Genomic DNA, 144,179 nt, shown 5'->3' on the forward strand with positions numbered 1-144,179 from the left:
AGGACTTTGAAGAAAGGAAGGCACTTATCTGTCGATCTTGAAACAAACCGGTTCAGGGCCACAATCCTGCCATTGAGGCACTGAAGCTGCTTCAGCGTCTTAGGTGCCTCCATCTCGAGCACGGCTTTAATCTTTTTGGGGTTGGCCTCGATCCCCCGGTGGTTCACCATGAAGCCAAGGAATTTTCCCGAAGAGACTCCAAAGGCACATTTAGCTGGGTTGAGCTTAATTTGATATGTCCTTAGAACCTCGAAGGCTTCGGTCAGATCGGAGACATGCGACTTAGACTGCTTGCTCTTGACAAGCATGTCGTCCACATACACTTCCATATTCCGGCCGATCTGCTTGGCGAACATTTTGTTCACCATTCTCTGGTAGGTCGCTCCTGCGATCTGGGACATGCATCTTGATTTGGTTGTACCCAGAGTAGGCGTCCATGAAGGTGAGCAGTTCATGCCCGGCTGTGGCGTCCACGAGCTGATCAATCCTCGGCAGTGGGAAGCAATCTTTCGGGCATGCCTTATTTAAGTTCGTAAAATCTACGCACAATCTCCACTTTCCATTAAATTTTTTAACTAATACAACATTGGAGAGCCACTCGGGATACGAAATTTCTCTTATGTATTCAGCTTTCAAAAGTTTGCTAACTTCTTCAACAATTACATCACTCCGTTCCTTGTTTATAGGTCTTCTTTTTTGCTTTACAGGTCGGAATGACGGATCTATGCTGAGGCGATGCGTCATAATTTTCGGGTCAATGCCAGACATGTCCTCATGGGACCACGCAAAGACATCTGAGTTGGATCTGAGGAACTGGATTAGCTCCTCTCTGTCGGTGGCCCCCAGCTTGGTTCCTATGCTTACTTGCTTCTCGGGACTAAGCAGAGGAACGAGCTCGAGCTCCTCAGTGGGTGCGGCAAACTCCCTCCTCGGTAGGTCAGCCTCGAACTCGAGCGTCCCATCCCAACCGGCGAGAGTTTCGAGGGCGCAGACCGATGAGCCTTTGAGTGCGGAGGCATAACACTCCCTCGAAGCGGTCTGTTCTCCTCGGACCGTGCCCACGCCATTGGGGGTGGAATACTTCAAAACTTGATGGAGTGTCGAGGGAAGGGCCCGAAATGAGTGCATGATGGGTCTCCCAAAGATGGCATTATAGGCCGATCTACCGTCAATTACCACGAACTCGGCCATTTGGGTGACCTGAGTTTGGTCCTGCCCAAGCGTGACCGGCAAGTCGATGCAACCCTCTGGGATGACCGATTCTCCAGAAAACCCAACCAGCGGTGTCGGGCTTTTCTTTAATTGCAACCTCGTCCATCCCAGGGCGAGGTAGGTCGGTAAGGACAGGATGTTAGCAGATGCGCCTCCGTCTACCAGCACCCTCCTGACCACCACATGATCAATCAAGGGAGCGATCACGAGTGCATCATTGTGGGGCAGGTGGACCTCCTCTAAGTCTGTACTGTCGAAGGTGATTGGGCAGGTCGGCCTCTGCTCCCTGATGATGCACACCTCGCGCCTGGCTGCACGAGCTAACTCTTTTCTTTTATGTCCGGACTGACCCCCGCTTGGCCCTCCGAAAATGGTATTGATGACCGCAGGTCGGTCAGTGCGCCGGGGCGACGTCCTCGAACGCTTCCGCTCTTCCTTTTTCTCTGCCGAGCTGGTCCTGGGCTTTCCCACAAATTTCTTGAAGTAGCCATCTTGAATTAGATCCTCAATTTGGCGCTTCAACTCCTAGCAGTCCGACGTGTTATGGCCGTGCTCCCGATGGAAGCGGCAATACTTGTCCTTGCTGCGCCTCTCCGGGGCTCCCCGAAGCTTCTCAGGACGCTTGAGTAGTTTTTCCATTCCAGACTCCTCGATGTTCGTTAAGATCTCGGAAATTGGAATCGTGCTCGGGGTGAAGCGTTCGTAAGGTCGGCTCCTGGTAGGTCCATTCTCCGCCCTTCGATACTCAGCTCGGCCGCTGGAAAAGGATCCCTTGTCCTTGGACTTGGGATCTGCCTTTTCTATATCTTTTCCACTTCTGCCCCGACCGATCTTTCGCTCTGGTCGGCGGTTTTGGTTCGGAGGAGCTCCTGTCCATCGATGACTTTCTTTGCCTTCTGAAGCACCTAGGCGAAGATGGCCAGGGCCTCCTCTCCAAGTTTCACTGTGAGGGCTTCGTCGGCTAGACCGGTGAGAAAATAGCAAATGGCCGAGTCATCGGAGCAGTGTGCGACCTTCAATTGCTCCTCCTGGAATCTGGTGACATATTCTCGCAGCGTCTCACCCTCCTTCTGTCTGATGGTGGCGAGATGGGCCGCTGTCTTTTTGTCATAATGCCGAGAAGAGAACTGGGCGAGGAACTCCCTTCTCAGTTGAGAATAGGTCGAGATCGACCTGGCTGGCAGTCTCCGATACCACAATCGCACGCTGCCAGTAAGCGCGATCAGAAAGGCGCGGCATTTGATTGCGTCTGATGCCGCTTGGAAATCCATGAGGCCTTCAAAGACCTCAACATAATCCTTGGGGTCCTTCGACCCATCATAAGGCTTCACGGTAGGAGCCTTGAACTTCGGAGGGATCGGTTCTTCCAAAACGTCCGAGGTGAAGGGCGATTCTCCCAAGTCGCCATCGTTCAGTGAACCTTCTTTCTGCTCACATTTGGCCTTTAAGGCCTCCACCTGAGCGTCGAGTTGGCCCCTCAGCTGGTCGAACTCCTCCCTTGTAATCACTCCTGCAGGAGTTGCTGGGTTGCGAAAGGATTCAGCCTGCTGGTTGGAGCTCCTGTGTGAGCGGGATGGTGACTGTCCTTTTCGGAGAGATGAGCCTCTCTTTCTGTTGAGGTGTTCACGGAGGTCTCCGCTCTGGCGAGTGTGTCCCTCGCTCTCGTTGTCTTCGGGATGTTCCTCCTCGACTGGGCCGACGTGGGAACCCCTTTGCTCTCGTATGCCAACGCGCGTCACTCGGTTCTCAGATCGAGACCCTGCGCCTGCAGCTAATATCATTTCGTTATACATTTCCTCCATGGACAGCATTTTTGTGCGCATTGCCTCCATTTCTCTCTGGAGTGCATCCAAGTTCTCACTTGTCGGGGCCGAGGCTGGACCCCGGGCGCCCTTCTTAGAGGTTCCACCTCCGCCACGGGTGGCCTTGGATGTCTTTGGGGGGTGCGCAGGTGGTAGAACAGGCGTGGTGATTCGTGCCGACCTGCGGAGGGGTTCTGCTGCTAGGCCGTCGTGACCTTGCCCCTCTACCACTGCTGCTTCGACCTCCTTCTGGTGGGCATCGCTGGCGGCTAGGGTCCTTCGATCTGCCGTATTGGTCGAGTTTGAGGGTTGAACCATTTTCGCTCGCGTGTTGGTTTAAAAGAATTGGGATGACTTAGATTGTCTCCCCACAGACGGCGCCAAATGTTTATGCAAGGATATGCACAACAGTGTATTTCAGATTGCAGCTCGAAATCGGCCTCCGGACCGATCTGAATACTTGGGCGGACCTGCACAAAAAGGTGAGCACTCCGACGATCAAGTCAGTATAGGTCGGATTCCCAGTTTAGTTCGAGGTCAGAAATCATCGTACCTGATCGCGGAGTGAGGTCCTCCACTTATGGGTGGTAGTCCCGCTAATCTCGCGATGGTTACACCCGGTAATCTCGGGACCGTCGGTTACACCCGGTAATCTCGGGACCGACGGTTACACCCGATAATCACGCCGCTGACAGTAGCTCACATCGGCCCCCACTGAGCTTCCCGGTAGGTCGAACCTCGGCCAGGTTAACCTCGGCCCTCATACTTAGTATCTGTCAACGCTAGTGGTGGTGATCTCGGCGGTCCGAGCTGGGGCATGACTCATGGTCACCTTGGGGCACCAATGGCTGTCGTCCACGTGTCCAGGGTATTCTTTCCCCCAAACACTATTATTAGGAAAGTTGGAGAGCCCAGCTGAATTACATAAAATTCTATCTATCCGTTCATACACAGTCTGACCATTTGGCCTTCTATTACACCACGTATAGGGGTCACCCGAGAAGCCCATATCGATAAGGTTACAGTCATCTACAACACTACTAAAATCATTAATCAACTTATCCGCCTTTGTACGACCACCCTTATTTTCCCCATGTTGTAAGATACCATTGAAATCGCCCCCAATCAACCACGGGATCGAAGTACTGCCCCTTAGTCGCCTCATTAAATCCTAGGACAACTGTCGTTCTCCTCTTCTAGGTACCCATAGAATCCCGTCAACCGCCATTGCTTCCCATCACTTGCCACCTAACCATCGATGTGGTGATCTGAATCAGAATTTAGATTATAATCCACCTGCTCATTCCAAAGCAACGCCAAGCCGCCACTTCTCCCTTGATAATCCACTGAGACGAAGCAATTCTGGAAGCCCAATTGTAGCTTCATATCATCCCACTTGTCACATAGTACTTTTGTTTCGGAACAAAATAACACTTGGGGTCTCAATTTTTACACTAACTTGTGTAGGTTCGAGAATGATCGAGGGGCCCCAACCCTCGAACATTCCAAAAAAGGACAATCATTGGGACCGGCTGGGCTGTTGAACAGCCTCCGCTGATATAATAGGTACGCTGTCAAATGCATATTCCACTTCTTCACCACCTACTTCACCTTCACACTTCAATCCTTTTTCGCAGCTTAATGTAGCCTCTATGTCACTGGAAATTCCTTTCCGTTTGCCTAATTTGTTGGCTCAAGCCTGAGATTATTCCTTTTACTTTCCTTGTCCATGTCTGTTTTATCACTTTCTCTGATTTTTTGCTATGCTCCATTAGGCCCATCGGCCTATCACCATTGGTTGAAAAATCCATCTGTGGTTTAAAATTAGATAAGGTCAAAGATTCTGTGGAATTTCTCATTTCAAATTGGAGAATAATTCCTTTCCTTTTACACCTCCTTTCAAATGTAAAATTAATTCGATATCCATTTGGTCAATATAATCCCCACTGATATCCGCATTTTCCTTATTAGCCTGATTATTCTCTCTCACCGTATCACCAGATGCCACTAATTGCTAGGTTAATGAATGCACCTTATTTTTCGCCTTAAATGATGATCTTTCCTCAGCCATCTGATTCGGTATCTCAGCCTCTGACCGCTCCGGACTTTCTGCCGCCGTCGTCCGCCGTTGATCGGAGATTGGTTCCTCCAGATTTCTCCAATTTTCATCACTTCGCTACCATTCTCCACGGCCTCCTCGACATCCACCAAACTACGAACCCCTATCACCATGGACACCCCACCTACTATTTCCATCCTCTCGATACTGTGATTTCTTTAGGATCGGCGCCCGAAGCCATTCGCCATATTGTTCATGTTTGCCAGTACCCATCGCAGCATATCGCTTATTAATCCTTTTACTTGTGTGAAGTTTACCATTCATACCTTAGTGGGCACCAACTCTCCTTCTCGTCACCAGTTCTAACTTTTAGACCTCTCTTGAAAGGCTTTGAGATATCGATTTGAACTCTTACACGTATGAAAGGTCCTGTCCATTCATAAGACCCGTTGCAATCAATTTCCTCAACTTCGCCAATTCTAGTCCCAAGAAATTTTGCCATATCCTTGATCATACATTGAAAAGGAATGCAATGTATCTGAATCCATAAAGCAAAGAAATTGAAGTTCATATCTCTTGGTTGGTCAGTAGCTGTTGGCGAAGTCAACACCAGTAACGACGTTTCGAAAGACCAGGGTCCTGATGTAAGAACCCTATTTTTCTCAGCCATAGATTTGAAGACAATGACGTATAAGTTCATTCCTGCAGTCTCTATATGTGTGGATTCATGAACTTTCCACAATGATTTCATAACCGATCTAAACGCTTCCACACTAATCCTTTTGCTTGTGTGAAGTTTACCCACCGCATAACGTTGGACATTCTCTGGGGTCATTAATGGTTTCTCACTATCAATGATTATAGTTTCTTCCTTTTCCTTGGTTAAAGTGAAATTCTCCCAAAGCTCTGTGATTTCATCCATTGCAGGTGAATAAGAAATCCTCTAGGCCGACATGTCAAATGTTAATTTTTTGCGGTGCTTGCAAATATGGCAAAAGATTACATAAAATTAATAAAATAGCACTCACATTCCAAAATTTCAAATATAGCAATTTTTTACCAGGAGCCCACATTGTTAAAAGTCCTAATTATCGTGCAAGCTCAATATTAACATGCAAAAGCCTAAAGATGGTAGCCCAAACCAAAAGACAACCTAATTTTTCCATCCTTTCGCTTTCCGTTCGACTTCCATCCTTCACCACCACTATTTCGTTCAAACCATCAAAACAAAACCTAATTTTTCAACTTTCACTCAGATTTCCGTTCGATTTCCGTCAAGAATGTCATCCCTAACTCATTTCCGTTCGTTTGATTCTCATCCAACCTTCAAGTCTCTGATTTGCAGCCCAAATATTGTCTGATTTCCGTTCGATTTCTGTCAAGAATGTCATCCCCAACTACCATTTTCGTTCATTCAATTCTCATCCAAGTAGCAAGGAGCTACAATGTTTACCAAATTTTGATTTCCATCTGATTCCGTTCGTTCGTTCGTTCTGATATCATTCGATTTCCATTCGATGACCAAATTACCATCGACTTTGGTAACTCTAATTATATGTAAGTATATGTCCACGTTTTGAAATCATTATTTTTGCTTCATTTTGTTGGGCTTTCAGTTTTCAGTATCGATTTACATTCTTCCATTCAATTTTTACTCCAGTTTCTTTCAATAGAGGTATATATGTTTCCATTTCGATTTTTGCTTCCATTTTTTCTAAACTCCTAACAAACAATGCTTCCATTTTGATTTTTGGGATAAGTAGAGATATATATGTTTACTTCCATTTCGATTTCCAATGATACAAGATTAATCGGTCAAACTCATTGATTGAGTTAATCAACATTCGTTAACTACAGGTCACTCCACTAAAGATCCGCAGTTGCACTCTTCTCACTGCAGAATGTTTTCGTGTCCATAGATATACGACCATTAACGACAAGTCAATCCTTCACGAGTGTTCGTAACCACAGATGGGTCAAATTACCGTTTTACCCCTGTGTTACATCTTGCTCCTTAAATACCACTGCTCCTCTAATGAAAAACTCGGTTATGGTCCGACCAATAACCGAAAGTCCCCCTCGGGCCAGTAAGAGGGTGGGGCCCTTTGTTCAAGTCCCAGAGTCAGCATTTAAGAGAACGCTCATCTACTCCCTAAAGTTGGGGACGACTGAATTCCATTTTGTGAAGTTATGTTCCCAACTCCCCACTCGGTCTCGTTCCTAAAATTGTAGGAATATTGAGTCGGCGTTTCGGGCCACTCTCACCCATACGGATCAAAAGATGAGCCCAAATGGGCAAGAGTCCAGAACTCACTCAGGATTGAGAATGAGTTGTCTCGTCATCCTAAGAAATAGCAATCTGTTAGTTAACAGTATTACATCTAAAGATTGGCTATTTTGCAGTCCGATCTTATACAAACTCATTGTATAAGACACCCCCACTCGCATGTCTCCACACGAGCGACCTGCATCGAGTCGTCTGTAACATTTATAGAGTAGGTCGTATCCATAGTGTTGCCAGGATAAGGTATCGAGGCTTATACATATACTATAGACCGTTTAGGTTATTCACGGAATGTTATCCGCTTGTATATCAATGATATATCAAATATATACTTAGTATATCAAGGGTATATCAAATATATACCGAATAGATATACTGTCCCGGTTACATGATAATCACCTTGGATGTTTATTTTATTGGATTTTGGATAATGCAATGCTATGAATTCAACAACAAATTGATTGAATAAAACTTTATTGAATATACATTTGTTTTTACAGAAATACAAACTACGAGTTCAGGGCAACACACCCAACACTGCTGATTTATACTTTGTTGATATACTTATGACATATTTTGATATATTATATTTTGCCTTAACAGGATATTGAAATGTGGTATTCTGGGGTCAAAGTACAACAATACTGTAAACTAGAAACAATTGACAACATCTTAAAAATGCTTTCACCAACTTAGAAAGAAATATTTGAAAAAGGACCCTTTGGACACTTCTTGTCATTTAGGGTTAGCAGATGTTCACTACAATTACTACTACATCCAATTAAGAGAATATCTGAAAAAGTCCAAAAGATGCATTAGTATTCAACTTTGGTGGAAAGTTTACAAGATTTGAATTGAAAGAGTTCAGTTTGATGACAAGTTTGAATTGTTGTGATGAATACCCCACTATTGACGAGATCATTATAGATAGAGAAACAAATACCACATAAGCTTAGGAACACCTTTTTTAAGCTTAGAGAGACAATAGATAGAATAGATGTACAAGCAGCTTTTCACATTGGGTCTCAAAATGGTAATTTAATGGTGAAAATTGCTAACTTATACATCTGAATGCTTATTGTTTGCCAAACAACTTCTCACTAAGGTAGAATGGAAGCATGTTGACATTGTCGATAATGAAAAGTTGTTTCCGAAATATCCATGGGGTAGGTTGGTATAGGATCTCACAATTAAATACATGAAAAGAGCTTCACAAGATAGATCATCAAATTATACCTTGCAACGCTTCCCTAAAACCGAGTTTCAGAAGGGATAGAAATAGGATTCCATTTTCATTTCCTAAACTTAAAAAGCATACACATAAGCACCCGAGGATGCCGAATCATCCACTGAGGAGTAAGATTTTTCTGTTTCATCCAAACCCACCGAAGCATCCAAACCAAAAGCTTGCACTGATTTGTTGGACGTGTGAAGTAATTTCCAAACTTTCTGATCCAATGGTTGGAATTGCAACAAAAAAGGATGGAAATCAAATTCCAATGTTGAAATGGGATATCCTATCACAATCGGATTGGCACCATCTGCAAGAAAATATTTTCTCTGCAAGTGATGTAAGTTTCTTATTTCACTGATATCTCTTTTTTTTTTTTTTGGTTCTTGTTTCTATTGATTTACTACATTTGTTGACTTATTATGCAGTTCTCAATAATTACAATTCTTCCTACGAAGATGAATTATCTATTGGCATCTTCACAAATTTGATGATCCAAGAAGACATTGTGCAAGATGACGATCCCAACAATATGGATGATATGGCAGAACAAAGAAATATTGAGGTGGAAGAAGGAATAGAAACACATGGTTCAAGTATAAGTTTGACTTTGAAGGAGGAAATATGTTGGGACTTTCTCTACCTTCAAAAAGATTAGAGACTCGTGCAAGCACATACGGTCATAAGTAATACTTGGTAGTAATCCAATGTCGAGTCCTTAGGGACTTTTTGCTTTCAAAACAATTTTAAATAAGTGAATAGTTCAAATATGCAATCGTGATTTATGAAGAAAAATGTGATGAAATGTTGCGGTTGGGGTTTTAACTATCAAGCAATTTAATAGAACTCAACCTCTTTGCTTCCTACCTTGGTTTTGATGCAAAATATGGAAAACACATTATGATGGGAAAATGCACCAGGTGCAATTCTGGCTCTTCTTGAGAAACTGAGTTTTACTCTTTCACTACCGCTTTTGGTTGCTGCAGAGACTAGGATAACCTACAATCATATGCCTATATGTGATTACAATCCTAGAGAATATCTACCAATTCACTTGCATTATGGGTTAGAGGGCCTATGTCTAGGACCATGTTTTATGCGCTTATGCCTAAGTCACATCCCATATTGGATTCCTATTATTTTACCTAACTCACCTGTCCGAAGGTTGAAATTTGGTGTATAAATCAAGTTCCCACCGACCGAATGGAAAAAAGATGTCAAGAGAAGTTTTTAGAAACCAACCTAAAAAAGTGTCAGGCGCAATTTTGGGCAAATCCTGAACGTGTTGAAAATCAAATCATTTTGACTAAGGCATTCCACAAAGAGGTTGATAACTAATTCAGAACATATTAAACTGAAAGTAAATGCACGAAAACATAAAGGAAGTATTTTTCATTGAATTTAAATAAATAAATAAGTCGTACAATGAGTTATAGCTTGACCCTCTTTTCTCTCGAGCGTGAAAGGAGTTGAAACTCGCTAAAGAAATTTAAAAGAACATAATGAACAAAGAACGGGAGTAAGAACTTGAATTAAAAGCAATACAAAAGGTAAAAGCGTGAAAAACAAACAAATGAACAACTAGAACATAAACATAAACTCTAAAAAGGTGTTCTATAACTAGAGAGCAACTAAAAGAAGATGAAATGAAGCTTGGAAGGGATGATTTGCTAATGAAGGGATGACTTCCTTTTATAGCACCATAGGTTTGGTTGAAACTACCCTTAATTTCAGGTGGAAATGGGTTAAGATTGACCTAACCACCTCACTTGGACTTGGACTCACGATTTTTAGCATGTGGAAAATGTCCTCCTTGCCCTTCATTAATCAAAACGTACGTTTTCACATTTTGTCCTCCAAAAATGCTTTAGGCACAATTCTGCAAAAGCAAATTTTTGTTATTTTCTTCCAACTTTGACCGCATTTTTCTCATATTTTTCCTAAAATATCTTAGTTTGACTTTTATGCATAAATAATCTATGCATGTTGTACTTTAAGAATATGTGGTCCTTTTTGGCAAATAATGATGGGAAAGGGGTAAAAAAACGTGGTCAAACTGGATTACTGACACATTGTTTCTGCAGTAAAAAGTCAATCTTTATACACCTCCAAACTTAGCCATTTACTTGTCCTCAAGTAAAAACAACAACAACAAATCTAAAACAATCAACATGCTAGAAATATGAATGATCAACAATCCAAAGTTTCTAAGTAAATGAATCATATAAGCCTCAGGAAAGGCTACACAAGCTAAACGTCCTAACTTTACTTTCAAGCCAACGAACCATAAACCATCCTTTGTTTTGAAAATAAAAATGATTATAAATCCTCTTCTTTTCTAAAACACAAAACTCTTTTACAAAACCAAGGAATATGCACACTTCCGTTCTGATTCAAAAGTTTTAACATCAAGTGGACCGACTAATAGCCCCTGAGGTTCTCAACATACTAGCATCGGTTTCAAACCACAACCACTCATAGAAACTTGTTAGGTAGCAACCCGATGTCGACAATGGTTTTCAGGAAGTCACCTTAATGTGTAGGCTATTACCCTCCAAGATGCTAACACCACCCATTTAAAGAAAATGAATGTCTATAATGGGACTCTGAAAAAGTAAGTGTGTTTTCTTTCCTCTCATGTTTCTTACGACTCTTATCTTTCTCTCACTCTTATTTTTCTTTTCTTTCTCCCACTCTTATTTTCTCTTAAGACTTGTTTTTACTTACTTTTCTTTTCATACTTTTTCTTTCAAAAATTTTTTTCTAGCATATGACTCTTTTTGCATAAGACTCTTTTATTGCTTGCATTTTCTTGTCAACTCTTTATCGAAATATAAAAAACATTTTCTTTAAAATAAAAAGATGCACACTGTCCCCCCCATAGTTAAGGGAAGCAACGTCCTCACTCGGGAAAGAGATTTTGAAAGATGCAAAATTTTGGCACAAAAAAGGACAAGGACTTCCAAAGCAATGAAAAAGTTAAGGTTTCAAAACAAAAAGAAGTAGAACACAGTTTTATAACCAAAACAAAAGGAATAGAAAATGACTTATGCTTGATCATAGAACTAGGAAATATAACATATTCATGCCCTTAAGAATCCTCATGGACATGATACAAAAACAAAGAACAAAGGAAATCATTTCATTAAAAAGATGAACATGTTGAGAGGTTAGAAAAGATGCATTGAAGAAGCTAAAGACAAGCTAATAGCTAGAACAAGGAAGCATGCAAGTTTGAACTTTAAACATATGCAAAAACACACTTTACAAACATTACTAACAGCATAACATCCCAACAACTAACCTAAAACAGAAACTAAGCTTAAATAACCTATCTTGTAATCTAAAAGAACAAAAACAACCTACACAACTTAACATGCCAACTAATCTAAACAACCTAAACTACATAACCTAACATACAAAATCAATATCCAAATATCAAAGCAAAGAGAGGGAGATACTCCCCTATTTATCATCGGAATACTCATCGTCGGTGGAATCGGTAGGAAGACGGGAAAAAGATGGTAAATCGACCGCAAGCTCATCGAGGAAAGAAGGTGCTTCATCATCGTATACCTTTTTTAGGAAAGCACAAGTGGCATGTTGAGTAACCAAAAGAAGCTCGTACTTGTGCCTAAGCTCGTCATATTGCTCCCTAGTCACCACTCCTCGGGTCTCGGGATTCGCGACGGTAATGGGAGAATCTCCCTCTTGAACAAGTGAATATCCCCAAACTCTTAGGGATGTGACCGGCTTCTTAGGCGTCACTACTTTCGCATCATCAGCCTTTACTCCTGCCTGCAAGCATAATTCAGTTATTAGTCCAGGAAAAAAACAAGTGGACCTACCATTTTCTCCGAGCAACTCAGTATCTCATTTCGTATGAGCTCCAAAAAGTTGAACTCAATGCCATTCATGTGGATGTACACCATCATCACCCTATTGCGCTTAATAGAGGAATCGTGAGAAGTGGGATCAACCGGTTCTTCACCACATACGTCCAAACCGTTGCTTACTCATTGATGTCAAGGGGCTTTAAGAAAAGCTTCCCCGTAGTTGAGATGCTCCATTTCTTGTGTGGTCTACAAATAAGCCTACACGCCTCATCCACTTGCTCGTCCGATGGATGCACCAAAATCTCATTACCTATGGCATTAAAGGCATCCAACAAACCATAGTGAGTGTTAATAATGGAAGGCGAGAATTTTACTACTTTACCCCATACTCTCATTACATCCCCTCGGTTGGGATTGATGGCAGCATAAAACTCCTTGACTAAGGCCTCGGATACCCGTGTAGTTGGGGCAAACAACAACTCCCAACCATTATCCAAAAGCCTCCTCCTAACATACTTCAACACGGGCTCTTGTGCTTCATCAAAACCCCTCTCAAGTAGGATATCACGTGCTGTGAAGTTGGGCCTCCTCACCTCCAATCTCAACCTTTTTACTCTTGATGGTGTTTGTTCAGTAGAATCGGGCTCCTCTTCATTGGCCTCTTCTAGTGGCTCTTCTGCCCCTCTAGGCACCCTAGCCCTCTTGGCTTTTTAGATGGACCAGTCTCGGCTACTTTTTGGGCAACCAAACGTGCTACAACGGCTTGGGTCCTAGGCCTAGAAATTTGCACTAGCCACAATTTCTGCCACTTTCTTCTTCTTTTGTGTTTTCTTCACCACTTCGGTCAAGCTAATCTCATATGAAGTCGCTGCAGTAGCAACAAAATTTAGGTCAGAAACATTCAAGCTCGACTAAGAAGGGGTCTTACCTTGTGAAGAAGAGGGAAGATGATTCCTCCATGGCCTCACTAAGGACATCCACAAGACCGGATCTTCCTTGCTCTTGTGCAGGGGGCTCCTCATTATCTTGCCGAGATTCGTGCATTGGAATTCGTACTCTCACTTCATATTGAGAGATATCGTCATTGTCTTCCTCCTCTACAAATTCATCTCCATGCACTTATTGAGGTGGTAATTGTCCAAGATCTTCATCCTCTCTATCAACATTCAATTGTCCTTGTGCTGCCCCACTATTTCCATCATCCTCCAATGGAAAAGATGGAGACAAAATACCTTGTAGAGTGGCCGGTGGAGTCTCATCCAAAATTGTGCCAGGCGCAATTTGGCACTGAATTTCGACCGTGGCTGAATCTGAATGCTCCAAGGGCTCCGTGTCGTGTTCTGAGTCTCCACTAACCTGATCTTGACCTTCAACATGCACAGCAACAGTAGTGGAAAGAGGGGGAGGGATAGACAGTTCTAATGACTCAGAAACGGGGTTATTTTGAGAAAGATTTCACCCTACGATGCATACTCATGCTATTTAACTCGAGCTAAATCTCATCACTCATTTTCTTCGAGTTTCCATGTATTCTTGCTATTTTATGCTTAGTTCCCTAATTTTAGCATAAACTCTCTCATTCTCTTTATCCCTAATTTCTTTATTTTTACTGAACATCTCCGCTCTCTCATGAAGTTTAGTAATTTGCTCATCTAAAACAGAATCTTTTTCCTCTAAAGATTGATTTTTTCAAAGATAGACTTTACTAACTCCTCCTAATTTCTTCTCACTATGACCCTCTTTATTAACTCTAGCATCATTATACTCCATATTAATTTTTTCAGAAGTTGTACCACCTACAGATAGATTTCTCCTAGGGTTCATTCTTATAGCTTCCCAATATATTGTTCTTTGTTCCCTAGAATCAAAAACTAGATTTTCATGAGAAATTCTAGGAGGTTCAAGAGGAATCATACCCAATTTGGTTGGTGGAGGCAACAACACTTTCTTATTCTCCTTCTCTTTGTCGTGTGGCTTGGAGGAAGAAGAACCTTCCATAGTTCTTGAGCTCGCTTCACGATCAACAACGAAAATCCCTCCAATAAACCCTACGTGTGTCGAAAAAGAGAGAGATGATAAAAACTTTGAGATTCTTTGAGATTTCTTGAGAGAAGATTTGAAAACAAGTGATAAAATCTTGGTGAAAATCGTGAATGGAGAAAATTTGAAATCCTAGGGCTTTTTGTTTTATGTTTTAAACATATTAAAAAATAATAAGGTTTAAAATTGGGCTTTTTTTTTATTTAAAAACAACCGAAAGCCTATTTAAACATAACCCACATAAAGCCCACGAAGCCCTAATCCATAACTCAAAAATCGATTTTTTCCCTTAAATTGCACCAGCGCAATTTTGACGAGGGTCGGATCTTGATCCTGCACAATTCAAATGCAAAAACAAAAATTAGATTCGGAATCTACACAAAAAAGACCTAAAGAAAATGTAAAAATTTTGCAGAAACAAGACAAAAATATTTTACATAAGAACGCCCCCCAAATTGCCCGAGGGACTGTTTCCACTGTTTTTTCACGGGTCTTTCAGTAATACAGACGTTTTATCTCTGTCAATAAACTCACCATAATATTTCTTGACTCGATGCCCATTTACCTTAACAATATTACCTCTGGAGCCTCTTAAAATCCACCGCTCCTTGTGGATAAACATGTTCAACTATGAATGGACCTGACCATATAGATTTCAACTTACCTAGAAACAGCCTTGACCAAGAATCAAATAACAATACCGAGTCTTCAGGTGCCGAATTCTTATTCTTATCATACAAACTTTGCTTATTCTCTTAGGTACTTCAGCCCTGTACTAAGAAAATAAAATTATTAAAACGTTCAGAACATAAAAAGGTTGAAAAGTAAACAAGCATGACAGTAATTTACAAACTTCCCTCCTACTGATTTTACTTTATAGAACGTTAGAGGCTTTCAACTTTCAATTATTCTCCTCAAGCTCATTCAACCTCTATTCTACTACTGTCATGTCATAGTTTCACTTCTTCAAAGCACAATATGCTTGAAAGTCCAGCTCGAGGAGTAGGTGACTTACTTGTATGCATTTGGTTTTTTAAAATTGGAATGTGGGGTGAAACTTTAACGTAGAACCCTTCATCTGAACCTATCTCATCCTCTCCTAGTTCTTCATTTACTTCGTCCTTTACAGGTTTGGTCAACTCTTCCTTCTTTATGTCTTGGGTTATCTTTAAAGGCATCGAGGGAAAGGGAAAAGTGGTCCAATATTTAGAGGTGATGGGTTTAGGTCCATTGTAACCTCATGATCCATTACCTCTATCGGTTTCTCGGGTTCAACTTCCTTATTCTTCCATACCTCGTTTATCACTTCAGGGATTGGTAGATCATCATTGTCTATTGGCAGCTCAAGTTCGTCATCTTCAACCTTGATCAATATATTGATTGCTTCATCTTGCTCATTGTTAGGAAATGCTTCTGGTGGACTATTCCGCAGCTCATCAACCATCAGCTCCACTTGGATTTGCAGCCTGCGTATTGATTCATCAATTCTCACCAAAAAGTCTATCATAGTCTGTTCAAGCCTAAAAATCTCCGATGATTGCTTTGTTCTGGCATCCATGGTTGATTATACTCCTGTTGTGGTTGTGACGGGAATTCTGTTGGGAATGCATGCTCATACAGATGGAATATACTTTCAGGTTGAAGCTCTGCCCTCGGGAAATTCAAATGATTCCTCCAATCTTGGTTGTATGGATTTGAATAACGGTTGAATTCTTATTGGTTCCCTTGTTGACCTGGATAATAAAAAGATGAAGGATTAGATGGACAATATTCCAATGAATAACGAATATCTCAATAATATAAACAACATAATTGATTCACAGGAGCTATGGGCATGCTAGTTCCCATCGGAAGATTTTACATAAATTGGGACTCCATTTCAACTCAGCCTCTTTTCTTCCTACCTTAGTTTTGATGCAAAATATGGAAAACATACTATGATGGGAAAATGCACCAGATGCAATTCTGGCTTTTCTTGAGAAACTGACTTCTACTCTTTCACTACCGATTTTGGTTGATGCAGAGACTAGGGTAACCTACAATCATATGTCTATGTGTGATTACAATCCTAGATAATATCTACCAACTCACTTGCATTATGGGTCAAATGGCCTATGTCTAGGATCATGTTTTATGCGTTCATGCCTAAGTGACATCCCATATTGGTTTCCTATTATTTTACCTAACTCACCTTTTCCAAGGTTAGGCTTTGGTGTATAAATCAAGTTCCTACCGGCCGAATGGAAAAAAGATTTAAAGAGAAGTTTTTAGAAACCAACCCAAAAAAGTGCGAGGCGCAATTCTGGACAAACCCCGAGCGTATTGAAAATCAAATCATTTGACTAAGGCATTTCACAAGGAGGTTTATAAGTAATTTAGAACATAATTAAATGAAAGTAAATGCACGAAAACATAAAGAAAGTATTTTTCATTGAATTTAAATGAATAAATAAGCCATACAAGGAGTTGTAGCTTGACCCTCTTCTCTCTCGAGCGTGAGGAGAGTTGAAACTCGCTTAAGAACTTTAAAAGAACATAATGAACAAAGAACGGGAGTAAGAACTTGAATTCAAAGCAAAACAAAAGGTAAAAGCGTGAAAAATAAACAAAGAACAACTAGAACATAAACGTAAACCCTAAAAACGTGTTCTACAACTAGAGAGCAACTAAAAGAAGATGAAATGAAGCTTGGAAGGTTTGCTGATGGAGGGATGGCTTCCTTTTATAACACCATAGAGGTTGGTTGAAACTCCCCTCCATTTTAGGTGGAAATGGGTTGAGATTCACCTAACCACCTCACTTGAACTTGGACTCACGGTTTTTAGCATGTGGGAGATGTCCTCCTTGCCCTTCATTAATCAAAACGTGCGTTTTGACCTTTTGTCCTCCAAAAATGCATCAGGCCCAATTCTACAAAAACATATTTCCGTTATTTTCTTCCAACTTTGACTACATTTTTCTCATATTTTTCCTAAAGTACCATAGTTTGACTTTTATGCAGAAACAATCTATGCATGTTTTACTTTAAGAATATGTGGTCCTTTTTGGCAAATAATGATGGAAAAGGGGTCAAATACATGGTCAAACAGGGCTACTGACACATGTTTCTATAGTAAAAAGTCAACCCTAACAAAATACAAGAAATTAGAAGTGTCCAGAAACAAATGCTGGGGATGTTGACTTCTATATTGAAGTAATCAATGATAGATTTCCACCAAAATCAAATATTGAAAAACAATCCCAAGAATCACTTTAGAAGAACGTACCTCCATCGATAAGTCTTGAGCTTCTTGATGAAGAAGTAGATATTGATAAAATTGTGGAATATCCAACCAATCATGAGAAAGAGGATGCAGATCAGGATGGGAAAGGAAAAGAAAAGGAAAAAGAGGTAAATCTAAATTGCTTTACTTTTCTTACATTGATTTACGTTTCTTATCTTTGAAATGCTTCTTATTAGTAGAATGAACAAGACGATGAGAATTAAGAAGAAGAATCAAGTGAGGAAGAAGAACAAGAAGGAGCAGAAGACAAAGAAGAGGAAAAAGCTAATGAAGATGAAATTGTAAGTATAGTGAGACAATAGTTAGTTTTATTAATCATTTACTCGTGTTATTCACTCATTGAGAGTCATCGATGATTTTTATTTACAGAAAAATATAGAGAAACGATAAAAAAAAATCCACGACAAAGGGTCCAAGCACGTAAAATAGTGATTTACTGTTATACAGCTGATATATACTGATATATAACTTATAAAGACTTCTGATATACTATTAATTACGGTTATATAACTAATATATAGCAGATATAGAACTGATTGACTTCTGATATACTATTGATTTATTGACTTCTACAGATTTACTTTTAATATACTACTAATTTGCACATATACTCTTGATATACTCTTGATATATATATGATATATAACTGATTGATTTCTACTATACTATTTATTTACTTCTGATATACTAGTGATTGACAGATATATTCCTAATATGTATGTGATATATGTTTGATATACATATGATATAGAACTGATTTACTTCTGTTATAAATATGATATCTACAAATTATTTCAAATATATTACCTCTAATATGTTTTTTAATATACTGCTAATATATCAAATAACTTTTTTTTCAGATGAAAACAATGGTCCAAACAAGGAAAATGAAAACTAAAGTCATTGCAGAAAAGATTGATGTTGTGCGTCCCAAAAGACAGCATAAACCAACTCCAAAGGTGTTGTCTATGGAAAAAAGAAAACCTGCAAAAATATCATCTTCTAAGACGCGACAATCATTGAGAACGAAGATTGTTCATGATTGCTTAAGTTTTGACTGGAAGATTACTCAATGATCAAGAAAGAAAAACTTTTGGAACTTGTGCTTTTGGAAATTGCTTCTACTTTTCTAGACTTTTGGAACTCATACTTCTACTTTTATAGACTTTTGAAAAGGACATTGTTAGTCTACTTTATACTTCTACTTTTAATTGATATGCCAATTTTCTTGGGGCAATGTTCTTTTGATATGAATACCTTTGAGTTCATTTTGATGTTTAAACCTTTAACTTTTTGAGTTCATATTGATATTACTTCTCCTTGATACATCTTAGTTGGCTATTGCAATACTTATTTATCGCTCCAAGTGGCTAAAACTTTAAATCAAACTTAATTGTACTACTGATATATGTACGATGTATACTTGATATATTACTGATATTTTATTGATATATAGATTTACTACTGATATCTTACTGATATATAGCTTTACAACTGATATAATTCTGATATACAGGCTAATCTAATGATCTAAGTTATGTCATCAACTTTAACTTACAGAAGCAAAATCATATAAGTAAACTCCATTGGGTATACACATTGTGTTGTAACAAAGAAACTACTTCATTATAAATTCAAATCATAAAAGCAATGTTTTTGTATACATCCTTGATATACATCCTTGTTCAATAGGTGCAAATTTACAAGCTCTACGATTGTGTCCAACACGTTGACAACGTCCGCAGTGTGCTTTCTCACCTAACCAATCCATGGAATCCTTTGTTTTCGAGGCCTTCCTGCTGGACATTTAATGATAGGAGGTAATACATTAACATCAATTGCTACAGATCCCCAATCCAAATGGTTACCAACAGGACGAATTGAACCATTATAAGTAAATAACAATCTACTAGACAGATAATACTCAGACACATATGAATAAGGATTCAAATCAGTCCAACAAATAACTGCAAGTGCATGAGCACAAGGAATTTCTTCCAAATCCCAAACACGACAAGTGCAACTTTTAGAACCCAAATTTACCAAAAAATTCTCCGCTTTATGAATTACTTGAAATTCAACGTTGTTGATATGATCAACCTGAAAAAAGAAATAATAATAATAATAATAAATAGGTTGTGAAAGAAAAATAAACATTATTAAATAATCAAAAGTAAAAACACTTACCATCAAGCTTTTGGATTCATTAAATTGTTTCCGTATCTCAGTCTCAGCCCAAGGACTCAAAAAACTATTCAGAGAAGATGCTGATTTGCTTCTATCATAAAACTACCTTTGAAGTAATTGTCTAATTGAATCAAGTAGTGATGCCACAGGTAAATCTCTTGACTCTTTCAAAGTTGCATTGAGGCTCTCAGAAATATTAGTTGTCAACATTTGATATATTCTTTCTTTAGTGTGTGCACGAGCCCATTTCTCAAATCCAACATTACTAAGATATTCTCTTGTAGTAGGATATATTGACTCCATCAACTTCATATTTAACTCAAAATCATTAGTTGTGTAGGATTTGGCACAGTTTTCAAAAGGTCTATCAATCAAGGAGTCATTGTATGACAACTTCAAATTCTTCAACAGATATCGCTTACAAACACAATATTGAGCATGTGGAAAAATCTTTAGAACACTTTTTCCAATGTTTAATTGGCGATCAGAAATGATAACTAACCCTTCTCGATCTCCAAAAACTGTTTCTTTAAATTTTGAAAAAACCATCTCCATGATACATCATTTTCTGAATCTACTATACCAAAAGGAAGAGGGAACATCTGATTGTTATCATCGCACGTTGAGGCAGTCAATAGTGTACCACCATATTTGCTCGTCAAAAATGTCCCATCAATAGATATATTATGTCTACAATACCTCCAACTTTCAATAGATGCACCTAGAGCCATGAAACAATACTTAAAATGTCTAGTCTTATCAATTTCATATGCAGTGTATATACCTACAAAAATAATATAAATGCTATGTCAAAAGTATATCATTGCATGTCAAATATATCAATAATATATCACATCAACACGTCAAATATATTAGTAATATATCACAACAACATGTCAAGATATCAAAATCAGATATTATAATCGTAATATAATCAAATATATATCATTAGTATATCAATAGTATATCAGAACACGTACATCGTAATTAAATCAAGAAGATAGATCATCTCATACATATTACACGTATATCAGAAGCATATATTATTGGTATATCATTAAAGAAAACAAACATGGATTCAGTTCTTTCAACTTCACAAAAATTTTTGGAATCAATGCATAAGAATCATCAGCATCTCCTGTCAACAATTTATTAACAGTTGTTTTTGCCCTCCAAGCTTTATAATAACTGATAGCAACTCCATAGTTTGTGCGCATATGATGAATGATAACTTTCGGAGTCGAACGGTCAGAAGAACTAAATCCAAATTTCTCAACCATACATTAACCAATAAAAGATGATGAAGCTTGTCTATGAGAAGATTGAACTATGTTCATACGACAATTATGATCACTAACATACTTTCTAATCATCCATAGTTCACTACCTCTATAACGAGATGCTCTAACATACCATTGACAGCCATTCTGAATACATTTAAACTCAACTTATTTGAAATTTGATCTCAAAGTCTTGAACTGAAAGCTATTCTTTATAGCCATAAAGTGAAAAGCTTTTGACAAAAACTTCCTTATTTGTAAATAGATTCTTCTCCTTTAGATGAAGTGTAGAAGACATACTAGTAATATCAACATCGTTATAGACTTACCAGACCTCAATTCTCACTTCCAAAATTAATAACACTAGACTCCTCCAAAAGCATAGCAATTACATGAGCAACTAAAGGATTTCTTGTGCTGTCATCCTTAACCAAAGTAAAAAACCAAGCAACATCTTTATCTTCATTAATCTCAACAACAATTTGAACTCTTGTAACGCCCCAAGATTTCATATAACATCCTAGGCAACGCTAAATAATTCTCCTGGCTAACCTTAACTCTAAACACGAGATAAGCAACTCCCTGTAAAATAATTTAGATGATATAAAGCTTCGACTCCCATACGTTCTTTCAGAAATATAAATGTCATAAACTGTCAGGACTTCACCCTCCGTGGGCAATTTAAAAACAACAACATCTCATATTCGCCTCAGTGGCAAAAATTCTTAATTAAATAAAAACAACCGTGCACCTAAACTCCAATGACAACAACGACGCGTTTACCAGCAACATCCATAACAAGTAAAGTAGTTCTAAAGAATACAAAATTTCCTCCGCGGTTCACACCTAGCAATAACATAAATCTCAAGGCTACTCGTACCCAACGACCCTTCCCTCTATCCTCACTAACTAAGCTAGTGATCCTTCCTCGGTCAAGCCCTCTCCACGTCATCACCGCGGTCGACCCCGTTCACACCTGAAAACATATAAAGGTACAAAGGGGGGTGAGTACATAAGGTACTCCGTAAGTAGCACTTCCTAACTAGCACAAAAATCATGCTCACAGTCACAACATAAAGAACAAAACAATAGCGAGGCAATCAAATAAGCAGTGAGAGATAGCGAACAAATAACTTGACATTTACATACAACAACCAAGCGTCGAAACTACCAATACCACAACCCATGATTCGCTAGCCCTTTTCTCATAGAACTAAACCTTCCTCTGCACCCCCCCCTGTGCTACTCCCCGCTTAACTTCTCGAGGCATGACGGCTCTTGACATTTATTCCCAAGTCACCGTGCCCTCTCCTTTTACAGTACTTGATGTTCGACCTTGCCATTTATTCCCAAGGCCTAGCACCACTACTTCGCAAGCACCACTCTACCTTAGTCCTTCAAGCCTAACTCCTCGAGTCGCATTGGCCCTTGACATTTATCCCCAAGGCCTCAATACTCCTCTACATAAACTTGATGTTCGACCTTGCCATTTATTCCCAAGGCCTGAACTGTGCACCGGTCCTTGCCGTTTATCCCCAAAGTACCGATGACTTCCCAGCGTATTGGTCCTTGACATTTATTTCCAAGACCCCAATACTCATTTATAGAAATTTGACGTTCGGCCTTGTCATTTATTCCCAAGGCAACTACTCAAGGCTTTGAACCTCCAAGCGATTTATATGCATTTTCCAATCAGACCACCCATAGTTTCACGGACTGCCAACCCGTCCCTTCACCCTTCACCCTTCACCACTTCACTAACCCTCCCAAGACCACCTACAAGTAATATTCCCACATTCCAATTTACTGCACAGTTCACAAGCATGCTTTTCTTTTGTAATATAAACAAGTCACCACCCACAGCTCACAACTAAAACAATATAAACTAATTATCAGTTTAACAACGCGAGCATTTCATTTACACATGTTTGCAAAACGTCATGAGCAATTATTTTTAACCCACAACAATTCAGAACCTACCAGTCACCTCCAACAATAAGAATAGAAAGCATGTTTCCTCATAAGTGTTCAATAATAGAAAGACGGCAACAAAATCACTGGAAGTTCACAAATCAAAACTAACAATCCCTACATGCACAATTAAATTATTTTAACAAAAAAATCAGCATCAAAACCATTCTCTTAACGCTAAATAACGCACGCACTCGCCCCCTAGTGCTACTTACGCAACCACGTCTTCAAGTTTGCGTCGATCTCACACCTAAGCACCAAAAACAGAAAAATACAGCAATTTAAATGTACTGTTCAGCCTTCGAAAAACGACTCTACGAAAGTTCAAAGGGCTCATTACCGCAAAACGACTTCGTGTAGGTGTGGGTAAATTAGATCTAGCTTGCAAAGGTGTGGGTAGCGTAAATCGGGCTTCGAACGGATGAAGATAATCGCCGAACACCACCAAAACACTGTTATCCACGTTTTTGCAGCAGCAAAAAGTGCCCAAAACGACCTCCAACGACTTCGTTTTGATGTCCGTTACTACAAAACAACTTCGCTTAGGTGTGGGTATTCCAAATCGGTTTCGTTTAGATGTGGGTAATCCAAATCTAACTTCGAATAAATGTGGTCAAAGAAAAATTACCGGGTTCCACGGATCTAAGCTATTCGAGGTTGTTAGGCTCGTTGGATCGGAGAAGGGACGCCGCGAAAATAGCCTCACGTAACGATGCCGCCTGGAGCAGTCCGAACGTCACGCACCGCCACTGCCCGTCGCACGCTGCTGCTGCCCGTCGCACGTCGCCGCCGTCTGCCGCTGCCCAATGCCATGCGCCGCCGCTGCCCGTCGCACGCCGCTGCTGCCCGTCGCGCGCTGCAGCCATCTGCCATCTGCCGCTCCAACCCGCGCTGTGCTGCTGCCCGACGCCGCACCTGCTGCTGCCGACGCCCGCGCCTGCTGCTGTCCCGTCGTCGGAGAAAGAATTTTGGATGGGGGGGGCTGGCGGCTCCAAACGAAAGGGGAGGGTGGAAGAAGATGAGGAAGATGAACAAGATGGGCTAGGGTTGTTTTGTTTTAAATTCCCCTTTTCCTTTTGTTTTGCAACATGGACCCACTTGGGCTAGTTTCTTTTGTTTAAGGCCCATTTACCCAATCACACCTTGTGAACAAAACCAATAATATAATTTCGTAGTTGATCCAATGGCCCAGAGCAAGTGTCACATAACGGAATCCGTAAAAACATAACTTAATAAATACTACACGCTACTAACTCACCACTAAATTTGTAACAACACACACTAGCCGAGATGCCACACTAAAATTAAATAAAGATCACTGATGAATCAAATAAAATAAAAATGAAATAAATAAATAAATCAGTAACTAAAATCCATTTTGTTATAAAATTCCCCGGAACTCGGGGCAAGCTAACCTGAGTAACGCGGGGCGTTACAACTCCATTACTATCAAACTTTAATAAAACCGAAAATTGGACAAAACAATTTGATGCGTCCAACTTCACTTCATTCAATATCAAATTCCTAAAATTCTGAAAATTCATATCTTCGTCAACCAAAATCCCAATAGTTTTGTAATTCATATAGCAGTGACTATCATTCCGCAAGCTCGCCTATAACTACAGATATTGCAAAAAATATAAAATATTGATGATATTAGTATATCAGTCAACAAATAACATAACATAAGTAGCTGATATACCCTATATTTAATATATCAATTGCAGATATACTCTATATTTAATGTCTATATTGAGTATATCAGTTATAGATAAACCTAAAATATCAGTGTGATATACCTCACTGATATGCTTCATTCAGTGTGATATACCTCACTGATTTAGGTGATATATCTCACCTAAAATTCACGCAGGTTCTCCACAATCTTAATGGTGATCTTTCACCCAAAATCAAACACCAATAACTAAAATCAAGCTTAAATTCGAAAGAAGAAGAAAAACTAAAATCAAGACCTCAGAAACGAACAAAATCGAAGAGAAAGAAGAAGGAGAATGAGAAAAACTAAATATAATTATGGATAGAGAATGGAATAGTAGGCTGAGCTTGGTGAACAAACTTTATAATTTTCGGCCAGGTATGGGAGAGGAGGTGCAAAATAGTCCCTCAAGATGTAACGCCCCGCGTTCTCTGACTCATTTATTTTCAGAGATAAATAGTGCCTTGGATCTTTCCCTAAGTTGATAACTTTAATTCTTGGATCTTTTAACTTCGAAATTCTAATTTTCGGCTAAATTAGAATTAAGTTTATTTTCATTGGATTAAGATAATTTAAGTTCTCGACCTGTGTAGGAGATTTTTAGTTAAATCTTAAATTCATGGTTTTTTTTTTTTGGACTCTTAATTTCTACTTTTCTTTGAATTATTATTCTTGGGTTTTATATTTCTAAAGCATAATTATTGGGCTTTTGTTTTGGACCATTGTAGTTTTAGTTGGGCCTCATTTAAGATTTGGGAATTGAGCTTTTAGTTTCAAAACAAAAGGAAAGAATAAAAAAAAAACCCCTAAACCACTTCATCTTCTTCTTCCTCACTTGTCCAGCCGCCCCCCCCTCTTCGAATTTCTTCTCCGGCGAAGCAACACCGGCAACAGCTCCCTCCGGCGACCCAGCCCTCCAGCGACGGCGTCACCCATGGCAATTCAGGTTCTTCTCCGGCGGCGACTGACATCGAGCAGACCCACGAACAGCGGGCGTTTGCAGCGACGCATCCTCGGCGACGGCACGATTTCCCGACAGTAGGGGCAGCGCTACGAGTTCTGCAGCAGCCACAACTGCATAACGGAGTACCCACGACCCGAACCAGTGGCAGCGACGATTTGGGCATTCTCCGATGGCTCAGCATTGCGCGTGGCCAGTTCTCTGATGTGATCTGTAGCGAAAACAGTGCGGCGGCGCGTCTTGCAGCAGCTGAGGCTTGGGGTCAGCAGCAATAGGTGGTGGTGGCTCACGAACCGCGATAGTACTCGACGAACAGAAGTTACCCACGAGCGACCGGTGACGTTCCAACGGGAATTTACAATACAGTAGTGTTTTAGGACGTTCGGCAGTGACCCACTCCTTTTTGGACCCGAATCAACGTTACCCATCGCTTTTGACATCGGAACAGCAAGCATAAGGACATTGAGCTCAGTTTTGGATGCCCGAACCTCTCGGCGTCGACCCACTCCTTACCCAAGAGGTTTTATGGTGATTAGTAGTAACGGATCATCTAAACTCACTTTCGATGCAAACTAAGTGTTTCTAACATGAATTCTAATCAAGTTGGGTTGGCTTTTTGGATTTAGGAACCCTTCGGTGAACTTGGTAGCGCATTTGAACTTTGTTGTAAGTAGTTTCTTACTGGAGGGATTGGTTGTTGTGTGCTGAGATGATATGGTTGTTTGCTCGTGTGCCCATGTTGTGATACTTGCATGTTGCTTATCGTTGATATCATTTAATAAACGTCATTGTTGATAAAACTATTGATATATCTGGGAAAATTACGTGGTTGTGTTTGATGTATGCTGGGTATTTATCAATTATATTTTGGCTTAGTGGTTTGTGCTTTTCTGTGAACGATGCCTGTTGGAGCTGTTGGATCATGTTGGACTATTTTAGATTGATTGGCTTTTACATACGATCATTTTGGTGTATTGCATATTGGACTGTTATGAGATTGTGGATGCATGAGGCATGTGCGTAGTAGCAAGTAGGACTCTTGTGAGAATTTTGGGACATAATAAAGTAAGTAGCACGGGGGCGGGTGCGTGCGTTGATGTTTGTTATTTAGTTGTCGATGTGTTGTTTATGACGTTTAATATTGGTTCTGATACGTTGTTGTGCAGTGTAACTCTTGTTTATGTTGGTTTGTATGCCTGGGTAGTGTTGAATGTCCGTCGGTGATAATAGTGGGAATTTTGTATTGTTGAGCTGCTGAGATCTGTTGTAGAATGATGTATATTTATAGGGAATGTTCGTTAAAGTGGATTTATTTTGGGAATGTCGTTGTCTCAATTTGTATGAAGTGGTTGGCGTGTCTCATGAGTGGTTTGTTATATCTGGCAATGCTTATTGGATATGGACGTTGGATATTAAGTGTTTGGATGAATGTGTGTAGGCTCCATCGTTTGCAATTGGTTGACTATGCTTTGTTATGACTAAACTCACTGTGGCGCGGTTGTTAAGAATTGATATGTTGTGAAAGCATGTTTGGTTTATTGTTTTGCTAATAGAATGATGTTTATGTTGTGGAAGCATGCTGAATTGTGTTGGTGAGCTGAGAGGTGCATTGAAATCATACTAGTGGTGGTGTTGTTGATGGGCGTTGTGGTGGTTGGAGTTATTAGGGAAGTAGTACTGAAATCTTGGTTGGAGGCTAAAAATGTTATGTGGAGTTATGAAAGTTATGAAGTGAATGGATTAGTGTCAGGGCCTCGGGTATAAATGGTCGAGGGCTGATACGTCACTAATTGGGTATCGAGGCCTCGAGTATAAATGGTCGGGGGTCGATACGCCAATATTGGATAAAGATGAGCGTCGAGGCCCTCGGGTATAAATGGTCGGGGGTCGATGCGAGGAGTCTTTCGAAAGGAGAACTATTGGGGCCTTGGGTATAAATGGTCAAGGGCCAATAGATTGTAAGACATCGAGGTCTCGGGTATAAATGGTCGAGGGTCGATGCAGAGTTCAAGGCCTCGGGTATAAATGGTCGAGGGCCGATGCTGTAGGGTCGGGGCTCTGGGTATAAATGGTCAGGGGCTGACTCTGCTCGAAGGAGTTAACTGTGGAAGGCTAGAGTAGCTGTGATAAGCGTAGAGGTACTTGAGATGTTAGGGAGACTAGAGGTTGGTACTGGTAGTTAATGTGTTCCTGGTTGTGGCTGTCACTGAATTTTATAGAATGTGTCTATGTTTGAATGCATAATGTGATGAAAAGCATGACTGTGAATGTTTCATGATATGGTTGAGCAGGATGTGTGTGTATTGATCCTTTTATAAGCATGACACGTTGTTCCTTGATAAGCATGCTGTTTGTGTGTGACCCTTCAAATAAGGGCTGCTTACTGAGTACTGTGGTTGTACTCATCCCTCTTTTTCCCCCTCCAGTTCGCAGGTATCGAGCTAGCTCTTGGGATGGTGATAGCGAGAAGGAGGCTTGATCGGAAAGACCGTTAGCTATGCTGTGTGCAATTAATTTGTTTTGGTTAGGATAGTTGTGGCCATTTAATGTTGTAGTTGAGTTGGTAGTGGTTGGTTTTGTTTAGTTTTATTGTCTAAAGGATGTCGTAAGGTTGCCGATTCATTGTTCTTTTAGAGCATTACTTTTGTTAGCCTCTTGAACTATGAGATTGTAATCCACTTAGGATATTTATGAATACATTTGTTTAAGTTGATCGTACTTGAATTAGCTTTTGCTTCATTGCCATTCGAGATGTTAATATTTATTTAATGGATGGTTTATAGTTAGTAAGGTTTCCTTGAAGGGTTTGGTTATTGTGAAGTCGGTATTAAATGGTTTATCTGTATAGGATGTGAGTTTCTCTTAAAACATTAGTGTCGTTGTTCTAATTGTTCAAGCTCTCGTGAGTGTTGGAAATCAGAGTAGCGCAGCAGAAGCGTGGTAGTTTTATTGCTTAGTGTTGTTGTGAAGAAAATTCTCTTGTTTATGTGAAAATTTTAGGTAGGCTTAGTAACGGTCCCTGTTTGGAAATAGTGAAATTCCTGGGGCGTTACAGTTGGTATCAGAGCGGAACCTCTCCCAGTAGGATGTGGTTCGGGGACGAACCAAGGCGGAAGCTAGTGGGCATGTGACGCCCGAGAGGAGGGGTACATGAATAAACCGATACCACATATGAATGAGAGAGACCTGAGATTATTGAAGAATGGTCAAGAAAGGGTTAAAAAGAATTGATAGTCACTACCTATACCAACAAGGTGCACCTTCCTTTTCGGTGGCTCAATCGTAAGAACTCCAAAGTTAAGTGTGCTTGGTTTGGAGCAATCTGACTTAGAACTTGACGGTGGCGCAGCCAGATCGCAGGGAAATGCCGGGGCAGAGAGGTGCCGGAACCGGATTCCGAATCCTGGGCCTGGGGCGTCACACAAGAAGTCCAAATTCTTCTGTTCGAAATTAGCCTTATTAAAACGGACAGAAGTTCCTCAAAGGCTGAAAGTTCTTCACGAACAAACTCGAAGAAAAAGAAGAAATAAAATCGAAAGAGCTAAATCGAAACCTAATGAACGAATGAAGACGAACGAAGAAATTAAAATCAATACCTGATGAATGAACGAAGACGCGCGAAGAAGAGACGAACAAAGAAGACGATGATCCGAGAGAGAACGAAGATGCGTGAGAAATCTGAGGAGGGCAATTTGGGAATACTCAAAAATTCAAAATCAGAATCCTACAAAAAAATTGCTATATTTGAAATTTTGATAAGTGGGTGCTATACTGTTAAATACTTAAAACTTATTTGTCACCCAATGCAATTACCCTAATTTTTTTTATGGGATAATCACGTTGGAGCCTTTGGTGATAGAACCTATCTTACATATTTCTTACGATTTTATGGTATACCATACTTTACTGGTCATATCCCATTTTTCTTTAAAAAAAATACTATTTCAAGAAATAGTAAATTTAACCATCTACTCTAATATAAATATTATGAAATAAAATAAAATAATTGCTCAAGTTTTTTAATTTCATGTATTTGTCTGTTTCTAAAAGACATAATTTTTTTGTGAAGTAAATAATATTGTCTTCTGTCAATGCTCCTTAATTTAAGAGTTTTTTCTAATAGTTGAACACACGTGAGCGGGTAAAATGGAGGAAATATTTTTAAAAATTTTATTTGATTAGATAGTCACATATAATTTTGCAAATTTAAAGAGTAGTCATAAGAGAAGCATTTGAATCATCTTGTTATACATTTGAATAATGTTTCTTCCTGTTATACACTTCTTTTCTTAAAAAAAAATTCATCTCAAACTCACGTTGAGTTGAGCTTAGATCATAATGGTTGTTCTTATTATATATTAGACCATCCCGATAAGATCCATTTGCAATCCATTAATTGAAAAATAGGGGACAATAGCATCAATTTTGCTTTTTAATAGGACTACTTGTGAAATGGAAAATATGGGTTGCAAAGCAACAAAATACTTTGATTTTGATTGGAATTTATTAAGTTGTCTTTCTTTCATCTACATTAGGCGAATATTTGTCCTTCTTTATTGAGAGCCATCAAATATCCATTATTAACCAAGTAAATTCTACTAGTCTCATCCTGCCATATCTATTTATCGTCTATCATCTATTTGTGAAGTAGAATAATCATTGTCGTAATTTGTTGCGTAGATATTTTCACATGTTATAAATTCTCATTTTTCATCTATCTTTTCCCAAATACATTAGTTTCTTAAATTTGAAAGATCGTCGATACTTCAAATAGAAATAAACTAAATAATTAAATAGATAAACAATAAACTTGTTAATCCTCTACCTCGTACTTAAACAGATAAACCACATTTTCCTCTTTATTTCTAAACCTTAGAGACCGAAATAATATGCTATATAGAGAAAATTAAGTAGAAAAGTGGTTCCTATTAAATTGGAAACTTTCGAGAACCTTAGTTAAAGACACCTAACTCAAATGTGAGTAACTAGAAAAGTAAAATTTTCCTAAGATTTAATTATTCAAGATGTCACAAGACTTCGTTATTCAAGATGTCACGAGACTTCTACTAGAAAAATAAAAAATAAAAATAAAATATTGCACAAAAATTATATGTAAGATCGTTTGAGAGCAAACCTCATTCCAGCGACTTTTTCTCTCTTTTCTAAGTTTCATCTATCTCTTTTAATTTTTTTCCTCCACTCTTCTTTTAGGACTAAAAAAAGATAAACGAAATACGAGATTCAATTTGCCACTTGTTTTAAGGAGCAAAAAAGGTCAAAAATGTTAACAAATAATCCAACTCTCCGTCGAATTTTCAACGTGCTTAGAAAACCGATTGATAATTTGGGTCATTGAAAACATTTTAATTATGTTATATTTAAAAAAAATTAAAATATTTGATATTTAAAAATATTAAATTTATACTGTAGAATTGATTTTTTTAGAAAGAATTATCAGGAAATAATATGAGAACTCTTCAGCAAAATATCCCTGAAATATATATACACACCTACATACATGGGAAATTGGGCTGGCTAGCCCTTTTTTGATATATGTCCTCACACCCTGAAACTCATTTCTAGCCATTTACTGACATTATCAAATAAATTAAACATAGTGCCCTCCCACTAACTTACTTAAATTTTTACTTTCCCGCTCTTTTTTCATTTCAATGATATTTTTTCTCTCCCTCTCTCCTTTCTCTCTCTTCTGCTCCGTTTGACATCTGGAATTTGTAACAAATGATTTCAAATTTCAATATTTTAAATAATGGAAATGATTTCAAATTTCTAATTGTGTTTGGAACCAAAATGATAGTAAATCATTAAAATTAAAATTTATTGCGAGAAATGAAAAGAATGTATAATATTTTACTATTATGCCCTTAATATTTTGTAGAATATTATATTATTAATAATATAATATATTAATATAAACTAATAATTTCAACCATGAAAAACATAAATAATTTAATCAAATCAACCTAACAAAAATTAAAACTTGTCAATATTATTAATAATATTATATTTTAATATAAACTAGTAATTTCAACAATGAAAAATATAAATAATTTAATCAAATGAACCTAACAAAAATTAAAACCTATCTATGTCACATTTATTTTAAAAACTAAAAAAAACTTGTAAATTTTTTAATTCAAATATTAAAAAAAGTTTTAAAATCAAATTATTTCAATTTATTCGCAACAATTTATTTCTTTTTTATTTTTATAATAGTTATTTTATGATATGCAGTAAAAAAATAAAAGCAAAATGAAAAAAGAAGAAAAATATACCAAAAACATAAATATAAAGATTTAAACCATATTTAAGGAATCTTAAATACACAAAAACAAAATAGAAAATCAATAAAAAAAATCTTTGTTACGTGATGAAAAAAAAAAGTCAGTTTATAGTTATTAGAATAAAAAAAAGAAAAGAAAAAAGTAACCACTCATGAATGAACTTTTGAAACTAATTTGGTTGATGAAGTAAGGTTGGAGTGATAAGCTTTTTTTTCACCAAAGTAGAACAAAATCCGAATTTGTTACAATTAAATTTAATGGGAATTTGTTACAATTAAATTTAAAATCATTACGGATCGGACCTATTTCGAACGGAGGTTCCAAACAGGGTTCGTGTTTCCTTTTCTCTCTCTTTTCAAATTTTCCAAATTTTTTTGATTTGAAACTTCCCATTTTTTCTTTTCAAATTTTCAAAACTGTATGAATTTCAAACCTTCTCTCTCTTCCAGTTTTCTCAAAATTAAAATGTATATATTTTCTAAATTTTCCCCCTTTCTCCTCTGTTTCATTTTTTATTTTCTTATTCCACATGAATCTTTTGCAATGGTATGTAGTTTCAAAAGGAGCAATGCGTTTACTTCAGTAGGGTTAATGTTGTAGGTTGTAAATCTTTATTGTTTGTGTTCTGAATTCAAACGTAGTTTTTGGAAAAGAGTGAAGGGGTTTTTTAGGACTTGTTGAAGTTGCTTTTTTCAGTTTTTGGATGGAATATCTGGAGATTGATCCCTTCAAATTTGGTGAGATCCAGAGATTTTTCTCTCCCACAAATTCTTTATATTAGAACGAAAAAAAAAAGAGAGAGGAGAGAGAGAAGAGAGAGAAAGAAAAGGAGAAAAGAGAGTGAAAACGAGAAGAGAGAGTGCGAATCGAGGAATAGAGAGAGAGCGTGAAAGAGAATGAGAAAGAGAGTGAGAGCGTGAACGGGAAAGAGAAAGAGAGAGAAAGCGTGAGAGAGAGAGAAAGCGTGAGAGAGAGTGAAAAAAATAACTGAATCCCGATTTTTTTTGTTTCTGTTACTCATTTCAATTGAGGCGGAGATTAAAGAATCGTAATTCGAAAATGTTAGTATTTTGTTTTTATAAATTCAGTCATTAAACAAAATTATAAAGTAAATAGTTTCCAAATTTTTGAAATATAATATCATTTAATAAAAAATAATAAATTTGCTTACTTTAGATGAAATAATAAACAATATTAAATCATTAGGATTAAATTAAATAAATAAATTTTAAAACAATTTGATCAAATTTAATTTCAAAATATTAGCAAATAATCAAGAACCGGAAGATTTTTCGCTCCTTGAAGCACGTTAATTTTAATCATAAATGGTATTCAAATTTAAAATTTAATCCAAATTTTTTTTTCTTTTTTACAAATTCTCAAAAATTATTTTGAAACCATAAAAAAGCTTATCAACGTCATAAATTCTCCAAAATTAGAAACATGTTATCATTTGGATCAAATGCCAAACAAAAATAATCTTAACTATCACAAAACTATGATTTTATTCTATAAGTTGTGGTGATCTAAAATTGAAACAAAAAGAAAAAGTCAAATATATCATAGAAAAAGTCATCCTTCCTCTCTTTAAAAATAGGGTTTTGTTTTTTTAATATTTCCCTCTCTCTTCCTCACAAAAATCCAGCCGCCCCCCTAACCCCCTTCATCTCTCTCTAAAATATCGCCTAAAATTCTAGCCTTCTCTCTTCTCTCACTCCCTCCGTCGCGCCCAACCATTCCAAGTTCTTGTGCGTTCAGAGCGAGATTCTAGCGAGAGTGTGAACGATAGCGAGATTCTAGCGAGAGTGTGAACGAGAGCGAGATTCTAGCGAGATTGTGAACGAGAGCGAGATCGAGATCTGAACGAGAACGTGTTAGGGAGCGGAGCGGATTTGAACGAGAGCGTGTTAGGGAGCGAGATCTAAAGCGAAAGCGTGTTCGAAGTGACATTTGAGCGAGATCGAAGCAACTGTTGTCGCTGCTCCTTCGTTTTGCTTTTTCAAGGTGGCGCCGGTGCCGCCACCGCCCTGTCTCGCCGAAGTATGTGACTTTTCTGCACGTTTAGAGTTATGGAAAATATAGACTTTTGAATGTTGATTTTGAGACATTTTTGCACGTTTGTAGTTGTTTGAGATGTGTTATTTTTTGTCCATGGAATTTTGAAAATAACTTAATTCAGAAATTTAATTAATATAAATTTAGAAGATAAAGAATTTCAATTTCCAGGAATTTATATAATGTATATTATGATAAATTTTTATTTTTTAATAAATATTCAATAATTAAATGATATGTTATGAGATAAATATTTGAGTAGGATTACATAATCAAGATTCATATTAAAAGAGAGATGCTATTGATTCAATAATTAAATATGTGATATTTATTTAAAAGTTAAATAATTCATTGTTAATTATTTATTTATTTAATTAATATTTAGATTTAAATTAATTAATTATTAATTAGATTAATAATTATTTATTAAATTAATTAATTTATTTATTATTAATTAAATAAAAAGAATAAGATATCATGATGGTCTTGGAATTTCCCGTGAGGAAATGATATCCTATATCTAAAATGGTAAGATATCCATAATTTTCTTCCCTGTTTTATATTTTTTTGAGTTTCAAATTTCAAAAGATATTTAAGAACGCCTTCTACTGCTTTTGCTTTTGCTATGGGATTCACATCCCCTCAGAGAATATTTTTTCGTTCTAAATTTTCTATTGAAATTTTGCACTAAATATGGTGGGTTTTCTTCTACATTTTGATGTTTGAGGTTTATGGGTTTTGCAATTGGATGTTTGTTGGTTTTGAAATTTAGATTGACAAATTCGTTTGATTTGATCATTGTAACAGGCTTGATGGTTTTCGGCATTTAATGTTATAAATCATTGTGTAAGTCTGTATTGTTCCTACGGGATGAATTTGAAGGTTTTTGGCCACGATTTAGCATAATTTTTGAAGTTGAAGGAGAAGACCTAAGGTTGAGTTCGGAAATTTGAAAAAAAAAAATCACTTGAAACACTAGCAAACACGCAAATTGCTTAAAAAATTACAATGTTGCGACATTGTCTAGAGTGTCTAGTGATACACTATAAAAGTAGTGGTCCTGGGTTTAGGTAGTAATAGTTGTGTTTTTCGTTTTTATTCTTTTTCCCGTTTTTTCTTATATTAAATTAATATTATTAATATATGAAAAGATTATATTAATTTAATATGTTTTTAGGATATCAAAACCAAAGTCCAATTTGCTACTTGTTAATTATTACAAGTTATGAATGTATGTTTAATTAAATGTAGATACATAAAGTATGTCATTTAGATTAAAATCTCACCATAACTTAAAGCACGATCATGCATTGTATAAATATAAGTGTTATAGTATATGAAGCATGATGTATTTTTCTTGTAATTTATATAATTGTTATTTTAATTAATGGAAAAATGAGTTGCATTCAGCATGAAATTTCTTTAGTAAATATAATTGTTATATTTTTATGAATGTAATTTGATGCATGCTAAGTTTAATTATAAAGTAAATATAATTGTTATATTTTTATGAATGTAATTTGATGCATGCTAAGTTTAATTATATGTATAATTGCTACGTATATTTAAAGCTTAGTATTGCATGTTTAGGGCTAATTAATTTGTTCTAAAAAGGGTTTTAAAATTAATTAATTAAACCTTATGTTAATTTTTTTTCCTAATAAGGTTAGAGTTTTTTCTTAAAAAAAAAAACTTAATTATAAATATTGCCTATAAGAGAACTCGCCTTAACAACGTTCAGTCTAGGTTGAGGTATTTAAGCTGACCGTTTAGGGAACATCAGGAATTGGGAACCGACCTAGGGGTTGAGTTAGTCAATATTTTAAGAAGAATGCAATAATGTTTTAGTTTATTAGATCGTTTCATAAACTAAAAACATTAGTATAAAACTATCCAATATAAACAAGTTGTATTGAGCAAATGATTTTATTTAAGGAAAAATGTTTTAGTTAGTTTTTCTTAAATAATAAACCCGAAGTTATAAAATACTTAGTAGGAGGATTACTGTAAGTATATAACATACAAATATGTTTCATATACGAGGTATGTATAGTATATACTCTTTTCCCTCACGCTCTCCGTGAAGTTCACACTATGAGATTCATGCTCGGCCTCGTGGTGGCTTAGGAGCATCCTCCCTTCAAAAGTTGTTTGCATGAGTCAATATCAAGGTGAATGGAGAAAGTATGTAAAGTAAGTGAGAGAAAGTCGTGTGACAACACTTCCTACGGTCTCCTTCATTAGTTTGCAAAGCAAGGGATTTCATGCTCGGCCTCATGGTGCCCTAGGAGAATCCTCCCTTCAAAAAAAGGTGTTTGCATAAGATTAGTGCTATGACAAACTCCAAAAATGGATAGGGTTCTAAAATTTTTGCAATGATGTTGTTCTACCCTTCGGTGGGTGTGTCAGGGCAGATTTTTAAGGTCTAAAATGAAAGGGCTACACTTATAAGAAATTATTAAGTTAATGATTTCTGCACCAAATAAAATGGTAGCTAATCATTATAGGGGTAAGAGTGATCCTTGGTTGAGATAGTCTCAATTCAATGAATGAATAATTGACTACTATTCGATGGCGGTTGTTATAAATCATTGAAGTATCATTGTAAATTATTTAATTGTTAGGGTTTATTATTTCTTAATTTGTTAAATTTGATTGGTGTGAAGAGTTTTTGCAAAGTTATAATGTAAATAATTTGTTTGTTTCCGCAATTATGTATGCGCCTTTAATGTCACTTCTCGCCACCGATAAACTGACTGGGGATAACTATCCCACGTGGAAAACGAACTTGAACACCATACTCGTAGTAGATGATATCTACTTTGTCTTAACGGAGGCCTGTCCAGAGGCCCCTAAACCTGATGCCACGAAAGCTGTTCGTGGCGTATATGACAGATGGACAAAGTCTAACTCAAAGGTCCAAGTCTACATCATGGCCAGCATATCTAATGTTTTGGCCAAGAAGTATGAGAGCGTGACATGTTTGGAAAACTGATTTTCCTTGTTTACAAGGGTAAAAATAAACTAGTTAGGTGTTGTTTTCTACTGTTTTACACTCAGAAGCCGTGTTTTGAGCTTACTTTAGTGTCCAAAGCCGTTCAGTTCGAGTTATCTTAGGTTATACATGCATATAGGACATTTTTACATATTCTAGAGTTGATTTGTAACGGAAATTACAAATTTGTGCAGAAAAATTCCAAGCTAGGCGTCTTCCCCAATTCCAAGAATTTCCTTAATGTAACACACAAGATTTTTTTTTTGTGTTGAAGCTTCCCAAGCCCTTCCACATGTCTTCAGTGCATTGATGATGGCCAATTCAACAACAAACCAACCTAAAGATATTTTAAAAGAATGACTCTCCACGAAAGTCTCAACTTCCTAACCGCCTTGAAGTTCCTATAAATACAACATCTCCCTCACTTCATTCATCATTCTCAAGTGATCATTTTCTAGTTGTTGTTTAAGTTCATCCTTTATTTTCCAGCTTATTATTCTTGAATTGTAAGTTTGATCTTATTCAATTAAAATTCCAACAAGTTCTTTGATATTCATCTATATCTCTCTCTCTCTCATTTCGAAGTTGTAATCACACAATCTTGTGGAATCGATGAGTATTGCTCCCCAATCTTGAAAAGAGAACGAGTTAGGGTCATTCGGGTTACAACTCACCCATTTTCATCTTGTTTTAATTCTATTAATCTTTTAATCATGTCGTCGCAAAAGGTGTTTTGCTTTTCTTTTATCATTTAAGGTTGTTTTCTAAAGTTAAAACTTGATATGGCCAATTAATGTTTTAACCAAACATCAATATTGAAAGGGTTGATATATTTTCACAACTTTAATGATTTAAATTTAGAGAGAAATACTTTAGACATAATGATTTCGCTCGGGTAGCCTAGACATAAGACCTCGACCTAAGGTTACAGTTGATTTTTATTAAATTAAGTTATATTTTCTAATAGACATATTAGAGACGAACTTATATCTTCAAAATCACTTAGACATAAGATGATGACAAAGCAAAATCGATGAAAAATATTGAGAGGCGCCTGGTGCCTATTTGGAAAAATAAAATGTCGTATTTTTAGCTAATCCGAAGTAACTGGGCTAGGTTTATTGCATTGAGTTTTAGAATACCAAAACCAACATTATCCTTGATATTTGTTACCCTAAATTCAATTTCAAAGTCACCGATCAACTTCATTTCCATTAAAAAGACTTCATTTGTCCCTGATGATCGATACTCTGAATATTCATTTCGTTTTAGTACTTGTGACGGATGTGCACTTGCACTCTATCATTTATTTTCATTCCAAAATCTCAAATAACAACCTTCCACACAAGTCATGCATTAAGCTCTCAAATTTATCTTCAAATTATGGATGAAGGAGGGAACATCTGTTCGGGGACTATGTTCTCGGTATGATGGTCCACTTCAACATGGCGGAGATGAATGGCATTGTCATCAATGAGTCCAGCCAAGTCAGTTTTACTCTAGTGTCTCTTCCGAAGAGCTTCCTTTAGTTTCGTGAATAAACTGGAATAAAATCTAACCATGCTCCTCAATGAGCTCCGAGTCTCTCATGAAAAACAAGGGACCTAAAGGAGAGACAAATGTTGTCACCTCCAACAAAAACTTCCTCAGAGATTCGACTCGAGGACTAAGTCTGGACCTTCTTCTTCGGGTTCGAAGAACTTCAAGTAGAAGAAAGGTCGACAGGGGATTAAAACTATTCCTGCTGCTACCCAGAAAGGGAAGAAGGCTAAGGTTGTAGCCAAACGGAAATGTTTCAACTGTGGTGTTGGTAGACACTGGAAGAGGAACTGCCCGAAGTACTTGGCCAATAAGAAGAAAGCAAAAGAAGGTAAATTCTATTTACTCGTTCTAGAAATATGTTTAGTGGAGAATGATGATTCTACCTAGATAATTAATTCAGGAGCCACTAATCACGTTTTATCTTCCTTACAGGAACTTAGTTCATGGAGACAATGGAAGGTCGGAGAGATGTCACTCAGAGTTGGAACCGGGGAGATTGTCTCTGCTGTTGCGGTGGGCAGCGCCAACTTATTTTTAAGCAAGCATAGATACGTGTTATTAGATAATGTGTACATTGTCCCTCAAATAAAGAGGAATTTAATTTCTGTTGCTTGCTTACTTGAACAATCTATGTCAATCTCTTTTCTTTCTAATGAAGCGTTTATTATAAGAAAAAGTGTTGAAATTTGTTCAACAAATTAAAAAAATAACTTTTACGTACTAAGACGAACTTTAACTAAAACAATTCTAAACACTGAATTGTTTAAAACTGCAACAACACAGTCCAAAAGACAAAGAATTTCTCCTAAAGAAAATGCTGATCTTTGGCACCTTAGGCTTGGCCTCAACAGGATTGAGAAACTGGTTAAGAGTGGTCTTTTAAGTGAGTTAGACGACAACTCTTTACTAGTATGTGAATCATGCCTTGAAGGTAAAATGACTAAAGGACCCTTTACAGCAAAGGGTTATAGAGCAAAGAAACCTTTAGAACTTGTAGATTCAGACCTTTGTGGTCCGATGAATGTTCAAGCTCGATGTGGGTATGAATATTTCATCTATTTCATAGATGATTATTCAAGATTTTGGTATCTTTACCTAATGCAACGTAAATCTGAATCTCTTGAAAAGTTCAAAGAGTATAAGACTGAAGTAGAAAATTCATTAGGTAAGTCTATTAAAACACTTCAATCAGATCGTGGTGGTGAGTACATAGACTTAATGTAATGCCCCGCGTTACTCAGGTTAGATTAACCTCAAGTCTCAGGGTTTTATTTAGAAATTATTTTAATTTATTTGAATTTGTTCTACTTTATTTTATTTTGGGCTGTCGTGGTGTCGTGAGTTTTATTTTAATTAATGAAGTGTATTTTCGGCTTTTGTCCTGGACTACTGGACTTATTTGTTTTATTTATGCTATTGGAGACAATTAAGTTTAGTATTGTTTGAAAACTAGAATTTTAGTTCTTTTAACTCATGGGTTTTTTCCTAAAAATTGGTAATGAGATTAGTACATTGATAGACTATTTAGAAACTATAATTACATAAAAGGATTGAATATATAAAATTTATACTTTTGTCATGAAACAACCCTATTTAAGATGGTACCCATCGCCCAAATTACTAGTATATCCTTTTGTATTTACATCTCAATATTAATTAATTTTAAAATCCAAAATTGACTACTTGGAACGTTACAATTTAAATCCCTTAAATTTGCCTAATTATACTTTCCAAAAGTAAAAAATACCAAATCCCCAAAATCGTCCATTATTGAAAAAATTCAAAATCTCCTTCATCCACTTTTCTTCTTCCTCTGTTGTTCCATTTCCGTCTGTTCCTTCATCTCCGGCTGTCGTCTGCGTTCCTTCATCTCCGGCTGCTGTCTACGTTCCTTCTTCTCTGGCCGCCATCTCTATTTTTCTTCATCGCTGGAGCAGTTCGTCAAATATTATTCTTCCTTTGTCGTTCCGTTTCCATTCGTTACTTTGTCTTTGACCGCCGTCTGCGTTCCTTCGTCTCCGGTCTCTGTCTCCATTCTTCTGAGTCGCCGTAGTAGTCCGTCTAGCTTCTCCTTCGTCTTTGTTTATCCCGACCATTGTCTAGTCGCCGATCAAAAGGTTTGTTTTGTCTCACCATATAAACATCGACATATTTTGCATTCCAATATATCCTCCTAGTTTTCGATTTCATATTTGAACAATGTTGAAAACCCTGAATTTTTTTTTTGTACTGTTAAACCCCTTCCATACCCATATATCTTCAATGGTTGTTTTTGTACTGTTATGATTTCTGTGATGCAAAATTTAGGTGTGAACTATTGTATATATGTGGATATATCTTATAGTGAGTTTGATTCCTTATACTGAGTCGAGTTGGGTATATTGGATAAAATATAGAACTAGTTAGAATCATTTAGTTGTAATTATTAACTAGTTTGAATTAGAGTATTAACTAAAGGAGATAGTTGTAAGTAATTTGAAGATAATGATAAGATATCCGAGTATATATGGGATTTAGATTATATCCGGATATATTTTGTAACTCAAAAAGTTTAGTCGGATATATTTTATAATGTTTAAGTAGTTGTTGAATCGAATCCATCCGAACGGCGGTGGCTTCCGACACCTAGTGGGAAATTACACAAGGAGAGAGACAAATTGAGATATTTTTGTAGTTAATAATATTGGTAAATCATGGGAATAAATCATTTTGGAGGGGTGAATTATGGATTAGTATTGAGAAATTTTATGGGGCACACAATAATTAAAAGGATATAATTACAATTTAGGGATTTAAATCTTTTAAATTTAAAAATATATATATAATTATAAATGTAAATGCAATGAATAAGAGTAAAATCGGTATTATAAAAAAATTCTACATGCATAAATCTAGAAGTGTAAAATTGAAAAAAAACTTTCAGACATTTGTGAAAATAAGTTTATAAAACAGTCTTCCAAAAACATTAACTAATTGATAATTGGGCTTTTAATTTAAACCATAGAGAAAAAGAAAATAAAACCCTGGAACCAACTTTTTCCTCCCCATTTTGCATGACCCACCAGCCCCCTCCCTTCGTGTTCTCCTTCTTCTTAGTTACCCAACCGCACTGCCCTTCCCCGATAAAAATCCAGTGGCCGGTGAAACCCACTCTCCGGTGACCTTGACTCTCGGTGGCACGACAGTAACGAGATCAAGCGATGGCGGTTCTGTTCCATTCTCATGGCGGCGCGGTTGTTCAGCTGCAACCCACGACCGTAGCAGCCCATTTTTAGGAGCCCGTGTTCTGTCCACAACATCCACCAGCGTCAGTAGTAGTCTTAGTGTGTCTTCCTTGTTGCAAATCATGGACAACAGCATTTTTGGGACGTTCGACACCTACCCACGCTCGTTCGAAGCTCGATCTAAGTTACCCGCACTCAAACTAAGTGGGCTTCCGATAACGGACCTTTCAAAACCCTCTTAGAATCGATTTCGATGGCTGGAATTTTGTTGTAATTTGCTGTCTTTTATCTCTTCATGCCTAGGTGTTGAATCGATGCAAGGTTTAAAAGCGTAGCAATGAGTAAGTAGTACCAGGGGCGTGTGCATGAGTGATTGAGTGCTGATCATATCGAATAAGCCTTCGTGCTGTTGTTTTTCATTACTCTAAATTTATATGTCTGCTTTTATTACTCGTTGCAGGCTTTCTGTCTTTTTGTGCTTGGCTCTGAAAATCATTCTATTATATTTGTCAATGTTAGACTTGGTTTTCTTACTTGTTGACTGCTATTGCTGGGCCAGATTAGTTATGGTTGGATAGAATGTTGAGGAGCATCCGATGAATCTTATGTTTTTTTTTGTATGATTGGTGTGTCAAATTTTTTTGGGTATGTGTTAGGGTTGACTTTTTACTGCAGAAACATGTGTCGGTAGCCCTGTTTGACCATGATTTTGACCCCTTTTCCATCATTATTTGCCAAAAATGATTATATATCATAAAATAGAACATGCATAGAACATTTTTGCATAAAAGTCAAAATATGATACTTCAGGAAAAATATGAGAAAAATGCGGTCAAAGTTGGAAGAAAATAACAGTTTTCTGTTTTGCAGGAATTGTGTCTGGTGCAATTTTGGAGTCCATTTTGCCAAAACGTGCGTTTTGATTAATGAAGGCCAAGGAGGACATTTCCTATGTGTTTGAATCAAAGCTATAGTCGCGAGTCTAAGTCAAATAGGACTGGTTAGGTGTATCTCAACTCATTTCCACCTAAAAAGGTAGGAAATTCAACGACTCCAAGGGCCTAATAAGAAAGCCATTCCTCCATAAGCAAATCTTCCCTTCCAAGCTCGTTTTCAGCTTCATTTACTTTCTCATTCGTTGTAGAACTCGTTCTTAGGCTTTAGATTCAAGGTTTAGTTGTTATTTTCTTGTATTTTCGTACGTTTACTTACTGTGTTGCTTTTAATTCAAGTTCTATCTTTTGTTCTGCATTTATTTTGTTCTTCTTAAGTTCTTTAGCGAGTTTACACTACCCTCACGCTCGAGAGAGAAGAGGGTCAAGCTAGAACTTTTTGTACAACTCATTTTTCGTTTTAATTCAATGAAAAATACTTCTTTTATGTTTTAGCGCATTTTCTTTCCTTTAATAATGTTCTAAATTAGTTATCAACCTCTTTGTGGAATGTCTTAGTCAAAATGATTTGATTGTTAACACACTCGAGATTTGCTTAGAATTGTACCTGACACTTTTTCGGGTTGGTTTCTAAAAACTTCTCTTTAAGTCTTTTCTCCATTTGCCCAGCGGGAACTTGATGTATACACTAAAGCCCAACCCTGAGAAGGGTGAGTTAGGTAAAATAATAGGATTTCAATATGGGATGTGACTTAGACATAAGTGCATAAATATAGTCATAGACATAGGCCCTCTGACCCATAATGCAAATGAGTTGATAAATATTCTCTAGGATTGTAATCACACATAGACATATAGGTTACCCTAACCTCTGCAGCAACCAAAAGCAGTAGTAGTGAAAGAGTAGAACTCAAAATCCCAAAAAAAGCCAGAATTGCGCCAGGAGCATTTTCCCAACAAAGTGTGTTTTCCATGTTTTGCATCAAAACTAAGGTAGGAAGAAAAGAGGTTGAGTTTTATTAAATTGCTTAATATTTAAAACCCTAAACAACAACATTTCATCATTATTTTCTTCATAAAATACAATTGCATATTTGGATCATTCACTTCATTAAACAGTTTTTAAAAGCAACAAGTCCTTCAGCATTCGATCTTGGATTACTCCCAAGTATTATTTGTGACTGTGTGCGCTTGCACGAGTCTCTAATCTTTTTAAAGGTAGAGAAAATCCCAACAGTATGTATGATGATTCTTTATGGCTGTTCCTGGTTTGATAATATGTATTGGCTTGTTATGGATTTGTGTTCTGGGATGAACTCTGGACATATGCATGAATTATACTTGGCGGTTAAAATATGTTGGTCTTGCTTCATCTTTTAGCATCTTTTAGCATGATAGGAAGTGGTATTTTGTTGCTCAACATGTGAGTAGAATGCCTAATATCATGGAAAGACTGATTGTTGTTACGATTGATTTGATATAAGCACGTTGGATTTTTCTTGTTGTGGAGATTGTTGTGACTAGCATAATGTAATAGCTTGTGCGAGGATCCTTGTTGAAAACTAGGAGTGGAATGTCAGTGTTGGTTTGTTATGAAAAGGAAATTTAGGGCATGTGTGTAAAAGGTCAGGGGCTGATACGTCACTATTAGGTGTCGAGGCTTCGAGTATAAAAGGTCCTGGGGGTCGATACACCAGTCTTGGTAGAGATAAGTGTGGAGACTCCAGATACAAAAGGTTGGGGGTCGACATGATGAGTATAAGATCTTGACGTGGTGGCGGAAAGGACCAATACGCCGAGTAGTCGTCGAGGCCTTAGGCATAAAGGGTCAAGGGTCGATGCACAGTTCGAGGCCTATGGCAAAGTCTAACGCTAAGCTTCTGTAGAGGAGTGTCAGAGCCTTGGGGATAAATGTCAAGAATCGATACGATTCGAAGAGTTAGACTTGGAGGGCTAACATAGTGTGATGGGTTAGAAGTAGCTTGAATAAGCTAGAGACCAACAGGCCTTGTGGTCAAAGTTACGTGAGTCTTGATATTTTGGATGCTTGTGTGTGTGTTGATTAACCGTTATGACCTATCGATGCATGATTACTAGTTATCATATTTTGATATTGTTGTGATTACAAGCATGATGTTTTTATGAATGGTTAGTGAGGGCTAACGAAGTATTTTATATACTCACCCCTCTGTAATTATTGTTTCAGGTGTAGACCGAGTCCTTGACCATGGTGATGACGTGGAGGAGGATTGACCGAAGAAGGACCATTAGGCTGCATTAATTTTGTTTAGGATAGGTTAATTGTATTTTGACCATTGGATGCATTAGGGACTTCTTGTTAGTGGTTGAATAATTATTGTTGTTTTGATGTGTTGAGAGATTTTCCAGATGAACTGTTGTTTTTACTTATTTGAATTACTCGTTTATGTTGGATTTGTTGGACAAATGGAAGTTCCTTTGCTTTATTGATTTACTAGCCCACTGAGGGCAGGTGAATTTCTTTTAGGAGTTGGTTGCATTATGAATCTACACATTTGTCTTTACGATAGTTGTTTTTATGTTTTCCTTATTGGGGAGGGGTTGAACAGGGAGTTTGCTAAAGTTACCTGGAAAGTGATGTTGAAATTCGAGGGCGTTACAATTAAGATTCCAAGATTATATGTGTAACGCCCCGTGTTCTCTGGCTCGTTTATTTTTGGATAAATGGTGCCTTTGGATTTTTTCCCTAAGCTGGTAATTAAATTTTTGGACTTCTACATTAGAATTCTAGTTCTAGGTAAACTATAATTTAAGTTTAATTTTGTTGGATTAAGATAAATTAAGTTATCGAGTTTTGAAGGAGATTTTTAATTAAATCTTAAATCAAAGGTTTTTGGGAAATTCGATTTTCACTTTTTTTTTTTATTTAAATTCTTGGGTTTTAGAGTTTAAGTTAACTATTTTATTTCGGGTTGTGGTGGGTTTTATTTGTTGAACGTAAGTGTCATTTTGGAGCTTCTTGTTTTGGCCATTGTGGTTTTGTTGGGCTTCCTTTTAAAAATTAGGGATTTGAGATTTTAGTGAAAACAAACAAACAAAAGAAAAGGAAAAAAAAAACAAAACAAAAACAAGAAGCCCTAGGATCTCTTTCTTCCTCTCCCTCTTGGTAGCCGCCAGACCACCCTGCTCAGCCTTCTTCTCCGGCAAGCAGCAACAACGAACAACAACCGACGATTCTGCACGCAACGGCACAGTGGCGGTGATTCTTTGGACCCAGCGGCCGGTGACCCATGCCCATCACTCCTCCGGTGGTTCTGCAACAAGACCCGCGACAACCATTTGGTGTTCGTGCGCGATAACTCTTACGGATTCCAGCACGATCTGATAGCCGCCTGCCTCCGACCATCAGATCCGAGGCTCTCCCACGAACCCAGTGCCCGACAACTCGATTGTGGTCAAAATCGAGTGGATCACGAGCAAGTCTGACGTGTTCCAAGCGACGATGTGCAACCCCTCAAAACAGCAGCGGTTCTCGTCAGATCCGACTATCTCGACCGCGGCTTTCCCTTCGACGTTACGTTGTTCGACGCCCTCGTACCTGTAATCCCCCTCCCCAACACGGACAGAAGCGACTAGCTTGTGTTTAGCCCAGATTTGCGACGTTTTCTTCCTCTCGACGACTTTTGGTGTTGACTCACACCTAAATGAAGCTCAGTTCGTGATACCCACCCTTCTACGAAGTCGATTTGCGATACCCACCCCTTCGGCATCTATTAAGTGGTTACCCACATCCAAACGAAGGTCGATTTGCAGTACCCATCGCATTTCGACATCGGACCAGCAAGCTCAAGCATTTTCGAACTCCGTTTTGAAGTACCGAGCTTATTCCACTTTGACCCAGTTTTAACCCAATTGATTTTAGGGAACCATTCGGTGGAAGTTAGTAAGTAATGACTCACTTAGACCCGTTGTTGGATTTGATTTATGTGTTTATGTTAGGATTCTAACTCAAGCTTGTATCTTTGTTTTAGGAAGTTTTTGGCGGAGCTTAGGAGTGTTAGGTTCTTTGTTGTAAGTAGTTTCTTACTGGAGGGATTGGTTCTTGTGTGCTGATATGATATGGTTGTTTGCTCGTGGGCCCATGTGTGATACTTGCATGTCGCTTGTTGTTGTTATCATTTAGTAAACTCCATTGTTGATAAAACTGTTGATATATCTTGGGAAAAGTATGTGGTTGTGTGAATAAATTGTAGCCAGGTAATCCTGGATGACTATGATTGAATTGCTATTATGTTGTAATTGGTTTTCATGATGAAATTTGTATACCGGTACTATAATCTGTTGTTTCGAAATCGTATTGAATATTTATGAGAAATCGGTTGTGTTTGATGAATGCTGGATATTTATCAATTATATTTTGGTTAAGTGGTTGATTGTGCTTTTTCTGTGAACGATGCCTGCTGGAGCTGTTGGATCATGTTAGACTATTTTAGATTGATTGGATTTTACATATGATCATTTTGGTGTATCGCATATTGGACTGTTATGAGATTGTTGATGCATGAGGCATGGCGTAGTAGCAAGTAGGACTCTTATGAGAATGTTGGGACATAACAAAATAAGTAGCACGGGGGTGGGTTTGTGCGTTGATGTGTGTTAATAGAAATTGTTTTTGCTGATTTTACATTATAAACATGTTTCTCTTATTATTTTAATTGTTGGACAGGTTTGTGAGGTCGATGCTATTATTGTAACTTGCGGTTATTTTATATATTGGACATGTATATTACTGGTATTCATGTTTGTTGTCTGCAACTTTAGGAACTTACTGATATTGTATGGTTGGTTGGAAGTGATTAGGATTTGTTATGTTGTGAAAAGCATGTTATGTGAAGAATGTCATAGGGTTGTTTGTTGAAGCTTTGTGTGCGCTATGCTGTGAGCAGGTTGGTTGTTGTCAAACTTTGTGTCACTGCGACCCGTGATGCATTGAAATCTTACTAGTGGTTGTGTTGTTGTTGGGCTTTGTGGTGGTTGGTGTTATTAGGGAAGTAGTACTGAAATCCTGGTTGGAGGGTAGAAATGATATGTGGAGTTATGAAAGTTACAAAGTGAATGGGTTTGTGCATGACCCTTCAGATAAGGGCTGCTTACTGAGTACTGTGGTTGTACTCATCCCTCTTTTCCCCTCCAGTTTGCAGGTATCGAGCTAGCTCTTGGGCTGGTGATGGCGAGGAGGAGGCTTGATCGGAAGGACCATTAGCTTTGCTGCATGCAATTAATTTCTTTTAGTTAGGATAGTGGTGGCCATTTAATCCTGTAGTTGAGTTGGTAGTGGTTGGTTTTGTTTAGTTCTATTGTCTAAAGGATGTTGTAAGGTTGCCGATTCATTATTCTTTTAGAGCATTAATTTTGTTAGCCTCTTGAACTACGAGATTGTAATCTACTTAGGATATTTATGAATACATTTGTTTAAGTTGACCGTACTTGATTTAGTTTTTGCTTCATTGCCATTCGAGATGTTAATATTCATTTAGTGGATGGTTTATAGTTAGTAAAGGTTTCCTTGAAGGGTTTGGTTAATGTGAAGTCGGTATTAAATGGTTTATCTGTATAGGATGTGAGTTTCTCTTAAAACTTTAGTGTTGCTGTTCTAATTGTTCAAGCTCTCGTGAGTGTTGAAGATTAAAGTAGCGCAGGAGAAGCGTGGTAGCTTTATTGCTTAGTATTGTGGTGAAGATAATTCTCTTGTTTATGTGAAAATTTTAGGTAGTCTTAGTAACGGTCCCTGTTTGGAAAGGGTGAAATTCCTGGGGCGTTACAATATGATAGAACACAAAATCGCTTTCCAACTCTTAGCACTCAGTACACCACAAGAAAATGGTGTGTCAGAAAGGAGAAAACAGAATCTATTAGACATAGTTCAGTCAATGATGAGCTATGCTCAGTTGCCTGACTCATTTTGGGGTTATGTAGTGGAGACTACAGTTTATATATGAAGGAATCGGATCCCGTAGCGGAAGCGCGCGAACACTTGTGCTTCGATCTTGTCTTAGAATTACAACAAAGAAAAGACATATAAGTATGAATAAAAGGAAGTTAGTGATATGTACCTTTGAAGACACCTCTTGAATGTAGATATCAACGCCACCACAAAGTCTTCTTCGCTATTTACTGGACGTTAAAAACTCGATTTGTGAGAACCGTCTTATAATTGGAAGGAAAAACAAGAGAGCGAGAGAGATCTTCTGAGGAACTGGGGGGACAAAATGGAAGGGGAGAGGCTCCCTTTTTTAAGGGAGGAAGAGTGGTAGGGAAGTCACTTTCTACCATTAATGGTGGGAAGTGGGAATGAGAGGTTTTTCCGCCCATTTCCATTTATTTATTTTTCTTTTTATTTTAATTTAATTAAAACTATTTTAATTAAATCAATAATTAATTAAATCATATTTAATTAATTACCAAAAAAAGAATTATTAATTAAATTAAATTAAATCAAATTTAAATTAACCAAATTAACATAAGTCATTAATTTAATTAAATATTAATTCAATTAAATTAATCAACATATCCCATTAATTTAATTAAATCATATTTAATCAAATTAAACTTAAATTAATTAACCATATTAGAATCAAATTCCAATATACATCTCTTTCTTAATTTTGAATCCAATTTAAAATTAACTTTATATTATAATGTATGATCATACATTATATTAATTACATCTCATACAATTAAATTTCATTCCCTTGAACTAATTTGAACAATTCAATTTTTTTTTCAAAACTAACTGTTCTTAACTATCCTTTACGAGCTAGCAAGGGGATCTAATGGATCTACAGATCGGAAGCTCCAACGATACTAGATTAATTGATTAAACTCATTAATCATATTAATCAACATTCATTAACTGTCGGTCACTCCACTAAAGACCTACACTTGCAGTCTTCTCACTGTAGAATATTTTACATCCATGGATTTTTTACCATTATCGGTAAGTAAATCCTTCACGAGTTTCGTAACCACAGTTGGGTCAAATTACCGTTTTACCCCTATGTTACATCTTATGCCTTAAGTACCGCTGATCCTCTAATGAACAACCCGGTTATGGTCCCTACCAATAACCGGAAGTCCCTCTCAGACTAGTGAGAGGGTGAGGCCCCTTGTTCAAGTCCCGGAGTCAGCACTTAAGAGAATACTCATCTACTTACCCTAGAGTCAGGAATGAGTGAATTCCATCTTGTGTAGTTATGTTCTCAGCTCCCCGCTCGGGCTCGTCCCCATATTGAGTCGGCGACTGGAGCCATTCTCACCCATACAAATTAAAGAACGAGCCCTAACAGGTAGGAGTCCATAACTCACTCAGGGTTGAGATTGAGTTACTTGGTCATCCTATTGAAATATTAATCTATTAGTTAACGGTGTTACATCTAAAGATTGGCTATTTCGTGGTCCGGTCTTATACAAACTCATTGTATAGGATACCCCCACTCGCATGTCTCCACACGAACAACATGGATCAAGTCATTTGTAACTATTACAAAGTGGGCCGTATCCATAGTGTTGTCAGGATAAGGTACCCAACCTTATCCATATACTATAAACCCTTTAGGTTGTTACCACTGGAACATTATCCACCTATCTATCGAATATATAATGTATATCAAATATATACGCTGTATATTAAATATATACTGTATATCTGTTATATACTGTTCTAGTTACATGACATAACCTCAGATGTTAGTTTATTGGATTTGGGTTAATGCAATTCTATCAATAACAACTTTATTGAATCAATATTTTTTTTATGTTTACAATCTACGAGTTTAGGGCATAAAACCCAACAATATATTGAATAATGTTCCATCAAAGAGTGTTTGTGGAACACTATTTGAACTTTGGAGAGGTCGTAAACCTAGTTTAAGACATTTAAGAGTTTGGGAACGTCCAACACTAGTGCTTGTGGCAAACCCACAAAAATTGGGACCATGTTCAAAGGTATGCCTATTTGTAGGTTATCCCAAAGAAACGAGAGGTGGTTACTTCTACGATTCGAAGGAAAATAAAGTATTTGTATCGACAAATGCTAATTTCCTAGAAGAAAACCACGTAAGCGATCATAAATCATGTAGTAAAATGGTATTAAATGAAATTTCCAATGAAGTTATCAGTACGACAAAAATAGTTGCTGATACTACTGGATCATTAACAAGGGTTGTTGATAGAGTCAGTGCATTGAGCCAGCATCAAACTTCATAAGATTTGAGAGGTCCTCAACGTAGTGGGAGGGTTATAACTTAGCCTGACCGTTACGTGGGATTAATAGAATTCCAGGTCGTCACACTTGATGATGGCTTTGAGGACTTGTTGTCTTATAAACCTGCATTGAAAGATGTTGAGAAAGATGAATGGGTCAAAACATTGGATCAATGAATGGAATCTATGTACTCCAATTGCATTTGAGAGCTTGTGGATCAACCTGATGGGGTAAAACCTGTAGGTTGCAAATGAACCTACAAGCGGAAAAGAGATGTCAATAAAAAGGTTCAGACCTTTAACGTTAAACTCATTAGCTACCTTATCCTAGTAACACTATGGATACAACCCATTTTATAATCGTTACAATTGACTTGATTCAGGTCGTTCGTGTGGAGACATACGAGTGGGGGTATCCTATAGAATGAGTTTGTATAAGACCGGACCATGGAATAATTAAATCTTTAGCAGTAACACCGTTGGCTAATAGATTAATATTTCAATAGGATGACTAGGTACTTGATCTCAATCTCGAGTGAGTTATGGATTCCTGCATGTTATGGCTCGTTCTTTGATTTGTATGGGTAAGAGTGGCCCAAGTCGCCGACTCAATATTACTACAATTTTGGGGACGAGACAGAGTGGGGAGCTAGAAACATAACTACACAAGATGGAACTCATTGGCCCGAGAGGGACTTCCAGTTATTGGTCGGACCATAACTGGGTTGTTCATTAGAGGATAAGTAGTACTTAAGGTCCAAGATGTAACATATGGGTGAAATGGTAATTGTCCCAGCTGTGGTTACGAATATTTGTGAAGGATTGACTTACTGATAATAGTCAAAATCCGTGGACGCAAAATACTCTACAGTATGAAGAGTGTAGTTGTGAGTCTTTAGTGGAGTGACCGATAGTTAAAGAATGTTGATTAATGTGGTTAATGAGTTTAATCAATTATTCTCCTATCGTTGGAGCTTCTGATTTGTAGGTCCATTAAGTCCTCTTACTAGCCCGTAAAGGATAGTTAAGAACATTTAGTATTGAAAAGAATTAGAATTGTTCAAATTTGTAAAGTTAATTGTATGAGATGCAATTAATATATGTATGTTTATACATAATGGTAAAAAGTTAATTTTGAATTGGATTCAAAGTTACGAAAGATATGGATATTAGAACTTGATTCTAATATGGTTGATTAATTTAAGTTTAATTTAATTAAATTAAGTAAATTAATGGGTTATGTTAATTGGGTTGAATTAAATTAGATTTAATTAAATTAAATTAAATTAGATTTAATTAAATTAAATTAAATTTGATTTAATTAATTATTAATTTAATTAAAATTGTTTTAATTAAAATAAATAAAAGAAAAAAAGAAGGGGAAAACCTCCCACTTCCCACGATTAATGGTGGGAAGTGGGGAGGTGGTGGGTGGGGAAGTGGTGACTTCCCCATCCCTCCCCCTTCCTTATAAGAGGGAGGTTCTCCCCTTTTTTTTTTAGTTTGGTTGAACGAGTTTCCAAAACTCTAACGAGAAACCTCCCTCTCAATCTCTCGATCTCCATCTCAATTTAAGACGGTTCCCACAAGCCGAGTTCTTAACATCCAGAGAATAGTGAAAAAAACTTCTTGGTAGTATTGGTATCTACATTCAAGAAGTGTCTTCAAAGGTATCTTTCACTACTTCCGTTTAATAATGCTTGTACCTTTTCTTTGTTGTATTTCTAAAACAAAATCAAAGCACAAGCGTTCCGGCGCTTCCATTACGGGATTCAATCCCTACACTAACAACCTCGGGCGCACAGTGGTAAGGGAGGTGGAAATCGACTGGTCACTGGCCAAGAGTGGAGTTCAATGACCAGGTGTAGTAACCCATGCTAAAGGCATTGGACCATGTTCTCTGAGTGGTAGAAACAGAAGAGGCCACGTGGACTGTTACATCCCAGGGCGCTCGCTTATTGATGTCAGCATTTATAACCCTGAGGCCAATGTGCGGCTATATGTTCTTAAATGCAAGATTATGCCTACAACCCAAGACTCTTCCATCACGAACGAGAGGGTGTTGCTACTGGCTTATCTGTTGGAGGACAAATCAATAGATGTAGGGCAAATTATCTACTGCTAGATCATCTAGCGTGCTTCAAAGAAGACTGGCCGATTGTTCTTTCCAAGCCTGATCACAAAGCTCTATTTGCACCAAGATGCCCCTGTTTTGAATAACGAAGAGCTTCACAAGGACAAGTTGGTGATCAACAAGGCTTTTTTGAGGCGGTTGATGCTCCAGAAGTCTGTCGACGAGATGTTGCTCCCCTATGAGCAATCAATGAAATGATGGCTCAGTAATCTAAAATTATGAAGTAGCGCACCCGGCTGGAGCAACCCCTCAATGCTTTCACAGGGTATTTCAAGAAGAGAGAGGAGGAGAGCTAGGCAGCACTGAACCACTTAGCTGAATCTTCCTCAGCATCTTACACCCTGCTCACAACCATAAAGAATCTATTGAAAGAGAGTATTGAGTCCGAAAGGAAACATCAGCCAGTTGGCAGCTCATTAGAAGGAGAACAGAGCGAGCATGAAACCACTATTTGACCGCAAAAGAAAGTCTCTTTCCTTTTGCTCTTATGAATTTGGCCCCACCCCATGATGTTTTAAATTTCTGTTTTTTTACTTATTCTACAATTTAAATCCATTGAATTTAGTTTTTTTTATTTAGTTCAGTTCCCCCATAGTGAAATGAAAAAAACAAAATGGAATGAACGGTGCATATTTCTGCTAGTCATGTGTATTTTGCATCTTGTCTCTTCTCCTATTCTATTAAGTAGTAGTAATGCCAGCTCAGGTGTAGTTATGAAAATCTTTCTATGCTAGGGCATTTAATTGCAGGTAGCAATGATTTTGTTCCCTCTCTAGTTAAAGTGTTAGTACTAATGCCCAACATCGTCCTGTTAGTACTAGTTATAAACATCAAGCACTTTGGATGAAAATTTTCTTTGGATCACCTATCCAGGTCTAGGCCCTACTTTTGTATTACTCTTTTGAACCTTTGACCCTTTAAACATCAGCATTCTGTCCATACACGTACAATACTGTTCAGCTTAGCGAAAGTACAGTTGTCACTTCAGATTTTCTTCGCTTTAAGTTTGGAGGTATGTTGGAGCATTTTATGATCTTGTCCTTAGTTGCGTTGGGGAAAATGCAAGCTTTTAAGTTTGCAGGTGTGCGAGTTCTGTTTACTTTTCGCTTCTTCTAGCTTATATGTCGTACAACTATGAATTTTTCTAATCTTGTGATTCAAAAATCTTTTAAAAAAAAAATCATATGTTATGAGAGGCTACAAGATTAAAAAGGACTAGTAGCCTATAGTTGAGATCCCAAACAAGTAATAAAAGAGTTAATGGTTTCTGGCACGCAAAAGGGAATTTGAGAAATGAATCGGTAGGTAAGGTGCGTTTTTTAAAAGGAGTCTAGAGCGAGGTTGGAGCAAAAGGAAGTAGCCTCCTCTAGAGTGAGAGCAAAATCATAGCTACTTTCTTTAGTATCCTTGGTAGAGCAGGCTGTAGAGATTGCATTTTGTGTTGGCTTTGCTGGCAAAATTAAGAAGGAAGGTAGGAAACGAGATACTTGTCTATGGCTTTGTAAAGTATTCCGTTTTCATGGTTTGTAGATGTGGTCTTGTTGGAAAACAAGCAATGCGTCAAATTTGAAGGTGTGATAACTCTCCAAAAGAGAGTTATTTTAGTAAATAATTGGATTAATCTATGCGTTAATGTGTGGATCTCTGTCTAAATAGCATGCTAAAGTAAGGAATTGAGTGGAAAAGGTAATTACTATGTTATAAATCCATGTGCTAATGAATTTACCTAAGAATTATGAGAAGTTTCGAAGTGTAGCTGAGCTGAAATATTAGAGAAATGTTGGAGCTTTGTTGTGCTAGAGATGTCTACTAGAGTGGTCTTATGCAGCCACAAGTCTGGTAGTACAGTAATTTTCTTGCACTTGATTTTTTACCACATTCGTACAAGAACTGGTGTGTTGACCTAAAATTGAGGTATGACATAAAAGTTTATCCTGACCCAGCCGACAAAACAGATCCCAAAAGAGGAAGTTATTCTTAATCGGTGCTGAAGACAAGGAAAAGCTTCCCCCATTTTTTAGGAGAAGTTGATGGAAGGAAGCTGGAGCTGTTGGTTCTTCATTGAGTTGGAGGATGCAGAGGATTTTATAGTGCTTTTTAATAAAATAGATTGCTTCTTCTCTTTACCCATTGTATTTTTCCCATTCCCCATGAACTGAACTCCATTTTCGGGGGAGATCCCTTACTGTAACTCGTAAACAGAGGGTTTCTAGCTCATTCTTACTGCTGTTAAATAGAGTTGTATGAATTTTTTCATCTTACTGATTTTGTTGGCCACCTTCATCAGTTTGTTTACTCTTGTATGACTCAGAAGGGTTTATAAATAGCGTGTCTGACTCTATTTGTGGTTAGACTACTTTTCTCTTATAGATTTGTGGATGCTTATGGATAAGGTCCACCTAACCATACTTATATTTAGCAACAAAAGTTGTAAATAGTCATTTATGAGTATCTCGGAAGGGAACCAAGTCGGTTTAAGCAGTTGTGTTTACATGCTAGAGTGTCTCTTGTGAGCGAGTTAAAGCATATAATAATCTCGCCCATTTTAATCTCATTATCTATTCACCCTTTCTATTTGTTATGCTAAAGCATTTTTTCCTCGAGCATCTATGTTTACAATATTTTTTCTCTTGGAGTTTGTCTCTGTATTTTTATATTAGTTCATCTAGTTTTAAGTACAACAATTTATTATCTTTTATTTGTATTTTTGGTATCCTTTTGATGCACACTTAGAGTCTAATACATAGTCACTATAAATTTTGACCTTGTTTATCCTACAACTGGCGAGAATAGTGTACACTTGCACTTGCATTGTAACGACCCAGAAATTTCGCGCACCTCTAGGTCACATGAACTACCCAACTAAACAGTTTTAGCCCCGATTACAACCTGCCAACTTCCTATGAACATAAACTTATAAAATCAAGCTCCAAACCTCATCAAATTAACGATAAACCAATCTAAAAAAAACATGCAACAACGTTCGTGAACTACTTCACGAGGCAAGTTTATTATTCAATCTAAATGATTCTAAGCAAATGGGATAAAGCTCAAATAGGCACCTAACCCGAGGCATAACATAACAGCAAGGAAAAATCTCCCAATTATTCAAAGGTACATAATCCGTTTATTGGCCACAACATAAGGCCCTAACAAAAGAATTAGACTAAATAAGAAAAACTAAGCAGCCTATAGTCCTCCTTTGTCAGGTCTCCCCCGTCCCATTAGCATGGTCACCCTCGAGTCCTTCACCTGAAACAATCATTGTAGAAAGGGGGGTGAGTATATCCAATATACTCCGTAAGTAGCCCTCACCAAGCACTCACAAACATCATGCTCACAACCATAAAGGAAAAACATGCATCGTCATGCTCTATCATTACAGTATGCGAACAACCATAGACATGCTCTACTGGTACATATATTCATCCATAAACATGCTCTATAATACCAATACTAACCACAACCTATAAAAACAATTCCGTCCACCTGGCTTCCTAACACCTCAAATTCACTATGATCACCTCAGTTGTCGAGCTCTTCGAAACCATTCTTTTGGCAGTGTCAGCCCCTGGCCATTATACCCAGAGCCCCGACACTAGTGCATCGACCCTCGACCATTTATACCCGAGGCCTCGATGTCTTACAATCTATTGGCCCTTGACCATTTATACCCAAGGCCCCAATAGTTCTCCTTCCGAAAAACTCCTCGCATCAACCCCCGACCATTTATACCCGAGGCCTCGATACCAATTAGTGACGTATCAGCCCCCGACCATTTATACCCGAGGCCCTGACACTCACCCATTCACTTCATAATTTGCAAAACTCCACGTATCGTTTCTAGCCTCCAACCAAGATTCCAGTACTAACCCCTTAATAACACCAACCACCACAACGCCCATCAACAACACCACCACTAGTATGATTTCAATGCATCTCACAACTCACCAACACATTTCAGCATGCTTCCACAACATAAACATCATTCTAATAGCAAAACAATAAATCAAGCATGCTTTCACAACATACCAAATCCTAACAACAACGCCACAGTGAGTTTAGTCATAAAAGAGCATAGTCAACAAATTTCAAACGATTGGAGCCCGACCCAATTCATCCAAACTCTTAATACCCAACGTCCAAATTCAATAAGCACTTCTAGATATAATAAATATTCATGAGACACGCCAAACACTCCATACGAATTCAGACAACGAACATTTCCAAAACAGATTCACTTTAACGAACATTCCCTACAATCATACATCATTCTACAACAGATCTCAGTAGCCCAACAACACAAAATTCACACTATTATCACCGACGGACATTCAACACTAACCAGACATACAAAACTACATAAACAAGAGTTACACTACACAACCACGCATCAGAACCAATATTACACATCATAAACAGTACATCGGCAACCAAATAACAAACATCAACGCACGCACCCGCGTTCGTGCTACTTACCAACACTTGTCCTAAAGCTCCTAAGCTCGTTGAGCACTTCCTACTTCAAAAGAGCATGATCTCGAGGTTAGTACCAATTAGAAACATTTAGTTATAAACGAAACCGAGTTTAGGTAGAGTCGTTACCTTCTAACCCACACTAAAACAACTTGGGTTAGGAGTGGGTTGACGTCGAAGGTGTTCGGGCTCCCAATCTGAGTTCAAAAGGCCTTAAGCTTGCTGTCCCGACGTCTAAAAGTGATGAGTAATGCTGATTTGGGTCCGACTAGAGGTGGGTCAACGTCGAACCCATGCCGAAAAGAGTGGGTAATTAGATTGAGCTTCGGTTGCGTGTGAGGCAGCGTCGAACTTCACCAGAAGGCTACTGTTCACGTCGAAGGAAGTGCTGCTGGCGTCGGATTCCGGTGGCTGTTATGCTGCCGCTGTTCGTGGTTCATGGAGTGCCGGCCGATCGTGGAGTCGTCGCCGCGCCGTGGTTCGTGCGAAGACGCCGCGTCGCCGTGGAGAGCCGGTTCGTGCGCTGCTATTGGCGAAGTCGGGCCGCCGGCGTGGAGCTGTTGTGCCGCTTGGCCAGAGAAGAAAGGGGCCGCCGGCGTGGGCTGCTCCAAGAAGAATAAGAAGTTTGGGGGGGGGGGGGCTGTCGGCTAGGGCTAGGAATGGGGAAGAAGAAAAAAAAGAGGAAAAAAAGAAGAAGAAATGAAGGAATGGGCTAGGGTTTTGTCTTTGTTTCCTTCCTTTTTCCCTTTGTTTTAAAAACAAAATAACCCAAAGGGGCCCAATAAGTCCAAGCCCAAAGATAAGAAATCTACCCCCCTCCTAAACGAGACCCATCACACGGAATCCAGTAATTATTAATTTAATTGAATTTTAGAGGCCGATAAAAATAAATAAATTCAATTAACGTTCACTTTGAAAATTAAAAGAAAAATCTCCCAATTCGAGACTAACTAACCTGAGGGACTCGGGGCGTTACAGGCTTCCCTCCTTCAAAAACTTTCGTCCCCGAAAGTTGACTGTTCTAACAGTTCCGGGTATCTCGCCTTGATATCGTCCTCTCGCTCCCAAGTAGCTTCTTCCACTTGGTGGTTTCTCCACAAAACCTTAACCAAGCGAATCGTCCGGTTTCTGAACAACTTGGTTTCTCTTGCCAAAATTCTGACGGGTATCTCCTCGTAGCATAAGGACTCATCCAGTTGTAATGGTTCAGGGTCCAAGACGTGCGAAGGGTCATGAATGTACTTCCTCAACATAGACACATGAAACACATTGTGCACTGCTGCCAACGATGGTGGCAAGGCAAACCTATATGCGACCGGCCCGATACGTTCCAAAATTTCAAAAGGCCCAATGAACCTTGCACTGTGCTTGCCCTTCTTCCGAAAACGCAAAATCCCCTTTACGGGTGCCACACGAAGAAACACCCGTTCACCTACCACAAAATCGAGCTCTTTACGCCTGACGTCTGCATAACTCTTTTGACGGCTCTGTGCGACTTGCATCCTTCCCCTGATCTTTTGAATGGCACTGTTAGTCGCCTGCACCAAATCTGGTCCCAAGAGAACTCTTTCTCCGACTTCGTCCCAATTAACCGGAGATCGACACTCCTTCCCATATAGTGCCTTGTATGGGGCCATCCCAATCGTGGCCTGAAAACTGTTATTATAAGCGAACTCTATTAGGTAGAGGTACTTGTCCCAACTACCACCAAAGTCTAACATGCAAGCTCTGAGCATGTCCTCTAAAACCTGGTTCACGCGCTCCGTCTGACCATCGGTTTGGGGGTGAAACGCCGTGCTAAAGTCCAACTTAGTGCCCAGGGACTTGTGTAGACTCCGCCAAAAAGTCGAGGTGAAACGCGGGTCTCGATCGGACACTATGGATACCGGTATACCATGTAGCCTGACAATTTCCTGTAAATACAGTTCCGCCCATTTTTCTACTGTATACGTTGCCTTGCCGGGAATAAAGTGAGCGGACATGGTTAAACGATCTACAACTACCTAAATCACAGTGAATCCCTTAACCGTTATTGGTAGTCCTGTAATGAAGTCCATAGCCACATCGTCCCACTTCCAGACTGGTATGCTCAAAGGTTGCAGCAATCCAGCAGGTCTCTGTCTCGAAGCCTTTACCTGTTGGCAAGTCAAACACTTGCTAACAAACTGAGCTATTTCCCTCTTCATGTTATGCCACCAGTAATGTTTCTTGAGGTCTTGGTACATTTTGGTACTTCCTGGATGGACCGAGTAGGAGTATTGTGTGCCTCTCCCCAATAAATCCTTCCTCAAAGAATAATCCTTTGGCACATACAACCTTCCGCAAAAAAGCAAGGCTGCCTCACCTGAGAGAGTGAAATCCCCATGGCCCACCATATCAAAGCCTTTGGCCAAGCTAGGGTCTTCCTTTTGGGCAACAGTGATCCGCTGTCTCAGACTGGGTTCCACTAAGAGTCGAGCCAACAGTGCGGAGACATCATCCACCGTCAGCTCTACTTCCAAGCGTTCCAACTCGCTGTGCATTGGACTACAGCTCGCAACCAGAGATGCCACACTTGTCGCCCTTCTACTTAGAGCATCAGCCACCACGTTTGCCTTACCCGGATGGTAACTAATCTCACAATCATAATCCTTCACCAACTCTAATCACCGTCTCTGTCTCAAGTTAAGCTCCTTCTGAGTGAAAGGTACTTCAAACTTTGATGATCCGTGAAGACCTGAATTCTCTCTCCGTAGAGGTAGTGTCTCCACAACTTTAAGGCGAAGACCACTGCTGCTAATTCTAAATCATGAGTGGGATAGTTAAGCTCATGCGCCTTCAGTTGTCGAGAAGCATAAGCTATAACTTTCCCATGTTGCATCAGTACACATCCCAAGCCCCTTCGCGAGGCGTCACTGTAACCCACCAAACCTTCCGTCCCATCGGGGACAGTTAACACCGGTGCACACCAAACGCTTTCTTTTCAGTTCTTGGAAAGCCTCCTCACACTCGCTGCTCCAAGTGAAGGTAGCATTCTTACGAGTCAACTCTCACTGCGTCAACGGTGCCGCTGTCCGAGAGAAATCCTGGATGAACTTTTGTAATAACCAGCCAAGCCGAGGAAGCTACGAATCTCTGTAACTGAACTAGGTCTTGGCCAATTGCTAACAGCTTCTACCTTGGTGGGGTCTACTGCAATACCTTCGTTGGTGACTATGTGCCCTAGGAAAGCCACTTGGTCCAGCCAGAACTCACACTTTGAAAACTTGGCATACAACTTATTTTCCCGTAGTATAGTCAAAACCTGTCTGAGATGTTCTTCGTGGCACTGCTCAGTCTTGGAGTATATCAGGATGTCGTCGATGAACACGATGACAAAAGAATCTAAATACTCCTTAAAGACCCGATTCATTAGATCCATAAAGGTTGCCGGAGCATTTGTGTAACGCCCCGAGTCCCTCAGGTCAGTTAGTCTCGAATCGGGAGATTTTTTTTCATTTAAATTTCAAAGTGAATGTTAATTTAATTTATCGATAATTATCGGGCTCTAACAATCCAATTAAATGTTTATTAACCGAGCTTCGTATGTTGGGTCTTGGGTTGATAGGAATGGACTCCTCCTTCTTTGGGTTTGGGCTTGGATGATTGGGCTTAATGGGAAAATTGTTTTAAATCAAAACAAAATGGGGAAACCCTAACACTTTTCTTTTTCCTCTTTCCCTCCCTTTGTTTCTTAGCCGACAGCCCCCCCCCCCCCCAAGTTTCTCCTCCTCTCTTCTGTTCAGCCGGCAGCTCCTCTTTTTTTGTTCTCCGGCGAAGCACACGGCAAAGCGTCGTTTCGAGTTTCCTCCCCGACAGCAGCGGCGAACGGTGGACCCACGAACTTGGCAACTCTCTGGCGATTCGCTTGCATCACCCTTTTGCTCCAGATCCGGCGACCCCAATCTATTATTCTCCTCACGGCGGCGCAAATCCCAGCCTTACCTCGACGGCGGCGTGTTTGGTTTGGCGGTAACCCTCTCGTCCCTCAACGACTCCGACGGCGGCGGCCTGTAGCAGTGTGCGGCGGCGCTAAGAGCAACGAACCCGACGGTGACTCGAGGAGTTGCGGCGAATTCCAGCGGCACCGACGTCGTACACTGGCGGCGCGTGACCTTTCCTGCGTGCAGCAAACTTCGACAGCCCCCAACAGTCCGAACTCGTGAAGCCCAACGAGTTTGGTGACGTTTTCCGGCCTTCCGGTGACGTTCGACGTTGACCCCCTCTCATTCGAACCCAAATCGGCATTACCCACTCTTTTCGGCATGGGTTCGGCGTTGACCCACCTCTAATCGGACCCAAATCAGCATTACTGATCACTTTTAGACGTCGGGACAGCAAGCTTAAGGCCTTTTGAACTCAGATCGGGAGCCCGAACCCCTTCGACGCCAACCCACTCCTAACCCAAGTTGTTTTAGTGTGGGTTAGTAGGTAACGACTCTACCTAAACTCGGTTTCGTTTATAACTAAATGTTTCTAATTGGTTACTAACCTCGAGATCGTGCTCTTTTGTAGTAGGAAGTGCTCAACAAGCTTAGGAGCTTTAGGACAAGTGTTTGTAAGTAGCACGGGGGCGGGTGCATGAGTTGGTGTATGTTATTTGGTTGCCGATGTACTGTCTATGATGCTTAATATTGGTTCGGATACGTGGTTGTGCAGTGCTACTCTTGTTTATGTAGTTTTGTATGCCTGGTTACTGTTGAATGTCTGTCGGTGTTAATAGTGTGAAATTCTGCATTGTTGAACTGCTGAGATCTATGGTAGAATGACGTATGATTGTAGGGAATGTTCGTTAAAGTGAAATTTATTTTGGAAATGTATGTTGTCTGAATTCGTATGAAGTGTTTGGCGTGTCTAATGAGTTTTATTATATCTAGTAGTGTTTTTATGGACGTTGGATATTAAGTGTTCGGATGAATTGTGTTGGGCCCCAATCGTTTGAAATTTGTTGACTATGCTCCGTTATGACTAAACTCACTGTGGCGCTGTTGTCATGATTTGGTATGTTGTGAAAGCATGTTTGGTTTATTGTTTTGCTATTAGAATAATGTTTATGTTGTGGAAGCATGCTGAAATGTATTGGGGAGTGGGAGATGCATTGAAATCATACTAGTGGTGGTGTTGTTGGGGGGCGTTGTGGTGGTTGGTGGTATTAAGGGGTTAGTACTGGAATCTTGGTTGGAGGCTAGAAATGATATGTGGAGTTTTGCAAATTATGAAGTGAATGGGTGAGTGTCAGGGCCTCGGGTATAAATGGTTGGGGGCTGATACGTCACTAATTGGGTATCGAGGCCTCGAGTATAAATGGTCGGGGGTCGATACGCCAATATTGGATAAAGATGAGTGTCGAGGCCTCGGGTATAAATGGTCGGGGGTCGATGCGAGGAGTCTTTCGGAAGGAGAACTATTGGGGCCTTGGGTATAAATGGTCAAGGGCCAATAGATTGTAAGACATCGAGGCCTCAGGTATAAATGGTCGAGGGTCGATGCACTAGTGTCGGGGCTCTGGGTATAAATGGCCAAGGGCTGACACTACCAAAAGAATGGTTTCGAAGAGCTCGAACAACTGAGGTGATCATGGTTGAATTTGAGGTGTTAGGAAGCCAGGTGGACGGTAATTGTTTTTATAAAGTTGTGGTTAGTATTGGGTATTATAGAGCATGTTTATGGATGAATATATATGTACCAGTAGAGCATGTCCATGGTTGTTCGCATACTGTAATGATAGAGCATGACGATGCATGTTTTTCCTTTATGGTTGTGAGCATGATGTTTGTGAGTGCTTGGTGAGGGCTACATACGGAGTATATTGTATATACTCACCCCACCTTCTACAATGATTGTTTCAGGTGAAGGACTCGAGGGTGACCTTGCTGATGGGACGGGGGGGACCTGACAAGCGAGGACTATAAGCTGCTTAGTTTTTCTTATTTAGTCTAATTGTTTTGTTAGGGCCTTATGTTGTGGCCAATAAACGGATTATGTACCTTTGAATAATTGGGAGATTTTTCCTTGTTGTTAGTTATGCCTCAGGTTAGGTGCCTATTTGAGCTTTATCCCATTTGCTTAGAATCATTGAGATTGAATAATAAACTTGCCTCGTGAAGTAGTTCACGAACGTTGTTGCATTTTTTAGATTGGTTTATCGTTAATTTGATGAGGTTTGTAGCTTGATTTTATAAGTTTATGTTCATAGGAAGTTGGCAGGTTGTAATCGAGGCTAAAACTGATTAGTTGGGTAGTTCATGTGACCTAGAGGTGCGCGAAATTTCAGGGTCGTTACAATTTGTGAGTCCAAAAGACATCACGACAAACTCATAGTGGCCATACCTTGTCCTTAACGCCGTCTTCGAGATGTCGGCATCCTTTAACCTCAACTGGTGGTACCCCGAACGCAAGTCTATTTTTGAGAACACCTTCGCCCCCTGAAGTTGGTCAAAAAGGTCGTCAATGCGTGGTAGGGGATACTTGTTCTTGACTGTAACTTTGTTTAGTTCCCTGTAATCTTTACAAAGTTGCATTGAGCCGTCCTTTTTCTTAACAAAGAGCACGGGCGCACCCCAAGGGGATACGCTCGGGCGGATGAAACCCTTGTCGAGTAATTCTTCCAACTGTAGCTTCAGCTCCTTCAACTCTGCCGGAGCCATTCGATAGGGTGCTTTCGAGATGGGAGCCGTCCCTGGCAGCAACTCTATACAAAAGTCCACTTCGCGAGACGGAGGCAAGCCGGGGAGGTCCTCAGGGAACACGTCAGAGAACTCATTGACCACACGAACTGCCTCAATGGTCGGTACAACCTTCCTTGTATCCACAATGCTAGCCAAATAGGCCCAAGCACCACGCTGGAGAAGATGGCTGGCCTTCAATGCCGACACCACTCTCGGGACCCCGGCCTTGGCTCCTTTAAAGGTAAAGTTTTGTCCGGAAGGCAAGCGAAAGCTAACTTCCTTCTTCGAGCAATCAATGTTAGCCCGGTTGGCAGCTAACCAATCCATGCCTAGGATCACATCGAAATCCTGCATATCCAGTTGGATTAACTTCACCTCCACGGTCTGACCATCGAAAGAGAGCTGGCCTCCTTTCACCACTTGACTAGTGACCAACACAGATCCTGACGGAGTGGATACCGACAACAAAAAGCCCAACGATTCTAACTCGTGGTCCGCATGCCGAACAAAAGTAGAAGCAATGAAAGAATGACTAGACCCCGAGTCAAATAAAGCGTAAGCAGGCATTCTGAGTACTAAAACAGTCCCTGTAAAAGTAACACGCATGCAATAAAACACAAGCATATACACACAGCTCAAGACTCGCAAAGAGAAGGTACCTGTGACCACAGCCTCGGCATGCTCAGCATCCCCCCTGGTAAGAGCAAAGACGCGCACCCTATGGGTTCCACCTTGAGTTGTCGCTGTCGCAGGGATCCTCTGGCCTAAAGCTTGGGTATTCGAGCCGGTCATCGGACACTCCCTTGCAAAATGTCCTTCCTTCTGACACCTGTAACATATTCTCTTTCCCGCCCAACACGCCCCAGTATGGCTCCTCTTACAAGTGGGGCACACCGGAGAAGCAGTCTGCCTTTGCACAAGCTGCTGGTGTCCCCTCGAGGGTTGATTGGAGGAGAACGATGCAAATTTCCTCTTGACCCCCGAGTTGGAGCCCATCATCTGTTGAGACTGAGGTTCCTCGAGACATTTGTCCATAACCAACGCGCACCTGACTGCTGCGGCATAAGTAGTTGGTTCCTTGAGAACAAGTAGCCCCTTGATCTCTCTACGCAAACCGTCAATGAACTTGTCAATCTTTAATTGTTCAGTAGGAATATATTGCATTCCAAACCGGGACAGCTCAGTGAACTTCCTCTCGTATTGGGCCACAGTTAGGCTCCCTTGACTGAGACGGAGAAACTCTGCCCGTTTTTCGTTCCTGACAGTCACGGGAAAATAGTACTCATAGAGTAGGTCCTTAAACCTCGCCCATGTGACGGGTGCGTTGGTTGTTGTCCTCCGCGCCGCCACCGCCCACCAATCCTCCCACTAGTTTACTGCTCTCCCCCGAAGCATAAACACTGCTCCCCGGACCTTGAATTCGTCGGAGCACCCCAAACACATAAAGGGCTTCCAACTCCCTGACCCATTCCTCCGCCGCCGCAGAGGCCTCTCACTCCCCCCCGTTGAAAACGGGTGGTCCGAAGCGTTTGAAATCTCTGATGAACTGGACCTCCTCTTGTTGAATCTGTGCCCGCGGCTGGCTGCTGCGCCTGAGCCCCACCGGCTCCATTCGCATTATTCAGCAATACTTGCAATGCCTCAGCTAGTAACGCCACCTGGGGATTCACCTAGGGAACTCCCTGAGGTGCTACCTGCGGAACCGGGGGGTGCTACCCCTCCAGGAACTGCCGGGGGAACATTTGGATCCGCTGCCTCCTAGCCCCTAGGGTTCGGATCCTCAAGCTCCAAACCTCATCAAATTAACGATAAACCAATCTAAAAAAAAACATGCAACAACGTTCGTGAACTACTTCACGAGGCAAGTTTATTATTCAATCTAAATGATTCTAAGCAAATGGGATAAAGCTCAAATAGGCACCTAACCCGAGGCATAACTAACAGCAAGAAAAAATCTCCCAATTATTCAAAGGTACATAATCCGTTTATTGGCCACAACATAAGGCCCTAACAAAAGAATTAGACTAAATAAGAAAAACTAAGCAGCCTATAATCCTCGTTTGTCAGGTCTCCCCCGTCCCATCAGCATGGTCACCCTCGAGACCTTCACCTGAAACAATCATTGTAGAAGGGGGGGTGAGTATATCCAATATACTCCGTAAGTAGCCCTCACCAAGCACTCACAAACATCATGCTCATAACCATAAAGGAAAAACATGCATCGTCATGCTCTATCATTACAGTATGCGAACAACCATGGACATGCTCTACTGGTACATATATATTCATCCATAAACATGCTCTATAATACCCAATACTAACCACAACTTTATAAAAACAATTACCGTCCACCTGGCTTCCTAACACCTCAAATTCAACTATGATCACCTCAGTTGTTCGAGCTCTTCGAAGCCATTCTTTTGGTAGTGTCAGCCCCTGGCCATTTATACCCAGAGCCCCGACACTAGTGCATCGACCCTCGACCATTTATACCCGAGGCCTCGATGTCTTACAATCTATTGGCCCTTGACCATTTATACCCAAGGCCCCAATAGTTCTCCTTCCGAAAGACTTCTCGCATCGACCCCCGACCATTTATACCCGAGGCCTCGACACTTATCTTTATCCAATATTGCCGTATCGACCCCCGACCATTTATACCTGAGGCCCTGACACTCACCCATTCACTTCATAATTTGCAAAACTCCACGTATCGTTTCTAGCCTCCAACCAAGATTCCAGTACTAACCCCTCAATAACACCAACCACCACAACGCCCATCAACAACACCACCACTAGTATGATTTCAATGCATCTCACAACTCACCAACACATTTCAGCATGCTTCCACAACATAAACATCATTCTAATAGCAAAACAATAAATCAAGCATGCTTTCACAACATACCAAATCCTAACAACAACGCCACAGTGAGTTTAGTCATTACAGGCATAGTCAACAAATTTCAAACGATTGGAGCCCGACCCAATTCATCCAAACTCTTTAATACCCAACGTCCAAATTCAATAAGCACTGCTAGATATAATAAATATTCATGAGACACGCCAAACACTCCATACGAATTCAGACAACGAACATTTCCAAAACAGATTCACTTTAACGAACATTCCCTACAATCATACATCATTCTACAACAGATCTCAGTAGCTCAACAACACAAAATTCACACTATTATCACCGACGGACATTCAACACTAACCAGACATACAAAACTACATAAACAAGAGTTACACTACACAACCACGCATCAGAACCAATATTACGCATCATAAACAGTACATCGGCAACCAAATAACAAACATCAACGCACGCACCCGCCCCCGTGCTACTTACCAACACTTGTCCTAAAGCTCCTAAGCTCGTTGAGCACTTCCTACTTCAAAAGAGCATGATCTCGAGGTTAGTAACCAATTAGAAACATTTAGTTATAAACGAAACTGAGTTTAGGTAGAGTCGTTACCTACTAACCCACACTAAAACAACTTGGGTTAGGAGTGGGTTGACGTCGAAGGGGTTTGGGCTCCCAATCTGAGTTCAAAAGGCCTTAAGCTTGCTGTCCCGACGTCTAAAAGTGATGAGTAATGCTGATTTGGGTCCGATTAGAGGTGGGTCAACGTCGAACCCATGCCGAAAAGAGTGGGTATTTAGATTGAGCTTCGGTTGCGTGTGGGGCAGCGTCGAACTTCACCAGAAGGCTACTGTTCACGTCGAAGGGAGTGCTGCTGGCGTCGGATTCTGGTGGTTGTTCTGCTGCCCGCCGTTCGTGGTTCGTGGAGTGCCGGTCGATCGTGGAGTCGTCGCTGCGCCGTGGTTCGTGCGAAGACGCCGCGCCGCCGTGGAGAGCCGGTTCGTGCGCTGCTATTCGTGGAGTCGGGCCACCGGCGTGGAGCTGTTGTGTCGCTTCGCCGGAGAAGAAAGGGGCCTCCGGCGTGGGCTGCTCCAAGAAGAAGAAGAAGTTTGGGGGGGGGGGGCTAGGGCTAGGAATGGGGAAGAAGAAAAAAAAGAGGAAAAAAAAAGAAGAAATGAAGGAATGGGCTAGGGTTTTGTCTTTGTTTCCTTCCTTTTTCCCTTTGTTTTAAAAACAAAATAACCCAAAGGGGCCCAATAAGTCCAAGCCCAAAGATAAGAAATCTACCCCCCTCCTAAATGAGACCCATCACACGGAATCCAGTAATTATTAATTTAATTGGATTTTAGAGCCCGATAAAATATAAATAAATTCAATTAACGTTCACTTTGAAAATTAAAAGAAAAATCTCCCAATTCGAGACTAACTAACCTGAGGGACTCGGGGCGTTACATGCATTCACATTGGTCGTGGACACACAATAGAAGTACAACACGAAATGTGTTCCTCATGCACTCAGGCGAAATCCTGTCTATCTCATTTTCAGATAGCAACCATGTCCTTGTAAGAAGAGTGCTCGTAGATGGCAGGTCATTGATGAACATCTTGGCCTTAACAACCTTCGTGCTGTTAGGATGGACAGTAACCCATTTGTAGAAGAAACCGACTTGACTTTGACAACCTTCTCGATGGGACAGTTATCCTAGAAGGCTGCATGGATTTGTCGATGACCTTGGGGCAAGGAGACGCGCGAATCACATAGGTTCAGGAATTCATAGTCATAGATGGCAAGTCTGCATACAACGCCATCCTTGGCTGTCCCTCTATACATGTCGTGCAAGCTATTCTTTCATCCTTAATGAAGCACTGACGTATCCAACTCCCAATGAGGTCAGAGTCGTCACGGTAAGCAGAAAGCGCTTAGGAAGTGTTATGCTAGCGCAATCAAGGTTTTGCATATTTGTGCAATCGAAAACAAGCACAAGCTGGAAATGACAGCCGCAAATGAGGAAGACTTGCTAGGCATCAACTCACGAAGGCATGCTAGGCATCAACCCTAAAGTCATGGTGCATCACCTCATAATTAATCTCTCCTCTCAATTTGTCAAACAAAAGAAAAAACCTGTAACATAAAGAAGAGTTATGTAATATTTGAGGAAGTGAACAAGTTGTTAAAAGTAGAATGTACAAAAGAAGTTATCTAAGGTAGTTTTAGTTAAAACAAAAAACAAAAAAAAATATAACAGAAAGTGGAGAATGTGTGTCGATTACATAAACTTAAATAATCTATGTCCAAAAGACTGCCTCCCACTCCCAATGATCAATCAGCTAGTAGATATCACTACCCGGCACGAGCTCCTAACTTTTATGGATGGATACTCTAGGTATAATCAAATCAAAATGCATGTTTCAGACTAGGAGCACACATCATTCATCACTAAGCAAAGACTATATTGTTACAAAGTCATGTCGTTCAGCCTCAAGAATGTGAGCGTGACCTACCAAATGATGATGTTTGCCCATCAAACTGGCAACAACATGAAGGTAAATGTTGATGATATGCTTTTAAAGAGCAAGTGGTCCAGTTTGCCTTAGCAGACTTGGAGGAAATGTTTGAAGTCCTGCAAAAATACTACATGAAGTCAATCCTTAGAAATATGTTTTCGAGCCCATGGCCGTTCGCACAATAGGGAGTCGACCTTATTGGCCCTATCCCTCCTCGCAAGGGACAAACCACGTCTGCTGTGGTCGCCATAAACTATTTTACAAAATGGGTTAAGACCAAGCTGCTAGCTACAATCACAAAAGCTTGAGTGACAGACTTCATCTGGACAAACATTGTCTGATTCTTAATAATACATTGGGTAATAGTCACGGAAAACGGCAAATAATTTGATAACAAGAAGTTGAAGGACTTCTACTCGCGATTTGGGATAAAGCATTGAGCTCGTCCCTATTCACCCCTAGGCGAATGGCTAAGTCGAGGCCACTAACAAAATAATCAAGCGAAGTTTGAAAATGCGATTCGAAGCTCGGAAGCACAAATGGTTGGAAGAGATGCCAAAGTATTATAGTCGTAGCATACAACCACTCGTGGCTCCATTAGAGAAACAACCTTCATTATCGCCTTCGGATCAAAAGCGGTTGTGCCAGTCAAAATTGGGATGGAAACCAAAAGAACCGAGCTATACGACTAAAAGATGAATGACGAGGAGTTGCGTCTAAACCTCAACCTTCTATGTGAGAAAGGAGAAGCTTCGTAGCTCAGACTAGTGAAATACACAAATCAGGTCGCGAGGTATTACAATTACAACGCTTGTATAAAGCTGCATGCCTTCAAGCTCAGAGACATGGTCTTGCATAAAGTCCTGCAACATGTTTGAGTGCGAGAGTCGATTTGGGAAGGCACATTTGAAATCTAAGACGTGGTACCACCAGACATTTATTTGTTGGCCAACCTAGAAGGAAAACTCCTCTCAAATCCTTGGAACGCCAAGCATCCCAATCGCTCTTTCATTGTAAAAGAACCATCGACTAGGGGTGTTCAAAAAACCTGACAACCCGTAAGGTGTTTGGATTAAACCTTGGGTTGGGTTGGGTTGGAAAATTCCCAACTTTACCGGGTCGGGTCGGGTTTCGGGTTGGTCCTCAAAAAAGTCGGGTCAACCCGACCCAACCCGAAATACTGCTTATATTTTTTTTAATTATATATGTATATATAATAAATGTATAATAATTATTAATTAATAGAATACCTTTACTTTTTACCTTCAATCTCAACGATCTGTTGAAATTTAATCTCAACTATTTTTCTCATCTTTCTCTCCTCCCTCATCTTGAATCTCTTCACCTCTTCTCTCTTCCATGGTTACCCAACCAAGTTCTCTCCTCCATTGTTGTCCCTCTCTTCCATTGTTGTCGACCCAACACGTTGCACCATCGCCACCCGCCACCCCGTTTTTGAAGTGTGATCTCGTTTTTTTATTCTTAGTATTGTTTCCGTTGATGGGTTTTTATTCATAAATTTTGATTCATGGTTTAGTTTTTGTTTACTTTCATGGGTTACATTATTTTATTAAGTTTCAGATCTGATAGTGATTCTGTTTTAGTTGGATTTCTGTTTTTTTAAAGTATTTTGTAAAGTTAGATTTTGTCATTTTGATTCTTAGTTGGGTTTTTAGTTTCTGTTTTTTTTTCTTCTTCTACTTCTTTTAAAAGACAACCCGACAACCCAACCCGAAAATGTTTGGTTGTGTTGGGTTGGGTTGGCCACTAATTTTCAACCCTGCAATTCCCACATATGGCCAACCCGAAAATTTGGATTGGTCCCAAAAACACCCCTAACCCGACCCAACCTAACCCGAGAACACCCATACCCTCGACTGGAGGGAATGTAAAGGAATTCAAGTTAAAATTAATAAAATGGCCAAGCTCATTGAGCTGTGCCCACTCAATAAAGATCGAGCTCGCTCAAACAGGGGGCCATATACGGTATCTCTACACCTTAGTTAAAAATGAAGCTCGAAACTTGGTGATATAAAACTTAATTAAAAGTTGCTAAGAGAGCTCGGTGGGAAAAAGAACAAAACTTGCTTAAGTTAAAAGCAAAGACAGAATAGCAGAAAAGTCAACTTCATTCATGTCGAAGGTCAAAGTATGCAGCTTTGACCAGGTACAAGTTAAAAAAAATAAAAAAAGAAATACAAGAAAAGAGAAGCAAAGAAATAGGCTCAGGGTCAACCTCCCGCTTGTCACTAAGGTTGGAACCCATGCCAAGTTCGGAGCCAACCTCGGCATCTTGAGACCTGAGGGGTTTTCCTCTAAGAGCTTAGTTGATTCATTCACGTTTATAAGCTACATATAGTTGAACACATAATGTTAATATTTGAGTAGGACACATCACTAACGCATAAGTAAAGAAATTCATCACTTTTTGAAGTAGATAAAACTTATGTTTTTCAGCTTTGCAGGGGAAAAAGCGCGTTATGCTGTCTCGATAGTGTGTATGAAACACACCTTTTTTATTAGAAGACAACAAAGACATATTGGAGGAAGTTGTCAAGTCGTAGCTGTTGAGGTTGGTTGGAGGTCTAGTATTAAAAAGTCCTTACCCCCAAAAAGAGAGAGTTCCAAGAGAGATTCGAGTGAGGGAGTGAAATGAGGAACATATATTTCTTTTCTTTTTTTTTGTTTTACTAATCTTTGTTTGTGTAGCCATGATTCTCAAGGAAAAGGAGAAAAGTCCAAGTTAGGGATGAAAGACTTAGAGAAGTCGAAATTCAAACGTTTGCAAAATTCACACAGTCTTGAGATTATCACCTAATAATTTTAAATGTTTAACATATTCAATGGCTTAAGCACATAAAGTGCCACAAAGAAGGAGACCAACAAAAGATTCAAAGAGGAAAGAGTAAGTACTTTATGAGAATATCAAGCTAATTCAATATTTATGATGTAGGTCACCCAAAGAGAGCACATTATAGCCGATGAAGAGGAAGAATCCAACCAATCTAAGAGAGGCCAAGAAGCAATAAATATCTAGGGATCATCAAACTAAAGATCTCAACCTTCCATGGAAAGTGCACACTCGAGGAATATGAAGCATGGGAGAAAAAAATAGAACTAGTTGTTTTATGTCACGACTACAAGGATGTAAAGAAGGTACTTCTTACAATCACTCGTTTTAAGGATTGTGCACTAACTTGGTGGGATAAAGTGGTGTCTAATAGGAAAAGATACAATGGAGGACCCGTAAAGTCTTGGCTCAAGTTTAAGGAACCCGTAAAGAAGATGTTCGTGCCACTACACTATCATAGAGCAATCTCAGGCAAGTTTAATAAGCTCTACCAAGATACTAAATAAATCGAGGATACTACAAAGAGATAGACATGCTCATAAGTAGACTGCAACTAGAGGAGGATAAGGAAACCACAATAACTAGGTTCTTTGAAGGACTTAACCCCGACAGAGCCGACAAAGTTGATTTGCAAGCCTATGAAGACTAGAGGAACTTCTACTCTTTGATATCAAAATAAAGTAGCAAAACCAAAGGAAGACTAAGAAGTACGAAAAATCCAACTCTAAATCCAATTGTAGCAAAATTGAGACCAAACTCTTAGAGCCTAAACCAAAAGTTATGTTTGAGAAGGGTGAGTCATTCAAGTCAAACCCTAACTCGAGATCTCTAAAACTAGGACTAGTGATATAAAATGTTAAGTGTCATGAAGTAGGCCACTTAAGCCGAAATTGCCCTAACCAAAGAGCCATGATTCTTAAAGAGGGAGAACATAGTCATAGATGATAAGGGAGAGAATAAATAGGAGGTTGAGGAAAGAGAAAAAGAGAGTAGCATAGGGGAGGACGAATTAGAGGAGAATTCCCCGGATACAACATTATTTGCTAGGAGGAACCTATGTAAAATTCAAGGAGGAACCTTTAGAGGCTCAAAGAGAGAACCTATTCTATACTAGTTGCTTAGTAAATTTCACCCCTTGTAGTGTCATAATTGATACTGGAAGTTGTACTAATGGTACTGTAAAGATATAGCATAGAGATTGAAGTTAGCCACCACACCACACTCACGACCCTATAGCTATGATGGTCAAATAATGGAGTTGTTAGAGTCCAAAAGCAAGTTCAAGTTTCTTTTGCAATAGGTAGGTACAAAGATAAAGTTGCTTGTGATGTTGTGCCTATGCATGCTAATGATTTCTTGCTAGGAATATCGTGGAAATATGATTGAAAAAGTGTCTTTCGATTTTTTTCTAAACAAACATTCTTTTGAGCATAATGGAAAGAAAACCACATTGGTACCACTTTCTCCAAAGGAAGTATATGTTGACCAACTGAAATTTGAGGAAATATGATTGGAAGTTGATCTAAGAGAAACTATTCGACTCCAAAATGAAGAAAAGAGAAAGACCACCAATAAGGGTAAGAAAGTTGTGACCCTCATGGCTAGAAATGATGAGATAGAAAGAGCTTTACGTGCAACTCAATTACTTCTTTTATATTTGCATAAAGGTAATAATCTCCTAACACAAGAGTGCCAACAACCTTGCCTAGTATTTGTGTTGAATTTTTACCAAAATTTGAAGAGGTGTTACTCGAGGAGATGCCAAGAGGGTTACCACCATTGGAAAGAAGAATGGAAGGTGAAGAAAATGAGCAAGAAGCTAGCTCATCTAAGAAGGAAAATCAAGGACTCCAACATCTTCAAGAAGATGAAAAAATTGAGGAGGCAAAAGAAGAAGAAAAATTTGAGATTTGAATAGAATGACAAGAAGGAAATTTTGACACTTCAACAAGGTAAAGGTTCAACCATTGAAGCTTATGAGCTAACATGATGCATTATAATGTAGTTAACCAACTTTATTCGAGGACAAATCATTTTCAAGATGGAAGAGATGATGTGATCATATTTAGCCAAGAGATCCAAGAGTCAACCTACTTCAACAATGATGAAGATCAAGATGAGAGAAACCCAAAAAGAGGAAGATCCATAGGAACCATGAGCACATCTTGATAATTTTGAAGATACAAGAAGTTCTAACAAGATTCCAAGAGGAGGAAGGAGTTTCAAGGAGGACCAAGAAAGAGGCCATGTTTAGATACAAGAAGTTACTGCATGCACTCAGTCTGCCCAGCGCGCTAAAGTCACAAGGAGACCCGCCTCCCCCCACGATTGATAAAGCCCAACCCTACGTGCACCTCATGACGCACGCATGCCTACGCACACGCCAGCTGTCGCATGCCCACACAGCCCATACGCCTTTGTCTACATACCTCTACATGTCGTTTGCCTCGCCCTTGTGCCTTGCCTGCGCCTGCGTCGCCCGCTTACTACCTTCCTTGCTTGCATGCCCATGCCCTTAGCCCATGTGCACCCTACTTTGTCTACACGCACACCACCAGCACCACAACCCCTATAGCACCATGCACGCCTTGTCAGCGCCGCATCCCATCTGCCCTCATGCATGTCCCCTTACTACTCTGCCTATATTGTTGCTGCCCTTCACTTGCCGCCCAATCTTGATCATTTTAGGGATGTTTCTTTATTTTATTAAATTCATTTTATTTGTCTTAAAATTATTTATTTAGATTTAATGTTGTCGTTTTGCTAGGAGAATTACTTTCTTTAGCATTTTATGGAAGCATCATTTTTGAACTATAAAATAATAACTTTTTATTGTTCGGATTATCTTCAAATCGACGTCAAAACGAGTTGAGACAAGGCTAGAATGGAGAAAGAATGCAAACAGAGGTGTTTGGGCACTGCAGGCCATTTTGGCCGAGGGAGCGACGTCGCAATGCTAAAAACAAAGAAAACAAAAATGATATGAACCAAGGAGCTACCATTGTTATGCCTCATGGACCGATTACAATATCGAGAACTAGGAAACTTCAACAAGCTTTGCTACTTCGTGTCCAAGCGTTCTTGAACTCGACAAGAGAAATAAAGGAAGATGTGCAAGAAGTTAGAACTATGCACTTCAATTTGGTGCAAGTTATGCATTTTTAAGTGTTTTTATGGCAAGTTAAAGTCCACTTGGTCAAGGTCAAAGTCAACTCCATCAAGACAAGTCAAAGTCAACTCATTCAATTCAAAAACCAAGTCAAACACTCATATCCCTCATTGTGGACGGGATTGCAATTATTTTGGTTGGCTTTCCATGTTCTTAACCTTTTCATTTGCTTGTCTTTTCATTTCTCGTAAGTTATGTCTTTTCATTTACAAGTCTTTTAATTTCTTGTAAGTTACAAGTCTTTTCATTTGCTTAAGACTTTTCATATGGCTTGCTAGGATGGCTATATATAGCCTTGAGATATCTTGTTGTAACACAATTTGAAGTTGAATGAAAAGTGAGTTTTCTCATTAGCTTGGTTGAGAGCTTTATCTCCCATTTCTTGTGCAATTTCTTGTGTCTTTTAGAATTTGCATGTTAGGATCATTCAAGCGGTGTTGATCATACCTCTTGTGGAGTGATTCGAATCACGAGTTTAGAAACAAGTTTTCTCTACTCTTGATATTGATCATCAAGGTAATCCGTTCTAAAACTTTTCCTTGGGTTGATTCCATACTTGTTTTCGGGGTTTTTGGGATTGAGTTCTATGGGTCTTGTTCGTTAGCAAGGTTCTTAGATCCAACTCTCAAGGGTTTCTTAACATTTTGGTATCAGCAAATCCTAAAATCTTAGCATTCAAAGTATTAAAGAGAGCATACCTTCGTGATAAAGCATCTGCAACAATGTTCTCCTTACCTTGTTTATACTTAATCATATATGGAAATGTCTCTATAAACTCCAACCACTTAGCATGTCTGCGATTCAGTTTGCTTTGCCCTCTCAAGTGCTTTAGGCTCCCATGATCCGTATGAATGACGAACTCCTTTGGCCAAAGATAATGCTGCCAAGTTTGCAAAGCTCGTACCAAAGCATAAAGTTCTTTGTCATAAGTTGGGTACCGCAAAGAAGCACCACTCAACTTTTCACTAAAGAACATTAGTGGCTTATGGTTTTGCATTAGTACAGCCCCAATTCCAATCCCACTTGCATCACATTCAATTTCAAAAGTCAAATCAAAGTTCGGTAAAGCAAGTAGAGGAGCATTGCACAACTTATCTTTTAAAACATTAAAAGCATGCTCTTGGGATGTACCCCAAACAAAAGGAACATTTTTCTTTACCAATTCATTTAGAGGTGAAGCTAGGGTGCTAAAGTCCTTAATAAAACGCCGATAAAAGCTAGCTAGCCCATGAAAACTTCGAACCTCCCCAACATTCGTGGGAGTTGGCCATTCGCTAATAGCCTTAACTTTCTCACTATCCACCTCAACTCCTCGACTAGACACAATGAAACCAAGAAAATTAACCCTTTCCATGCAAAAATTACATTTCTTTAGGTTAGCATACAATTTCTCGTTTCTAAGTGTAGTCAAAACAGCACGCACATGCATTAGTAAAGAGACTTTGATGATACCCAGATTTCAAATCAATCTTAGTAAAGAGACTACAGCCATGCAATTCATCTAACATATCATCTAACCTAGGAATAGGATGACGATATTTAACAGTGATCTTATTAATGGCCCTACAGTCTACACACATTCTCCAAGTTCCATCTTTTTTAGGCACTAAAATAACAGGCACACTACAAGGACTAAGGCTTTCGCGTACATACCCATGAGCTAACAATTCATCCACTTGCCTTTGAATTTCTTTGGCTTCAGTAGGATTAGTCCTATAAGTTGGTCGGTTAGGTATGATAGCACCTGGAATGAAGTCAATCTTATGCTCGATGCCACGAAATGGTGGCAATTCCTTGGGCATCTCTTCGGGAAACAAGTCCTCAAATTCCTGTAAAAGAGAAACAAAAATACTAGGCAATGAGGTGTTAAGCTCGTTAGTAAGAAAAGAAGACCCTTTGTACAAAAGTACAAGAACAGTCCGTTTCGCCATTAAAACATTCCTAACCTCACTTGAACTAGCATACAAGCTCACCGTTTTGGCTTTTCTCTCATTTTTCCCACTAGGCTGATTGCTACTCCCTTGCTTTTCACTCAAACTCTTTTTTTCTCTCAACTCATTTTCTTTTGTTTCTTTTTCACTTTTTGCTTTTGCATCAGCCTCTTGCCTCTTCTTTTCAAGTTTGCATTGATCAACATGCACATCTTTTGGTGACAAAGGTACAAGAGTAGTTTTTCTACCATGATGAGTAAAAGAATAGCGATTGGCATACCCATCATACATTACCCGACGGTCAAATTGCCAAGGTCTACCCAACAATATATCCCCGGCATGCATAGGTACAACATCACACAAAACATCATCAACATATTTTCCAATAGCAAAGAAACAAGAGCTTGTCTACTCACCTTTACCTCCCCACAATCACTCAACCATTGAAGTTTATATGGTCTAGGATGTGGTTTTGTCTCTAAGTTAAGCCTCTTGACCAGAATAGAACTTACAACGTTGGTACAACTACCACTATCAATAATCACACTACAAGGCACAGTTTGGACAAGATACCTAGTGTGAAATAAGTTCTCTCGTTGGTCTAGGCCATCCTCCTTAATTTGAGTACTGAGAGCTCTCCTAGTGACTAAGGACATATGTGTAGGTCCTCTTCACTATACTCCTCACTCTCACATTCACCATTGTCGTCCTCTTCTACCTCATCTTCCTTCTCATCTTCTGTACAAACTCTCCTCTCTAATTATCATAGTTCTTCTATTAGGGCGACTGTAATGTCCTACTCCTTGACATTTCCAGCATTTAATATCCCGATTTCTCACATTAGGTTCATCAACTTTCTGTTTCCCCTTCTTGGAACTCTCTCCTTTCTCAAACTTTTCTTTTGGTTTCTCATATGCCTCTCGATTTCTAAGTTTAGAATCAGCACTCTTACTATCCGTTTCCATGTAGAAATGAATGGGAAAAGGGCTTAGTAGAATACCTTTGAGATCGCCTTTGGAGCTGCTTCTCAATTTTGATGGCAAGTGCAACATCTCTTCGATGTTAAAGTAAGGTTGTAGATCAACCTTATCCCATCTCCTTGTTTAAGCCATTAAGAAACCGTGCCATGAGATTCTCCATGTCCTCTTCAAGATCCAGCCGATTCATCAACGTATCCATCTCCTGGTAATAGTCTTCCACAGACTTACTACCTTGTCTCAACACTTGGAGCTTTTGCGCTGTGTCCCTGTGGAAATGTCTAGGAACAAATCGCTCCTCAACAACTCCTTGAACTCATACCATGAATCGATTGGCGCCTCAAGGTTTCGTCTCTAATTGACATTAATTTGTCCTACCATGTTACTGCATAATCTTGAATTGAGCAAGACATAGTCGTACCTTCTTTTCTTTACTGAAATTATGGCAATCAAACACGAACTCCACTTCTTTCTCCCATTGAATGTACGCTTCCGGATCAGTCTTACCATAGAACTTCGGAAGTTTTAATTTGATGTTTCCCAAGTTTCGATCAACTTGAGCATTCGCTCGTGGGGCTCTTTGGAAATTATGATAGCCTCTTCCCCGGCCTCTCCCTCGATCTAAGCCACGACCAACGTGTCTATCACCCCCTCTTGGAGCCGCTAAAACTGTAGCCTGATCGTCCTCCCAATGATCGGATCCATCACCTCAGACTCATCCTCATCCATAACACGTGTGGTGGAGGTGGTGGAACTCTCTCCTGAGCTTGGTTTGAGTCTCCAACCTTCCTATCCGTTCTGTCAATGTCTCCATGCTACGAATCATTCGTTCAACAGTTCCTTCTAGCGCCTCTCTCCTCCGGGCATCAGAAATATTGCCTTCATCTCCAAGATTAGCCATGCTATAAAAACAAAATAAAGTGACAAGAAATGGACCCCTCACAAGCCTCCCTCACTAATTCACTCGTTAGTGAAGTTCACTCGTGTTTAACCCTCAACACTCAAATAATGTATCGCTCCCTTACAATCTCTCCCTCACAACTTAGTACACTCTTATGCACTTCAAACAAATCGGTAAGTGAGTCTAGCAAGTTAAAAGCTATGTGCATTTCAAGTGGTTTAGACAGCACATAAGAACTCAAACAGAGTGTGATTTTGGGAGTAACCCGAATAACAACAAAGAAACAAGTTAAGAAAAAAAAATAATGGACAAATTATAATGGAAGCTAGAAAGAAACGAAAGTAGAGTTAAAGATAAAGATGGTTGGGAATTAAGCAACAAGGAAGTAGCATGAGATTCAATGCAAGGCTACACAAAGAAGTAATGACAAATGGGGTCTTCTATGCTTTTTCTTCTTTCTTTTTTTTCAGTTATGGATCAGCAAAAGCACAATAATGCTAACAATAAATGCTTTCACGTTCAGTTTTTTTTTTTTTTAAATGAATCAGCAAAGTGCACAAATTTCACTGATTACGCTTGTTTACATGCGTAAAAGAAGGTTTTAGATGCTGTTTTTACTACTATGTTTTAACTTTGTTTCAGACTTTTTCTCGGTCGTTTGAGTTCCAATTCATGCAAATTCATATATGATGGTTGTGGTTGGCTTATATTGTATTTATGACATTTTTAGGACCATTTGGGAGTGGAATTAATCAAAAGAAGCAAAAAGTCGGAAATACCAGCATGGGAGGCGCCAGGCGCCTGGGAAGGCTGCAGAAAACAGTTTTTCTTTTCTTCCACTTGCCCTTAATGAAACGCGTCTTCAATGCGTTTTGTGGTTCCAACAACGATGCATACGTGTAGAAAAGTTGTTCCACTATCAGTTTGAGCACGATTTAGTTCAGTCAAAGGAGTTAGAATTGGTGATTCACCATCGTTTTAGGACCTACCTAACCAATTCTGCACAGCTATAAATTCCAGCAGCTTCTCCACCAAATGTATCAAGCCTTGCTTCCTTCTCTTGATCATTTTTATGTTTCTTCTTTTGTTGCTTTCTAAGTACTTTTGAGTTGCTTTCATTATTTGCTTTTGTTTTTAAATCCCGAGCACATTTACATTCTTTTATTGAGCTTGGTTTGTTTTCATTTGTACTTAGTTATTTTCTACTTATTCAAATATATAAAATCCAGTACTTGCTTATCTTCCCTTTGCCTTTACTTTATTTTTAGTTAGAGAAGTTGTGTTTTTGGAGGAAAGAGCACGTGATACCTCCCCCTTGCTTGAAAGAAAGGGCGAAGCTCTCAATCCCGATAAAAACTCTCCGTTAGTTAACTTTTTGTTTTTCACACATGCATCCAATTTCAACCATTCTACTTGCTGTATTTTCTTCAATATGTTTTTTCTAAATTCCCGTCTCTAGCCCGGTTATGATAGTTAGCCTTTATTTCTAAAAAGGGTTGCTAAGAAGTAGTGTTTTTGCTTTCCATTCATTACCAACATGTTTTCCCAAAAAGTTAGGATTTAGAGAAGGCCACTGTAAGTCTTAACAAGTCAATACTGAAAAGGTTGCTTATTTGCATTGTTGAGTGGTTAACCAAGGAGAGGAGCGCCTTAGACATAAGGTTTCCGTTTAAGTAGCCTAGACATAGGACCTTACCCCGAGGTTGCGACTATTTCCATCCTAAAACTAAGATATCTCTCATAATAGACATATTAGGGAAGTGTCTTACGACTTTGAAACTTGCTTAGACATAAGTCAGTGAAAAGCGTATCGTTGGTTTCCTAAAGTAAAATGCACATCGTCCTTAGCGTATGCTTGATTCTTTGTTGTCTAACTTGAAGTAATTCGGGCTAGGTTTTACCATTATAAGACCGAATCCCAAATCCAAAACCATTATTTGTGACCACTTCCCATTTTACAAAAATCACTCATTTCAACGTTCACTATTCATTAAAACTTTAGAGTTTGGAAATTATTTAGAAGTCCTTGAGGATCGATACTTGGATACTCCATCCATTTTATATTACTCTGATAGGTGTGCGCTTGCATCTATAGAATGTTACCACGCTCAGTGCGTGCGTTCAGCAAACCACCAGTCCTTCACCACTAAAAAAGTCGAAGCAGAAGACTTCAAAGAAGACAGATTTGTAGATAAGACCCAGATCTATAATAATGGAGGACGAAAATTGGAAAAGATGAATGGAATTGATACTTTTTTTTTTGTATTTTTTGACAGAATGCATTGCTTAGATATAATAAAACATAAGCAAGGAACACAGAATTCAAAGAGATAAATGCAAGAAACATATTCCGATCAAAGAGCCTAATGCTCTAATACCAAATGTTAAGAAACCCCTTGAGAGTTGGATCTAAGAACCTTGCTAACGAACAAGACCCATAGAACTCAATCCCAAAAACCCCGAAAACAAATATGAATCAACCCAAGAAAAGTTTTAGAACGGATTACCTTGATGATCAATATCAGAGAGTAGAGAAACTTGTTTCTAAACTCGTGATTCGAATCACTCCACAAGAGGTATGATCAAACCGCTTGAATGTTCCTAACATGCAAATTCTAAAAAGACACAAGAAATTGCACAAGAAATGGGAGATAAAGCTCTCAACCAAGCTAATGAGAAAACTCACTTTTCCTTCAACTTCAAATTGTGTTACAACAGACATCTCAAAGCTATATATAGCCATCCTAACCCATATGAAAGTCTTAAAGCAAATGAAAAGACTTGTAACTTACAAGAAATGAAAAGACTTGTAATGAAAGACATAACTTACGAGAAAGAAAAGACAAGCAAATGAAAAGGTTAAGAACATGGAAACCAACCAATAATTGCAATCCCGTCCATTTGAGGGATATGAGTGTTTGACTTGGTTTTTGAATTGTGAATGAGTGACTTTGACTTGTCTTGATGGATTTGACTTTGACCTTGACCAAGTGGACTTTAACTTGCCATAAAACACTTAAAATGCATAACTTGCACCAAATTGAAGTGCAAGTTCTAACTTCTTGCACATCTTTCTTTATTTCTCTTGTCGAGTTCAAGAACGCTTGGACACGAAGTAGCAAAGCTTGTTGAAGTTTCCTAGCTCTCGATCTTGTAATCGGTCCATGAGGCATAACAATGGTAGCTCCTTGGTTCATATCAAAAAAGGCGCCACATTTTTTGTTTTGATGCTACAACAAAATTATAAAAGCGAACATTTTTTCCTTAGGATTTTAATGCGTGTTGTTGCACACATCGAAGGACGGTCGTGAATAGTGTTGGTGCATTGTTTTCAAAGTCTGGTGGCAATGTTTGCCAGAGCATTTCAGAGGCGAGATCTCGGGGTTATAATGCATCATCAACAACCAATTCTTATGGGTATTTGATGAGGTCTTCATTCTTGTATACCTAGGATTCTATTGTTGTAATTCCTAGAAGCTAGGTGGCTTTTGTCGAGGTCTCTAGATTTGAGAGTTATTGTATTGCTCATTGTTTATCCCAAAATCATTGTAGAACTCGTTGTCACATAATACTAGATGTAGCCCATAGTTGGGTGAATCAATATAAATTTTCTGTCTCGTTTCTGTGCTTTCCTTATTATCTCGTTTTATTGTGGTTGATTGTCTTTTTCATTGACGAACTGTGGAAGGTGAAAAGTTCTGGGTAAGTAATTTTGCCAACAACTATTTTATTTTCTTTAGATTTTAAGATTATTTTTATTTTCAAAATTCTCTTGTAATGGCCAATGTCCTTGGCCAATAAATTGGCACCTCCCCTTTTAGTCTTTTGAAGACAAGTTTTTGACATTTATTTCGAAATAGAAGTGAGAGTTTTCTCTTCACCCCTTTCCCTTTGGGCAAACTCTCTTGGTGTATTCCTTTGCGTGGTTGAACTTAGGATCCATTGATAAGAAAAATTCAAGTTTGGTAGGTCACCAAACTTCTAGAGCCTCGAGTATAATAAGTAATCTATCTACTCGTGGGTATTTGACTTAAAAGCTAGTCCATCTAACTTTTTCCTTTTGAGTGGAACCATCTATATGATTGGATTCAAGTGGCTTTATCCATATACTTGGGTTGTCGTGTATCAACATATGTAAACGATAAAAGTATATGCTCATTCTCTTGAGGTTAACCTTGAATGCTTAGTTTGAGTTCATGACATGTGAGGTGAGTTAGAATAAAAGTTTGTTAACTTTGAGTGGGAGTGATGAGTTTACGTCATGTGTTAACTTTGAATGCTTAGTTTGAGCTCATGACACATGGAGTGAGTTAGACATTTTTATGAGTTTTAAATTAGTTCTGAGAACTAAGTTAATTATTTTGTTCACATAAATTTATTTGTCATTTGTGTTTTTTCAAGTTCATTTGATTTCTCTATCGAAAGTTTTTGAAAATTTGATAAAGTTTCATGAAGAACTTGATGATGTGACTTTTTTAGAATATGTCTAGGTTGTTGATATTAGGACTTTTTAGAATATGTTTAGGTTGTTGAATTTTACTTTGTATTGACTTTTTTTACTCTTGTAAAACCAATGTTTGATTAATATTATAAATTTTTATATGAAATTTGAGAAAGTTCATGACATGTTTAGGTTGTTAAATGATTCAGGAAAATAATATGAATATTACAAAAAAATTATATAAAAAAATAAAGAAATGAGCTTTGGTGACCAAACCGAATATAACAAAAAAAATAATATAAAAAAATAAAGAAAGGACATATGGCGACGAAATCCAGGTTTCGTCGCCAAAGCGAGCATGTCGATGAATCCTAAGTCGTCGCCAAAACCAACTTCAGCGACGAAGTTCAAGTCATCGCCAAAGCCTCGGCAACAAAACCTGGATTTCATTGCCATTGCCCGCTTTGGCCACGAAACCTGGATTCGTCGCCGAAGATGGCTTTGGCAACTTGAACTTCGTCGGAAGCCACCTTTGGGGATATGTTGTAGTAAACCTGATAAAATACAATAGTAAACATGGGGAGAAGAAATAATGAGATGTATTATAGAAAAACTGAGTTTAAGCCCATAGTCTAGATTTATAAAACTCTCAACCAATCATTAAGTTAACTATATTAACAAAATTTTCTATCTCAAAACTGTCAACTAATGAAAGGGTCATAAAGATTACTAATTCTTGAACCAATCATTAATATTAACATATCTCTCAATCATCGACCTTACCAGAGCTCAATTAGTTAAAGACATACATCTCCAACTAAATGGTCACGAGTTGAAACCTATATCCTCACATTTTTGTTGTAATTGAAATAAATAAAATTGAAAAAAAAAAGAAACATATAACCCAACCATGGAAGAAAATTGTTTTTCAACAAAATATTTTTACTGTCCACGATACCGTTTGCTTCTGCAAAGAAAGAGAAATTATGAAGGGAAAAAATGTTCCGTCTAGGTTCCGATGCATCATGAATTAAACCAAAACAAACGAAACGAAACGTGGTCTCTTCATTCAATCCGTGATGCAGAATTGAAAATGACGACCTCAGTCTCTAACAAAGACAAGAAGCTATCAATTGGATTGGAGAAACTCTTGAAAAGTCATCACAATGATTGTGAATGAAATGAAAGCCAAAAGAAAAGAAAATATATATATATCAAAACACAACCTAACTCAGCTCATGTTTCAAATCTATGTTAGGGAAAAGAAAGGGGGACAAAAGTATAAAAAGACCAATAGGAGTAATATACAAATTATATTGTTGTGGGATACAAATAATATAATATAAGCAACTGATTGCTGCTTACAATATTTATTCAATCTTTGGCCGTGCTTCAAAGCCACCGCCTGCTCTCTTCTCCAAGGAGTAGGGCATATAGGTACCAAGTATTCTATCCCATGTAACAAAGAAGGGCTGTGAGAAGTTATACTTGCTGCCATATAGCTGATGGTGGACGTCGTGATAGGCCGTATTGTTGCGAAACAAGACATGGAAGAGGTTTCCGGGCAGCCATAATCCACAGTGATCGTCTACGGTCTTGATAGTGGCAAAGGAAAAGAAGAAGATGGAGACTCTGGGAGTCATACCAGATACTAGAAACGACAACGCCCCACCGATCGTGTCAAGCAGTAGACCTTCCACAGGATGATTATACAAAGCCCCAAATGCATACGGAACAACAAGCCTATGGTGCTGAGAATGAATGTATCTGTACAGAAACTTGTTATGATGCATGTATCTGTGTGCAAAGTACTGCCATGTGTCCAATACGAACATTGCAGTTAAGAATTGTAAAACAACCATTGGCCAGGATTTTGGAACTGCACTGCTCCCATCATCATTTCCAGTCACCTGAACATAACAAGATGCAATTATAAACCCAGAGACAAACTAGGATGTACGTGCAGTGCAGGCACCCCACCCCACATGATATCAACAGTCATGCTCATGCAAGAATTAACATGATTCCCTTTTCCTTTCGAGAATTGGGAGTGCCCGAGCTAGTATATACACATCTTGATTACTTAACTAATACATTTCAAATAATCTCAAGACAACTACCTAACTCTAGAATATTGTGAATCCAGAAATTCAGAGGATATTCTCAATAGGTGGCATCTTAATTTGAGTTCACGACTTGCCACTTAAACAACAGGGCCAACCAACATAATTCATTAAACAGCACTTATAAATAAGGTTAATTTTAATAGTGCTGAAGTCCAGTCTGTTAAGTTTCATATGAATAGCCACAACATAGAAACTACTGTTCTACATCTAATTTAGCACGGAACTTACGAAGTAACTAGATGGCTAAGAAGCCACAGCAACAGCCTTGTAGCAAATACACAACCATACAGGACAAAATTGTGTTGAAGTCCGAGGTTTTTTACTCATATGAGTTGTTGACTGCCTGCCAATGCAGACCATAAAAAGGGATTGGTACTATCCCAAAACTATTAAGATTTTTTGGTTTTTAATTTATAAACAAACTTAAACTTTAAAAACAAAAATACAAATTCTCACTCGAGGATTCAAACGTGACCAAAAATTGCAAATAAACCGTAACATAAAATAAATAAACAAATCCAAAAGGATCAAATTTTAGTTAAAGGAAGTGCAATTGAATAACTCTTCAGACGACAATTATCTTGTTGTTTTGACCAAGTTAGTTTGTAATCCAAAGAATCATCTCAATGTAAATTTAACAATACTAAAAACAGAGCTAATAGCACAAAATTTTATAGATGTGGGTCGTTCATATCTTTGAAGTAAACTATTCATCAAATTGCTTTCCTTATTGAGCACTAATCTTATGGTTTTTAATATAGAGAACACTCGCAGCGAAAAGCTAACAGCCCACACTAATTAATATAACTTTACTGTTGACACTAAAAGCAGCAAGACTTTTCCTTCCAACCTTCCAACTTGAAGCATCAAATCTTTCTTTATTCCTAAATTGAATTAAAACTTTCCAATTGCCTACTAAATTATTTTGATGTGAACTTTTTAGATTTTTGTTTCACCAATTCGAATTACAGTAACAAAATATAATTTTCATTTTTCAATATTAGCAACAAATATTCTTTTAAATAAAGAATATTTGTAATTATATAAAAAAAGCAATTTGACAATTGGTAATTATTGTCATGGCTTCACCCCTGCCTCCATTGGTCTGATCAGTGCTCTTATTTCAATTAAAACACATACAAAGTGAAGAGGAATTGTTATCTTAAGATTTTGTCAAAACTAAAAATGTCTGAAACAACAAAACATAGGACTGTATTAAAGCTAGTAAACCTAAAATCAATTGGTTTCACACACATACTAAACTAAGGAAATTTCAGGAAGATCACATCAAAGCTCTACCAAGTTTATGAGCACAATACAATCTCAGTGGGAATTTTCTACGGCAGGTTCCACCAATAATTAGGATAAGAAATATACTAAATTACATTAACAATGAGAAAGGCAGGACGACGACGACGGTGATGGATTGCAATACTGGGAAAGAAATTAAGAAACATAAGGAGCTAAAGATGGATGAATACCTTAAAGAGGATGATGGCGACGATGGCCTGAATAAATTGTTGAAAGAGAACGCCTCGAACCACAGTGGCTTTTGAAACTAAGTTCTTCTCATCCTCGTCTTTCTTGGAGTGCAATCGGTAATTCTCAAAGAACCCGAGAAGCACATATATCCCAGAATACAACCAATAGACGAAAATCGGGACAAAAGTACCCAGCAATTCATCGGATATGGTAAACTCCATTGAGAAGGAAGGAAGGAAGAAGGTAAAGATTCAGAGATTGAAGAAGAAAACCATAAATTAGCTGAGAATTTTTCAAAAATCCTTAAATCCCCAAATCAGAAATCCCCAGGGCGTGGGAAGGAAATCGAGAATAACCTTCCCCACTCTCTTTTCCGGGAAGAGAGAAATCTTTGAAGAAAACAGAAAACCGATCGGAAATTCAGAGTTTTAAAATTACAAAATGTGTTGTTTAGGGGAAGCCGGAAGAAGGGTTTTCAAATTTTAATTCAGCAATAATTATAAAATAAAATAACCCCCTTTTTCTTTTGCAATATTTGACTATTCAAATGCGTTGACCGATGATAAAAAGACAAACATGCCCCTCCATTAACTCGCCAGTTTACTCTGAAAGATATTTATTCGGTGAGTCGTTTTTCCATTTGCTCAGCTGCCTTTTTCACCATCATCACCAAACATTGTACTAACTCATACCACTGCTGCCAAGTTTGAGCAGTTTTTACCGGACAACTCACCTAGGGCGAGTTTAGTAATTTGCTTACGCTTCGTTTTTAGTAATCTCTCACGTACTTGATGAGTGTTAATCACTTTAAAAATAAAAAATTATTATTTAAAAAATTATTTGTTAAATATTAATTTTAAAAAAATTAAGTAATTTTTTTCTTAAATTATTTATTTATTTATTATCAAGTAGTGTACATTTTGAAAACACTTTTAGTATGTATAATTACTTATGAAACTATATACTAAACACACTATAAACTAGTAATTCTTCTAGAAAAGTAGTTTATTTTAGAAAATTTACTAAAAAAATAAATGATCTCAAACACATTACTAATCTCTTTTCTTTTAGTTGTTCTCCGTAAGTTTATAATTTCGATTTTCACTCTAAAGCTTTTGAACTAAAAAACAAAAACTCATTATAATGAAAAATGGTAAGTTATTCTTGTTTAACTTTAAAATTACTTATAGAAATCAAGAGACATTCCTAGAGAGACATTCCTAGTCAGAGCTAGATAAAGTTAGGCCTAACTCTCAATTCTACTTTTCAATTAAAATAATATATTCAAGATTAGGTCTTTCAACTAATCTAACTTATTAGACGTCACATAATTTAAGAGACATGTCATATTATAAAACTCAATTAGCATTCGACATTATCTTTAGGATTTCTATCCTCAAAATAATACATTTGAGACTCAATTGTCTTGCAAAAGCAAGCACATCATGCAAGACACCCACGTGTGCAGTAAGGTGACTCATCTAGGTCTCATGTACCCATGAGAGGGAGAGAGTCAAAAACCTCACATGTGGTACATCTAGAACTTTATATTAGAGCTAGCGAGCATTGATTCATAAAAATATTGATACGTGAAATCCTACTTAACGGACTTTGGAGCCTCTTGGAAGGGTGGAACCTATCTCGCTACACTAAGACACAACCGATAAAGTGGTTGAACTCAGAGGAAAAATTAGAAGGGAATTACCTTCAGGTCAATCGAAACGCTCCAAAAGTTTGATGATCAATCAAAGTTTAAATGCTTCTAAAACATGTAATCTAAGGTACGGATAAAATTTGTCGGGGGATTCAATGCTCTCGACAACTAAGTGTCAAAATACTAAATTTCATTCATCAATCATCTGTATAAGGTTTACATGAAGATGACTTTAAATAGCCAAGTTCAATCGGCCAACGAGGGAAAACCATCAGGGTAAAAGATCCTAATTAAAAAGGAAAACAAATAATCTTAAAGAAATAATTTCCCTATCTAAAAATAAAGTAAAGTTCTTTCCTATAATACCTTGAAAAATATGGATATAAAACAATCTAAAATATTGATCACAAAAATGGAAAGAAATGGCAAGTGGGCGATGGTGACCATGACAACAGGTAGGGCACCGAAAAGGCATGGGCAACAAGACACTGCACAAGGGCAGGGGTTGGGCGGTAGGTATATATGGGGTAGCGCGCAGTAGGCATTAGGCAGCACGAGTAGTGCTTGTGAGGTTCTCAAGACGTAGGTGCTTTGCGTTGGGGCAGATTCTTATGAGGTTAGCACGTGGCAAGGGCGCAGTTGAAAGGAGATAGGCATGCGCTGGACATTGTGATTGTTGGCACGCGATAGGTGTGGACATTGCAAAGCAGCCTGTGAATACGATATGATATTTTTTACATTTACACAACCATTCTTTCTTTAAAAATCTATTCACTGTTCAAATCATTTGGTAGAGAGTATGAAATGGAGCTTCAAAATGGGAGTAGTGGTAATCCACCAGACTCCACGACATCTTATTTCTGGAATGGTTTAAAAGAAAAGTGAGTTCTTTTGATTACATTTGACAACTTATGGAATGAAATTATATCACCAATTGATTCTTTTTAAATCTGTCTCTAGATGCAATCTCAAGTTTGTTCGACATCAAATGGAGTTGTGCATGAATTGTATACACTTGCCTGTGGCCTAAAAACGTGAAGTAAATTCATATCATGGACGTGTTACTAATAGGGTTCAATTCAACACAAACAAGCGGGGTACTCGTTGCACCACTCAAAATAGTAGAGTGTGTGTATTTGGTGGTGATGAACCATATAAGGCTAAGGGTTAGAGGGATTACCTTTACAGTTGTCACCTTGAGCAGACAGATTACACACTATGCTCGAGGCCGGAAACACTCAACGAGTTTGATGACCAATCAAACAAACATGCTCCGAAAGGTCAAATACGAAAGCCCAAGTTCAACCACACAAAGAAATTCGAAATTTGAGGGGGGGGGGGGGGTTTGCACATGGTAATGAGAGAAACACTCAAATTTTATTATCTAAACTTCTTGGATGCCTCAACATAGAGGGGGTATATGCCTATTTACAGGCTAAGGCCCTTGGCTTCTTAAGGAAAATAACAATAATTGATAAATTCCAAAAAGTCTTAAACTTGCCTAAAAATGAATTTTCAAAATGATAACGAAAGGAATTAAATCAAAATAAAAATCCAAAATAAATCCCACTAAATAAACCAAAATCAAAAGAAAATCTTTTCCTTAAGTGGGAGGAATGGGAGGCAAGGCAAGGGCTGGGCAGTCATTGGCACGCGCGAGAGGGGCATGCTGGCATGGTAGGCACATGCATGGGCGGTGAACAAGGGAGCTGGGCGTTGGCGGGTGCGTGCTGGGGGCGTGCGGACGCTAGGCGCTGGGCGGTAGAGGTGCTGATAGGCATGCAATGTGCACTAGTGTGAGTGCTGGTGGTGGCAGGGACGTTGATGGGTGTTCTGGGCATGCTTGTCCAGGGTGTGTTACCCATGGCCGCATGTCCAAATCATCCTCACCACTCGCTTTCCTTTCATGTCTTTAAAGCTTTCTAATGTAATTTTCTTGTATCGGGTTTTTGGGGTTGTAGGTGGATTTTGGCCGAGCGGCTTTGGAACTAGGTGTGTATTAGTAAGATATGTAAGCACGCCAAATTTCAAGCCAATCGGAGTTCACACGGGCCCTGTAGGCCACCGAGTGACTCCTCGCCACTTAGGACGTCTACACCTGCCACACAAAAAATGCCTTATAATGTACCTTAGGGGGGACCAAGTAGTCATCAAACCTCCCTCCGACCAAGTGTTGTATACTTTCTTGCAATCAAAGCTTTCTTGCATCCAATGTCTACAATGCTTGTTTTAAAGATGTTTTCAACTGTTTTTCTCTCTCACGTTTTCTAAAACCAATTTTCTCCTAAAACGTGAGCGGAGGCTAGACCCACGACCGAGATTGTCCGCAACTTACAGTTTTTCCCGGCTGACTTGCTCGTTTGAGCTAGAGCAAGTGCCGCACAATCGCTCGAGCTGCTTTGAAAAGGTGCGATTGTGACAAGTGGTATCAGAGCTTAGTTAGCTCCTCGACCCGGAAAAGTCCGGAACCATGTCGGCGACAAAACAACTGAGCAAGTCGAACGTCGACCGACTGGTAGAGATAGAAGAACAACTTCTCTACCTAAGAGAAGTCCCTGATTCCCTCCGTCTGCTGGAGGCGCGAGTTAATGAATTCTCCGAGAAGTTTGGAGAAATAGACGCAGTGAATGCCCGTGTAGACGGGTTGCCGATACAAGATATAGCCATGAGGGTTGAGACCCTAGAAAGCAAAGCTACACGTCCTGGTAGCTTCGAACGTGGAGATAGTTCCACGAACCCAAACACACAGATAGAAGTACGTATGGGAGAGTTAAACAACTCGCATTCGGCAATGATGCAATTGTTTAACGAAATGACAGAAGACTTCAAAGTAACCATCGACACCCTCCGAGCTGAGATGACGGAAATAAGCACTAGAGTGAACCTAACCATGCGAGCCGTGGGAAATCAAGCTCCCAACCAAGCGAACATGGGGTTCAACAAGTTGAAGGTCCCAGAGCCCAAACCATTCAATGGCAATAGAGACGCCAAAGATCTCGAGAACTTCCTGTTCGACGTAGAACAGTACTTCAAGGCTACGGGGACAACGTCAGAAGAGATGAAAGTGACTTTGGCCACCATGCATCTTACTGATGATGCAAAGCTGTGGTGGAGATCTAAAGTCAACGACATTCAGAATGGTCGATGCACGATCAATAACTGGGATGATCTGAAGACAGAATTGAGGGGTCAGTTCTTCCCCGACAATGTCGAGTTCATGGCTAGAAGGAAGCTACGTGAACTTCGACACACTGGAACAATCCGGGACTACGTGAAACAATTCTCTGCCGTGATGCTGGATATTCGCGACATGTCAGAGAAAGACAAGGTGTTCGTCTTTATCGAAGGATTGAAACCGTGGGCCCGAACCAAGCTGTATGAACAAAGGGTACAAGACCTTGCCACCGCCATGGCCTCTGCCGAAAGATTGCTAGACTATAGCAGTGAACCATCCCACCCAAAAAAGAATGCTACAAACCCCACTGGGGGAAACAAGACGTTCAAACCCTTTACCCCAAAGAGTGGGGGAGCTGACAAGAGACCTCAAGGCCCGAATCCCGGTCCTTCCCGAGGACCCTATCCACAAAGTCAAAATGCTCAAAGGCCGATATCATGCTTCTTGTGCAAAGGTCCCCATCGGGTAGCTGAATGCCCACACCGAGCTGCCCTTACGCCCTTCAAGCATCCATTCAGTCGTGCAATGAACCTGAAGTTGGAACGGATTGTGAGAAGGAAGAAGACGAAGAAACACCTAGAATGGGGGCGTTAAAATTCCTATCTGCCATTCAAAAGAGGGTCAATGGACCCAAAGGAACGTCCGAAAAGGGGCTTATGTTCGTAGATGCTACGATCAATTGTAACCCTGCAAAGAGCACCATGGTGGATTCGGGTGCAACCCACAACTTCATATTAGAACAGGAAGCCCGCCGACTGAAATTGACTATTGAGAAGGATACGGGTAAGATGAAGGCCGTCAACTCCGAAGCTCTACCCATTGTGGGAGTTTCTAAAAGAGTGACGTTGAAATTAGGGACGTGGACAGGCAGTGTCGATTTCGTAGTAGTTCGCATGGACGACTTCGACGTTGTACTGGGGATGGAGTTCCTCATCGAACATAAAGTCATACCGATGCCTGACTGGGATGTTTTTGCTGAACGCACGCGCTAAGCGTGGTAACAATTATATAGATGCAAGCGCACACCTGTCAGAGTAATATAAAATGGATGGAGTATCCAAGTATCGATCCTGAAGGACTTCTAAACAATTTCCAAACTCTAAAGTTTTAAAGAATAGTGAATGTTGGAATGAGTGATTCTTGTAAAATGGGAAGTGGTCACAAATAATGGTTTGGATTTGGGATTTGGACTTAGAATGATAAAACCTAGCCCGAACTACTTCAAGTTAGCCAACAAAGACTCAAGGACATGCTAAGGACAATATGCTTTTTACTTTAGAAACCAACGACTACGCTTCTCACTTGACTTATGTCTAAGCAAGTTCAAAGTCCTAAGACATTCCCTAATATGTCTATTGATTACGCTTGTTTACATGCGTAAAAAGAAGGTTTTAGATGCTGTTTTTACAATGTTTCAGCTTTGTTTCGGATTTTTCTCGATCGTTTGAGTTCCAATTCATGCAAAATTCATATATTATGGTTTGTGGTTGGCTTATATTGTATTTATGACATTTTAGGACCATTTGGGAGTGCAAATTAATCAAAAGAAGCGAAAAGACGAAAAAACACCTCAGGAGGCGCCAGGCGCCTGGGAAGCCTGCAGAAAACAGTTTTTCTTCCAACTTTGCCCTTAATGAAACGCGTCTTCCAATGCGTTTTGGTGGTTCCAACCGATGCATACGTGTAGAAGAAGTGTTCCACTATCAGTTTGAGCACGATTTGGTCAGTCAAAAGAGTTGGAAATGGGTGATTCACCATCGTTTTAGGACCTACCTAACCAATTCTGCACAGCTATAAATTCCAGCAACTTCTCCACCAAAATCATCAAGCCTTGCTTCCTTCTCTTGATCATTTTTAGTGTTTCTTTGTTGCTTTCTAAGTACTTTTGAGTTGCTTTCATTAGTTGCTTTTCGTTTTTAAATCCCGAGCACTTTACATTCTTTTATTGAGCTTTGTTTTGTTTCCATTTGTACTTAGTCATTTTCTACTTATTCAAATATATAAAAATCCAGCACTTTGCTTATCTTCCCTTTGACTTTACTTTATTTTTAGTTAAGAGAGTTGTGTTTTTGGAGGAAAGAGCACGTGACACTCCCCCCTTGCTTGAAAGAGAAGGGCGAAGCTCTCAATCCCGATAAAAACTCTCCGATAGTTAACTTTTGTTTTTCACACATGCATTCCACATTCAACCATTTTACTTGCTGTATTTTCTTCAATATGTATTTCTAAATTCCCGTCTCTAGCCCGGTTATGGATAGTTAGCCTTTTATGTCTAAAAAGGGTTGCTAAGAAGTAGTGTTTTTACTTTCCATTCATTGCTCAACATGTTTTCCCAAAAAGTTAGGATTTAGAGAAGGCCACTGTAAGTCTTAACAAGTCAATACTGAAAAGGTTGCTTATTTGCATTGTTGAGTGGTTAAACCGAGGAGAGGAGCGCCTTAGACATAAGGGTTCCGCTTAAGTAGCCTAGACATAGGACCTTAACCCGAGGTTGCGACTATTTCCATCCTAAAACTAAGATATCTCTCATAATAGACATATTAGGGAATGTCTTAGGACTTTGAACTTGCTTAGACATAAGTAAAGTGAGAAGCGTAGTCGTTAGTTTCTAAAGTAAAATGCATATTATCCTTAGCATGTCCTTGATTCTTTGTTGGCTAACTTGAAGTAATTCGGGCTAGGTTTTATTATTATAAGTCCAAATCCCAAATCCAAACCATTATTTGTGACCACTTCCCATTTTACAAGAATCACTCATTCCAACATTCACTATTCTTTAAAACTTTAGAGTTTGGAAATTGTTTAGAAGTCCTTGAGGATCGATACTTGGATACTCCGTCCATTTTATATTACTCTGACAGGTGTGCGCTTGCATCTATATAATTGTTACCACGCTTAGCGCGTGCGTTCAGCATAAACGCCCAGTCAAGTTTTTGGCGCCGTTGCCGGGGACTTTGGTTTTAAAATTATTTTCAAATTCTTTTAGTTTTTATTTTTGTGAATTGTTGTTGGGTGTAATCTCCATCCACCGTTTTTGTTCTATATTTTTGGTCGTTTATCTCACAAGGGTAAGTTAAAGTGCATGAGCACAAGATCTTTTCTTCTACCCCTTGACCCTGAGATTGAGCGGACCCTTCGAAAAACTCGAAAGGAGCAAAGACTTCGAAAACAACTAGAAAAGCAAAAAGAGAGAGAAGGTGAAATCAGTCCTGAAAGTGAGGTAGAGAGTACGAGCACATCAATGGCAGATATTCCACCTCGTGATCCGGTTGATCCACCTGCTGTTAACGGTAATATGAGGGATCATGCAAGAAATGATGAATTCAACCATATCCAGATGGCGGACAACAGAGACGTGGCAATGCGAGAATATGCCGCCACGGCTTTTCAGAACTTTGATTCAGGGATAGTCAACCCTATTCCAGCCCACGCAAACTTTGAGCTTAAACCAATGATGTTCCAAATGTTGCAGACAATTGGACATTTTGGAGGGCAGGAACATGAGGATCCACATGATCATCTGAAATCATTCATTCAAATTGCAAATGCATTTCGATTACCTGGTATAACAGACGATGCTCTGAGACTAACACTTTTTCCATTTTCTTTGAAGGACCAAGCTAGAGCATGGCTCAATGCATTTCCACCGGGATCCATCACCACATGGGGGTCGTTAGTGGAGAAGTTCTTAACAAAATTCTTCCCACCTACTCGCCACGCTGATATCAGAGAGGAGATCATCTCCTTTAGACAATATGATCGTGAACCTGTTCACGAGGCGTGGGAGAGATTTAAAGAACTAATCAGGAAATGTCCGAACCATGGCTTGCCGGCATGCATCCAGATAGAACATTTCTTTAGAGGCTTAGATCATCCTACTAAGATGATGCTAAACAATGCTGCCAACGGAGCCTTTACAAAGAAGACATTCAACGAGATAGTTGACATCCTAAATGACTTAGCTTCACACAACGAACTATGGTGTTCGCAAAGATCTAGGGCAGCACCAAAGAAGCAAGATCCAGCTGGAGTTTTGGCTCTGGACATTGCGACCTCGATGCAAAAAGAGATGGTTACAATGAACCAGAGGCTGAAAGAGATGGCATTGGGAATAAGAAATCCATTAGCCACGCCGATACAACCTGTGCAGTCGGATTATTGCACTCCTGCCCCTGTTTGCCAAGTCAACGATCTCATTTGTTCATTTTGCAGTGAAAACCATATTTATGATAATTGTCCACATAACCCTGCTTCTGTTTTTTATGTAGGACATGGGAACAATAGGAACTTTAACCCATATTCGAACACCTACAACCCAGGTTGGAGGCACCACCCTAATTTCTCATGGGGAGGACAAGGAGGTTCGAGCGGTTTTAATCAAGGGCAGAGCCAACAGAACAAGCAGCCCTATGTTCCACCTACACAACAATACATCCCACCACCGCAACAGCAGTACAATCAGAGAACACAGACTCCACCAGTTCAAAATAACAACTCAAATCTTGAGAATATGATGAAGGAGTACATGGCCCGAACCGACGCAGTGATACAATCCCAAGCGGCATCAATGAGGAATTTCGAGACTCAATTGGGACAGCTCGCCAATGAATTGAAGAATAGACCACAAGGTTCTTTTCCAGGCCATACTGAATTACCAAAACGAGAAGGGAAAGAACAGTGCAAAGCTGTCACCCTCAGGAGTGGACTGGCATATGATGGACCAACAATGCCAACAACAGATGTACAGATTCCGTCCACTGAACCAATTGTAAAGATACCAGAAAATCCAACAACACCAGAAAAAGAGAATATTAGAAAAGGTAATGAGGACACCCCGAGTGTTCCTCCACAGGTACAGCCTTCTTTTACTCCTACTCCCCCGTTTCCACAAAGATTAGTTATGAAAAATAATGATTCCCAGTTTAGAAAATTTTTAGATATTTTAAAACAATTGCATATAAATATACCATTAGTAGATGCTCTAGAACAGATGCCAAATTATGCTAAGTTTTTGAAAGATATAGTTTCTAGGAAGAAAAAAATAGGAGAGCATGAACTGGTAGCCATGACAAAATGTAGTAGTGAAGCTGTAGGCAGCCCGCTACCCATGAAATGTAATGATCCTGGCAGTTTTACCATTCCATGTTCCATAGGAGGAAAAAACTTAGGTAGGGCATTATGTGATCTAGGCGCTAGCATTAATCTTATGCCATTATCAGTTTTCAAATCTTTAGGCATAGGAGAAGCTAGACCTACTACGGTTACCCTCCAACTAGCAGATAGATCTATCATAAGACCTGAGGGAAAGATAGAAGATGTTTTAGTCCAGGTGGACAAATTCAATTCCCTGCGGACTTTATCATTCTAGATTGCGAGGCAGACTTAGACGTTCCCATTATTTTGGGAAGACCATTTCTAGCCACTGGGGATACAGTTTTTAATGTGAGGAAGGGAGAAATTACAATGAGGGTAAATAATGAAGAAGTTAAATTTAACGTTCTAGATGCCATGAAATTACCAGGAGACTTTGAAGAGTGCTCTGCTATAAATAGCTTGAATCCTGTTATGTTTGATGAGTTTTATGACTTATTAGTTACAGAGATTGAAGAAGAGCTTGATAAGATAGCAGAAGGACCAGAAGATGTGGCTAATCCTATTGAAAAAATACAAAAAGAAGAATGCAAGTCGTTACTTCCGTCCATAGTGGAACCACCCACGTTGGAGCAGAAGCCATTGCCGTCGCATTTGAAATATGCGTATCTAGGGGATAACGACACTTTACCAGTTATTATAGCTTCCAATTTATCACCTACTAATGAATATTCTTTATTGCAGATTTTGGAGAAGCACAAAAAGGCCATTGGATGGACGATAGCAGATATCCGAGGGATAAGCCCGGCCTTTTGCATGCACAAAATTCTATTGGAAGAAGATGCTAAGAACTCTATTGAGAGTCAAAGGCGGTTGAACCCGAAGATGAAAGAGGTTGTAAGGAAAGAAATTCTCAAATGGCTTGACGCCGGTGTTATATACCCAATATCCGACAGCAGCTGGGTAAGCCCAGTACAGTGTGTACCAAAGAAAGGGGGTATAACCGTGGTGGCCAACGAGGAGAATGAGCTCATCTCAACCCGAACTGTGAGCGGGTGGAGAGTTTGCATTGATTATCGCAAACTCAACAAGGTAACAAAGAAAGACCATTTTCCTCTCCCGTTTATTGACCAGATGCTCGACCGTCTGGCAGGTAAGGATTTCTATTGTTTTTTAGATGGATATTCGGGTTATAATCAAATTACTATTGCTCCAGAAGACCAAGAGAAGACAACATTTACGTGTCCGTATGGTACGTTCGCTTTTAGACGAATGCCCTTTGGACTATGCAATGCACCCGCGACTTTTCAGAGGTGTATGATGGCCATCTTCTCTGACATGGTAGAAAATATTTTAGAAGTTTTTATGGATGACTTTTCTGTTTTTGGAAATTCTTTTGACGCATGTTTAGTTAATTTGGAGAGAGTATTGGAGAGATGTGAACAAACAAACCTAGTCCTAAATTGGGAGAAGTGTCATTTCATGGTACAAGAGGGTATTGTTTTGGGTCACAAAATTTCCAAGCAAGGAATAGAGGTAGACCACGCTAAGATAGACATCATTTCAAAGCTACCTCCTCCTACAAATGTCAAAGGGATTAGAAGTTTTTTAGGGCATGGGGGATTTTACCGCCGCTTTATAAAAGACTTTGCTAAAATTTCTAAACCCTTGTGTCAATTGCTAGAACATGATAGACCATTTGTTTTTGATGATGACTGTTTGAAATCATTTGAAATGTTGAAAGTTGCTCTAAGTTCAGCTCCTATAATTATCGAACCTAATTGGGATTTACCTTTTGAGCTCATGTGTGATGCTAGTGATTATGCAATAGGAGCTATGTTAGGACAACGTAAAAACAAGATCTTGCATCCTGTGTATTATGCTAGTAAGACTCTGACCGGTGCACAACTCAATTACACTACTACTGAAAAGGAACTGTTAGCAGTTGTGTTCGCCTTTGATAAGTTTAGGTCTTACTTGATAGGCACAAAAGTCATTGTTTTTACTGACCATTCTGCTCTAAAATATTTATTTGCTAAAAAAGATGCTAAACCACGTTTGATACGGTGGATTTTGTTACTTCAAGAGTTTGATATTGAAGTTAGGGACAGGAAGGGTACTGAAAACCAAGTTGCTGATCACCTGTCTAGATTGGAATCCCCGCTCTGTGATGATGGAACTGTTATACGTGAACAGTTTATTGACGAGCAACTCTTGCGAGTTGATTCAGTTCCGTGGTATGCCGATATAGCAAATTATTTGGTAAGTCGAATAGTTCCTTATGAGTTCAACAAGCAACAGGTAAAGAAATTTCTAAATGAAGTTCGATGTTATCGTTGGGATGAGCCTTTTTTATATAAGCTAGGACCTGACAATATCTTACGCAGGTGTGTCGCAGAAGAAGAGCACGAGGCGATATTAGACGCTTGTCATATGTCTCCATATGGAGGACATTTTGCAGGACACAAAACCGCAGCCAAAGTTTTGCAAAGTGGGTTCTTTTGGCCCACTCTGTTCAAAGATGCACATAAGTTTGCCCAGGTTTGTGACAAATGCCAACGGACAGGTAATATATCTAAACGCCACGAAATGCCTCAAACCCCGATCCTGGAGATTGAAATATTTGATGTGTGGGGTATAGATTTTATGGGTCCATTTCCATCTTCTAATGGTAAGCTTTATATATTGTTAGCAGTAGATTATGTTTCGAAATGGATAGAAGCCATTGCAACTGCTACCAATGATTCCAAAGTTGTCATTCGTTTTCTGCAAAAGCACATTTTACGCGTTATGGAACCCCGCGTTGTCTGATAAGCGATGGGGGGGCTCATTTTGTGAATAGGTCTATGCAAAAGTTGCTGATTAAATACAATGTGCGTCATAGGGTTGCAACAGCATATCATCCTCAGTCGAATGGGTTAGCCGAAATATCTAATAGGGAGATAAAAAACATTTTAGAAAAAACTGTAAATCTTAACCGTAGGGATTGGTCTTTTAAGCTTGATGATTCACTTTGGGCATATAGGACAGCATTTAAGACTCCCCTCGGCATGTCCCCCTATAGGCTAGTTTTTGGAAAAGCATGTCATTTGCCTCTTGAGCTAGAATATAAAGCATTTTGGGCTACTAAGAAATTAAATTTTGATTTGTTGGCTGCAGGTGAAGCGAGGAAGTTACAATTGTTGGAATTAGAAGAACACAGGCACTTTTCTTATGAGAATGCTAAGTTGTTTAAGGAAAAAACTAAACAGTGGCATGATAGGCGTCTTCGGCCGAACAATCTTCAAGAAGGTGATCTGGTTCTGTTATTCAACTCTAGGTTGAAACTTTTCCCTGGAAAACTTAAGTCTAGATGGTCCGGTCCCTTTCAAATTTTTAAAGTCTACCCATATGGGGCAGTGGATCTAGTTGACTCTAAAGGAAATGTTTTTAAAGTAAATGGGCAGAGACTTAAGCCGTATTTTGGAGAACCAGTGGATAGAGGAAAAACCTCTATTCAACTTTCAGGTCAATAAATTTTTACGAAAAATGTTTTTTTTCCTTCTTATCCGTTTTTGAAAGAACAAAAGTAAAGGAAGGAAGTCTTTGTATCTTGTATTTTCTCTTTGTTTCATTATAAAGTTTTTCTTATTAAGAGAATGTTTTTGAAAACGTTGAAAAAAAAAGAAAAAAAAAAAACGTTGAAAAAAAAAAAGAATTACGCAGGCGCCTGGCGCCTGCTCTTTGCGAAAATAAATCACGCAGGCGCCTGGCGCCTGCCCTGTTTTCCAGCAGTTCGAGTTTCGTTTTCCTTCACGGTTTGGGTTTTAATTTTCGATAGCATGGGCTTTACTTTGGGTCAAACATTAATCCTCTATGATTTAGCTTTAAGAACTTCTTTTCAAACTCAAATTTTGTTTCCCTAATCCTATTTTTGTATTCAAATTTGTTTTCTTTTCCTTTTAGGTTTAGGAAAACTTGGTTGAACTTAAATGTCAATCCCTTTCCATTTAGGATTTAGTTTGGGGAAAGCTTTAAATAGACCCATTGCCTAAGCTTTACAACTCCACCAAAACCCACACAACTCTCTTCTTCCCCTTGTTTTTTTCGAAAAAAAAAACCCACTCCCTTCATCACCCTTGTTTTCGATTTTCAGCCACCAAAGAGAAGAAGAAATTTCCAGCATTTGCTTACATCTATGGCTTCTTCTTCTCAACATACTTCACTTCCTACCTCTTCCACTCAAGCTCCAAATGCCACAAGCATTCCTTTTCCACCATTGGAGAACTTCCAACACCACATGGGTTCAGATTCTAGGCTAGCTGCTGTTAGGGGAGGAAACCCGCTTCAAACATTTGAATGTCCTCCATCCCAAGCTCCTACACAACATCCTATAGTGAGCCCACATGGTTATGTTAATTTTCAGCAACTACCCACCTTTAATATACCTCAAAACAGTGAGTTTAGGGCTGAAAATCCTCAACAACTTCCTCCAATGATCAATCCGGGTATGTACCAACCGTTTATGTTTAACCCGGTTCCTTCATATCATTTTCCCTTGTCTCAAATGCAAATTCCAGCTAGTGTTCATCCTTATGGAATGCCAAATCCATCTACTATATTTCCTAGCCTTCCACCTTATTATGGAATGGGTCATTGGGTACCTCCACATAATTATGGGATGCTTTCACCTAGAGTTTCCCCACCACCTCAACTTCCATTCCTAGAAAGAGGACCTCAAGCACCCCAATTGCACCCTAACATATCGAGTACCTTCAACATGGGACAACTAAAACCCTTAGAGCCTCCTAGGATGCCAACCCCAACCAATATGCCAATGGATGCAGGAGATGAGCATGGAGGAGAGCAAGAGAAGAGCCATAGCCATAGGCTAGAGCCCGGGGTTTCGATAGGGCAAAAGAGGAAGGGCAAGGAGGTGATGATAGACCCAAAAATTGAGGAAGATGGGAGTAGTAGGCGTCTGACGCCTAAGGATTCATCTATGGAGAACAGGGACGAGGAGCAGTTTTATTCATCTCCATTGATTATTACACTGGAAGATCGTAATGATGATTTTCTACTGGTTTCACGAGGACATTGTTCAAATATGCCAGAAACAGAGGATACCGAGAACGAAGTGGTGAGAACAGATACTCAGGAACCTTCCCCATTGGATACACCTACAGAAGAAGCGTTTTGTAGTCACCAAGAGTTGCCTACTGGGGCAACTGGATCTACTCCATTGGCAACGGATGAGTATGTCACACCGATGGCCACTCTACCAGGGGTAAGGGATGCTCACACTATTCCTTCTCATACAGTTAACCCGCTTGGGTGTGATACAGGTAGATCCAAGGTTGGGGAGAATAGTACTCAAGAACCTACCAGCGAAGAAGATCCTGAGGACACGCAGACGATAAGGGAAATGTTTCAATACAAGAGGCGGGAGAAAAAGAGTTCAAAACGACGTGCAGTTCAGGCTAAGAAGCCAACAGTGCCCATGAATGAACCTAAAACGAGAGCTGCGAAAGCTAAAGCAGCTGAAGCTAAGAAGAAGGTAGTGGCACCTGGGCCAGTTGATACAATTGAACTGGACTTGTCTGAGGGAGAGGAGGTCGAGACGAAATGGAACGCGGAAAATTTAGCCACTCGAACTTCATTAATGAAATCCCGTAAGATTATGACAGAATTGGGATTTGATCTCACCCTAGGAGATGTGCCTGATGATTGGAGGGAGACCGCCAGAGACAAAGAATGGAGACCACTCATTCAGCCCATACAATGTGAGGCTTTGGAGTTAGTCAGAGAATTCTATGCTGCAGTCCATCCCCAGTCACATATAGCCATAGTGCGCGGGAAGGAAATACGGTTTGATGCCACTCAGATCAACTACACCTTCAACATTGAGAATACCAGAGATGCTGTGGGCAATAAGATGTTAGTGACTCCGACTCTGGAACAGCTTGATGAGGCTCTAGAATGTGTTGGGAAGCCCTCTGCCACTTGGGCTTTGACTACTCATGGCAAGGTACGACTAAAACCCGAGGATGTTTCCCTAGCTGCTGCAGGATGGTTATACATAGTCAAAAACAGAATTCTGCCAACGGAGCATGATGAGCATGTCACTCAGGATAGGGCATTGCTGGTTTATGCCATGCTAAAGGGCATAGATGTGAATTATGGAGAATTGATCAATACCAGTATCCATGAGTGTGCCCACCGGACACGTGGTAAGCTTTATCACCCACGTTTGGTCACTTCTTTATGCTTGCGACAAGGTGTACAGCTCCCTGAGGATCAAATTAAGAGAGATGCCCCAATTGTGGAAGAGAAGAATATTCGGCGTATTATCGCCCATGCGTTACAAAGAAGGGAAGGTATTGGGATGTCTCCTACATCGGAGATCCGTCGTCTTCGAGAGGAGAACCACCAGCTGCGAGATCAGGTTCGAGAAGTCGTGCAACATATCTACAACTTAAGGGCTTCATTGGATTTTGCGGTTTTACCTTCATGGCCTCCAGCGCTAGCTGCTATCCTTGGTCATCCATCTCCCAGTACTGACACTGATCCTAGTCCACAACCTCCGACTTCATGAAGGGGAGGTTCCTTCTTTGCTATTTTTTTGTGTTTTATTCTTTTTGGTTAATGACGTAGTTTTCTAGCATTACTACGCATGTTTTTTTTTGTATAGATTATGTTTCGAGCTCAGTTGAAGCATGAATAAATTAGTATCGTTTATCTTCTGATCACTTAAAGTATGCCTTCACTTAACCTTAGTTTAGCTTTTCACATGCCTATTTTGAAGCATCTGTGCTGTGCATGTGATTTCATGTCGATGATGATTATAAGAGATTGTTGAGTTTTCTGTTCTATGCCTGACTAAACTTGGAGCTATTTCCTTTGTTTATGTGATAAACTCATTTTCTTTTATGTCTTTTTGATCTTTACAAACTTTAAGCTTTTTCTTTGCCCCTATATAGGAAGTCCTTGTCCTTTTTACTGTTAAGCCTTTTTCATCCGATGCAAAAGTCTTTTCCCAGTGAGGACACTGTCTCTCTTAAGTTTGGGGGGGACAGTCGTTGTGTCAGTCGTTGTTTCAAAAAGGATAAAAGGTGTTATTTATATTTAAAAAATCATGCTATTTTCTTTTGAAAAAGAGTCAGTTGGAAAGAAAGAAAATGTTGAAAAAGCACTTAGCTAAAAAAAAACAAAAACGAAAAAAAAAAAAAAAAAAAAAAAAGTTGCAAAAGAGTAAAAAGAGTCTTGTTGAGAGAAAATAAGAGTGGGGAAAAGACTTGTGTTAGAAAGAAAAGAGCGGTAAAAACATTGAGAGTTAAAGAAAATGTATTTATGATTCCCGAGTCCTACTGTAGACACCCATTTAGTTTTAGGTTGGGTGTTGACTTTGAAAATAGCAGTAAGGATGGTGATAAGTGACTTCGTGTTTCTCATTGTCGTCGTTTTATGACCTAGCTGTTAGTTTCAAAGTCTTTCTACGAGTAGCTGTGGTTGAAACCGATGTTAGTGTGTGGAAACCTCAGGGGCTAGTAGCCGGTCTTTCAGATGTAAAAGTCTTAGTGTAAGAAGGGAGTGTGCAGATTCCTTAGGGGTATTTGAAAACGTTTTCTGTTTTTGAAAGAGAAAAAAGATTTTGAAAGAAAAAGTTTTTATCATTTCAAACTTGGTTTATAGTGACTAAGTTTACAAAGGCAATAGAATGGTAGGCTTTGACATTTTTTCCCTGAGACAATTTATGATTGAACATCTCGGTTGCTTTTGCTTTTCCTTGTCCATGTGTTAGAAAGCTGATTAAAGTTGCTAAGTTTTGCTTGAGGACAAGCAAAAAGTTAAGTTTGGGGGTGTGATTACGCTTGTTTACATGCGTAAAAAGAAGGTTTTAGATGCTGTTTTTACAATGTTTCAGCTTTGTTTCGGATTTTTCTCGATCGTTTGAGTTCCAATTCATGCAAAATTCATATATTATGGTTTGTGGTTGGCTTATATTGTATTTATGACATTTTAGGACCATTTGGGAGTGCAAATTAATCAAAAGAAGCGAAAAGACGAAAAAACACCTCAGGAGGCGCCAGGCGCCTGGGAAGCCTGCAGAAAACAGTTTTTCTTCCAACTTTGCCCTTAATGAAACGCGTCTTCCAATGCGTTTTGGTGGTTCCAACCGATGCATACGTGTAGAAGAAGTGTTCCACTATCAGTTTGAGCACGATTTGGTCAGTCAAAAGAGTTGGAAATGGGTGATTCACCATCGTTTTAGGACCTACCTAACCAATTCTGCACAGCTATAAATTCCAGCAACTTCTCCACCAAAATCATCAAGCCTTGCTTCCTTCTCTTGATCATTTTTAGTGTTTCTTTGTTGCTTTCTAAGTACTTTTGAGTTGCTTTCATTAGTTGCTTTTCGTTTTTAAATCCCGAGCACTTTACATTCTTTATTGAGCTTTGTTTTGTTTCCATTTGTACTTAGTCATTTTCTACTTATTCAAATATATAAAAATCCAGCACTTTGCTTATCTTCCCTTTGACTTTACTTTATTTTTAGTTAAGAGAGTTGTGTTTTTGGAGGAAAGAGCACGTGACACTCCCCCTTGCTTGAAAGAGAAGGGCGAAGCTCTCAATCCCGATAAAAACTCTCCGATAGTTAACTTTTGTTTTTCACACATGCATTCCACATTCAACCATTTTACTTGCTGTATTTTCTTCAATATGTATTTCTAAATTCCCGTCTCTAGCCCGGTTATGGATAGTTAGCCTTTTATGTCTAAAAAGGGTTGCTAAGAAGTAGTGTTTTTACTTTCCATTCATTGCTCAACATGTTTTCCCAAAAAGTTAGGATTTAGAGAAGGCCTCTGTAAGTCTTAACAAGTCAATACTGAAAAGGTTGCTTATTTGCATTGTTGAGTGGTTAAACCGAGGAGAGGAGCGCCTTAGACATAAGGGTTCCGCTTAAGTAGCCTAGACATAGGACCTTAACCCGAGGTTGCGACTATTTCCATCCTAAAACTAAGATATCTCTCATAATAGACATATTAGGGAATGTCTTAGGACTTTGAACTTGCTTAGACATAAGTAAAGTGAGAAGCGTAGTCGTTAGTTTCTAAAGTAAAATGCATATTATCCTTAGCATGTCCTTGATTCTTTGTTGGCTAACTTGAAGTAATTCGGGCTAGGTTTTATTATTATAAGTCCAAATCCCAAATCCAAACCATTATTTGTGACCACTTCCCATTTTACAAGAATCACTCATTCCAACATTCACTATTCTTTAAAACTTTAGAGTTTGGAAATTGTTTAGAAGTCCTTCAGGATCGATACTTGGATACTCCGTCCATTTTATATTACTCTGACAGGTGTGCGCTTGCATCTATATAATTGTTACCACGCTTAGCGCGTGCGTTCAGCATAAACGCCCAGTCATCTATTATGAGATATATCTTAGTTTTAGGATGGAAATAGTCGCAACCTCGGGTTAAGGTCCTATGTCTAGGCTACTTAAGCGGAACCCTTATGTCTAAGGCGCTCCTCTCCTCGGTTTAACCACTCAACAATGCAAATAAGCAACCTTTTCAGTATTGACTTGTTAAGACTTACAGTGGCCTTCTCTAAATCCTAACTTTTTGGGAAAACATGTTGAGTAATGAATGGAAAGCAAAAACACTACTTCTTAGCAACCCTTTTTAGAAATAAAAGGCTAACTATCCATAACCGGGCTAGAGACGGGAATTTAGAAAGACATATTGAAGAAAATACAGCAAGTAGAATGGTTGAAATTGGAATGCATGTGTGAAAAACAAAAGTTAACTAACGGAGAGTTTTTATCGGGATTGAGAGCTTCGCCCTTCTCTTTCAAGCAAGGGAGAGTGTCACGTGCTCTTTTCTCCAAAAACACAACTCTCTTAACTAAAAATAAAGTAAAGGCAAAGGGAAGATAAGCAAAGTGCTAGATTTTTATATATTTGAATAAGTAGAAAATAACTAAGTACAAATGGAAACAAAACAAAGCTCAATAAAAGAATGTAAAGTGCTCGGGATTTAAAAACGAAAAGCAACTAATGAAAGCAACTCAAAAGTACGTAGAAAGCAACAAAGAAACACTAAAAATGATCAAGAGAAGGAAGCAAGGCTTGATGATTTTGGTGGAGAAGTTGCTGGAATTTATAGCTGTGCAGAATTGGTTAGGTAGGTCCTAAAACGATGGTGAATCACCCATTTCCAACTCTTTTGACTGACCAAATCGTGCTCAAACTGATAGTGGAACACTTCTTCTACACGTATGCATCGGTTGGAACCACCAAAACGCATTGGAAGACGCGTTTCATTAAGGGCAAAGTTGGAAGAAAACCTGTTTTTCTGCAGGCTTCCCAGGCGCCTGGCGCCTCCCATGTAAGTTTTTCCATCTTTTTGCTTCTTTTGATTAATTTGCACTCCCAAATGGTCCTAAAATGTCATAAATACAATATAAGCCAACCACAAACCATAATATATGAATTTTGCATGAATTGGAACTCAAATGATCGAGAAAAATCCGAAACAAAGCTGAAACATTGTAAAAACAGCATCTAAAACCTTCTTTTTACGCATGTAAACAAGCGTAATCAATGCCTCTGGCCAAGTGTATGATTGTCACTAGTAATAGTCCCACTGTGGTCACAGCTAGCATTAAACAACCTGGTGGCATAAGGATGATATCCGCGTTACAGTTTAAGAAAGGCCTCAACCGGGAGGAACCTACCTTTATGGCCATTCCGATGGTCGAACAGCCGGTGGGGACAAGAGATGTCCCACCTGAAATTCAAGTTGTCATGAGAGAGTATGTTGACATAATGCCAGATAGTTTACCAAAGACCTTACCTCCTCGACGAGGGATTGACCACGAAATCGAGCTCATTCCAGGAGCTAAACCTCCAGCAAAGAATACGTACCGGATGGCTCCACCGGAGTTAGCCGAACTCCGAAAGCAGCTAGATGAGTTGTTAAACGCTGGGTTCATCCGCCCAGCTAAAGCTCCCTTCGGAGCCCCTGTGCTGTTTCAGAAAAAGAAGGATGGGACGTTGCGTCTGTGCATTGACTATAGAGCCCTCAACAAAGTCATGATTCGCAACAAGTATCCCCTCCCAATCATAACCGACCTGTTTGATCAATTACATGGAGCTAAATACTTCACGAAATTGGATCTCAGGTCGGGCTACTACCAAGTGCGTATTGCAGAAGGTGACGAGCCTAAAACTACTTGTGTGACGAGGTATGGGGCTTTTGAATTCCTCGTGATGCCTTTTGGATTAACGAATGCCCCTGCCACGTTTTGTACTATGATGAATCAGGTCTTTCACGAATATCTCGATCAGTTTGTGGTAGTCTATCTAGACGATATAGTGGTATACAGTCCGACGCTGAAAGAACACCAGATCCATCTCAGGTTGGTCTTCGACAAACTAAGGCAGAATCAGCTATACGTAAAGAAGGAAAAGTGTGCGTTCGCACAGAAGCGGATCACGTTCCTTGGCCACGTGATCGAACAAGGGCAAATCAGTATGGACACAGATAAGGTAAAGGCGATCCAAGAATGGGGAGTCCCTACCTCTGTGACCGAGTTGCGCTCCTTTTTAGGGTTGGCCAACTACTACCGACGATTTATCGAAGGATTCTCAAGGACAGCCACCCCAATGACAGAGTTACTGAAGAAAGGAATGACCTGGATGTGGTCGAAGGAAAGTCAGGACGCCTTCGAAGATCTAAAGGCGGCCATGATGAAAGGCCCAGTACTTGGGCTAGCCGACGTGACGAAGCCGTTTGAAGTAGAAACGGATGCTTCAGACTACGCGTTAGGTGGTGTCCTTCTCCAAGACGGTCACCCGATCGCTTACGAAAGTCGCAAGCTGAATAATGCGGAACGACGTTATACCGTATCAGAGAAAGAAATGCTAGCCATCGTTCACTGCCTCAGGTCTTGGAGGCAGTACTTGTTGGGCTCATATTTTGTGGTAAAGACGGACAACAGTGCAATTTGCCACTTCTTCAATCAGCCTAAGCTAACATCCAAACAGGCCAGGTGGCAGGAATTGTTAGCCGAGTTTGATTTTAAGTTTGAACACAAGGCAGGAAAGTCCAACCAAGCTGCCGACGCTCTTAGCCGTAAAGGAGAACATGCGGCCCTGTGCATGTTAGCCCACATTCACGCCAGCAAAGTGGACGGGTCGATCCGTGACCTTATTAGAGAATATCTTCAAAGAGACCCCTCCGCCCGAACTGTGGTCGAGCTGGCTAAGACCGGGAAGACCCGCCAGTTCTGGGTTGAAGGGGACCTATTATTTACAAGAGGAAACAGACTGTACGTGCCAAGAATGGGAGACCTGAGAAAGAAGCTCCTACATGAGTGTCACGATATTCTATGGGCTGGTCACCCGGGGTGGCAACGGACTTGCGCCTTGCTGAAAAAGGGGTACTTTTGGCCAAATATGCGGGAAGATGTGATGCAATACACGAAGACCTGTCTTATCTGTCAGTAAGATAAGGTAGAAAGGACTAAAATAGCAGGGTTGCTTGAACCCCTACCAACTCCTACGAGACCATGGGAGAGTGTGTCGCTCGATTTCATCTCTCACTTGCCCAAGGTAGGAGAACATGAAGCCATTCTTGTCGTTATCGATCGATTTTCCAAATATGCAACTTTCATTCCGACTCCCAAGACGTGTTCCGCCGAGCTGACGGTGCAACTGTTCTTTAAACATATAGTAAAGCTATGGGGAGTTCCGACGAGCATCGTTAGCGACAGGGATGGCCGATTTACAGGAACCTTCTGGACGGAACTTTTTTCTATTCTGGGTTCAAGCTTGAACATTTCCTCGAGTTATCACCCACAGACTGATGGTCAGACAGAGAGATTCAACAGCATGCTTGAGGAATACCTGCGTCACTTCATCGATGCCAGACAAAAGAACTGGGTCCAGCTGTTAGATGTGGCTCAATTCTGTTTTAACGGCCAGACAAGTTCCTCAACAGGAAAGAGCCCCTTTGAGATTGTGTGCGGAAGACAGCCGTCTATGCCACATATTCTTGACCACCCGTATGCGGGGAAAAGTCCTCAAGCCCACAACTTCACAAAGGAATGGAAGCAGACGACAGAAATTGCTCGAGCATATTTGGGGAAAGCTTCCAAGCATATGAAGAAATGGGCCGACCGCAAGAGACGCCCTCTCGAATTTCGAGTAGGCGACAAAGTTCTTATCAAGCTGAGGCCAGAACAGATTCGTTTCCGAGGACGCAAAGACTAGAGACTCGTGAGAAAGTACGAGGGACCCGTGGAAGTCGTTAAGAAGGTGGGGAGTGTCTCGTATAAGGTGGTGTTACCAGCTTGGATGAAGATTCACCCGGTGATCCATGTGAGCAATTTAAAACCTTACCACTCCGACCTTGAGGATGACGAACACAATGCTGTTGTGCGGCCCGCCATCGACTTCAAACGGAAGGAAGACAAAGAAGCAGAAGAGATCCTTGTAGAGAGAACCAGAAAGGTGGGGAGACCCGTTCGAAAAGTTCGAGAATTCCTCGTCAAATGGAAGGACCTACCTGATGCAGAGACCAGCTGGGAACGAGAAGAAGACCTTGAAGCCTGGAAGACGAAGATCGAGGACTTCAAGCTGCAGCAGTTGACAGGGACATCAACCGTTTAAGTGGGGGAGAATGTTGTGGGCATGCTTGTCCAGGGTGTGTTACCCATGGCCGCATGTCCAAACCATCCTCACCACTCGCTTTCCTTTCATGTCTTTAAAGCTTTCTAGTGTAATTTTCTTATATCGGGTTTTTGGGGTTGTAGGTGGATTTTGGCCGAGCGGCTTTGGAACTAGGTGTGTATTAGTAAGATATGTAAGCACGCCAAATTTCAAGCCAATCGGAGTTCACACGGGCCCTGTAGGCCACCGAGTGACTCCTCGCCACTTAGGACGTCTACACCTGCCACACCAAAAATGCCTTATAATGTACCTTAGGGGGGACCAAGTAGTCATCAAACCTCCCCCGACCAAGTGTTGTATACTTTCTTGCAATCAAAGCTTTCTTGCATCCAATGTCTACAATGCTTGTTTTAAAGATGTTTTCAACTGTTTTTCTCTCTCACGTTTTCTAAAACCAATTTTCTCCTAAAACGTGAGCGGAGGCTAGACCCACGACCGAGATTGTTCGCAACTTACAGTTTTTCCCGGCTGACTTGCTCGTTTGAGCTAGAGCAAGTGCCACACAATCGCTCGAGCTGCTTTGAAAAGGTGCGATTGTGACAATGGGCGTGCGGCACGAGCGGGCGTGGGCGCTGGCAGAGGATCTGATGAGCGTGTGGCGTGCGCGGGCATGGGTGCTGGTGGCGTGTGCAGGGGACAGACACTGTGAGGTTAGCAAGGCGTTGACGTGTGCGGTAGGAGGCGTGCTCTGGGGTTCTCGCGACACCTTAGCATGCGCGGTAGGGGCGCGCGCAGGAGCGTGCGCTTGGTGGTGCGTGCGTGCGGGTGGCTTATGCGCATAGCAAGACATACCCGTGACATGGGTTCTGCATTTGGCCGCACCTCGATGAGACATCTATGTTGGATCTTGGTGTCTTCATTTTATTCCTCTTATATGAAGCTAATACGGTGTTGCATATATTTCTCCATGGCTCCTTGAATCTTTTTGATACGAGCTCTTGTAATTGGTCCTTGTGGTAAGCTTGGTGGCTTTATGATCACATTACATTCAATTACCTTTAGCAAATAAAAGACTCGCTATGCTCTAGGTTGGAAACACACCACGAGTTTGGTGACCAACAGGGTAAACAACAACGAGTTCCTAAGTTTAATCACACAAAGAAAAAAACAATTTGGGGGGGGGGGGGGGGTTGCACGATACAAAGGGTGGAGAAAACTCTCTCTCAATTTTGTATTCAATATCGAAATCAAAGGTGCTTTCAAACTAAGGGGAAACGCCCATTTATTGGGATGTTCATGGATTTGGTTGGGTTGGGTTAGACGAGTTCTTAAGACCAACCTGAATTTTTGGGTTGGTGAGTTTATCGACCCGATGAAATCGAAATGCATAGCTAACCCAACTCTATATTTTCGGGTTGGGTCGGATCGGGTCACCGGGTTCCAGTTCTTTATTTTTTTCTTTCTTTTATTTTTAGAAGTGAGATCTAGAGTTGGGACAAATGGCGAGTGGTGACAAGCAAATCTGGTGGTGGAAAGCAACAAACTATGATGAACAGAAAATCTAACAGTGAATGGCGCGACGAATAGATCTGGTACGAACAGCAATGAACGACGACGAACACCCGAATAGGGATGAGTAGTAGTAGATCTAGTGCGAACAGTAGCAAACAACGACAAGCAATAACAAATCTGACATAGATAGCAGCGAAGGACAATAGAAAGCAATATATTTGATGGTGGACAGCAACAAACGACGACACCAAATAGAATGAAAATCTGTTGGGACTTTAGAAAGGTGAAGATGGAAAATCGAGTGTGAGAACAGATTGAGGGAAAGGGAGATGATAAGAGAAGGGAGAGGGGGGAGGTGATTGAGAGAAGTGACAGAGAGGTGAGAGAATGGAGAGGGAACAAGGGAGGGGAGACAAAGGGCAGCTAGGGTTTTTTTTTTTATAATATATATATTTGTTTGTTTGTTTTTCTTTTTAAAATCTAATGGTGGGTTCAGTTTGATTTGGGTTCAACCGACCAAAAATTCACTTAACCCGTGAACTGAATCGAAAATTCGATTTTGAAAAAAGTCAACCCAACCCAACCTTTACTGTTTAAGTTGGGTTGTTCGGGTTACTCAGGTTACTAGGATTCTTTAACACCCCTACCTATTTATAAGTCAAGGCTAATGACCTTTAAAAGAATTTTACTAAATAAAATAAACCTAAAAATCTAAGGTAAAATAAAATTTAAATAAAATACATCCCTAATTTTGAAAATAATATTTGCTAAAGAATAAAATAAAAGTAAATAAAATCTGAAGCAAATAAAATAATTACCACATGTGTTAAGCAATAAATCTTTCCTAATTTGTTGAGGAGTGGGCGGCAAGGCAACCCAAATTGGAGCCAAGGGGAGTGGTGCCAGTGGTCGGGTGGGGGTTTATGGTATCAATAGACATGTTCAAAGGGTGGATGTTGGCATGGGCAAGCATGCGCGAGGGAGGTGGCAGACGTGCGTGCTGGTGTGGGCACTGATGCCTTACGAAGTTACGGCATGGTAGGGCGCGCGTAGGCTCTGATGTGCTGGGCCATGTACGTTGTGAGGTTAGCGGCAAGCAGATGGGGACGTGCATGGCAGGGCACGCACGCGGTAAAGTGTGCTGCAAGGGGCGATGGTTTGTTGGGCGTGCATGGGCATGATGATGCGTGCCCTTTGCTCGTGGGGCATGTTCATGAGCTTTCGGTGGACATGTCCTTGAGATGTGACCATTCACTTGGCCTTTCCTCCACTTCCTTCTTCGTCTTGACCCTTGTTGGTTGTTCATGGACTGTCAAGATGGACAAAATTTGTTAATGGATCCAATAAAATCTTCTTCTCTCTGAGGGTCTTTCTTCTAGTTCGCATTGGTATTCCCATTTTTTTTAATTCTAGTTATTGACTTGGGAAGAGGTGAAGAAGATTAGAAAAACAATCCAATATCTATGACTAATCCCCTCCCCTTTTTTTAGAGTTTTTAGATTTAGAATAAGTTAGAAAAGAGAAAGAATAAAAGTGGATTCAACCTCAGTCAAACTCGGACTCGACACCAAGGTCCAATTGAATTAATAAAAGAGTGAGAACAGAACGGAAATGAAAATGTGATGGCTAGAGCAACAATATCATATAAGATACTTAAATGAAAAACTGTACTAGATTCTAAATTTAGAAATCATTGTATTACTATATTTGATTGTTTTTCTTTTTTGACGTAGGTTGTGTCTTGGAGCTTTGAGTCCATTATGATCACATCAAAAACCCTCTCTCACTACTTTTACAGCAACATATTTCTTGTTGACTTGTTTCATTTTTTTACTTTGTTGTTGTTTTTTATATAACTTTATCAATCGTAAAAGTGCTTTACTGAACATAAATCTAACAGAAAATTCCTCTACTCAACCTTTTAAGTATGAACAGCACTACAAATTATCGAATTAGTGTCCATCAATTCAAATTGAATGAGCAGAATCAGCATGTTCACAACCAAAACAACAAAAACAACAAGTTCACAATCAAACTAGAATATATCAAACACCACATTTTCTAATCAAATCATAATAAACACCAGATTTTTTAATAGCATGACATATATAATTGGTTCAAAATCCATGATTTTATGAAATAACATTAATGAATTTCAAACCTCGAATATCCACAGAATTCCAAAATCATAAAGTTGAATACATAGAGTATTAATCTCAACATAAACAAGTCAATACCCACAAAATTTCACAACAACAAATGTCCATCACTTTCCACAATCATAAACTTAAAATACTCAGCAAAATTTCATAATTAAAAATTCATAAGAAACAATCAGATGACCATAACTCCATGGGAAAGCAGATTTGGAAGATGAATAATGAAGTTACTGGCGAAGTGAAACTTCCACGGCAAAGGGGGAAGGATAGGATGCAACCAGAAGAAGGAAGAGAGGACGGCAGCCAGAGGAGGAAAGAGATGCGGGTGTCCGCAGGTGTAACGCCATGCATTCTCTAGCTAATTTATTCTAAGAATTAAATTGTACCTTTGGATTTTTCTACAAGTGGATAATTTAAATTTTTGGGATCTCTTAATTTGGAATTCTATTTTTTGGTAAATTAGAATTAAGTTTAATTTCATTGCACTCACGTAAATTTAGTTTTCTAATTTTGGAAGAAATTTTTAATTAAATCTTATTCTAAGAATTTAGAAATTTAATTTTCTTTTTGGTTTATTAATGAGTTTGGAAGCATAAGTCAATCTCTTAATTTAATTTTTTTTTCTAAATTCTTTTAAGTGGGTCTTATTTTGAGAAAATGATTAAGAAAAATATACCTATTTTTTATAAGGGCTAACCTATTTGGTTTTGTTTTATTTGGCCCTCTTTGATAAAAAAAATGTAATAACTAAATGAAAGTTTTAAAATAAAACAAAAGAAAAACAAAAAGGCACCATCTCATCTCTTCCTTTTATTCCTTTCCTTATCCCAGCCACCGGCCCCTTCCTCTGTTTAACGTTCATCACACAGCCGCCACCCCTCGTCGGCGTTACCTCCGGTGACACCCAACCTGCGATGGCGTGATGCAACCTGATACCAGCAACGACGATCCTCCACGGACGGTGGCGATTTGCGGTGTCTCTCAGGTGGCGCGCCACAACGAACAAGAAACACAACTGTGGCGTTTGTTTTCTGGCGTCGATTAGGCACAGCTCGTGGCGACACGAGGTTACAAAACTCACGGCGACGGTTTTTGCACCAGTTCGCGACAGCTTCGGCGTCCGGCTTCCGACGGTCGTTGACGGCGTTCCAGCGGCGGGATTTCATCCTACACGCGGTGGATTACGTGTTTTTAGCTCAGATCCGGTGAATATCCGGCGACCCACGGCCGTGTGTGTTCCAGTGACCATGATCAGCTCCGATCTGTGGCATTTACTCCCTTCTGACGATGTTAGAAAATTACCCATACATAACCAGAGTTTGATTCATGATACCCACTCTATTCGGCATTGGTTCGGCGTTGACCCACCTCTAATCGGACCCAAATCGGCGTTACCCATCAATTTTCAACATCGGATCGGACCAGCAAGCTTATGGCATTTTGAACTCGAATTTGAGAGCCTGAACCTCCTCGGTGTTGACCCACTCTAACCCAAGAGATTTTAGAGTGAGTTAGTAGGTAACGCATCACCCCAAGCTTGGTTTCGATTAATTTAAGTTTTTCCAATAGATTTCTAACACAAATGTAATCTTGTTTGTTTTAGGGAATCCTTCGGCGAGCTTAGTAGCGTTAGGGCCATGGTTATAAGTAGTTCTTACTTGGGTGGATTGTTTGTTGTATGCTGCAATGAACTAGTTCCTTGTTGTGTGCTTATGAGTGTCGGTTGCATGGTTGTTTGAGATTGATGTTGCCTTATAAATGTAGTTGTATGATATATATTGTATCATGAGCTGTAGACAGGTTGGATGTAACAATGGTTGACAATGTGGCTGATGTTGTATTCTGGTTGGGCTGTAATGTGAAAGTTGTGTTAACTATTCTGGTACTATGATTTACGTAATGAGAAGTCTGTTGTGTTGAAGTATGTTGGGTATCTATTGAATATATATTGATTAAGTTGTTGGTTGTGCCTCTTTTGTGAACCATACACGTTGTTGTTGTTGGATCACGCTGGGCTATTTTATGTTGATTGTTACTTATGTATGTTTTCTGTATATCGCATATTGGACTGTTATGAGGTGATTGATGCATGAGTCATCGCTTAGTTGCATGTAGGAATCTAGTGAGAGTTAAGGTGTTGTTGTGAAGTGAATGGGTGAGTATTAGGGCCAGGGGGCTGATACGTCACTAGTTGGATATCGAGGTGTGGGGTACAAAGGTCGGGATCGATGTGCCAAACTGTAGACAAAGATGAGTATCCAGGCTTCGGGTACAAAGGTCGAGGGTTGATGCGATGAGTCTTAAAGGAAGGCAAATATTGGGGCCATGACAGGAAAAGACAAGGGTCAATATCTTGCAAGGTCATCGATGCCTTAGCTATGCATGGTTAGGGGTCGGTGCTATACTTCGAGGCCTTGGGTACAAAGCTCAAGGAATTGAATGCCAAGCACTGTAAAGACGTGTTACGAGCACTCGTGAAGGATTGACTTGCCATTAAGGGTTGTATATCCATGGATACGAAAATATTTTGCAGTGAGAAGAGTGCAGCTGCGGGTCTTTAGTGGAGTGACCCGTAGTTAACGAATGTTGATTAACTCGGTCAATGAGTTTGACCGATTAATCTCATATCGTTGAAGCTTTTGATCTGTAGGTCCATTAGGTCCCCTTGCTAGCTCATAACAAGTAAAACGAAGATCAACTTTTTGGAAGAATTTGAACTGTTCAAATTGCTCAAGGGAATATACGTATATTGATACATTATAATATATAGTTAATTCTAAATTACAACTATATATTATGAGAGAAATTATTTGAATGAGATTCAAATAAAATTAATATGAATAAGATTCATATTAAAACTATAGGTTAAAAATAATGTGCAGAAGATGTAAGAAACGCCATAGAATATGATTTTATTTTTGCAATAAATAATTAAGTGTTAATTATTTATTTGATTTATACATACATATATATTATATATATTAATTATTATTATTTATAAATAATATTAATGTAATTAGAATTAATAACTCTCCTACAAAAACGCAGAGGAGTGGGGAGTTAAGTGACATGGGGTAACTCCCCACGTCACAAGTTTTCGTTTTAGTTTTTTGCAGAAAGGTTCTGCAAAATACAGAACAGAAAAAATCTCAAGCAATTTCTCTCAAGCTCTTACTAGTGTCGACGACACTTGCTAAATAACCCTAAGCACCACACCGTAAGAGGCGTCTTGCCTTTAGCGTCGAGACTGTCCTTGGAGCTCCATCGTAACTCCTTTAAACGTGAAGCCCTGACCAGAAGGTAGTTGGAAAAAGACTTCCCTTTTCGCGCAATTAATGTTGGCTTGGTTGGTAGCCAGCCAATCCATGCCCAAAATAACGTCAAAATCCTGCATGTCCAGTTGGATCAAACTGGGCCCCAGGGTCTGATTGTCGAAGAATAACTCGCCTGCTTTCACTATTTGACTAGCAATCATCATTGACCCCGTTGGCGTGGATACCGACAACAAAAAACCTAACGGCTCTAGTTCGAGGTTTGCTTAACGAACAAACGTGGTGGAAATAAATGTGTGACTTGACCCCGAAATCAAACAATACGTAAGCAAGCACATTATGGACTAAGACTGTACCTGAAAGATAATACAAGGATAAAGATATAACCCCACATGTAATACCCAAGAACCCTTAGTAAGAAAGAAATACCTATGACAACGGCTTCAACATTGGCCGCTTCCTTTCAAACCACAGTCACTCATAGAAACTTGTTAGGTAGCAACCCAGCATAAAATGATGTCGACAATGGTTTTCACGAAGTCACCTTAACATGTAGGCTACCACCCTCCAAGATGCTAACGCCACTCATTTAAAGAAAATGAATGTCTATAATAGGACTCGTGAAAATAAGTGCGTTTTCTTTCCTCTTATGTTTCTTACCACTCTTTTCTTACTCTCACTTTTATTTTTCTTTCCCCCACTCTTATTTTCTCTCAAAACTCTTTTTTTGACTTACTTTCTTCTTTTGGACTCTTTTTCATACTCTTTCTTTCGAAAAAATTTCTCGCATATGACTCTTTTATTGCTTGCATTTTCTTTCTTGACTCTTTTTCCAAAACATAAAATGCATTTTCTTTCTTAAAACAAAAAGACACACACCGTCCCCCCCAAAGTTAAGGGAAACAGTGTCCTCACTGGGGAAAGAAATTTTAAGAGATGCAAAACTTTGGCACAAAAAGGACAAGGACTTCCAAAGCAATGAAAAAGTTAAAGTTTCAAAACAAAAAGAAGCAGAACACAGTTTTATAACCAAAACAAAACGAACGAGAAATGACTTATGGCTCGATCATAAAACTAGGAAATCTAACCTATTCATGCCTTTAAGAATCCTCATCGACAAGATACAAAAACAAAGAACAAAGGAAAGTATTTTATTAAAAAGATGAACATGTTGAGAGTTTAGAAAAGATGCATTGAAAAAGCTAAAGAGAAGCTAGTAGCCAGAACAAAGAAGCATGCAAGCTTGAACTTTAAACATATGCAAAAACACAACATATATACCTTCCTAATAGCACAACATCCTAACAACTAACCTAAAACTAAAACTAAGCTTAAAAAAACCTATCATGCAAATTAAAACAACAAAACGACAACCTACACCACCTAATATGCAAACTAATTTAAAAAACCTAAACTAAACAACCTAACATACAAAATCAAGATCCATATATCAAAACAAAAAGAGGGAGATACTTCTCTATTCATCATCGGAAGATTCATCGTTGGTGGAATCAGTAGGAAAACGGGAAGAAGATGGTAAATCGGCCGCAAGTTCATCAGGGAATGAAGGTGCTTCATCACCGTATATCTTCTTGAGGAAAGCATATGTGGCACGTTGAGTAACCAAAAGAAGCTCGTACTTGTGCTTAAGCTCATCATATTGTTCCCTAGTCACCACCCCTCGGGTCTCGGGATCCGCAGCGGTAGTGGGAGATGTATCCTCTCAAACAATGGAATACCCCCAAACTCTTCTTAGGGATGTGAACGGCTTCTTGGGCGTCACAACATTGGCATCATCAGCCTCCACTCCCGCCTGCAAGCATAACTCAGTTATTAGCCCAGGAAAAACAAGAGGACCTACCATTTTCTCGGAGCAACTCTATATCTCGTTCCTTATGAGCTCCCCAAAGTTGAACTTAATGCTCTTGATGAGAATGTACACCATCATCGCCCTATTGCGCTTAATGTAGGAATCGTGAGAAGTGGGTATCAACTGGTTCTTCACCACATACATCAAAACTGTCGCTTGCTCATTAATGTCCAAGCTTTCCCGTGGTTGAGACGGTCCATGTCTTATGTGGTCTACAAATAAGTCTACGCGCCACCTCCACTTGCTCATCCGATGAATGCACCAAAATCTCATTACCTATGGCATTAAAAACATCTAACAAACCATAGTGAGTATTAATAATGGAAGGCGAGAATTTTACCACTTTACCCCGTACTCTCACTACATCCCCTCGGTTTGGGTTGATGGCAGTGTAAAACTCTTTCACCAAGGCCTCGGATACACGCATAGGTGGGGCAAACAACGACTCCCAACCATTCTCCACAAGCCTCCTCCTAACATATTCCGGCATAGGCTCTTGGGCCTCATCAAAACCTCTCTCAAGGAGGATATCACGTGTTGTGAAGGTGGGCCTTCTCACCTCCAATCTCACATTTTTTACTCTTGATGGTGTTTGCTCGGTAGAATCGGTCTCCTCTTTGTTGGCCTCCTCAAGTGGCTCTTCTACCACTCTTTGCACCCTAGCCCTTTTGGCTTTTTTAGATGGACCAGCCTTGGTTTCTTTTTGGGCAGTCAAACGTGCTACAGCGGCTCGGGTCCTAGGCCTAAAAATTGTGCCAGGCACAATTTCTGCCACTTTTTTCTTCTTTTGTGTTTTCTTTACCACTTTGGTCAAACACACCTCCTCATCTGAAGTCCCTACAGTAGCAACAAAGTTTGGGTCAGAAACATTCAAACTTGACAAAGAAGGGGTCTTACCTTGTGAAGAAGAGGAAGATGATTCCTCCATGGCCTCACTAGGGACATCCACAGGACCAAATGTTCCTTCTTGCTCTTTTGCAGGGGGCTCCTCATCAACTTACTGAGATTCGTGCACTGGAGTTCGTACTCTCACTTCATATTGAGAGATATCGTCATTTTCTTTTTCGTCCTCAAACTCATCTCCATGAACTTCTTGGGGTAATTGTCCAAGATCTTCATCCTCTCCATCAACATTCAATTGTTCTTGTGTTGCCCCACTGTTTCCATCATCCTCTAATGGATCCTCTTCCTTTGCTTCATTCAACGCCACCAAAATTTCGGCAATTTTCGGTGTTGTCCTTTCCTGTTCTAAATCATCAAAAACTAGGGGCTTTTTATTCAAGATAGGATCTGGAAAAGATGGAGACAAAATACCTTGTAGAGTGGCCGGTGGAGTTTCATGCATAATTGCGCCAGGCGCAATTTGGCATTGAATTTCGACCGTGGCCCAATCTGAGTGCTCCAAGGGCTCCGTATCGTGCTCTGAATCCCCACTAACCTGTTTTTGACCTTCAACATGCACATCAACAGTAGTGGAAAGAGGGGGAGGGATAGACAGTTCTGAAGACTCGGAAACGGGGTTATCTTGAGAAAGATTCATCCTACGACGTATACTCATGCTATTTAACTCAAGTTGAATCTCCTCATTCACTTTCTTTGAGTTTTCCATGAATTTCCATTTTATGTTTAGTTCCTCAATTTTCGCATAAAACCTCTCATTCTCTTTGTCCCTAATTTCGTTATTTTTACTGAACATCTCCGCTCTTTCTTGAAGTCTAGCTATTTCTTCATCTAAAACAGCACTTTTTTCCTCTAGAGATTGATTTTTTCGAAGATAGACTTTATTAACACCTAAAACATCACCTTTTTCCTCTAAAAATTTCGCAAAAAGAAGACAAAAAATATTTTACATAAAAACGCCCCTAAACTATCCGAGGGACTGTTTCCACTGTTTTCTCATGGGTCTTTCAGTATTACACAGGTTTTACCTCTATCAATATACTCGCCATAATATTTCTTGATCCGATGCCCATTTACATTAAAGATATTAGCTTTAGAACCCTTTAAATCCACCGCTCCATGTGGATAAACATGTTCAACTACGAACGGACCTAACCATCTAACTTAAGCTTGCTTGGAAACAACTTTAATCTAGTGTTAAAAAGCAAAACTGAGTTTCCAGGCTCTAAATTATTGTCCATTATCTTTTTATCATGCCACATCTTAGTTTGTTCTTTGTACATCTTGGCATTCTCATAAGAAAACTGACGAAATTCATCCAACTCATGTAACTGGAGCAATCTCGCTTCACCTGCAGTAACATAATCAAAATTTAGTTTCCGCGTAGCCTAGTGTGCTCTATATTCTAATTCTAACTGAAGATGACATGCTTTACCAAAAACAATGCGATATGGGGACATGCCTAATGGAAATTTATAAGCAGTTCTATACGCCCACAAAGCATCATCAAGTTTAATAGCTCAGTCCTTCCTATTTACATTCACGGACTTCTCTAAAATTGACTTTATTGCCCTATTTGATACCTCTGCTAGTCCATTAGTTTGTGGGTGATATGCAGTAGCAATCTTATGGTGAATGTTATACTTTTTAAGCAAATTACTTACTGCCCTATTCAAAAAGTGCGTACCTTCATCACTAATCAAGCATCTAGGTGTACCATATCTAGTGAAAATAAACTTTTGCAAGAAGAGAGAAATTACCTTGGCATCATTAGTAGGGGTGGCCAAAGCCTCAACCCATTTCGAGACATAATCAACAGCCAAGAGAACATAATTCTTACCGCATGAAGGTGGGAACGGACCCATGAAGTCGATGCCCCAAACATCGAAAAGTTCAACTTCCAATATTGGTTTTAAGGGCATCTCATGCTTCCTTGTCAAGTTACCTGATCTTTGACAGCGGTCACATCCTTGAGTAAATATATGAGCATCACGAAATAGAGATGGCAAAAAAAAAACCACTATGGAGGACATTTGCTGCATCTTACGTCCAGCAAAATGCCCACCATATGGTGATTGTGGTATGTCTCTAGAATCTTCTTCTGTTCATGCTCAACAGCACACCTACGAAGAATATTGTCAGGTCCTCGTGATTACGCTTGTTTACATGCGTAAAAAGAAGGTTTTAGATGCTGTTTTTACAATGTTTCAGCTTTGTTTCGGATTTTTCTCGATCGTTTGAGTTCCAATTCATGCAAAATTCATATATTATGGTTTGTGGTTGGCTTATATTGTATTTATGACATTTTAGGACCATTTGGGAGTGCAAATTAATCAAAAGAAGCGAAAAGACGAAAAAACACCTCAGGAGGCGCCAGGCGCCTGGGAAGCCTGCAGAAAACAGTTTTTCTTCCAACTTTGCCCTTAATGAAACGCGTCTTCCAATGCGTTTTGGTGGTTCCAACCGATGCATACGTGTAGAAGAAGTGTTCCACTATCAGTTTGAGCACAATTTGGTCAGTCAAAAGAGTTGGAAATGGGTGATTCACCATCGTTTTAGGACCTACCTAACCAATTCTGCACAGCTATAAATTCCAGCAACTTCTCCACCAAAATCATCAAGCCTTGCTTCCTTCTCTTGATCATTTTTAGTGTTTCTTTGTTGCTTTCTAAGTACTTTTGAGTTGCTTTCATTAGTTGCTTTTCGTTTTTAAATCCCGAGCACTTTACATTCTTTTATTGAGCTTTGTTTTGTTTCCATTTGTACTTAGTCATTTTCTACTTATTCAAATATATAAAAATCCAGCACTTTGCTTATCTTCCCTTTGACTTTACTTTATTTTTAGTTAAGAGAGTTGTGTTTTTGGAGGAAAGAGCACGTGACACTCCCCCCATGCGTTACAAAGAAGGGAAGGTACTGGGATGTCTCCTACATCGGAGATCCGTCGTCTTCGAGAGGAGAACCACCAGCTGCGAGATCAGGTTCGAGAAGTCGTGCAACATATCTACAACTTAAGGGCTTCATTGGATTTTGCGGTTTTACCTTCATGGCCTCCAGCGCTAGCTGCTATCCTTGGTCATCCATCTCCCAGTACTGACACTGATCCTAGTCCACAACCTCCGACTTCATGAAGGGGAGGTTCCTTCTTTGCTATTTTTTGTGTTTTATTCTTTTTGGTTAATGACGTAGTTTTCTAGCATTACTACGCATGTTTTTTTTTGTATAGATTATGTTTCGAGCTCAGTTGAAGCATGAATAAATTAGTATCGTTTATCTTCTGATCACTTAAAGTATGCCTTCACTTAACCTTAGTTTAGCTTTTCACATGCATATTTTGAAGCATCTGTGCTGTGCATGTGATTTCATGTCGATGATGATTATAAGAGATTGTTGAGTTTTCTGTTCTATGCCTGACTAAGCTTGGAGCTATTTCCTTTGTTTATGTGATAAACTCATTTTCTTTTATGTCTTTTTGATCTTTACAAACTTTAAGCTTTTTCTTTGCCCCTATATAGGAAGTCCTTGTCCTTTTTACTGTTAAGCCTTTTTCATCCGATGCAAAAGTCTTTTCCCAGTGAGGACACTGTCTCTCTTAAGTTTGGGGGAGACAGTCGTTGTGTCAGTCGTTGTTTCAGAAAGATAAGGTGTTATTTATATTTAAAAAATCATGCTATTTTCTTTTGAAAAAGAGTCAGTTGGAAAGAAAGAAAATGTTGAAAAAGCACTTAGCTAAAAAAAAAAACAAAAACGAAAGAAAGAAAAAAAAAAAAAAAAGTTGCAAAAGAGTAGAAAGAGTTTTGTTGAGAGAAAATAAGAGTGGGGAAAAGACTTGTGTTAGAAAGAAAAGAGCGGTAAAAACATTGAGAGTTAAAGAAAATGTATTTATGATTCCCGAGTCCTACTGTAGACACCCATTTAGTTTTAGGTTGGGTGTTGACTTTGAAAATAGCAGTAAGGATGGTGATAAGTGACTTCGTGTTTCTCATTGTCGTCGTTTTATGACCTAGCTGTTAGTTTCAAAGTCTTTCTACGAGTAGCTGTGGTTGAAAACGATGTTAGTGTGTGGAAACCTCAGGGGCTAGTAGTCGGTCTTTCAGATGTAAAAGTCTTAGTGTAAGAAGGGAGTGTGCAGATTCCTTAGGGGTATTTGAAAACGTTTTCTGTTTTTGAAAGAGAAAAAAGATTTTGAAAGAAAAAGTTTTTATCATTTCAAACTTGGTTTATAGTGACTAAGTTTACAAAGGCAATAGAATGGTAGGCTTTGACATTTTTTCCCTGAGACAATTTATGATTGAACATCTCGGTTGCTTTTGCTTTTCCTTGTCCATGTGTTAGAAAGCTGATTAAAGTTGCTAAGTTTTGCTTGAGGACAAGCAAAAAGTTAAGTTTGGGGGTGTGATTACGCTTGTTTACATGCGTAAAAAGAAGGTTTTAGATGCTGTTTTTACAATGTTTCAGCTTTGTTTCGGATTTTTCTCGATCGTTTGAGTTCCAATTCATGCAAAATTCATATATTATGGTTTGTGGTTGGCTTATATTGTATTTATGACATTTTAGGACCATTTGGGAGTGCAAATTAATCAAAAGAAGCGAAAAGACGAAAAAACACCTCAGGAGGCGCCAGGCGCCTGGGAAGCCTGCAGAAAACAGTTTTTCTTCCAACTTTGCCCTTAATGAAACGCGTCTTCCAATGCGTTTTGGTGGTTCCAACCGATGCATACGTGTAGAAGAAGTGTTCCACTATCAGTTTGAGCACGATTTGGTCAGTCAAAAGAGTTGGAAATGGGTGATTCACCATCGTTTTAGGACCTACCTAACCAATTCTGCACAGCTATAAATTCCAGCAACTTCTCCACCAAAATCATCAAGCCTTGCTTCCTTCTCTTGATCATTTTTAGTGTTTCTTTGTTGCTTTCTAAGTACTTTTGAGTTGCTTTCATTAGTTGCTTTTCGTTTTTAAATCCCGAGCACTTTACATTCTTTTATTGAGCTTTGTTTTGTTTCCATTTGTACTTAGTCATTTTCTACTTATTCAAATATATAAAAATCCAGCACTTTGCTTATCTTCCCTTTGACTTTACTTTATTTTTAGTTAAGAGAGTTGTGTTTTTGGAGGAAAGAGCACGTGACACTCCCCCCTTGCTTGAAAGAGAAGGGCGAAGCTCTCAATCCCGATAAAAACTCTCCGATAGTTAACTTTTGTTTTTCACACATGCATTCCACATTCAACCATTTTACTTGCTGTATTTTCTTCAATATGTATTTCTAAATTCCCGTCTCTAGCCCGGTTATGGATAGTTAGCCTTTTATGTCTAAAAAGGGTTGCTAAGAAGTAGTGTTTTTACTTTCCATTCATTGCTCAACATGTTTTCCCAAAAAGTTAGGATTTAGAGAAGGCCTCTGTAAGTCTTAACAAGTCAATACTGAAAAGGTTGCTTATTTGCATTGTTGAGTGGTTAAACCGAGGAGAGGAGCGCCTTAGACATAAGGGTTCCGCTTAAGTAGCCTAGACATAGGACCTTAACCCGAGGTTGCGACTATTTCCATCCTAAAACTAAGATATCTCTCATAATAGACATATTAGGGAATGTCTTAGGACTTTGAACTTGCTTAGACATAAGTAAAGTGAGAAGCGTAGTCGTTAGTTTCTAAAGTAAAATGCATATTATCCTTAGCATGTCCTTGATTCTTTGTTGGCTAACTTGAAGTAATTCGGGCTAGGTTTTATTATTATAAGTCCAAATCCCAAATCCAAACCATTATTTGTGACCACTTCCCATTTTACAAGAATCACTCATTCCAACATTCACTATTCTTTAAAACTTTAGAGTTTGGAAATTGTTTAAAAGTCCTTGAGGATCGATACTTGGATACTCCGTCCATTTTATATTACTCTGACAGGTGTGCGCTTGCATCTATATAATTGTTACCACGCTTAGCGCGTGCGTTCAGCATAAACGCCCAGTCAAGTTTTTGGCGCCGTTGCCGGGGACTTTGGTTTTAAAATTATTTTCAAATTCTTTTAGTTTTTATTTTTGTGAATTGTTGTTGGGTGTAATCTCCATCCACCGTTTTTGTTCTATATTTTTGGTCGTTTATCTCACAAGGGTAAGTTAAAGTGCATGAGCACAAGATCTTTTCTTCTACCCCTTGACCCTGAGATTGAGCGGACCCTTCGAAAAACTCGAAAGGAGCAAAGACTTCGAAAACAACTAGAAAAGCAAAAAGAGAGAGAAGGTGAAATCAGTCCTGAAAGTGAGGTAGAGAGTACGAGCACATCAATGGCAGATATTCCACCTCGTGATCCGGTTGATCCACCTGCTGTTAACGGTAATATGAGGGATCATGCAAGAAATGATGATAGAAACCTGTGTGTCCTAAGAAACTTCTAACACCTTTTACAGTTGTAGGAGGGGGTAGTTTAGCAATCACATCTATTTTAGTCCTATTGACCTTAATTCATTTTTTTGAAATTCTGTGACCTAGGACTATACCTTCACGTACTATAAAATGGCACTTCTCCCACTTAAGCACAAGGTTAGTCTCTTCACACCTTTTTAAAACATTCTCTAAGTTCTCTAAACAAACATCAAATGACTCACCAAACACAGAAAAATCATCCATGAAAATCTCTACCATGCTTTCTATCATGTCTGAAAAATAGCTGTCATGCATCTCTGGAAGGTAGCGGGAGCATTACAAAGACCGAACGACATTCTCCAGAATGCAAATGTCCAATAGGGACACGTGAACGTGGGTTTTTTTTTTGGTCCTATAGTAATCTGGTTGTAACCAGAATACCCATCGAGGAAACAATAGCATTCTTTCCCTGCAAGACGATCAAACATTTGGTCAATAAAGGGTAATGGAAAATGATATTTTAAAGTTACCTTGTTTAACCGGTGGTAGTCCATACACACTCTCCAGCCAGTCACCGTTCTAGTTGGGATCAACTGGTTGTCGTCGTTTGTAATCACCGTCATACCACCCTTCTTGGGAACGCATTGAACCAGGCTAACCCAGTTGCTATCCGAGATGGGGTAGATCACTCCAGCATCTAACCATTTTATGATTTCCTTTTTGATCACCTCTTTCATTTTCGGGTTAAGCCTCATTTGGCACTCGATAGAATTAGTTGCTTCATCCTCCAGGATGATTTTGTGCATGCAAAATGTAGGGCTAATTCCTCTTATGTCCGCTATGGTCCATCGAATAGCCCTCTTGTACTTTGATAAATCCTGCAAAAGCAAAGATTCATATTCATTAGACAAATATGAAGAAATGATAATGGGCAAAGTATTGTTTAAACCCAAATAAGCATATTTTAAATGAGAAGGTAGAAGTTTCTTCTCCAATTCTGGAGATTCAATGATGGAAGGTTGCAAGGCCTTCAAATCCACTATTGTCGGCTGCAAAAACTTAAAATGCTCAAATTGGGGCAAAATTGCGCCAGGCGCAATTTTGGATTCTTTTACTACGGCCTCCAAATCTGCTTCTAAGTCTTCCACCATCATTTGCTGGAGTTCCTCCATGATTGCCCCTATTATAGAGCACTCCTCGACTTCATCCGGGAGACGCATCGCATCGAGGACATTGAAGGTTACCTGCTCATCATTGACCTTCATCGTGATCTCTCTTTTCCTGACATTCAAAACCGTATCTCCAGTTGCTAAAAATAGCCTCCCAAGAATGATCGGAACCTCAAGATCTGCTTCATAGTCCAAAATTATGAAATCGACGGGAAAAATAAACTTATCAACTTTAACAAGCACATCTTATATTTTTCCTTCCGGGTTCTTTATGGATCTATCAGCTAGTTGTAAAGTGACAGTAGTAGGACGAGTTTCTCCTATATTTAACTCTTTAAAGACAGAAAGAGGCATAAGATTAATGTTTGTTGCTAAGTCACACAATGCTCTTCCTAGGTTCTTACCTCCTATTGAGCAAGGAATAGTGAAACTACCCGGGTACTTACATTTAACAGGCAGTGGATTCCCTAGAGCATCACTACTACACTTTGTCAAGGCTACCGTCTTATGCTCACCTAACTTCTTACGCCTAGATATGATATCTTTTAAAAACTTAGTATAGTTAGGCATTTGTTCTAAAGCATCTATGAGAGGTATATTGATATATAACTATTTTAGAATCTCAAAGAACTTCTTAAAATGACTATCCTGATTCTTTTTAACTAGCCTTTGGGGGAAAGGTTGAGGAATCTTAATATTACCTACTTGTGGACTAGTATTTGGCACTACTTGCTTACCTTTTTCCGCCTTCTTACCTTTTTCTTCTGAACTTACAGGTTCTGCTTTCTCTTCTTGTTGTGGATTAGAGGTGGACGCAGGAACATGTATAACTGTATTAGTTCCTTCGTCTGGAAGTGAGGGCCCATCATAACTTAATTTGCTTCTCGTGATAACTGACTTACAGTGCTCCTTTTCCCTCACGATCTCGCTTCGAATTTTCTGTGTGTCCAGGCAATGTACCTTGGGGTCTAGATTTCTGGTCATTCGCAATCTGCCCCACTTCCATCTCCAAGCTTCTTATCGCAGCATCAGTTCTTGTCATGAACTCTTTCATCATTGCCTCCAAACTTGCGTTGCTACCACTTTGCTGAGTAGTATTTTGACCTCTTTGCTGATTGTATTGTTGAGGCTGCAACGCCGGTGGAGTTGGAAAACGAGGAGGAGTGTAGTTTTGCTTGTATTGCTGAGTGGGTGCTTATGCACTACTACTAGCTACTCCTTGGTTACTCTAGGAAAAGTTTGGATGGTGCCTCCATCCAGGGTTGTAAGTGTTTGAATACGGGTTGAAATTCTGCTGGGCACGTTGACCTACATAGAAAATAGCCGCTGGATTAGCTGGACAGTTCTCATACAAGTGGTTATCACCACAATAGACACAAGATAGATCTGACATTTGTAAAACAGGAGAGGGTTCAGGTATCGCCGAAATTGTGGTTTTGGTTTCCTTCTCCATTGTTAACTGCTTTAATATTTGGTTCATAGCTGCCATTTGGGCTTGCATTGAAGCTCCTGTGTCTAACTCAAAGACTCCGGCTGATACTTGCTTCTTTGGTAATGACCTTCCTATTTCGCATTGGTCATTAATGTCTGTCATCTTATTCAAGATATCAACGATCTCATTTACCGACTTCTCTAACAATGAGTTATTGGTTGCGGTGTTCAACATCATCCTTGATGAATGATCCAATCCTCTATAGAATTGTTCAATCTGCACACATGCGGGCAATCCATGGCTAGGGCATCTTCTAAGTAACTCCTTAAAACGCTCCCAAGCTTCTTGAACTGCTTTGTTCTCCTTCTGTCTAAAAGACACAATGTGCTCTCGAAAGTCTGCGTTCTTGGTCAAAGTATGGTACATTGCCAAAAATTTCTCCGTCAGTTCCGCCCATGTGTTGATAGAATTTGGTTTTAACGTGTTTAGTCAAGTCCTTGCACCATCCCTGAGAGAAAAAGGAAGCATTTTTTAATCTTAGTGCATCCTCAGAGACACCAAGAAGTTGAAATGCATTAGCTATTTCAATAAAGGATTTGAGATGGGAGTAAGGATATTCGTTAGTCAATCCTCCAAACTGGCCCATCGTCTGTAACATCTGGAACATGACTGGCTTGAGCTCGAACTGTGCGGCTTGGGGTAAAGGATTATTTATCCCTGAATTTAGGTTGTGGAACGCATGAGTGCATAATTTCGCATGGCTACATCTCGATTATCTGCTAGAAGGATCGGATTAGGAATTTCTCCTACTCAGTTTGCTGCTCCTTCACCTGCCATATCTCCATTCACAGGTGGATTTTGTGGAGGTGGAGGATCTTTTGGATTTCTATTTATCTTGATGGTATCTTCTTCTTCAACTTCTTTCTCTTTTTTACTTTCTTTGTCTTTTCTCAACCTCTGCTCACGCCTTCTCCTCTTAAGGGTTCTTTCAATCTCTGGATCAAAGGTCAACCAACCCGATCCTGTGTCCATACACAACTTCCTTAAAGGTTAGATATAATAATTAAGCCCAATCACATAATGAAACAATTCATTTGAAAACTTAAGTCCCCGGCAACGGCGCCAAAAACTTGTTGGGACTTTCTCTACTTTTAAAAAGATTAGAGACTCGTGCAAGCGCACACGGTCACAAGTAATACTCGGAAGTAATCCAAGGTCGAATCCTCAGGGACTTGTTGCTTTTCAAAATCAAATAATGCAGTGAAATGGATCAAATATGCAATTGTGATTTAGGAAGAAAATAGTGATGAAATGTTGTTGTTTGAGGTTTTAACTAACACGAAATTTAATAAAACTCAACCTCCTTGTCTCCTACCTTAGTTTTGATGCAAAGCATGAAAAACACACTATGTTGGGAAAATGCACCAGGCGCAATTCTTGACATTTCTTAGGATTTGAGTTCTACTCTTTCACTACCGCTTTTGGTTGCTGTAGAGGATAGGGTAACCTACAATCATATTCCTATGTGTGATTACAATCCTAGAGAATATCTACCAACTCATTTGCATTATAAGTTAGAGGGCCTATGCCTATGACCATGTTTTATGCGCTTATTCATAAGTCACATCCTGTATTGGTTTTCTATTATTTTACCTAACTCACCTTTCCCAAGGTTGGACTTTAATGTATAAATCAAGTTCCCACTGGCGAAATGGAGAAAAGATGTAAAGAGAAGTTTTTAGAAACCAACCCAAAAAAGTGTCAGGCGCAATTTTGCCAAAATCCCGAGCGTGTTGAAAATCAAATCATTTGACTAAGGCATTCCACAAGGAGGTTGATAACTAATTTAGAACATAATTTAATGAAAGTAAATGCACAAAAACATAAAGAAAGTATTTTTCATTAAATTTAAATGAATAAATAAGTCGTACAAAGAGTTCTAGCTTGACTCTCTTCTCTCTCTAGCGTGAGTGGAGTTGAAACTCACTAATGAACTTTAGAATAACAGAATGAACAAGGAATGGAAGTAAGAACTCGAATTAAAAGCAATACAAAAGGTAAAAGCGTGAAAAACAAAGAAATGAATAACTCGAACATGAACATAAACCCTAAAAACGTGTTCTACAACTAGAAAGCATCTAAAAGAAGATCAAATGAAGCTTGGAAGAGATGATTTCCTCAGGTATGTATGGCTTCCTTTTATAGCACCATAGGTTGGTTAAAACTTCTCTCCATTTTAAGTGGAAAAGGGTTGAGATTCACCTAACCACCTCACTTGGATTTGGACTCATGGTTTTTAAACATGTGAGAAATGTCCTCCTTACCCTTCATTAATCAAAACGTGCGTTTTGACAAATTGCCCTCCAAAAATGTGCCCGGAGCAATTCTGCAAAAAACAGAATTCTGTTATTTTCTTCCAACTTTGACCGCATTTATCTCATATTTTACCTAAAGTACCATAGTTTGACTTTTATGCAGAAATAATCTATATATGTTTTACTTTAAGAATATGTGGTCCTTTTTAGCAAATAATAATGGGAAATGGGTCAAAAACGTGGTCAAACAGGACTACCGACACATGTTTCTGCGGTAAAAAGTCAACCTAACACCTCGCCCTGAGGAGCATGAAAATGTCGGGGTGGTGGAGCTTGTACACCTCCAGGCCTAGCTGTGTTATCGATCAGTGCCTGCAACGCCTCCACAAGCAATGCCATCTGAGGGTTCACCTGGGTTACTGCCGGGGGAACTGGGGGATTCACCAGCTTCTGAGCCTCTGTTGGAGGAATTGGAGGAACTGCTCTTGCCTGAACACCAGCCGGAGGGGGCGGGGGGTCAGCCACATTCTCACCTCCGAGGGCTGGATCGACGTCTGCACGCAACCTAATACTACGAGGGATGGCATTGTCTGGATGAAATAGCACAACATCATTAAGCAAAGCATTATCACGTTTCTCTAAGCGTAGTCTCAAGGGAGTGTGGCAGTCGTAACTTCCATATAAGTGCAAGATCAAGTGCAACTAATTAGTACACTCAGTGAACACCCTAGGCCTAATTTAAGCGGGGCGACAACCAAAACTGATGAGGAAAGAATCACACACAAAAGCAATTCAAGACGAGGCATATAAGTTCATGAAAAATAATCACGAAGCGTACCTGGTGATGACAAGGAGGCCGGCTAGAACCATTACTTCTAACCACCTTAGATACTAGGTCAGTCTACAGGAACGTTTTGGCTCTGATACCAACTGTAACGCCCCCCAATTTCACTACGAAGAATGGGGTACCGTTGCCATAATAACTATTCACCCTTTTTTCCATTAAAGAAACATAAAGCGGAAAACCCGTGGGGTTTCTGTCACAACCGAATCCTAGAAACGCATATTTGCCTCAGTGGCTAATAACCCAATTAAAGAAAGCAACCGAATCCTAGAAACGCATATTTGCCACAGTGGCTAATAATCCAAATGCAGAAAAGCAACCGAATCCTAAAAATGCATATTTTCCTCAGTGGCTAATAATCCAAATAAAGAAAAGCACAGTTATTCATTTCTGCAATCCAAAATACACCATAGGTTCAAATGCTAAAAATAACCAGCACAAATAACAACTCGTCCAAAAAGTATGAAATAAGGGAGAATGTCCCATGAGTCAACCAAAACCTAGTACACCACTAGTAATAAGTCCCTAACGCTACTAGCAATGACACCACAACCCAGCTATCCTAGATGAAACGCAGCTAGTGGTCTCTCCTCGGTCAAACCTCCTCCACGTCATCACCAAGACCGAGGGTCCTGTTTACACCTGAAATAATCAACGTAGAGGGAGGGTGAGTATATAAAATACTTTGTAAATAGCCCTTACCAAACAATTATCAAACAACATGCTCACAATCACGGTGACATTATACTCAATAATTAAAGAAACAAACATAAAAAATCTATTAACAGTAAATTGACATTTCAACATGACAACCAAACTTCGGGACTCTCGTGACATTGATTTGCAAGACCCACTAGTCTTTAACCCCCTCAATATACCACTCGTACTAAACCCTGAGTTAGTGCTCCAAGTCTAGCTCTTCGAGGCGTATCGGCCCTTGACATTTATCTCCAAGGTACTGACATCTCTCTACCGACGTTTGGTGTTCAACCTTGTCATTTATCCTCAAGGTCTTGAACTGTTGCTCATAACCACCACCCCATATTAGTCTTCCAAGTCTAACTCCTCGAGTCGTATCGGCTCTTGACATTTATCCCCAAGACCCTGACACTCCTCTATGGAAACTTAGTGTTCGACCTTGCCATTTATCCCCACGGTACTTGAACTGTGCATCGGTCCTTGACATTTATCCCCAAGGTTCCCGACGACTACTCAACGTATTGGTCCTTGGCCATCACCACGTATAGACCCACCTAGCCTCAATTAGACTCATCATGTCGACCCTCGACCCTTTGTACCCGGAGCCTCGACACTCCTCTCTACCAAAACTGGTGTATCGACCCCCGACCTTTTGTACCCAGAGCATCGACACCCCATAGAGATGTATCAGACCCCGACCTTTTACTCAGGGGGCCCTAACACTCATCCAACATCCTATGCGTAACAAAGCAACACTGACGTTCCCACTCCTGGTTTTCAACAGGGATTCCAGCTCACGATATCACATCCTACTAGTCACAACAACCTTCACAAGAAGGAAAAATCCAACATGCTTATAACTAGACAATAGTAACCACAATCAGTATTCTCATAATGTCAAGCATTCTACTCACACATTTAGCATAACACGCTACTTTCTACCATACAACAGATGCAACAAGACCATCATATTACAATCAACAAGTATAATGTATGCCTTATGTACATAGTTCATTTCAAACGAATCCACAGCAACCTGTACATATTACTCAACTAAGGATGACCTTAAGAGACCGTCCAACATATTCAGGAACATCGACACAGTAGTCACACTCAGAAACATAAAATCCAACAGATGCTTCACAACATTCTAGCCAACCCCAACTAACAAAGCTCAGCAACAGCAGACAACATTTAAGTGTAACCAAGTCTAACGCTGACAAATATAATAGTATCCATTTTTCCAGAATTAACTCAACAACATAAAGTTGGTTAGAACTAATGAAAATAGACATTCGAATCTAGATTAACGCAGACAACAACGCAAGGACATATTCAATGTAATCAGCATACAATCACTCACACACATACCCCTGGTACTATTTACACACTGCTTGGCGTCCAAAACACATGTCGATTCAACACCTAAGCACCAAGAGACAAAAACAGCAGTTAAAACAAAAATTTTCAGCCATCGAAACTAAATCTAAGGTGCTTTGAATGTTTCGTTACCGTAAAAAACAATTTCGTTCAGGTGTGGGTAGCTTAAATCTAACTCGATGGGGCGTGGGTTGCGTAAATCAGGCTGTTAATCGACATGGGTAGTCGCCGGACACAAAAAAAACTACTGTTTGAAATTTCCTGCTGTCACCGCCGCACGCCACTGTCACGAACGGAGCCGCCGCACCTGCTGCACGCCGCTATCACGAACGGGCAATTTCCTAATGTCACCGCCGCATGTTGCTGTCATGAACGGAACCGCCGTACGCTGCTATCACGAATGAAAACGCCGCCCGCTACATGTTGTTGTCCCGAACAGATAGTCGTACCTACTGCCGTGGGTTGGGGTTGCCGTCGCACGCTGCTGTCACGAATGGAGCGCCGCCCTGCTGCACGTTGTTGCCCTGAACAGAACCGCCGCACCTGTTGTCGTGGACTGGGTTGTCGTGCCATCGCTGGGTGAGATGGTCGGAGAGTGGGTTCGCCGGAGGGCCGCTAGCGGTGGTCATGAGGCAGCACAAAGGTGATGAAGTCTTGTTTTCCTTGAAGGGCAACACGTGAAGGTGAGGGAGGCTAGGGTTTCTTTTCCCTTTTTCTCTTTTTGTTTTAGTTTCCAAAGAGTTAGGGGATTTAGGGATTTGTTTAATCCAACACATGGCCCTATCCTTGGATAAAATTTAAGCTTTTAGGAAGGCCCACTTAACTAATAATTTTGTTGAAAGAAAACAAGACCCATAGACCCAAAGGATTAAAATTTTAGTTCTCACCTCCCTATACTTAATTAGTTCCATTAATAGAAATAAGCATTCGGCCCAACGACTCAGGATAAGTGCCACGAAAAACAAACTCTTTGTCAACAACAATTAAATACATATATAAAAAGCAATAACTCACAACAATTACCGCAGTAGTTCAAAATAACTAGCATAGAGCAATTAAATTAATTTAAAATAATTTCTAAGAAAGAACCCCCGGGACTCGAGGGTAACCTGACCTGAGTAACGCGGGGCGTTACAACTTATTTTGGAAACATGTTTAGTGGAGAATAATGACTTCGCCTGGATACTGGATTCAGGAGCCACCAATCACGTTTGTTCTTCATTTCAGGGTATTAGTTCCTGGAGGCAGCTTAACACCTGAGAGATGACTCTCAAGGTCGAAACGGGAAAGGTTGTTTCAGTTGTGGTAGTAAGGGATCTCAAGTTGTTTACAAAGAAGAATATGTATATATTATTAGATAATGTGTACGTAGTTCCTAAAATTAAAAGGAACTTAATTTCAGTTTCTTGGTTGTCATAACATTTATATTCCATTTATTTTAATTTAAATGAAGCGTTCATTTCAAGAAATGGTGTCAATATTTGTTATGCTTTGCTTGAAAACAACTTGTATGTGCTAAAACCAACCATAACTAAAGCAGTTTTAAATACCGAGCTGTTTAAAAATGCTAAAACTCAAATTAAAAGGCAAAAAGTTTCTCACAAAGAAAATACCTATGTTTGGCACTTAAGATTAGGCCACATAAATTTCAATAAGATTGAGAGGTTGGTTAAGAATGACATTCTAAGTGAGTTAGAAGACGATTATTTACCACCATGTGAGTCTTGTCTTGAAGGCAAGATGACTAAAAGACCTTTTACTGGAAAATGTTATAGAGCCAAAGAGCCTTTAGAACTTATACATTCAGACCTTTGTGGTCCGATGAATGTTGAAGCTCGATGAGGGTATGAATACTTCATCACTTTTATAGATGATTATTCAAGGTATGGTTATTTATACCTAATGCAAAATAAGTCTGAAGCCCTTGAAAAGTTCAAGGAGTACAAGACTGAAGTTGAAGAGTATATGGACTTGAGATTCCAGGATTATATGATAGAACATGGAATCACGTCCCAACTCTCAGCCCTTGGTACACCTCAACAAAACGATGTATCAGAAAGGAGAAACAGAACCCTGTTGGACATGGTTCGATCAATGATGAGCTATGCTTAGTTGCCTAACTTGTTTTGGGGTTACGTAGTGGAGACTGCGATTTACATTTTGAACGTAGTTCCATCAAAGAGTGTTTCTAAAACACCCTTTGAGCTATGGAAGGATCGTAAAGCTAGTTTACGTCACTTCCACATTTGGGGATGCCCAACACATGTACTCATAACTAACCTAAAGAAACTGGAACCTCGTTCAAAATTATGTCTATTTGTAGGTTACCCTAAAGAGACGAGAGGTGGTCTATTTTTCGATCCTCAAGAAAACAGAGTGTTTGTATCAACAGATGCCAGTTTCTTGGAAGAAGACAACGTTCGAGATCATAAACCACGGAGTAAGGTAGTGATTAACGAGATTTCTGAAGAGGCTACAAACACGTCAACAAGAGTTATTGATTGAACTGGCACTACAACAAGAGTTGTTGATGAAACCAGTACATCAGTCAATCACAGCCACCTCAAGAGTTGAGGGTGCCTCAACGTAGTGGGAGGATTGTGTCACAACCTGACCGCTGTGTGGGTTTAACTGAAACCCAAGTTGTCATACCTGATGATGGCGTCAAGGATCCATTTACCTACAAAAAGGCAATGGAAGATACTGACAAAGACAAATGGGTTAAAGCCATGGACTTGGAAATAGAGTCGATGTACTTCAATTCCGTTTAGGAACTTGTAGATCAACCTGACGGGGCAAAACCCATAGGGTGCAAATGGTTCTATAAGCGAAAAAGAGATGCTAAATGAAAGGTATAGACCTATAAGGCGAGACTTATGGCAAAAGAGCTACACACAAAGGGAAGTGGTGGACTATGAAGAAACCATCTCCCCAGTAGCTATGCTTAAGTCCATCAGAATACTTTTGTCCATTGCCACATATTATGACTATGAGATATGGCAAACGGACGTCAAGAATGCCTTTCTGAATGACAATCTTGAAGAAAGTATTTATATGTCTCAACTCGAAGGGTTCATAACTCAAGGTCAATAGCAAAAGGTTTGCAAGCTTAAACGGTCCATATATGGACTGAAACAAGCATCTCGATGTTGGAACATAAGGTTTGATACTGCGATCAAATCTTATGGTTCTGACCAAAATGTTGATGAACCTTATGTATATAAGAAGATCGTCAACAACACTGAAGCCTTCTTAGTGTTGTATGTGGATGATATCTTACTCATTGGGAATGATGTAGGATACCTCACTGACATAAAGAAGTGGCTATCTACTAAGTTACAAATGAAGGATTTGGGAGACGTTCAGTAAGTTTTGGTATCCAAATTCTAAGGAATCGCAAGAACAAAACGTTAGCCTTGTATCAAGCAACTTATATCGACAAGCTGCTTATTCGATATTTGATGTAGATTTCCAAGAAAGGCTTATTGTCCTTCAGGCATTGAATTCATCTGTATCGGGAACAATGTCATAAGACACCTCAAGAAATTGAGGATATGAGACGTATACCCTATGCTTCAGCAGTGGGTAACCTAATGTAAGCTATCATGTGCACCAGGCCTGACATTTGCCATGCAGTAGGGATGGTCAGTAGGTATCAATTCAACCAGGATATGATCACTGGACTGCTGTTAAGGGAATCCTCAAGTATCTAAGGAGAACGAGGGACTACAAACTCGTGTATGGCGCTAAGGATTTGATACTTACAGGATACACTGATTCTAACTTCCAAACAGACAAGGATTCAAGGAAATCCACGTCGGGATCAGTATTCACCCTTAATGGAGGAGCGGTAGTTTGACGAAAAATCAAACAAGGATGCATCACAGACTCCATGGCAAACACATCTAAAAGAGTACCACTTTATACGAGAGATAGTGCAACGAGGAGATGTGATTGTCACAAAGATCTCTACGGAGCAAAATATTGCTGATCCTTTTACGAAGGCTGTAACGCCCCGCGTTACTCAGGTTAGTTATCTCGAGTCTTCGGACTTTTTTTTCTTAGAAATTTCTTTTTATTTAATTTCATTGTTCATTTCATTTTATTTCAAGCCGCCGTGGTTATTGTTATAGTGTTGAAGTGTACTTACGTATCCAATTATTGTGTAACGAGGAAATTGCTTTCTCTATAATTGTTCCTGTCCGTTGGACCCAATTTGAGTATCTATGTAAGTGGGCCTTTCTTGTTTTAAAACAAGAGGGAAGGAGAAAAAGGCCTAGCCCAAGTGGGCCCCTTCTTGTAAAAAAAGGAACAAAAAGAAGGTAAGAGGAAACCCTAGCCCCCAACATCCCTCCCCATTCGTGAGCCTCTTCTTCCCCTCCCCATTTTAGTTTTCGTGTTCCTTCTTCTACCGGCGCCTCAACCCTCACCGAAACACTCGACGGACGGCGACCGCCGGCGACTTGACAGCAGCAACGGTAGGCGACGGCGCGGCGGGTGGCGCGACAGGCGACGGCGGCGGCGACTTCGGGCAATGGCGGCGTGCGGCGTGGGCAGCAACGGGCAGCAGCTGCGCGCGGGTGACGGCGGCAGCAGTTCGCGGACGGCGGCAGTAGCAGTGCACGGGCGTCGGCAGCAGCGTCGGGCGGGTTCCGGGCAGCGGCGGAGGTGCACGGCGTTCGGACAGCAGCAGTGGGCGTGGGTTTTTACAGCAGCAGGTCGTGGCGCGGGTTCTTGCTGCGCGCAGCGTCGTGGGCATCGTTTGATGAATTTTTACTGCTAAATTAGTCCGGACAGCAACAGTCTCCGATCCCGGCACCTACCCATACCCATTAGAGGCTTGATTTACGCAACCCACAACCATTCGAGTTAGGCCTGAGTTACCCACACCTAGACGAAGTCAATTTTTACGGTAATGAACATTGCAAAATCCCTTAGGATGAATTTAGATGGCTGGAAATTTTATATTAATTACTTCATTGCTTATTGTTGTTTAGGTGGTGGGTTGACACAGGATACAGGAGCATAACAGTGTGTAAGTATCCCGGGGGCGAGTGCGTGTGTTACCTTGTGTTAACGAAATGGTTTGGTGCTGATTTTTTTTTTATTTATTTATTTAGTTGAATGGATTTTGGTGCTGATTTTTATGTAGTTGCATGGTGTTGGTGCTGATTTTTAATTAGTTGAAGGGATTTTGGTGCTGATTTTTATTTAGTTGTATGGTGTTGGTGCTGATTTTTAGTTAGTTGAATGGTTTTGGTGATGATTTTTAATTAAAATAATTTATTTCATGCATTAGGAAAATAGTTAGCCGTGGTTGTGCACTCACAGTAATTACGTTGTGTTACGTGTTGTCGTTGCATTTCTAGACATTATGAGAATTCATGTTTTCGTGTTGTTGGTTGTGTTTGGTTGGTCCTGATTATTGTACTTAGAAGTAGCTAAACCATGACGTTGTAAACGTGTCGGGGACGAAATGCATGTGTTGTTAGCCCGTCATATAGTTTTATATTACTTTGTTGGAAGCTGTTGAATTGATGTATTGTTGGTACGAAGGAGAGTCTGCTGGTAAAAAGAAATTTGAGTTGTGAATTGAAGTGTGGAAGACTTACTTATAGGTTGGCCTTGGAAGGTTAGTGGGGATTGACACGAGCGACGGGTCGGGTTAGTGGTTTGTTGATCTGTGAGGTGTCTGAACTGAAGATGCTGGTTAGTCGTATGGTTGTTCAAAGCTTGAGTGGATGCCTTGGGAATAAATGGCAAAGCCGAACATCAGGTTTCAATAGAGGGGTATTGGGGTCTTGGGAATAAATGTCAAGAACCAATACGCCAGGTAATCATCGGTACCTTGGGAATAAATGTCAAGGACTGGTGCACAGTTTTAGACCTTGGGAATAAATGGCAAGGTCGAACCTTAAGTTCTAAAGAAAAGTATTGGGGTCTTGGGAATAAATGTCAAGGGCCAGAACGACTCGAGGAATTAGACTCAGATGACTAACGTGAAGGGGGTGCTAAAGGGTAACAGTTCTAGACCTTGGGGATAAAAGCCAAGGTCGAGCACACCAAGCGCTGTGGAGAAAGGTCGGTATCTTGGGAATAAATGTCAACAGTCGTTACGCCTCGAAAAGTTAGACTTGGAGTACTAACATAGTGTGGGGGGTCCCGGGAGTCTAGGCGTTGGGTTGCTTGTATGTATTGTTAATCCATTATTATTGTCTCGTGCTGCCTATTTGTTAGTTCTGCTATTGTCTTTGATGTGGTTGTGTTTACGAGCATGTTGTGATGTCTAGTTAGGGTGGGCTACTTACGGAGTAATTATGTACTCACCCCCCCTCTACCTTATTGTTTCAGGTGTGGACCGGGCCGGCCGTGGTGATGACGTGGAGGAGGTTTGACTGGGACGGAATCACTAGCTGTGTCGGTTAGGCTAGGGAATAATGTTGTGCAATGCAGACATCGTTAAGATTCCACCACTATGAAATAAAAAGGGGAATTAGACATTGGGCTAACGCCAAGGACACATTCTCTTATTGCTTTATGGGTATTTGTTTCTGTTTTTTTCGAATTTCTGTCGTGTTGGGATTACGAGTCAAAATGATTATATTCTTGATTGGAGACCTGACCACTGAGGCAGGGTTTATCTCCTAGTTATTCTATTATTGTGTATCTCCATTTTTTTTATGTTGCATTAGAAGAACATTACTTTTCATCACTTTAAACGGGAGGGTTCAGTAAGTTATATAGGACCATTACTTCGTGGACCGTGCCATAAATCTGGGCCTTTACAAAGGCGCTTATGACTAAAGTGTTTGAGGTCCATCTAGAAAGTTTAGGTCTACGAGCTTTGTACGATTAGTCTAAGGCAAGTGGGAGAAATGTAATGGGTATAGTGTATGCCCTAGTTTATTGTATTTTCCCTTTGCCTTATGATAATGTACACCCCACTCGAGTTTAGTTCAAGTGGGAGTTTATTGGGTGTGTTGCCCTAAACTCATAGTTTGTATTTATGTAGAAACAAATATATATTCAATTTGTTGTTGAATTCATAGCATTCCATTGTCCAAAATCCAATAAACTAAACATCCAAGGTTATTATCATGTAATCGGGACAATATATCTATTGGGTGTATATTTGATATTCTGGGTATATATTTGATATACCCCTGATATACAATTGGATAATGTTCCGGGAATAACCTAAAGAGTGTATAGTATATGGATAAGGCTGGGTAGCTTATCTTGGCAACACTATGGATGCGACCTACTTTGTAAATGTTACATACGACTCGATCCAGATCATTCGTGTGGAGACATGCGAGTGGGGGTATCCTATACAATTAGTTTGTATAAGACCGGACCGCGAAATAGCCAATCTTTAGATGCGACACCGTTAACGATCAGATTACTATTTCTTAGGATGACTAGGCAACTCATTCTCAATCCTGAATGAGTTATGGACTCCTGCCCATGAGGGCTCGTCCTTTGATCTATATGGGTGAGAGTGGCCTGAGTCGCCGACTCAACATTCCTACCATTTTGGGGACGACACCGAGTGGGGAGTTGGGAACATAACTTCACAAGATGGAATTAACTCCTTCCCGACCTTAGGGGAGTAGATGAGTGTTCTCTTAAATGCTGACTCCAGGACTTGAACAATGGGCCCCACCCACTCATTGGCCCGAGAGGGACTTCTGGTTATTGGTCGGACCATAACCTGGTTATTCATTAGAGGAGTAGTGGTATTTAAGGAGCAAGATGTAACTCAAGGGTAAAACGGTAATTTGACCCAATTTTGAGTTACGAGCACTCGTGAAGGATTGAATTGCCATTAATGGTTGTATATCCATGGACATGAAAATATTATGCAGTAAGAAGATTGCAGCTGCGGGTTTTTAGTGGAGTGACCCGTAGTTAACGAATGTTGATTATCTCGGTAAATGAGTTTGACCGATTAATCTCGTATCGTTGGAGCTTTTGATCTGTAGAAAAATTAGGGTAAAACGAAGATCAAGTTTTTGGAAGAATTTGAACCGTTAAAATTGCTCAATGTAATATATATATATATATATATATATATATATATATTGAGACATTATAATATATAGTTAATTCTAAATTAAAACTATATATTATGAGAGAAATTATTTGAATTAGATTCAAATAAAATTAATATGAATAAGATTCATATTAAACTATAGGTTAAAAATAATGTGCATAAGATGATTATGAGAGAATGCCATAGAATATGATTCTATTTTTGCAATAAATAATTAAGTGTTAATTATTTATTTGATTTATATATATATATATATATATTAATTGTTAATTTGATTTATAATTTATAATTATTAATTAATTAATTAATTAATTAAATATATATATTTATATTATATATATATATTAATTATTATTATTTATTAATAATATTAATATAATTATAATTAATAACTCATCTACAAAAATGCAGGAGAGTGGGGAGTTAAGTGAGTTGAAGTAACTCCCCACGTCACAAGTTTTTGTTTTAGTTTTTTGCAGAAAGGTTCTGCAAAATACAGAACAGAAAAACTCTCAAGTAATTTCTGTCAAGCTCTCCCTTCTCCATTCTCTATAGATCCATATCGAATGCTCCCACAAGCGAGTTCTCGGTACCCAAAGGATAGCATGGAATGTGTATTGATGGTGTTTGTTGGTTTAATCCATTGAAGAAGCGTTCTTCAAAGGTAAAAGAAAAGTTCTTTCCCCTATATTTTCATTATTAGATGTTTGATTTTGTTTCTAAAAAATTCATGAACGATGATCCACTTCCGCTCCGGGATTCACATCCCATCAAAGTTTTGAAACAAAAGTGGAAATTTTACCGCCAAAAATTTTCTTGAAAATTAAACGAAAAACTTTTAGAGATGAAATTTTATTTCGTCACCAAAAAATTTAAATAAAAAATTTTAAATCACATGAAACTTTTGGCGACGACTTAGAATTTTATCGCAATAGTTACTTTTGCCGACAAATATTTAA

General features: G+C 39.5%; 2 protein-coding genes, 4 long non-coding RNA genes, 1 other non-coding gene and 1 pseudogene across 7 annotated transcripts; 3 read left to right on the forward strand and 5 right to left on the reverse strand.

Moving 5' to 3' along the window:
• Positions 1–5,386: 5,386 nt before the first annotated feature.
• LOC111022932 (uncharacterized) lies at positions 5,387–5,995 on the reverse strand. The gene has a single exon (XM_022300241.1). It carries the CDS (start codon positions 5,993–5,995, stop codon positions 5,387–5,389), a length of 609 nt encoding a protein of 202 aa, XP_022155933.1.
• Positions 5,996–19,387: 13,392 nt separating this feature from the next.
• LOC111022933 (uncharacterized) lies at positions 19,388–25,874 on the reverse strand (annotated as a pseudogene).
• Positions 21,876–23,705, reverse strand: LOC148209703 (uncharacterized). Its single transcript, XR_015793259.1, has 3 exons — positions 23,527–23,705; positions 23,402–23,436; positions 21,876–22,191 (listed from the first exon to the last, which is right to left on the reverse strand). It is a non-coding gene; the product is annotated as an uncharacterized LOC148209703 (long non-coding RNA).
• A 7,920-nt stretch (positions 25,875–33,794) lies between the features above and the next one.
• Positions 33,795–39,413, forward strand: LOC148209704 (uncharacterized). Its single transcript, XR_015792680.1, has 3 exons — positions 33,795–34,209; positions 37,414–39,089; positions 39,194–39,413. It is a non-coding gene; the product is annotated as an uncharacterized LOC148209704 (long non-coding RNA).
• A 22,140-nt stretch (positions 39,414–61,553) lies between these two features.
• Positions 61,554–63,875, forward strand: LOC148209705 (uncharacterized). The gene is made up of 3 exons (XR_015793080.1): positions 61,554–62,178; positions 62,263–62,305; positions 63,597–63,875. It is a non-coding gene; the product is annotated as an uncharacterized LOC148209705 (long non-coding RNA).
• A 21,367-nt stretch (positions 63,876–85,242) lies between these two features.
• Positions 85,243–88,158, reverse strand: LOC111025684 (sphinganine C4-monooxygenase 1). Its single transcript, XM_022303578.2, has 2 exons — positions 87,668–88,158; positions 85,243–85,970 (listed from the first exon to the last, which is right to left on the reverse strand). The coding sequence occupies exons 1-2, from the start codon at positions 87,887–87,889 to the stop codon at positions 85,431–85,433; spliced, it is 762 nt and encodes a 253-aa protein (XP_022159270.1). The 5' UTR covers positions 87,890–88,158; the 3' UTR covers positions 85,243–85,430.
• Positions 88,159–96,218: 8,060 nt separating this feature from the next.
• Positions 96,219–96,325, reverse strand: LOC148209706 (small nucleolar RNA R71). The gene has a single exon (XR_015793308.1). It is a non-coding gene; the product is annotated as a small nucleolar RNA R71 (small nucleolar RNA).
• A 19,383-nt stretch (positions 96,326–115,708) lies between these two features.
• LOC148209707 (uncharacterized) lies at positions 115,709–116,801 on the forward strand. Its single transcript, XR_015793097.1, has 2 exons — positions 115,709–116,441; positions 116,527–116,801. It is a non-coding gene; the product is annotated as an uncharacterized LOC148209707 (long non-coding RNA).
• Positions 116,802–144,179: the final 27,378 nt, after the last annotated feature.

Source organism: Momordica charantia (assembly GCF_013281855.1).
Source record: "Momordica charantia cultivar OHB3-1 chromosome 8 unlocalized genomic scaffold, Mcharantia_2.0 BLBB01000008.1, whole genome shotgun sequence".
NCBI lineage: Eukaryota > Viridiplantae > Streptophyta > Magnoliopsida > Cucurbitales > Cucurbitaceae > Momordica > Momordica charantia.

Bases quoted from the DNA above. Each gene is read 5' to 3' on its own strand.
- LOC111025684 (XM_022303578.2), bottom strand. From the start codon at position 87,889: ATGGAGTTTACCATATCCGATGAATTGCTGGGTACTTTTGTCCCGATT. The intron at 85,971-87,667 runs GTATTCATCCAT...TGTTATGTTCAG, and splicing joins TCGCCATCATCCTCTTTAAG to GTGACTGGAAATGATGATGG.
- LOC111022932 (XM_022300241.1), bottom strand. From the start codon at position 5,995: ATGGATGAAATCACAGAGCTTTGGGAGAATTTCACTTTAACCAAGGAA.